The sequence below is a fragment of the Astatotilapia calliptera genome, chromosome 2 (genome assembly GCF_964374335.1).
Source record: "Astatotilapia calliptera chromosome 2, fAstCal68.1, whole genome shotgun sequence".
Lineage (NCBI taxonomy): Eukaryota > Metazoa > Chordata > Actinopteri > Cichliformes > Cichlidae > Astatotilapia > Astatotilapia calliptera.
This window is the reverse complement of record NC_137423.1, coordinates 13,187,043-13,311,600: the sequence shown is the minus strand read 5'-3', so window position 1 is coordinate 13,311,600 and position 124,558 is coordinate 13,187,043. Positions and strand designations below refer to the sequence as shown.

The following is a 124,558-nucleotide window of genomic DNA, read 5'->3' as shown; positions in this document are numbered from 1 at the left end:
TGTCAAGTGAACAGATGGTAGATTTCTGTTTCAGTTTACACACCACAACGGCCACCATATTTCTAAGTTTTTCAGGGCCGAGTACAATAACCTCAGTTTTATCTGAATTTAGAAGCAGAAAATTAGAGGTCATTCAGATCTTTATGGCTTTAAGACATTCCTGCAGTTTAACTCATTTGTGTGTGTTATCTGGCTTCATGAATAGATAAAGTTGAGTCTCGTCTGCATAGCAGTGAAAATGTATGACTGCCACTGCAGTGTAATACCTACAGCCTGCTCTAATTGCTGTAATAAAACAATCAGAATCACAATATTTTATTAATCCCTAAGGAAATTACACAGTTGCAGCTGCTGCAAGACAACAAGGACAGTAACAGTCTGAACTAAATTAAGTAATACAATTGATCGCAAAGTTACTAAATATAAGCAATAGCTCTAATATATATAAATAGCTCTATAATAAATATTACATAGTTTAAATATATGTGATTGACATTTTTGTTCTAAAGTGTAAAACTTTGTTATTTGTCAATTTCAATGTAGAAAATATGCAAAACGGTCTAACTATTGTACTGTGTACTGTGCATCAGATGGAGGAGTTGTACAGTGAGATATGAGACAGGCAGGAATGATTTCCTGTGTAGTTCAGTGGTGCATTATGGGTAATCTCAGTCCTTCACTGAATGTGCTCCTATGACAGGCCAGCATGTCATGGAGTGGGTGGGAGATATTATCCAGCATTGTCTTTATCTTGGATAACATCCACCTCTCTGGTGCCACCTTAAGGGAGCTCCGTCCCCTCAAAATTACTGGCCTTGCACATCAGTTTATGCCCCAGCATGCAACAGCATAGAGAGAGAGGGGCATTGGCCACAACAGATTCAGAGAAAATCCGGAGCGTTGTCCAACAGATGTTAAAAGACAGCCGCCTCAAAAAATGGAGACGACTCTTGCCCTTCCCTTTAACTTGCAGTGGTGTTTTTTTAACTCAGTCCAGTTTATTGTTAGTGTGTACTCTGAAATATTGTGGTCAACAGTACTAAATGGTGCACGGAAGTGTAGCAGGACAAGTACAAAAATGAGTCCACCATCAGAGGCCATAAGAAGAGCATTTGTAACCTTCAATAGTGGTGTTTGTGTTTTGTGATAAATTCTGAATCATGACTAACTGATTAATAAATGCAGCTGCATTATGTCTCTTTTTCTTGACAGATTTCTGTGAACTCATAGTTGACACAAACACTATAAACAAAAACCTCAAACTGTCTACAAACAACAGGAAGGTGAGAAACGATCTGATTTATCCTCATCATGATGACAGATTTCTTGACTGGTGTCAGCTGCTGTGTAAAGATGTTTTATGTGGTTACTGGGAGGTGGAGTGGACAGGTGAGGTTGATATATCAGTAAGATACAGAGGAATAGGAAGGAAAGGAGAACGAAGGAACTGCAGATTTGGAGAGAATCCTCAGTCCTGGAGTCTGGACTGCTCTAATGCCCGTGGCTATGCCGTGTATCACAATCAGAGAAAATCACCCATTCACCCTGTGGCGAGAATAAGGCACGGCGGGACCACGGCGTATCATTTAGAGCCATCTTTATTCACATCTCACCACAACACAACCCCAACCCCTGAGTCCCCGTGCTTTAACACGGCAGGTGTGATTGCGGATGCCGTGCAGGTGCGTCCGCACAGCACCGCAGACCACGCCCCACCACACACCCCTCCTCCTCCTCCTCGTCTCCTCCCTGTGGTTCTAAGCGAGTAGCAGTGTATGTGGACTGTCCTGCTGGCACTCTGTCCTTCTACAATGTCTCCAGTGACTCTTTGATCCACCTCCACACCTTCAACACATCACATTCACTGAACCTCCTGGCTGTGGAATCTGGCACCATTCATGTGGTTCCTCAATGCATCTGTGTTCTGTGCAGGTGGAAGAATCTCCTTCTGTTAGAGAAACTGTGTAACTGCAGATACACGGACTCATTGATGAAAGATGCATTTTTGTAACTTTCACTTACAGAACTGTTTTGTACTAATATTTGGATAAAAACTGAAAAGTAAGCTTTAAACACTAAGTGAAATTCACACTATAATTACACTAATGTAAGATAAGTATATTGTTTAATATGGTACTTTACAAAGGATATACTATGCATGTGGTAGATATAAGTATCTCAGTTGATTATGTATTAAAGAAAAGAAAACAACTCTTGATCAGGTATTGAAACACCATCTATTGTCAGCACAACTGTTCTTAAAAACAGATTTACATACGTCATTAAGCGTTCACTGCAGTCAAGTTCTGAAGGAGAATTAAAACAAATGATTCAGCTGAATACAGTTTAAAATCACATTTCTCTGTGTAGATTTTGAATAAAATGATGAGCATTACTTGTCTTTATTAGCACTGCGCTGTTCTTTTCATTATCTGATTATCAGAATTATATCTTTCTGACATAAACATTAACAAGATAGAGTAGTTACTCATTGTGTCCATTGGAGGGCAGTGATCCTCATAGATTATGTCCCTTTACCAGTTTTCCATTTACAAGTAAATACAACTTCAAGTTAAAATAAATGAGGATTAATTTAAAGACAAAAAGAATGTCATAGAAGGAGAAAAAAATACATTACACGAGAGAAAGAGGCAAAGATTTCAAGACAAACACTGTAAGTTTGTATTTTGGTCGCAGAGTAGAAATTAATAACTAAGTGTTGAGTTGACTGTGAAGAGCCCGTCAGACTGACCTCACTTGTGTGCTTCAGCTGTACTGACATTTACATACTTTAGCAACAATATTAATCAATAAAGAAACTATGATTTCAGTCATACTGAAGAGGGATGGATAGATGGTCTTATCAGATTGGCTGATTGGTATTTACTGCACTCAGCACGTCACACAATGCTCACAGCCTGGCAGTCAAAATGAATGTACACCGTAAAAATAATTACCACAAACATAAAGCAGATAAACTCTAAAGGCAAACAGATACAGGGCAAAATGATTTAGCGGACATGATAAAATATAGAAATGCCAAACAGAAAAACAATAAACCACTTTCATGTCCATGTGGGAAGCAACTTAATTTTTATATAGAAACTTGAACAATTTCTCTGTTAGATAAGATAAGATAAGATAAGATAAGATATAACTTTATTAATCCCTCGGGTGGGTTCCTCTGGGAAATTCGACTTCCAAAAAAAGCACAGCAACGACCAAAGTTACAGTTACAGAACTGTTATATATATACACACACACACACACACACACACACACACACACACACACACACACACACACACACACACACACACACACACACACACACACACATATATAAATACAGAGACAAATATAAATAAAATATACAAAGGGGATAAATAGAATAAATAGGAATAAAAAATAAAAATACAAGTGAATTGCACATTTCAAGTATTGAGTCTATTGCACTGTTGACTATTTACAAAAAGTATTGCACAAGGTATTGTACAGTGAGGTGCAGAGGCACTACAGCTTAGTTGTTCCCCCCTCTTTGTCCTCCTGTTTCCCCTCCCTCTCCCCTCCAGAGAGGAGTTAAACAGTCTGATGGCGTGTGGGACAAAGGAGTTTTTAAGTCTGTTAGTTCTTGTCTTGGGGAGAAGCAACCTGTCACTGAACAGACTCTTCTGGTTGTTTATGGCCGTGTGCAGAGGATGCCCAGCATTGTCCATAATGTCCATCAGTTTCTTTAATGTCCTTTTCTCTGCCACTGTCACCAGAGTGTCCAGCTTCATGCCGACCACAGAGCCAGCCCTCCTGATCAGTTTCTCCAGCTAAGGCTCCAGTTAAGGCTGCAGCTCAAAGAATACTAATATATCCTGTAACGTTACACATATCACTGCTTTTCATAGTGATATTTATATTAGAAATACTGAGTATAGACATGCATTGAATAATACTGTCAGACTTCAAGAAATAAGTTGCTGCATTTCTGAGAAAGTGAAAACAGTTTCTGTGAACCTGTAAATTTGTCTTTTATCTTTTAAAGAGCTACTGGCCTTTTCTGACGTTCCTCAAACGCCTCACTGTTATGTGTGTTTCAGTTTCATTGTGAGAATGACAGCCGAGCACACGATGTTCTCCGTGAGAAACCTCAATTTGAAGGTAATGGGTGCAGATTTGAATGCTTTGCTCGTTGACAACAGCAGTGGTTCGGTTACTTACACTAGTAACTTATGTTCAAGTTACTTATAATCAAATAACTTATGCTCAAGTAACGGAGTCAGAACTTCTGTTTATTCGACACATCAGCTACGGGCTGGAATTCGTCCAAAAATGACTTCACGTGTCCTCTCCCGATGGCTTTTTCTTTCATCAAAGAAATTTGTGTAGAATAATTGATGAGGACTTGGGAAAAGAGAACCGCTGTTAATAATACGATGACGTGTCTATCTGCCATGTTTAAACTTCCTGAAGAAGTTTAAACATGGCAAGAAGCTCGTCTTAGATTCTTCACCCATGCACGGCGGGCGGACTGACCCTCGAGTAACAGATCGAGGAAATAAGCTGAGGGCACCATCAGAAGCACGCATCAAAAACAGGCACACACTCAGCCTGTTTGTATCATTATTGGTCATGTTTACTTTCACTGTTTGACGTTTCCTGATGCTTTTGCTTGATGATGTTGTCGAGTATAGGCTATGGATTATAAGTATTGTAACGTTCACAAGAACCAGACGGTTGGATCTCAGTCTGTCCGTTTATTCGGCAACACAGGAAAACGGGCCGTTAACTCCGGGGAGAGTGCCCTCGTACAACACTTCACTTCAGCCCCGCAGTCACACAACAACAACAAGAACGCCCCTCCCCTCCCTGCACACATTAACTCCCTATTTCCTGCAGCACAACCAAACATTTATCTTAAAGAAATAACAACAGCGTGCAGAGATAACCAACATGTCACTGTAAAATAACATTTAACCATTGTTACAGTATGTTCGTACTTCTTTCTACTTCATTTCGGACATGATGTGTTTATTAATTTATTTAGAGCACATATGTATACGCAGCTATCGGTGTATATGTGTTTATTTTATATCTCCGTCCGGTTATCACCATCGTCATCATCACCATGAACTATATTCTTATGGACTCGCATTAAATGATCACGTCGTTTTGTGTGTCAGTGTCCCGCTCTGTGCTTTGTTGTAACCTTTGGCTGGTGTATAGTGAGTTTGTGAGAGTGACCGAGGCTTCAGCATGCTGTTAAACTCGGGTTTAAACTGCGCTTCAGAGGATGAAACTTTCTGTTGTTTGTACATTTTGCCCCCCCGCAGCAAGCATGGTTGAAATAGTGACTTTAGCTCTTTTAGCTCTGTGGTAAAAACTGGCATGGCAGAAAAAACTGTGCCATGGATAGACAGGTATTGTTTCCATGGAGATTAGTAGTCCAGTCATACTTTCCCTGACCAATAATAATAATATTAATAATAATAATAATAATGATAACAATCTGTTTCATTTAAATTTAACTGTAGTTACTGAATACTTTAAAACTGTACACTCAAAAAATTAAAAAGGTGGAGAAAATGTTAAGATAATTTTCATTTTCAATATCAAAATTCCAGTTACTAGTATTTTATGGCATCTTCATTAAACTGGGTTCACCTTCATCTGAACTGAACTGGTTTCAGCCGTGAGCTGTGTAACTGTGTTGTATTAACTAAAATAGATAAGATCCGATCAGGGAAATGCAGCGGGACTTTCTCCAGGCTGTAGTTTAAGGGACATTCATGTTGAAATGACCTGTGGTGTGATTTCTTGCAGACTGATTCTGATCCAGGGATGCTCCACCTTCCTGCATATTTTTTTTTTCATTAACCTTTTTGGGGATTTCACAGCAGTTAAGTTGGAGCCTGTAATTATTGTCTTGTCTTAGCAGAAATCATTAAAACAGCCATGCTGTCTAGCCCCATCACTTGCTTATAATGTGTTCAGGTGACAGTTACCTATGAATCCATTAAATTTCTGTCATCACCAACATTTCACACTGCTTCATCTTAATCCTCAGTCTTGTCTCAAAGCTTATATGAATATGATTCATTTCCAGTGTTATTGTAGTTGAACGTGTGATTGTTAGTCCTCCTGACACATCATGACAGTCGGGATGCCATTGCCTCACCTGCATATGTTTCCAAAGACCATCACTGATCCACCACCGAGGTGGTTGTGCTTGTTTGTACAGAGACATTCACACCTGAGGCCTGCGGCAGGTAATTTTGTAGTGCTGGCAGTGCTCCTTGCATAAAGGAGTAGATAAAGCTGATGGGTTAAGAACCTTCTACAGCTCTGCTATAGTAACTGCGCGTGTTCTGGAACACTGCACTGATAGCAACATTTATCCCCCGCAGTCCCACTACTGCACAAGTATTTCACAATTTTTTTCATGTATAAAGGGCAAATACAAGAGCAAATATTCAAAAGCCAAGTAGAGATATAATATTTACTAATAAGTGTTTCTGAGAAGCACAAGTCATTTCTCATTATAATATCTGATTCTTTGAACACAGCTCAGACAGTCTAACCTGTCAAACTGGTCACAGTGATGTAACGAAGGTGTGGAGAAACATGCAAGCATGTAGAGAGGAAGAAGTGTTGCTTCGCTTCATCCTATAAAGGTTTAACATACAGCGCAAGACAGCTGTTGTATACAGAAGTGCTCGGGACACCAGAGAGCTGCACACTGATAGATTTTGTGTCTGAAAGTCCAGTGAGTAGATCACTGATCGGTTGCAATGGTATTAGCCTACTGTTAAACATTAGCAGTTTGATTATGTTCTCAGGAAAACAACTGAGGGTGAATGTGTTATTGTTGCGGGTGTAACATAATATTTGAATCACTCAAGAAAGCGTTTAATAATAAAAGATCTGAATCACATTATCAGCTCCATTGACAGACGTTTCATTATGTTATGTAACAGATCTGTTCAAGACACATGAAGTTATTTGAGAGTTTATTTGAGTGAAAACTTTCACCTGCATGTTCTCAGTGCTGAGATCAATAAGCTGCTGCAGTGCTTGATAGCTTTAATCGAGTAAGAGGTATAATGTGACTCTCCCCCCAGCTTGATGTTTGTGTGAAGGTCTAGGCTTGGGTATGACTTGGATCTCTAACTATCCACGACCCTTCGATTGATTGATTGAATCTTTATTTTGAACATGTTGAAAAAGTAAAACAAAATAGAATTAAAAGAGACAAATGAACAAAGCAAAACAAAAGGAAAACGAGCAACCACAACTCCAAATAACGTTCATGTTCAAAAAGGAGCAGGAAGAAGCATAAGCTTATTTAATCCCACCCCTTTTCCACTATCTAGTATCAATAGACTACAGAAATACCTCCTTGCAAATACATTATATGTTATGTGTAATTTTTTTTTTATATATATATATATATACATATATGCTTCTATCTATCCATACATACTTATATACACATACGCACATATGCACATTTTCAATAACCCCATTAACACCTCAAGGATACACAACCTACAAATATATATATATATATATATATATATATATATATACCCATACCAACATACCCGTGCACCCGCACACACATGAAAATATTAGACAAGAACACCCTATCAAATCTCTACCTTTTCCCTGTACCCTGTAAAAACCATATCCTTAAACCACTTTTTAAACTGTGCCATGCTTGGACATTGCTTCATATCTTTACTTAGTCTGTTCCACAGCTTCACTCCACACACAGAGATGCAAAAACTTTTTAATGTTGTACGGATACGAGGATGTTTTAAATTTAATTCCCCCCTCAAATTGTATCCCCGTTCCCTTTTAGAAAACATTTTTAGAATATTGTCAGGAAGCAGGTTATTTATTGCTTTATATATAATTTGTGCAGTGAGAAAATGAACCAGATCTGTGAATTTTAGAATTTTTGATTTTAAGAATAGTGGATTTGTATGATCTCTGTAACCAGTTTTATGGATTATCCTTATGGCCCTTTTTTGTAATATAAAGATTGATGATAGCGAACATTTGTAAGTATTGCCCCAAACCTCTGCACAGTAGTGCAAATACAGTGCAGTCAGGGAACAATAGAGAATGTGGAGTGATTTGTGGTCCAGAATGTGTTTTACTTTACTCAAGATTGAGACACTTCTTGAAATTTTGTTATGTATATGATTTATATGAGACTTCCAGTTTAATTTATCATCTATAATCACACCAAGAAACTTATGTTCAAGTACTCTTTCAATTTCCACACCATCTAAATGAATCTGCACTTGTGCATTTCTAAGGGAATTCCCAAATAAGATAATTTTAGTTTTACTTCGATTTAGCGATAGTTTGTTCCTGTTAAACCATTTTTTAATTTTGCACATTTCTGAAGTAATTGTATCCAGCAGCTCCTTTAGATTCCCCCCAGAACAAAAAATATTTGTGTCATCTGCAAATAATACTAATTTTAATATATCAGATGCCTTACAAATATCATTTATATAAATAATAAATAATTTTGGACCCAGTACAGAGCCTTGTGGAACACCACAAGCAATGTCCAAGCATGATGAGGAATGGACACCCAGCTTCACAAATTGTTTCCTGTCACTTAAATAATTTTTCACCCATTGCAGTACAACCCCCCTGATCCCGTACCGTTCCAGTTTATTAATTAATATGTCATGATTGATAGTGTCGAATGCTTTCTTGAGATCCAGAAATACTCCAGCTGCATACTGTTTCTGATCTATAGCATTTGTAATCTCCTCAATTGATTCGATTAATGCCAGAGATGTTGATCTTTTTGATCTGAATCCATATTGACTGTCAGAGAGTAATTTATATTTATCTAAGAATTTGTCTAATCGTTTATTAAACAGGTTTTCTAGGATTTTGGAGAATTGAGGTAGTAAAGAAACAGGCCTGTAATTTGTGAAGTGGCGTCTATCCCCGGTTTTATACAGCGGCACAACTTTAGCTATTTTCATTTCGTTTGGCACTTTTCCCGTCTGAAATGATAAGTTGCAAATATATGTTAGAGGTCCTACAATTCCTTCAATGACCTTCTTGACGATTTTCATGTCAATATCATTACAATCAGTAGATGTTTTATATTTACACATACAGTGGGGCAAAAAAGTATTTAGTCAGCCACCGATTGTGCAAGTTCCCCCACCTAAAATGATGACAGAGGTCAGTAATTTGCACCAGAGGTACACTTCAACTGTGAGAGACAGAATGTGAAAAAAAAATCCATGAATTCACATGGTAGGATTTGTAAAGAATTTATTCGTAAATCAGGGTGGAAAATAAGTATTTGGTCAATAACAAAAATACAACTCAATACTTTGTAACATAACCTTTGTTGGCAATAACAGAGGTCAAACGTTTACTATAGGTCTTTACCAGGTTTGCACACACAGAAGCTGGTATTTTGGCCCATTCCTCCATGCAGATCTTCTCGAGAGCAGTGATGTTTTGGGGCTGTCGCCGAGCAACACGGACTTTCAACTCCCGCCACAGATTTTCTATGGGGTTGAGGTCTGGAGACTGGCTAGGCCACTCCAGGACTTTCAAATGCTTCTTACAGAGCCACTCCTTTGTTGCCCGGGCGGTGTGTTTTGGATCATTGTCATGTTGGAAGACCCAGCCTCGTTTCATCTTCAAAGTTCTCACTGATGGAAGGAGGTTTTGGCTCAAAATCTCACGATACATGGCCCCATTCATTCTGTCCTTAACACGGATCAGTCGTCCTGTCCCCTTGGCAGAAAAACAGCCCCATAGCATGATGTTTCCACCCCCTTGCTTCACAGTAGGTATGGTGTTCTTGGGATGCAACTCAGTATTCTTCTTCCTCCAAACACGGCGAGTTGAGTTTATACCAAAAAGTTCTACTTTGGTTTCATCTGACCACATGACATTCTCCCAATCCTCTGCTGTATCATCCATGTGCTCTCTGGCAAACTTCAGACGGGCCTGGACATGCACTGGCTTCAGCAGCGGAACACGTCTGGCACTGCGGGATTTGATTCCCTGCCGTTGTAGTTTGTTACTGATGGTGACCTTTGTTACTTTGGTCCCAGCTCTTTGCAGGTCAATCTCCCAGGTCCCCCCGTGTGGTTCTGGGATCTTTGCTCACCGTTCTCATGATCATTTTGACCCCACTGGATGAGATCTTGCGTGGAGCCCCAGATCGAGGGAGATTATCAGTGGTCTTGTATGTCTTCCATTTTCTGATGATTGCTCCCACAGTTGATTTTTTCACACCAAGCTGCTTGCCTATTGTAGATTCACTCTTCCCAGTCTGGTGCAGGTCTACAATACTTTTCCTGGTGTCCTTTGAAAGCTCTTTGGTCTTGGCCATGGCGGAGTTTGGAGTCTGACTGTTTGAGGCTGTGGACAGGTGTCTTTTAAACAGATGATGAGTTCAAACAGGTGCCATTCATACAGGTAACGAGTGGGGGACAGAAAAGCGTCTTACAGAAGACGTTACAGGTCTGTGAGAGCCAGAGATTTTCCTTGTTTGAGGTGACCAAATACTTATTTTCCACCCTGATTTACGAATAAATTCTTTACAAATCCTACCATGTGAATTCATGGATTTTTTTTTCACATTCTGTTTCTCACAGTTGAAGTGTACCTCTGGTGCAAATTACTGACCTCTGTCATCATTTTAAGTGGGGGAACTTGCACAATCGGTAGCTGACTAAATACTTTTTTGCCCCACTGTATGTACAATGTCAATTATTTCTTTTTCCTCCACTGATGTGAGGAACATTGAGTTAGGGTTCCTATCAATCAGGTTTTCACTACAGTCTACTGATGGACTCAGGAATTTGTTCTGCCAGTTTTGGTCCAATATTTACAAAATAATGATTAAAGCTGTTGACCTTATCAGCAGTGTTTTCCATAATATTGCCATTGTCGATAAAGTATTGAGGATAACTTTGTTGTCCAGAATTATTTTTAATGATACCGTTTAAAACATCCCATATTCCCTTCATATTATGTTTATTGTTGTTCAATATTTTACTATAATACTCCTTTCTACATACACGTATAATATTGGTCAACTTATTTTTGTATTTTTTATATTTATTTATATTTATTTATCTTCTCTGTATCAGAGCTCAGCACCTGATTATCATTCACAATCCCTGCTCTGTGTGTCCTTTGTATTGAAGCCTGAGCAGCAGCAGCAGCAGCAGCACATGCCACACTCTAATGGACCTGCTGGACCTGAAACTGGAAATAAACTAAATTCTGTGTCCATGAAAACTGACCAGCCAATGGAGTCTTATTTTAAAAAAATTGCTGATGGAAGGTAAATTTGGAGAGGAATTTTAGACACAATACTTTTTTTTATTTTAAAAAAATTAATATTTACAGAAAGTCATTTATTAACATTTATCATTGCTTTTTCATTTCAGGATTGATCACAGACTACAATCTTCTGGATCTTCACCCAGCTGTGTCTCCTTCAACAGCAACAAGTCAAAAAGCATGATTTATAAGTTTAAAAAGCAAGATCCTGATGAGCTGAAGTAAGCTGTCAGTAAAATGTCTCTGATGTGTCTTTGAATTGTTGTGTAATGGTTCTTACATCTGGTGACAGGGCAGGAGAGCTTTGCTAATGTACACAACTAACACACACATAGACACACACACACTGATATTAGGAATCCATATTTCCTGCTGTCAGAAAGCTTCAAGCACAGTGTACGTTTTAGTTAAAGATACAAACTTTTTTTAAATCTAATTTGTCTCTCATGAGCCTCCTTGATCTATACTTCTTCCCTCACAGTTTAAAACTCAAACTTTTTGGAGTCATAATGTCTCAGGGAGATGATGATATAAGGATATTGTCATAATCTTTCCACCAATTGAACTGGTTTGGTCATCATTTGCTATTTCTCCCTGCTTACAATACAAGGATAGACAAACTGTGTAGAACCAGGAGCAGTTATTGCACCCATAGAGGAGGATAACAAATTAACATGTGTTAAAATCATTAGGCATTTCTAGTGGTTCAAGGATTAGGTGGGACAGCATAATGTCAAGCTTGGCCCGGATTCATTGATTTGATGCTATGCAGATCTTTGCAGGTAGACATCTACATGTTGTAGGAGCAGCGTAAATTTAAAAAAAATATATATCAGTTGTAATGCTTGTCCTTTTGTTTCCCTGCTGCACAGAAAACATGATTAACTGTAGCAATTATGTTTTGTAGTGAAGTTCTTAAACAGTTCAGTGTGCTTCTTTGAAAGCTGCTATAGCACCTTGTTTTCACCCTGAAAGGGGCATGGACGTTCTGATTTTAGGGCGACTCTAATAAGTTATAGTGCTAATAAGTTATAGTGCTAAATAATGTTGGCAGGCACATCTTTGTAGAATCTGGACTCTATAGATGTGGGACCTGGAAAAGTAAACCCTTATCAGAACAAGGAAAAAGGTTTACTTTTTTTAAGCATTTATTCCTATTTATGCTATTTAATGAGAGATAATATAAGCTAATTATTTTATGGTTCATCCACAGGATTGAGGACTGGGAGAACTCAGAGGATCAAAGTCATCAGTATGACGTGGACTCCAAATTTATGGTTTGTCCATGTTAAAACTAATATTTTAAATATGGTCAGTTCACAGACATACCCATGCTATATTTTGCAAACCTGTGGTTTGCCAGTCTGGCCACCATAGATCTGATGTGTGGCTTCATTAGTCTAATTGTATTCTTCATTTACGTTCTATTACAGCAACTGGAGGACAATATTATCCCTTTTGGGAAAAATGAACTGAAAAACCTGCAGAAGAGTGTGAGTCCAGATAACTCAGAAGGCAATGAGTGTGAGGATGACAGATTTTTGGGGTGTGACGACAAACAGCAGAAAGACTCATTTCTAAGGAGCACGCTGCACTTCCTAAGAAAAATGAACCAGGGGAAGCTGGCTGACTGTCTACAGAGCAGTAAGACAATCTTCCAAAGATTTACCCCACTGAATGAAGACTAAATGGCTGATCGACTGATAGATTCAAATACTCATGCTTTAGGAGAATGCATAATTGGTGGTAGGTTTGATGTACCTTTGTACTTCTAAAAATCCTGCTTTGTGTGTGTTCTTTCAGAATGCCATGCTGCAGTTTGTCAGCATAAATTTAAATACAGTCTGAAGATGAAATTTCAGTGTGTGCTTGAGGGCATTGCTAAAGCAAGAAACCCTACCCATCTGAATCAGATCTACGCTGAACTCTACATTACAGATGGGGATACTACAGAGGTCAATAATGAACATGAAATCAGACAGCTTGAAACATCATCCAGGAAAGTAGACAGGCAAGAAACAACAATCAAACGAGAAGACATTTTTAAAGGTTTACCTGGAAAAAAGGAAGAGATCAGAACAGTGCTCACAAAGGGAGTGGCCGGCATTGGGAAAACAGTCTTAACTCAGAAGTTCACTCTGGACTGGACTGAAAACATAAGCAACCAGGACATCCAGTTCACATTTCCATTTACTTTCAGAGAGCTGAATGTACTGAAAGAGAAAAAGTTCAGCTTGGTGGAACTTGTTCATCACTTCTTTACTGACATAAAAAAAGCAGGAATCTGCAGCTTTGATGAGTTTCGGGTCATGTTCATCTTTGATGGTCTGGACGAGTGTCGATTTTCTCTGGACTTTCACAACACTGAGATCCTGACTGATGCTACACAATTTGCCTCAGTGGATGTGTTGCTAATAAACCTCATCAGGGGTAATCTGCTTCCCTATGCTCACCTCTGGATAACCACACGGCCTGCAGCAGCCAATCAGATTCCTCCTGAGTTTGTTGACATGGTGACAGAAGTCAGAGGGTTCACCGATGAACAAAAAGAGGAGTACTTCAGGAAGAGATTCAAAAATGAAGACCAGGCCACAAGCATTGTTTCCCACATCAAGTCATCACGGAGCCTCCACATCATGTGCCATATCCCAGTTTTCTGTTGGATCACTGCTACAGTTCTGGACGATGTACGGAAGACTAGAGAGGGAGCAGAGCTACCAAAGACTCTGACTGAGATGTACATCTATTTCCTGGTGGTTCAGTCTAAAGTAAGGAAGATCAAGTATCATGGTGATGCTGAAACAGATCCACACTGGAATTCAGAGAGCAAGAAGATGATTGAATCTCTGGGAAAACTGGCTTTTGACCAGTTACAAAAAGGAAACCTGATCTTTTATGAATCAGACCTGACGGAGTGTGGCATCGATATCAGAGCAGCCTCGGTGTACTCAGGAGTGTTCACACAGATCTTTAAAGAGGAGAGCGGACTGTACCAGGACAAGGTGTTTTGCTTCGTCCATCTGAGTGTTCAGGAGTTTCTGGCTGCTCTTCATGTCCATCTGACCTTCATCAACTCTGGTATTAATGTGCTGGAAGATCAGCTAAAAATGCCTTTATGGTCTAAACTGTTTAAAGAAAGAAATTATTTAAAATATCTCCACCAGAGTGCTATTGACAAGGCCTTGGAAAGTCCGAATGGACACCTGGACTTGTTTCTCCGATTCCTCCTGGGTCTTTCAACTCAGACCAATCAGGGTCTCCTTCAAGGCTTACTGACAGACACAAAAAGACATTTTGAGAGCAATCAGGAAACAATCCAGCACATTAAGAAGAAAATTGGTGAGAATCTGTCTGCTGAGAAAAGCATCAATCTCTTCCACTGTCTCAATGAACTGAACAATCGTTCTCTTGTGGAGGAGATCCAACAGTCTCTGAGATCAGGAAGTCTCTCTATAGATAAACTGTCTCCAGCTCAGTGGTCAGCTCTGGTCTTCATCTTACTGTCATCAGAAAATGATCTGGATGTGTTTAACCTGAAGAAATACTCTGCTTCAGAGGAGGCTCTTCTAAGGCTGTTGCCTGTGGTCAAAGCCTCAAGAAAAGCCGTGTAAGTACACAGGTACACATGTATTGAAAACAAAGTGTATAGATATTTGAAATTAGTGAATAGTCTTCTCTGTGAAACAGAAAATAAGGCTAAATAAATGTCTTTCCTATGTTGTTTTACCTAGATTGACTTTCTGCACCCTTGCAAAGAGAAGTTTTGAGGCCTTGTCTTCAGTTTTTACTTCTGAGTCTTCTAGACTGAGAGAACTGGACCTGAGTAACAACAACCCCCAGGATTCAGGATTGAAGATATTATCTGCTGGACTTGGGAGTCCACAGTGTATGCTAGACAATCTCAGGTCAGATGGATATAGTTCTGCCTTACCTAAAAGAAAGAAAATCCCATTTTGCAGTTGATTGTGGAATTTTTAGTAGTGAGGAAATTTTGCATCTGGATTGGACAAATGTTTGTCGTACCAGTCTACATGCTTAGATGCTTAATTTTATACACCTGTGGCTATGGAAATGATTGAAACACTTGAATTGAATGATTTAGATGTTTGACTGAAAAGTTCTACCGCCCAACACCCATTTCACCTGACCTCTTTGGCACTTCCTGTGGGTGGTGGGCTTACAGGACAGGAAGCCCATATTGCTTTTTTGGGCTGCACCCGGCCAGGCCCCATGGGCTAAGGCCCGACCACCAAACACTCTCCCTCCAGCTCCTTCTTTTTTAGTCTGTGGGACTTTGGAGGCTGCTGATAGGTACTGGTAGTCCAAGCAGAATGTGGAATAGGCGGTAGCTGAAGCAAAAACTTGGAGCTTGGTCTGATCTTTTGGCAGTAAGTCGAACTTATTCTCAGTGGGTGTCTGACTCAGCCCTTTGTCACTGAATACATTCATAATTTTTATGGACAGAATTTCTAGTTGTAGCCAAGTGACAGAAGGCTTCCACTTTGGTGGCCTCAGAATCTCATCTCTGCTTTTAGAAGAGGATGTTGCCTTGTTGTTGTTGGCCTCAGGTGGTGGTCTCGAGCTCTCACTGGTGTGATTTGCAGCAGAGTGTGATTTGCAATCCGGTCCTCAGCCAAAAAAGGGTGGAGTGCTCACTCCAGGTCAGAGATGAGTTTCTGCCCCAAAGCAGAGGAGTTTAAGTATTTCAGGGTCTTAAACTCCTCTGCTTGCGATCCTTGAGGAGAGAGGGGACTGAAGGGAGAGGGGAGTGAGAGATTGACCGAGGTATCAAGCAGTCAGAGAGTGATGGGGATGCTGTACCAGTTTGTCATGTAAAGAGAGAGCTGATCACAACAGCAGAGCTGTCAATTTAACGGTTTATCCCTATACTCACCTTTCACCACAAGCTCTGTTTATTGACAGAAAGAATGATATCACAGATACAAGCAGCAGAAATTAGCTTCATGTAAAGGTGGCTGGCGTCTTCCTTAGTGATAGGGTGAGGAGTTCAGTCAAGAGGGTTTCAGAGTAGAGCCACTACTCCTCCACGTTGAAAAGAGACAGTTGCGGTGCTTTGGCCATCTAATTAAGATTCTCCTGGGCACCTTCTGCATGAGGTGTTCCAGGCATGTCACACGAGAAGGAGGCCCCTGGGGAGACCAAGGACACGCTGGGGGAATACCTACCTTTTTTTTCATATATTATCTCACACGCAGTTATGGTCTCTCATTGATAATTTTATGCTTTCATGATTTTCGTGTTTTCTGTTCTTCAAACAATAGTAATGTGGAATATGTAAGAGTTAGTGCCACTTTTAGATAGATTAGACGGGTAGATAGGATTACATCTTATTCAAAAACGACTGACATGTCACTTTAACACAAATATTACTATTCATCATTTTCTTCAGGCTGAATGGCTGTTTCATAACAGAACGAAATGTTGGTTCCCTGGCCTCAGTTCTCAGCTCCCAAACTTGCAGCCTGAGAGTGCTGGACCTGAGTAACAACGACCTGCAGGATTCAGGAGTGGAACTACTGTCTTGTGGCTTGCAGGGTCCTTCCTGCACGCTAGAAACTCTCAGGTCAGATTGCAGTACAGTGCTGCTCTAGGGAAAACAGTTAGGGGAAAAGAAGTTGTTTCAATACTATCTCCAGTATCACCAATAAAGTCAATTTAGTTAACCGTTTGGAGCCGGTCGGAGCGGGCACGCTCTGTTTTGCGTAACTATTTTTAAATCCCGGTAGCTCTGCAACCACGTAAGCTAGCGCAATAATTTTTTTTGCATATGAAACCGGAGGAGTTGTACTTACATCTTATGCCATCAACTTGTCCTAGGTCACAGTTTCCTTCCACATACAGCTTTGCAAAAACTGCATAAAAAGCACTTGCAGCAACAAAAACATAATATTCCAGAAACACGCTTTGCCGATCCGATCAGCTGTTCATAACACTTCCTACGTTGGAATAGACGTCAGCGCGAACTTTTGCATGTCCGCCATTACCTGCCCAAAATCGGAAGTGACGTCATTTTCATTTTCTTTGACTTTATGACTTTCTGTGTCTTTTCTGGGATGCTTAGGACTCAAATTGCACTGCTGGAAATAGCTTATTTTGATGCATATGCTGCTTTTTTGCAAATTTGCAGTATAATATTTATTTTCGTTTTTCCTGCAGTATATAAAAATTGGTGTATTTCAAAAATAAAACTATGAAGACACTCAAAATAAATTTCCTGTGGTAGGAAACTATTTTGTGCAACTTTTTTGTATTTACAGTTTTGAGGGATAAGCCTCTTAAATTTCTCTAACTAGAAATATATGTTAAAAAAGCAAAAACGAATTTCAATTTTTTTGTAGTTTATTGCACTTTTTTGCAATTTATGTAATTACTATGCACCTAATGCAGACATATTATTAAAGTTTGGGCTATAATGGTTGTATTGATGTATAGCAACTTGAAATGCTCCCAAAAATGGGGCATGGGGCAATCCGCCCTAACTCGCTAACTGAGATTTGCCGCGTTAATGCGGTTATGGCGTTAAGTTCATTTTAATGAGATTAACGCTGACAGCACTAATATAGACAGTACAGTCTGACATTATACAGTCATCTGGTGTTTAGCATGACTGTGATAAAATAGTTCTATTAACCCTTTAAGACCTACCATGGAACCAAGTCCGCCAGAGCTTATATTATATTTTTACATAGTGTGGTGCCATTTTCAGCAATTATACAGCAATTATACAATTATACAGTTATACAACAATTATAGCCCAGATTTTAATAATATTTATTAAAATCTGGGCTATAATTGTTGTATTGATTGTATAGCAACTTGAAATGCTCCCAAAAATGGCACCACACTATGTAAAAATATAATATAAGCTCTGTGCAGCCCCATTAACAGGACAATGCGTGCTAACTCGCTAACGAAGATTTGCCGTGTTTTGCGGTTATGGCATTATGGCACTAGTCTATATATTTCTTTACTGTCTAGTATTGACTATACCGAAGGTATTTAATTGGGCTATTTATTTTTACAAGTAAACACCCCAAAAATGTGATAAGATCTTGATAACTTGTTTCACTTAAAATGTTATTTCTCTTATTGTCTCTTTAGACTGAGTGTCTGTAACCTCTCTGAAGCAAGCTGTGCAGCCCTGTCCTCAGTTCTTAGCTTGCAATCCTCTAGTCTCAGAGAGCTGGATCTGAATAATAACAACCTGCAAGATTCAGGAGTAAAATTGCTGTTGATAGGACTGAAGAATCCACACTGTAGACTGGAAACTCTCAGGTCAGGTTTCTCTAACCTAATCAAATGGTCATCTTTAAATTTAGTATAATCTTTTTGTGTGTCATACCAGTTGCACATCTATTCTGTTTCTTCCTATGGTACCATTTTTCAGGTACCTTTGTTGATTTCAACATCTCAACAGTCTAGTCCAGTCTAAAACACACCTTGGCACATTTCTATACAGTGGCTTTTATTATTGTTTAGATATGAATCTATTTCTCTGAGAGCAACAGCTCTTTATCATTAAAATAAATTAAAATATTGTATTTATGTCAAAACGGAAAATTTATAGTGTTGGTCAGCTTGTTTTAATACTAGCCCAAAACTCATTTATGACATATAATATAGGCAGCTTTAACCTTCCCGCAGTTGCTGCACTCTTCATGCCACTTGGCAGAACAGATCCATACTGCCAAATATGAATACTTGCAGATGAAAATAGCAATGGTAATTTAACAGTAATGATCACTGCATTACAGAAAAAAAGGGATAAAATATTTAATTTCTTTGTGTGTTCTCAGGATATCAGGCTGTTTGATTACAGAGGAAGGCTGTGCTTCTCTAGCCTCAGCCCTGACTTCTAACCCCTCTCATCTGAGGGAGCTGGACCTGAGCTACAATCACCCAGGAGACTCAGGAAAAAGGCTGCTATCTTCTGGACTTGAAGATCCCTGTTGGAGACTACAGAGTCTCAAGTATGGAAAATGTATTGCACTCAAAGATAATGACAAAGAGGAGAAAAAAGCTAAATAGGTATAGCCATAAGTAGATTAACTGGATAGTTACTGTATGAATGCTTCATTACTTTATTAGAAGAAACAAGGCAACAGATTTAGTGTGTACAAATTGTGGATCTGACCTTTATTTGTAGAGCGACATTTCATGTACTTCATGAAATAGTAAAGTGATGATAACAGTAAAAATAAATGAATGGTAACTCAAAGAAGAACAGATCAAATAGACTTTAATCCTGTGTATTCAGCTTGTTTACAAGTGTTCCATACTGATGTAAAATGCATTTGTGAAGAACACAGTTATTACTCCAACACTGGCAGTAAATAAGTGAAGTGTGTGGATGAAAGTGCATTGTGAAAAGACTGTGTTGGTCCTGACAGTCCTCCTCCTTTCAGGTTGGAGCCTGCTGGTGTCCAGTGGCTCAGACAAGGTCTGAGGAAGTGTAAGTATGTTTTAAAATGAGTCAAAATTAAAATGACCAAAACTTACTGTGGATGAAGATGATCTCCAACGTTAGTTTTCATGAAAAGGTAATAATGAGCAGATTATGTCCTTTTGTCTTCATTAGATTTCTGTGAGCTCACAGTCAACACAGATACAGTAAACAGAAACCTTAAACTGTCTGACAACAACAGGAATGTGACATATGTGAAAGAAAATCAGTCATATCCTGATCATCCAGACCGATTTGACCAGAATCATCAGCTGCTGTGCAGAGATGGTCTGACTGGCCGCTGTTACTGGGAGGTTGAGTGGAGTGGAGGTGTGCATATATCAGTGAGTTACAAGAGAATCAGCAGGAGAGGAGAAAGAAATGACAGTTGGTTTGGAGGGAATCCTCAGTCCTGGAGTCTGTTCACCGATGGTGGTTACTCTATCTGGCATGATACAAAAGGAACATCCATCTCTTCCTGTTCCTCTTCTTCCTCTGTCTCTGGCAGAGTAGCAGTGTATGTGGACTGTCCTGCTGGCATTCTGTCTTTTTACAGAGTCTCCTCTGACAAGCTGATCCACCTCCACACCTTCAACACCACGTTTGATGAACCTCTGTATCCTGGGTTTGGACTCTGGTCTTGGTCTTACTTATCACTGGCTTCCTCGGTACGTTTGTGTTCTTTGCAGAAATAATTCACTTTTGTTAAATAAACTCAGACTGTTGACTGTGTCACACTGGTCAGGATCACACACAGCTACAGACCCAGTACTACAGAGCAAATCCAGATGTACATCAAGTATATCTTTTCATTACACAGATTCACGTTTGAGCTGTCTTTCAACTCACATGTGACTGAATGTTGTTCTTGTGTCCTTAAAAGCAAAGGATAAAGACAGTAAGAGTTATAACTGCTGCCACCTGGTGATTAGTCACTCAACAACAAAATGCATTTGTTTATTGTTTTCCATTTTGACGAGACAGATAGGCTTACTGAGTTTGGTTGTGAGCGTGTCCTGGAAAGAAACAGATTCCTGCTAATTATTACTTAGTAATATCAGAGTCTAAAGATTTCTTGTGTAACACTTTTAATGAACGCACTGGTACTTGTAGTATTTTTCTACACTAACTGAGCATTCAAAGTGAGTTTCACTATTAGCCACATTCACTCACAAATATTCATGCAGCGCTTTAATCTATGTTTATAAGCACTTTTTATCTGTCATGCACAAACTGACTGCTGGCTGCACTGGATACCCCCTTATACATTTATTAAAGGAGGGAATTAGCAAAACAGTTGTTGTAACCAGGCTGTAAACGTGTTTGTTATGTTGTTACCATGTTGTAAAAATGTTAATATTTTCATATTTTTTTAACAGTATACTTGTAGAGGTGTTTTCAAAAAGTACTTGTATAAAATGTAAATGAACATAGAAAGCAATCCGCAAACTATTTAAACATAATATTTATTAAAGATAAGATGAAAACACATAAAATTCTGAGGAAGTGTAACTTTTTTTTTATTGTGTGGAAGCATCCACACTATTGAGTTCCTTCTTGATGTTTCCGTACACTTTTCGCCGTGGATCTACTTCCACAATTTTTGTGCTATTTTCACCGTTCAAATTTTAAACTATTCTGCTATTTCTGCTAATGACGGCTATGTCTTTTGGTATTTTTCACTATTATACTTTTTAAAATATTAAGCTTTTTTTCCTTTAATTTGAAATGAATGGGAAACTTCTGCAATTCTGCTAAAATTTGCTTGTTTTTGAAACTTAACTACTTCCTCATATTTTCACATAGAGCAACCATTCAAACTTTAAAATGTTCTCAAATTATTGGGCTATTCAGGTATAAATCAGCTTTTTCAAATCTTTTACCGTTTTACTTTTATGCCTCTTAAAGTTTTCAGTTGCAAAATTGTGATTTTTCACAAAATACATGCGTCGTTGTGGTTGCTATGCTCTTGGCTTCCAGTGTGCCACTGAAGGTTTTGCAGTCTTCTCTTCATGTCCGAACAACTTCTTGCTACTTGCTCAATTTTCACTCAACTTCCACAAATTATACATCAAAACGTAGGTATTTTTGCTGGCTTTCAGGAAATGTCCCCATCATTGTTGTGGGACTTATAGAATTTTTGCAAATCTCCTCAGACCAACACAAAGTCGGAAAACTCTCCATAGAAAGTCAATGGAGAGTTTGTTCAAAATCACCGCTTGATTTCTGTAATGAGAGGCATATTCGAATCGTCATATCTCCTTAACGAAACAAAGTTAAGACATGAAGCTTGTCCCAGTATATCTTCAGACACTCCTGACGCTCACAATTCAAGAATTTCTTTCTCACCTATTACCGTTCTGAAATGAGTTAGACTTGTTTGAGGGTAGGAAATTCGTCCTTCGCTCAGATTTCTTCAGATTTCAAACTCTGGAAATGAACCACTTTTTTCTCTCGTCATAACTTTTTGTTGGATTTCCACAGAGACCTGAAAATTTCCATGACTGTTCACCAAATCCTGCTTTCTCTTACGGTGAAAGAATGATATCGATGCTCCAAATAGATTTAGAGTTACAAAGCGTTGTTTGAGGGCAGGTCAAGGCAATTTTTGCTTCGCTCTACTCAGTTATGGTGCATTACAAGTCAAATATCTTTAATAATTCATATTTTAATGATAAATTGTTAACACTTTAAGATTCCCCCCTCTCTTCTGAACAAAACGGTGTAAGAATGACCGCTCTATCCCCTACGGTTAGGAAATTATGGTCATTTGTTTGAGGGGAGTCGTCACTATGAGAAATAGACTGCAAAAATCCTGTGTCTCTCTGTGCTGCGTGCACCTGTTTTGGTGGGAAAAAGTACACAGCCTCTCTGATTGGTGGATTCAAATTCAGCAGCTCCCAGCCTGCTTGACTGAGCTAGAAACTTGCTTCTCTCTCCGTGTGTGTGTGTGTGTGTGTGTGTGTGTCAGAGAGAGAGAGAGAGAGAGCCTTTTTATGGGATGATCTCATTGTAAGATTTAAATTCAATATATTTAGACTGGTTGACTGAATTGGATCTTGTGTGTGTGTCTCTCTGTGCATGTGTGTTTCCTTATGTGTACATATTTGTGATTGTGTGGCTGTTATATATTTTTTTGCTGATTTTTTTCATTTAACAAGTATATTTGAGGGACCCTCAACATGTTCAGCATTTTTTCAGCTGTCCATTTTGCTTTTCCAATTTTTCTGTTTAAGTTATTACTATTGCGCTAAATCATACTATTTCTGCTATTTTATAAGATTTGTGCTAAATATAGTATTTCTGATTAATTATAGTTTTTCTACCAAATCATAGTACAGTATTTCTGCTTTTTATAGGATTTGTGCTTAATATAGTATTTCTGCTAAATGTAGTATTTATGCCTAATCATAGTATTTCTATATATTTCTGCCAGGTCCCCAGGCAGCCAATCCTCTGTGAGGACTAAGGCATTCAAATTTACATATCAGGGCCTGCGCGGCTTCCCAGCCAGCCAATCATATCTTAGGGATGAGATGAGACATTCAAATTTACAAATCAGGGCCTGGACGGCTTCCCAGCCAGCCAATCATATATGTGGGCTGAGGCATTCAAATTTGCATATTGGGGCCTTCGTGGCTTCTAAGCCAACAAGTCATCGATGTCATATATCTCTAAAAATTCATATTTTAATGATAAATTTTCAACACTTGACGATTCCCCCATCTCTTCTAAACAAAACGTTGTAAGAATGACCGTTCTGGCCAATACAGTTAGGAAATTATGGTCATCTGTTTGAGGGGAATCCTCACTATGAGAAATAGACTACAAAAATCCTGTCTCTGTGCTGCGTGTGTGCACCTGTTTTGGCGGGAAAAAGTACACAGCCTCTGTGGATTCAAATTTAGCAGCTCCCAGGCTGCTTGACTGAAACCTGCTTCTCTCTCCCTGTGTGTGTGTGTGTGTGTGTGTGTGTGTGTGTGTGTGTGTGTGTGTGTGTGTGTGTGTGTGTGTGTGTGTGTGTGTGTGTGTGCATGAGAGAGAGAGAGAGACCCTCTTTAGGGCAGCATCTCATTGTTGGAAAAAAATATAATATATTCAGACGCGTTGACTGGCATAGACCCTGTGTGTGTCTCTCTCTCTGTGCATTTGTGTATACATATTTGATTTTGTGTGTATCTGTTAGCTGTTCCTTCTTGTTTTTTAAATTTATTTTTATTTCTTTATTTTTTTTTCCACAGGTGAACAACAATTAGTTTTGTGGGAACTTAACCATTTTCCGTTTTTTTTTCAGCTTGTCATCTTACTTTTCCAGTATTTTCACTTAAGTTATTACTATTCTGCTCAATCATAGTATGTGTTCTAAATCATTGTTATTATGCTATATTGTAATATTTCTGCTAAATCATACTATTTCTACTATATTATATTTTTCTTTCTAAAAATAGCATTTCTGCTATATAATTGTATTTCTGCTATCTTATAATATTTGTGCTAAACCAGAGTATTTGTGCTGAAACATAGTATTTCTGTCAAATTATAGTATTTGTGCTAAAACATAGTATTGATTTAAAATTACAATATTCATAGTTCATCACAGTGTCTCTGGTAAATATATTTCTGCTCTGTTGTACTATTTTTCTAAATCATAGTGTTTCTGTAATGTTTAAGTATTTTTGGCTAAATATATTCTTTCTGTTATCTTATACTATTTCTCCTAAATTCTTGTATTTTTGAGAAGTTATCATGTTTCTGGTAAAATACAATATTTCTGCTAAGTTCTGCTATGCTATTGTATTTCTGCCAAGTATTTTGTTTCCTCTAAGATATTGCAGTTCTGCTAAGTTATTCCATTTGCTTCTGCAAAGTTTTTACAATTTCTGCAACTTTTCAGCTTTTTCAGCTAGTTTCTGCATACAGCTTCAGCTTTAAAGCATCCACACTGCATTTTCGCAGGAAATGCAAATTTTTCTAGTTCCAGTTTGAATGGGGTGAATGTTGGCCTCTTTTGAAAGGACTCGTCACACAATTTTTCCAATTTTCTGCTGTTCATTTCTAATGAGTTCATAGCGTGAGTTGGCATGAATTGCACCATCGGTTGGTTTCCTGTTCTTAGCTAACAGGAATGGCACCCAGTGTGATCTAATGCTGCTGTAGCCCATCTGCTTCCAGGTTTGATGTGCTATTTGTTTAAAGATACTCTTCTGCATACCTTGTGTTATGATATCATGTGGTTTTATTTTGAATATGTTAAAATAATACAATAACAAAAAAGGAAAATGACAAGTTCATCATATATTATTGAGATTTCTACATCACACAGAGGATAAATACTGGGTGAGAACACCCAGTCAAAGCCATATTTGTTCCCTGTATATTGCAAAACTAGAGTCATTGCTCTAGTTTCTCACCAAGTTTGTTCCATAGCTTCACTCCCAATCCAGTATCATGGCAAAGCGTATAATAGACACGCTGGTCCACAGTGTCCATTTCCCAATGAGGCTAAGCGTGAGCTGCAAAAGTTGCAGTAAGCTGCAGTACCAGCAGAGGGAGATATTTTATTTCAATCCAACATGAAAATAATCACGGTTACACATTTAAAGAGACAACACATTTACATGTATATACACATTAGCCACATCTACAGTTTCATGCCATGATACTGGGATTTTACTGTTGTATGGACACAGATGTTTTAAACTGAACTCCCCTCAAATCAACAGTTTTAGAATATTGTCAGTGAGCACGTTGTTTTTGGCTTTAAACATAATTTGTGTGGTTTGAAAATGAGCCAGATCAGTAAATTTCAGTATGTTTGATTTCAAGAACAGGCTTTTGTGTGATCTCTGTGACCAGTATTTAGAATTATCCTCATGGCCCTTTCTTGCAAAATGGTAAATGATGACAGTGAACCATTCATCATTTGAAACCTCTGAACAGTAATTCAAATTTGGTGAAATTAGTGGTCAGTAGAGAATGTGGAGTAATATGAGGTCCCAAATGTAAATTGCTTGAAATAATGAAATGCTTTTTGAAACTTTGTTATACATGTCATGATCCTGGGTCATGTTGACCCAGCATTCTTAGTTTTCGTGTGTTTTGTATTTTGTTCTTTATTTTTGCCTTGGTTCCTAGGTTGTTCTGTTAAGATGTTCCTTATTGGATTTCCCCTTGTGACTTTAACCCCTGTGTGCCCCTCTGTGTATCTGTGAGCCCTTGTCTACACTCCTTGTGTTTTATTCCATGTTTTCCCCAGCCCGTTATGTCTGTGCTCTCTCTCTCTCCTCCTGTCTGCACCTCTGTGTACTTCCTGTTTTACTTTGACAGTCTCCCATCAGTGTTTTACTCATGCCGTGTCTCGTTATGATTATCAGTGTCACCTGTGTTCCCCGTGTGCTCCTACTTCCCTCGTTAACCCTCTGTGTATTTATGTCCATGTCTCCCTCAGTTCAGTGTCGCGTTCTCCTTCATTCATGGCCGTGTGTTTCTCTGTGTACCAGTGTGTAGTTTTGCTCTCTAACAATAAAGCTGTGAATTTTGAGTTCCATCCTGCCTCTGTGAGTTTGCGATTGGGTCCTCATCTTACCTGCACACAGCCGCATTATGACAATGCATGTATTTTATATGAGATTTCTAGCTTATACCATCAATCATCACACCAAGAAGGTTTTTTTCATGGAATCTTTCAGGGTCCACACCATCTACAGTATCTGTACATTTCCAGTCTTGTGAGTTTCTTTTACAATTCCAAAAGAATTAAGATAATTGTAGTTTTACTGATACCGATTATCTGTCATTATCATTAACTGTTTATGTATTTCATAACGAAAAACCTAGTGGTGTGCTGTTTATGCAATCCCATGTGTTCTCCTGGCAGCCAAATACATTCATTATTGAGAATTAAAAAAACAGAAATCTCTTGGTAAAGTAGCTAGTTTAGTAAATTTCAGCTTCAGCCTGACTCGTGTAGTTGCTGGACTTTGCCTTTGTTGGGCAGTTTAGCTTCATATTTGTCTATGAACTCACACACCGTAACTGTGCTTGCAGACTCTGGCTCCATTGTAACATCTAATTTAATGAAAGCTTGAAAATAATATTCATGCTCATGGTGAATGTGGAAGAACCGGCATCTGCATGATGCTTTTATCTTAAATCTGGTTAATATACCATATTTTTAAAAATGAACACATACGTGTATCTGGAAAATATATGCTTTATAGATATCTAAATTATAGACGTCTATATAGCGACTAGCAAAAAGAGTAGAATACCCACACTACGATACAAAGCATGTGCTCCTAGCTCAGAATAAATAGCCTGAAGGATCCTCACAAAGGCACATTTCAAACAAGTAGATGTGATTATGCAACCTCTGTTTTTGCCGTTTAGAGTGTCCCCATTAAATATGAACATTAGCTAAAATAAACAGATAATCTCCCACTCTCTTTCTGCATCTGTGCATGCCTTGAGTTGAGTTTTTCTTAGAAGGCAGAAAAACACTAAACCTCTTCTCTGCTGTCTGTAATTTCCAGAGACCGAAAGACTTTTCTCGTTAAAGGGCTTTGAATGACAAACAGCCCACACGCACTAATCTGTCAGGGAGTCTTTTATTCAGGATTAACAAAACTGTAAAAGAGCAAATCACTGCTGGTAATTCACCCATTACAAAACACTGTGGAAGCAGCAACAGCAATGCGGAGAAGCAGGGTGGAATTACTGGAATACAGCAGGCGACTGTTTGTCTTGAACAGTGTGAATCTGTTTAAATGTAGAAAGTGTGAAGATGAGGCTGCATATGCAAGCTAAACTACCAATGTCTCTTTCATAAACAAAATGACGAAACCAAGAACATTTAGTATTAATGCTTTAGTGCAAAAGTAAAAGTTGCCTTCTATTTAAGGGCAATAGTCTGATGGTCTACAGTGAAGGTCATCTGATTTACATTTATGGGCTTTTAGCTCATTGCTGCCCACCAAGTAAACATTTTTTTGTTACGTTTTTTCTGTCTAAAGCAAAAAAAAAAGGAGAAAAAATACTTATTGGAAGCTTTTTAATCAGCCACATTTTAAGGGGTCTACAATAGTTGTGATGCCCCCCAGAGATAGTGACTGCTGACTGCTTAGCAAAATTTTCAGTTTTTCACTACTTTCCAGCACAAATTCCAGCTTTTTCAGCTGTTTTCAGCACAAACTTCAGCTTCTTAACCTCTTTTCAGCACAATTTTCAGGTTCCTTATCTCTTTTTTTTGCTGTACATTCAGCAATTTTTACCTCTTTTCAGTACAATTTAGCTTCTTCTGCACAGTGCACATTTTTTCTCTCATCATATCTTTGTTTGAGACCAGAACTGCTTTGGCGCAGTGGGATGCGCAGCTGCCGTGAGATCCGGTGGCAAAGGTTCAAATCCTACATGTGACATTTACTACATATCTTCCCTCCTTGCACTCTCCCTGCTTTCTTGACACTCTTCAGTGTAGTCTTTCAAATAAAGCAGTTTTCAGCAAACAGTTCAGCTTGTACACAGTGTTTTCAGCAGATAGTTCTCCTTCTTCTGCTGTTTTCAGATTCCACTACACAGCATTCACACTGCATTTTCACTGGAAATGCAACTTTTTCTAGTTACAGTTGCTTTAATATCTAAGTCAAAGTGGACAGCTCTGTCTGGTTCCCCTCTTTGGGACATAAGATCACTGGTTCTAACACATGCCTTTAGCGAGCTGTATAGATAGACGTCTGTGAAGTTTGGCAGTCATCCAGGTCATCGTAGTTGAGGCAGCTTGGAAAAAAAAGGTCCTTTCCAAGCTCCTTAGACAGACGATAGATAGATAGATAGATAGGTACTTTATTGATCCCACAAGGGAAATTGTTGCAGCAGCATGATGAAGTGTCAAAATAGTGCAGTCTACAATAAACAACAAGTAAACAACACAGTTTAAATAAAAGTGCCACAAAGGCCTGGTAAGGGCTTTATACTATGAGATAAGCAGCTTCTAATGATTTAACTAATACTACAGTCTTTTATTCATAAATGGGTTCTTTTTTAAAACAGTAAGATATTATTTTAAATCTTGGTTTTTGAGTACTGTATTTCCCGGACTACAAAGCGCACCTGAATATTAGCCGCATAAGCTAAAATCAGGGGAAAATCCTGTTTTGTACATACATTAGCCGCACCTGACTAAAAGCCGCAGGTGTTTCAATGTTGACTTATCATATGTAAGAGAATATGCACAAAGCGAATTGTCAGGAAAGAGATGGCTGTTTGGAGACACACCCCTTTTTTAAATATTTTGAAAAACAAGTTATGGGTACATATTTGCATAACTTTTTAGGTATATGTACAAGTAGCGGTAATTACAAGTACGAAACATGTACTGTGCTTCATAAATGAGTAACAAATGTAGTACATAACAATAACCTACAGCACACCAGTGTCAGATACGAACAGGCTCAGGATGGCTTCATCATCCACTCTCAGCTTCTTTCCTTCGTTGTCACTTTCAAAACCAAAGAAATCCTCGTTGTTAGTGTCGAACACCCTCAGAAGGGCCGTGGCGGTGTCCTCCTCTCCATCATGCAGCAGTCCAGCCCTTCAAATCCGTTGGTGATCGTGGATGTTTTCACACTTTTCCACGCTGTCAGATTCCACCGGTGGAGTTGAGCATAACTTGCTTTTCGCAAGTTTATCGCCGCTCATCATCCACGACTCCCGCTGAACGTGTAGCGCTACTTTGAAGTTTGTTTTTCACGCTACTTGTACAGCACTATGTTGCCTGGCGGATGGACATGTGACCAACATACCACTCTTGAACCCCGATATATATATATATATATATATATATATATATATATATATATATATATATATATATATATATATATATATATATATATATATATATATATTAGGGGTGCAACGATACACAAAATTCACGGTTCGGTTCGGTTCGATACTTTGGTGTCACGGTTCGATATTTTTTCGATACAAAAAAAATGTTCATGCATTTTTAATTTGTCATTTATTAAAATTATAAATATATATTTTAACTCAAAAGTACAGTTTTTAAATTTAACCCTAACCCTTGTGCGTGTTTTTTATTTTGACAGCGAATGCGCACCTACGGACCACTTATGTGCAGCCCTGGTTATTTAGCTCGTCATATTGCAGCCACAGAAATTATTTTGTCCATGAAACCATAAAGCTGCACTTTCTGATTTGTCATAACTTCTCCGTTTTGTGGTAAGCTTTTCTTTGGCTGTCACTTCTTCACCCTGACCTGTCTTGTTTGGCTCAGCAGAACTGAAATGCTTTTACACACTCACTCACATAAGCTCAGCGATTCTCTGCACGATCAACCTCTCACATGTTTAAGCTTGCTGCGGGAGATTTCACTTTTCATGTTTGCATAGTAAGCTAACGATTAATAAGACGATGTCAGAGGAATTGGTGCACAAATTATCATCACTCACAGATCAGTGCTGTCGCTCTCTATACACAGTTCGCACGATTGCAAAGTGAAAGCAAAAAAACAAGCGCAAATTCAAACGCGATTTCAATATGTCACATATTGACAGTGGCTCACCGATGCCAATGACATAATTACCCAGCTACATTTCTGAAAGAATGCAAAAGCATTGACATATATTTTTCCTTCCTACAATAGCCCGAGGGCAGGGTAGCCCGACTGAAAAAATCGCTAGCCCCAGGATGTCAGGCTAGCGATATTGCAAGCCCTGTATCTGATTGAGGAATCACATCATCTTTGGAAAAGAGAGTTTATTACAGAGAAATGGCTCTTTCCAAAATAAAAGCTATACTATCCGCTTCTTCTGGGCTATATTCTCAGCAGCATAAGGAGAATCATGTGCTAACAGCTGTCTAAATGACTCGGCTAAAGTTAGTAGCATGCTTGTTGTTTTTGTCTTTGCACTAGGATGATGTCGGCGTAAATGTGCAGTCATATTCGTTGTGTTCCCACTAGTGCTTTCAGGTTAATCTCGTTGAAATGACCTTAACACCACAACACGGCAAATCTCCGTTAACGAGCTACCGCCGATCGCCCCGTGCATGGGGCTAGACGGCTAACACGTTAACGAGCTAACTGCGCTAACACACTAGTTCCCACCCATGTAATTGAGCATTGCATGGCACATCCAACATACTGTTTTACTTTAGTCCATGACTCGCTTACCTTCAGGGTCATACGTCACATGAAAACCAAAATAATTCCAAACGCCAGATCTGAATGAGGGTGGGGGAGGTGCCCTGCGCTCTTCCCTCTGACTATGCTGTCTGTGTGGAGCACTCAGTGGCTCTGCGCTCGACAGTGCAGCCTAGGCGGAGTAGTCGAACGCAGATTCACTGAGCGCTCCACACAGACAGCATCGTCAGAAGGAAAGTTGATAAAATAAATTACAAATGTTGTATTGTTCGATACATATGCGTACCGAACCGAAAGCACTGTATCGAACGGTTCAATATCGATACGAATATCGTTGCACCCCTAATATATATATATATATATATATATATATATATATATGTATATATATATATGTGTGTGTATGTGATATATATATATATATATATATATATATATATATATATATATATATATATATATATATGTGTGTGCATGTATATATATATATATATATATATATATATATGTGTGTGCATGTATATATATATATATATATATATATATATATATATATATATATGTGTGTGCATGTATATATATATATATATATATATATATATATATATATGTGTGTGCATGTATATATATATATATATATATATATATATATATGTGTGTGCATGTATGTATATATATATATATATATATATATATATATATGTGTGTGCATGTATATATATATATATATATATATATATATATAGTGTATATGTGTGTGTGTGTATATATATATATATATATGTGTGTGTGTGTGTGTGTGTGTGTGTGTGTGTGTGCCGAACCCAATGCACTGCATTTCTACTCAGTCTTATTTGTATGGTCACTGCACACAGTTCTTTATGGTCATCAATATTAGAAAATAAAATGAAAAAACAACAGATTTAATAGGTTACTGAAATGGTCACAAGCAAGACAGGACTAAAGACAAGTTTTTTTTAATAAACCTTTGTTTTTATTAGTCTTATGCATTAAATTTCCAAAAAGGATGTTTCCGTTCCATAGATGACAGTTTTACAGTGATCGGGCTCCACATAAGAGTATATGACATGCAATTAAAGAAAAAAAACAACAACATAAGAACTCATATTTTACATTCTTAACCTCTGCCCCCTGAAATGAGTCATTATTCAACCTGAATTAAAAATAAAGACCCTCTCGTTTAGACTTTTGGAGATTTTTTTAAAAACGGTTTTTTTCACTTCCTTACAAATTTTCTTATCAGCAGTTTCCGGTGATCATCACGCCATTCTCTCCCCAGATGGAGTCTGCTTCTCAGACAGTAAAGACAGCATGAGTGGTGACCAGAACAAGGTCACATAATCAATAACCTGGCGAATATCACTAGAGCCCTTCTAATGTAGCATTCAGAAGGCTGGCAGGAAGGTAAAGTAAACTGTCATGGAAAGTAGATGCCATAGCAGTTGCCAGTATAACATTTCAACTTATCCTAGTGCAAATGCCAAAAAAGTCAGGAATGTATTTCTGTTCACAGTTACAGCTAATGAGAGTTCACCAGTCACAAGTAAACTCGGTGACTAAGTATTAAGTACAACACATTCACTTTCATTTCTACAGTCACTGGCAGGATTCAGCAGGGCAGTTCATATGCATAAGCTTATGTGAAAATGTTACAAACAAGACAAATGTTATGACATCTTTCACAAAGTCCAGCCTCGGAGTTGATTGAACAATAAAGTTTAGGTTAATTCTAAGATATTCTCTCCATCTCTATCATTCATTACACTTAATAAAGTTGTATTTAGGATGTAAACATCTATGGCATGTCTTTTGGACTCTGTCGGTATGGATTCTTTGTGCTGTCATTTTCTAATAGTCACGAGAAATCACCAAACACGGGGGTGTAGGGGTGGTGGACTGTGGTTTTGAATGGCAGTTCCAAGCCTATTATGTATATCTAATGTTTCTGGGCTCCTGACAACAGAATTTGATCATCCAGGTCTTCAGACGCAGTCTCCGATAAAAACAGTTCCATCTGAGTTAAGATGTTTCAGAGAAATATCAGCCAGGACTTGATGGACTTTTTAAAGCATCTGAGACCTTTCATGTATAATTTTCATTGCTCTCATTCACCTACATTTATTTCTATTTTACCATAACTTTTTAAGTATTCCCTGTAAAAAAAAAAAAAAAAATCTGGATTATTCTGTGTATAATAAAGAAAAAAAAAACTCTTCGCTTTTACACTTTCATCTATGAAACCAAGGATTTTGTTAAACTGAACAGCTCCACAAACAAGTGTATATCATGCAACCAGAATGAGTTCAAACAGCTGCACATCACGCACGGACACGCACAGGTGCGACAGATGAGTTACCGCTTACCTGACGTAAAGATGACATGGCAATAGCCCTTTTCAAAGGCAATTCACATGCTGTGATGCCTCGAAACGAGTCCCGCTGAGAGACTATTTTACATACAGAGGATGTATGGCTGTAGTTTCCATGAAGGGCCAGTAACCAAAGCCATGTCCATAATTCTACCCGCTATGGTGGGGGGCTTACTCTGTTCTCGCAGAGGTGCACATGGCCTGGCTTTGGGTGATGTGGGAATCATTTTTTAATGTAAATAATCAAAACTATCAAGATGATGTTCCTCATGCCACCTAACTGAAGCCCACTGCACTACCAACCATCCTCTAGAATGATCCCCAGTCCAAGATTTTTTTTTGAGGTCATTGCAAGTCCACTTAAATTTATCTCAGGACTGATTTCTTTAAGCTGAAGTCAAAGATTTTTTTTTTCACTCTTGCTGGCACAAGTTTAAATGACTTAACCAGGCAAATGATTTGCCCTACTTTGTGTTTTCTGGAAAACACCGGCTGAATGCATGACCCACAGTAGTAGAAGATATGCCACACATGCACGTGCCAATTTGAATACAAATATTTTTATTTGTCCTGTAAGCTTGATTTGTAGTAATATGACAGTGGCATTTTTGGCATGCCTAAACACGTCCCCAGTTACGGGCTGACAAAGAGGAGAACACGCACACGTATCTGACAAATCCAGTGTATTTGCAGGAAAGCTGTCCAGCCGATGAACAGCTGGGAATAAACTCTGAACTTCATCCCACTTAAACATGTTATGGCATGGCTGTGTAATGGGCTGTGAAAGTTTAGTTTTAGAGCAGTTTTTAAATAGGAGACTCAAAGAATCCTATTTTATACATAAATGTTGTTTCAATGCCCCTGTGGTACATTTTCTTAAAATAAAATACAGTTTCTATTTTTTGTGTGTTTTTCTTTGACTACGTCTTTACTGACAGCTAATAATCTCCAACACTCTCCAGTTCAATCTCTCTGGATACAATGCACAGATTCTGTTGCCTGGAGACTCCTACAGAAACGGGGAGTTGTTTATTTTTTCATATTTGGGTTAATTTGGTGTATTCTCTACCAAACATTGCATGCTCAACATCTGAAAGGAATGTGTTAAGTATTCTTCTTTTTAGACATGGCACAAAAATAGCTCAAAGACACACTTACACGGTATAAACCAGGACTATATGGATCAACAACATGATCTCACATCACAGACACATAGAAAGACGCACACATCTAAACACACACACACTTACAGTACACGTGTTGCACACTGAGACAGAACAATGGCTTTTTTTCTACATACATTTTCTTTGTCTACATGTTTAAAGATACAAGAATGGTAAGGATTTACAAACAAATTTATTCCTTTTTTTCGCTTCTTTTCTTTTCTTTTTTTACGGGAAAACAAACATGAGACATTGAACTTGAAATATTCTCTTTATAGAATTTTTATTGCAATCTAAACAGTATGGCTTTGTCTAGTGAAAATTCCTATCTGAGCTAGAAAAATAATAATAATAAAAAAACTGAAAAAGGTGTTTTATGGTGTTTATGCCAACTTTATCAATGGTCCTAATAATCCCTAAAGTTGTTCTAAGTCACAGACTCCTGGAACAATGTACGGACAGTACATTGTTCCATCACTAACCACTGAAACGTCATTGGGTCTTTTAAGAATAACCAACATGCTTTGTTTTATTGATTAATGTCCACATAGTGAATAGATTTTGTTTTCATCTACAGTACACCTATTTGAACATGACAAATCACTATGATATTAGTTGGATTAACTGATGCAGGATGCAGAATATTAGTAGGCTCTTTAGGCAGTGAGACACAACAACTCACAGACCAGTTATCCCAGGCTCAGTCTACGGTAACATTACCTATTAATTATGGAATACCTTTGAGGAAGAAACAGAGCATCGGTTTTAGCTTAGCGGCGGTCCCTGGGATGCATGCACGCGCTGAACGAGCTTGCTGTGTGTCTTCTGCAGGCCTGGCACGTTTGATTGAAAATAAAAGTTACACATGCATGTCTTTGTTTATGACGAAAGAAATAAGGTCTTACCAGCATTTCTTTGGTCTGGATGTCGATGAGTGACAGTCAAGGTAGATTTGTACATTAAAAGATGAAGGAAAAGGTTAGCTCAGGTGGGATGTGAAGTCAATTTCAATTTCAGCACGTTAATGAAAGTGTAAAAAACACCAATAAGTTAATCAAGTGCTTAGTAACCAAATCAACCCGTTGCTAGTGGAGATGAAAGCATGTACCAGCAACCCCCAGTATCCCATTGGTCAATGCTCTGATTGTCTATGGCACCCACACCACCTAAATGATGACAACTTGGTCTGTTAGCTTATGATGAATGAAAATTCACACGTTGACATGAGTTTTTAAAATGTTTAAGCTGTAAAGTTTCTCTTCTGTCAAAACGTAGTCGCAGTCTAATCAGCTGACCAGATTAGAAAAGCTCTTGTAAAACTAGAGGTGGAAGCAGAAGGGATCTCTTTTTTTATCCTATTTTTCGCAGACCGGTTTTTTTTTTGGAAGCTTTTGATCTTAAAAGGAATTACAAATCATATTTTAATGTTTTGGATTTATTCTGGCATTTCCACAAGTTTGGATGCTTTGAACATTGGCACCATCATCAACCATATATGCCCACTAGAAATCCTAATATCAAATACGTTATTCCAAAATTGTCCAGTCTTGTATCTTTGAACGAGTGCCTACATGCTACCAACAGCGTTGACTCAAAATGAAACCCTCATTTACAATTCCTTTGCTAGAGGAGATGATATGAAGGCACGTGTCCTAAAAACTCAAATGTTGATTTCTTGTACTATAAAGGTCTACACGAGGTTTGTAAAAGTCGAAAACACCCATTGATTTAAACAGAACATGCTCCATCAACTGGAAAACGCGGTGGAAGTGCCATTTAAACACAAAAGTAAGCAGACACGAATCCACTGTCGTCCAATGCTGTTCTCCACGATGGCCATGCTCCGTCTGTTCTTAATGGGCGTGAACAAGTGCAAAACAACTCAGGTGTAAGAAATGTGAAAGTTTTACAACTACTGCGGTAAAGAAAAGAGGAAGAATGACACTGTCATCAAAGAGTAGAAAAAGCAAAGTAAAGGTTCTCTACAAAGGCAGTGTGTAGCCTCTAACAGTTTGACGAGGACACCCCCCCCCCCTTCCCCAAATTCATTGTGATCCCAAGAACCTCAACATGCCCCGAATCTACACTCAAACCCCAACAAATAATTTCCTCAGTCTCTTTTCAGTTAACCCAAAGAACCCTTCCTCCCTCTGCCCCGCAGCCTCACCCATGCCAGACCGGACCCTGATTTTAGGGTTCATTTGATTTGTTTTGTGTTTTTTAGTTTTACTTCTTGAACATGTCCTGTAGAGGTCCAGGCAGAAACTTGAGGACGGTGTCAAGGATGCTCTCTTCGTCTTCCTCATCATCATCTCCGCAGCCTCGCGGAATCGCTTTCTTCGGGCGTGTCAGCGATCCCTCGCAGGCTTGCTCCATGGCCGCTTTTTCCTCTGCCTCCTTCTCTTCCTTCTTTTTTAACCCATACTGGACGAAGGAGGAACACCGGTGATGTGCAGGGAAAAAATAAAGGGTCATTAAATGACGAGTGAGACCCACCTCTGTAATCAGACCTAAAATGACATGCAGCATCAGTGCCAGTCTGGGGTGTAACATGTTACAAAGTAATGCGCTACTGTAATAACATTACGTTTTTCAGGAATGCAGTAAAGTAACACGTAGCGATATAAAATTTCTTCTTTTCTTTCCAGTCTTCCCAGTATAGGTTTTTGTTTAGCGTTGAATTGGTTTTGCCTTTTGTTTCGTACTTCAGCCACAATAAACAGCTAACTTTTGGTTAAGAATCAAGTTTTCATTTTGCGTGTCTGCGTTTGGGTCCTCCTCCTCTGTCCAAGGAGTCGGAAGCTGACTGTGACAGAAAGAAAAGTATCAAACAAGTCTGTGTTTCTAAAGTGGAATCATCTCTTTGAACTTTTCTTTGTGTTGTTGTGTTCACATTTAAACTCTAACACAAAAATTGCATGTGCGTCCTCATTAGGCTCGGGTGTGTTGGCGTGCTGGACTGTAGCCTCAGGTTTATATTGTTAGCTGGTAACTAAGTAATTTCTGTGTGTTGCAGCTCAAGTAGCATACAGTAGTGTAGCAGTTTCTCCAGCTTGTGCATTACTTTTGAGAAAAGTAACAAGTAATGTGTAACGACCCCAACACTAACCTTGTCCCTGATGGTCTGCCGTACTTTTTCCCTCTCTGCCTCCATGCGGGCGTGTTTTGCCTTCCTCTCCTCCTCCTGCTGCCTCAGCGCCTCCTGTCGCTCCTCCTCCTTCTTGGCTGCATCCGGGTCCTTCTCCTCCTCCCCGCCTAACATCTTACCCATGTCTTTGGTGGCCCCTGGACAGAAAACATAGAAATACTGTAAGTTCCTTCATCGTTATTATTTTTTTAAATCCAGATGTTAAATGTTTCCAAAACCGAACAAATAAGAAAAAGAAAAATAAGTTGCAGCAATAATTTCACTTAAGAAGAAGTCTAATAATACATTTGTGGCTGCTATGACGCAGACCGATTCAAAAGATAACATGTACCTGACACCTGCTTCTGTCATGGTTATCATCATCATCATCATCATCATCATAGTTTATTTACATAGCACTTTAAAAACACACAAGGCTGACCAAAGTGCTGAACAATAGAAATATAAGAGATACAGTAATAATAATAAATACGATAAAATAATAAATATAGTAAAAACAAAACACTTTTTTTTTTAGTCAACTATTAAAATACTGTGTGTTTGCATTTCTGAGGATTAGGTGGTGAACAGGTTCACCCAGGAGCTTCAAGGTCCGTTGGAAACAAGACGGAAGAAGAACAGCCAGCTGGAAGAGCTTCAAAGAAACACTGAGACAGAGGAAGACACATTCTTCCATCTGCTGTGGCCATCTGTTATCTCTATCTGTACCTCCGCATTCTGCTACTAAACATAATTCAGACTGAACGTAAGTTTTCAAAGTTTCTGGGCACAGCGTGTGGTGAAAAAATGAGACTTTATTATTATGAAGGAGATAGACTTTGGGCCTTTTTATACTTACAAATGAAAATATTGATCAATTAGAAAAAAATCTGAATGAAATCAAATCAAATATTTAACATCATTTATCAAACAAAAATGCTAACAACCTCTGATTACAGAATAATTAGGTACACATCCCAGTACAGGGTCGGAACCTTGCATGCTTTTCATTAAAAGTCTAAGGTTAACACTTACAATAGTAGAGTGGTGTTATCGGTGACGGTTACAGTCAGATACAATCAATTCTCAGAAATCTAAAAAACTAAAGCAAGCTGAGAAGTTCCCAGAGCAGTAAACAATTTTTTTTTCTGAAAACATTGATTCATTCAGATTCATTCATTGGCATTTTCTGTGTTACAAATACATTTTTTGGTTTATATCATAAAGAGATTAAAACTTAAACCACTGAAGGAAGTCTTTAATCTGCCTCCTCCACATTCTTGGATACGTTTCCCACACACTCACTCTTACTTACATTTGTCACTGGAGTTGCCTTTCAGATGTGAAAGCCACTCCCTCCGGTCTATCGATATTGCTGTTGTTACCTCCGTCTGATCGATAGTAAATACAGGACCACCTGAGAGTGTACAAATTATGGATTGTCCAGCAGAGAGAAAACTTCATCTGAGTATCGATCTGCCTCTCAGGGACTGGTGAGAGGACAGTCTGGCTGGCAGCCTGGTTTTCCAGCCTAGTGCCTTTCTTAAGCCTCACAAGCTGAATATGTCTTACTGCTCAGGCTGCTCAGGTTAATCATTGGAACATAGTCTTCTTGCGGTCCTCGATATGTTCATAAATACAAATACAATCTACAAGGTCTGTAAGTGGCCTGTTTGGAAGCAGATGGGGTCATTAAATATTGATTTTATCCATCATCATCAATTACAAACTCTATAATCTATCACAGATATATTGCAGTTATTTATTGTTATAATGCAGTAAAAACCCGAGTTAGTACCTCTCTTGCACAAGAGTCTAAAGAGACCAATTCTGAGTAAATTACTCAGAAGAAACGTGGCTTTAAAGACTCTGTGGTTCTCTCCTGGGTTTGTGAGCCTAGGGGCAGCTGCTCCTGTCGCTCCTCAGCAGACTCATGCAGTGGCCCTAATTGCCCTGCAGCGCTGTGTGGTGGCAGCAAACCTGCAGATGACAAATTAGCGCTCAGCTGGTGGGAGGGGCAGGCTGTGAAATGTTCCCTGTAACTTGCTGAGGAGGTGGGTTAAGGTCAGAGTGTGTGCTGTGGAGCTTTCATTGTGATAAAACACTCAGTTACACCATGTGTGAGCATGTACAGCTCATGAATCAGACGACCTTGGTTTTTGCCTTCACCTTAGAAATAGCTCAGTAGTTTTCAGATCCTTTAAACAGAGTATTTATCGCATGAGGTTTGCTTCTTTGTTCATTTGCAAAAGGACAATCTGTTATGCAGCAGAGCTCCAGTTATTTAAAAAAACAGTATGCAGCTGTATTCTCGCTTCAGATTATTTTTGAGGTGATGTCCAAGCACCGGACATTTCATGTCTCATTGTGATTTTTTATAGTACTGATGGAACAGAGTGAAGTTCTTTTATTGTTTTTTGCTCCCAATGTGTTCAGTAGGCTCATTCGCTGACAGTTATCTGTATCCATGCAACATGGGTTACAACACTTACTTGAAGCTGTTTACCAGAAAATATGTTCACCAACTCAATGGTAAGTGTCAATAAACACAAAGTACAGCTGAGTCTAATAATGATGTTTTATGGTTATAGTTTCTTAATCACAGTCTTTCAAGTCAAACTAACTATGACTACCTTTCTGGATCAAATGCAGGAACAGCCAAGTGATGTTTCCACCTGCCACCATTAGCACGATTAAAAGTTTAAGGTGTTTTGATAAGACTGTGCATGGTGAATATAATCTGTGTCAAGGATGCTCTCTTTGTCTTCCTCATCATCATCTCCGCAGCCTCGCGGGATCGTTAAAATAATTTCCCAGAGAGGCAGAGCATTTCCCTTTGCCCTTTTAACCACTTCAAAGAATGCATTTAGCCCGACTCTTGTATTTTGCTCATTTCTCTCTCTGCGTTTCAGTCTGTCGTTCCATTACCGTCACTGCAGTCCTTTCCTTTCCTTTCCTTTGCTTCTCATCCATCTCCCTGCTCCACCTTCACCACCTCCAACAATCCATTAGAGGCAAGCTCACAGATTTCCTCTGCAGACAAAGATAGGTAGTTTGAGGCTAAGTGCTCTAACGCCCTCAGTCCTTGCAATGTGCATTTAATCACTCATTACTTCACTATTTCCCAGACTCAAGTCTTTGTGCCACAGGAGCTGTAACGTACAAAAGCTCTGGGTTGGAAGGGGCAGAGATATGGAGCGTGATGGTTGCAGCACGGCTTCATCAGCATAAACTAGCTACCCAAAAGGCAAACAGTGGACAGCAGAGAGTCTCTGCAGATAAGATTTGATTGATTTAATAGATTTGGCTGAAGCTGATTAAGGAATGAAGTGGATAAATGTCTCAGCTGTATGTGGACAGATAACAGCAGAGAGAGAGATGCTCGTCATTACAAGCAGAGAGCTTTTACAAGGAGTAATTAGCAGCTGGGAATGAAAACCTCAGAAGAGGCTGAAATGGAAACTGAAATGAAATGGAGAGTAGATGTCTTTGTTGTATTTTCTGCAGTATTTGTCATTTTTATCTTTAAGTGCCTCTGCAGCCCTCTGCCCAACTGGAACAATGATTTGTTCTGTGTGGTGGGAGAATTTTATAAGGCATAAAAATTAACCATAAATTAACTAAGAGCAAAAGAAAAACCAAAATTATTGCTCCTGGTGAAAATAACTGGGCATCACACACACTCAAGGATGTGAGAATGAACAACAATAACTTGTCCTGTACAGAAATGGTTGACAGATTTTCTTTTGTTTTGCTGTAAATAGATCAATATCTTTTTTTGGTCTTTATTAAATAAATAAATAAAAAGGGTTTTTGAGGCTATCTGGAGAATAACTAATGTTGACGGCAAGCTAAAATTAGAGTAAAAGACATTTTTCCATAAAGCAACTCCAGTAAAACTTCTTTTTTCTCCAGGAAACATACGGAAACCTGCTCTACTGAAAATATATGTTTCTCTAAATAGATCAGTAGACCTAAAAATCATCATCAAGCGGCTCTACTTAATAATCATTAGGAACCGTCATGTCAAACTAAGTGCTAAACTTTACAAAATACTCTGATTCCTCAAACTCTGTCCTGATAATCGAACCCTCTTTTAAGCACCTGGCCTTAATCCTGAAAAATAAAAAATATGAAATCCTAAAAAACGAAGAGCAAGGCATTTTCAATAACCATCATCCTGCAACATTTTCAGGTTGAATCCAGGAAAAAAAGAATTTCAAAGAGATCCATTTGCAAATCAGGTAAATCTGACTGAAAAAGCCTTTTAAAAAGATTTGTCAGACTCTGGAATACTTGGTGAGCAACTACGACTTTCACTGGAAGGAAACTGATCCTGGTCTGGGTTTGTGTTACACCTAGTAGCACAAAAATAAAACATTTCATTGTTAGAGGAAAGAATACATCCAATTATTTATAGAGTAATTATTTAAATACATAAAAAATGAATAGAAACTGAATGATACGACATCAGAGATCTAAATTTGGACAACCAGCAGCGTCCAGATATGGTGGTCACTTGCAACATACACTATCAAATTTATGATGGATAATACATCTTTTGCAGAAAAGATTATGGGTTAACCTAAAAGCACAGCAGAGCTTTAGTCATTTAATTTGTTATATAAAAATCATGTTAAAATAATTTCGTTTGTTTTGTGTTGCATTGTAGTTCTGTATGCATTTGGTAGAATTATAAGAAGCCAGTTCGCAGGACAGTCGACGTCTGTGTTTCAGACTTTCATTCGCTTTGTTTTCACTTGTTTAATTTCATTTCACTCATTTATTATGTTGACTCCATGTTGAAAAAATGCTTCTCCAGTGCATTTAAATGCAATGCCCAATGCAATGGGTACTAAGACAGTCTTGGTACCAGCAGCAATTAGAGACAAAGAGCCATCGCAGCCACAGCCTAAAAAAGTGTGGTTAGACATCAACGTGCTCTGAGAAGCAGAAGGGTTTGTATGTAGAATGATTAAAGACATTTTAAAGACTCAAATATCCCATTCAAATGTGTTTTGATGATACACTGACAAGCTGATTTTTCAGTTTTTCAGTGTTTTAAAACCATGAAATATAGAAACACAAAGTTCTCATGCTCAGTTATCATTGTTTACTCACTGAACTTCACTGTAACAGAAACTCTGACCAAACTTTTCATTTAAAAGAGAACAGATGATAAAATTAATTAATTAATAAATAAAAGACAAGCTATGCCCCACTGACTCCTCCGGCCAGTCAGATGGATTGCAGTGCTGTTGGTTAATTTGTGAGGGGTGGGGAGATTTGAAAAATGAAGCTCATTTTAATAATGGATTACCCTCGTTACCAAATTAGGCCTTCATAATTCACATGAGTGTCTGGATTTGCCACATCGATCAGATATTCGGGCAGCATGACAGGGTAGTTGTTTAAACCTTTGTCAGAATTCCACATTTCCAACTGGGAGCTTCTTTTTGCGGAGTCTAATCGACCGATCGCCATGCCCGCTGGCTTCCTGTCATTACTGTATCCTTATCTTCATCACGCCTGCACAGGAAATGAGAGGAGAAGCGCGACCTGCGTGGTCAGGACCGGTTCACGCTGATCTCTCAGAGAATATCTGAACATCTTTTATTTGAGCTTCTTTATGAGAAACGGCGAGACATTCGCATGTTTGATAACCTCCAGAACACAAAAAAGGCACGGAGTCCATATTAGGAATAAAATGAACGAACTGATGGCAGAGACAAAACATGGGCAACAGAGAGACTCAGAGATCACATCTTATCACTGGGGTTAATGACAAATTTCAAATATCCACATAGCTAATAATGTTCCACCTTAAAATGAAAAGTCACATATTGTTCTGTGAAAACTTGCTTGATATTTTTGCCAGTCCAAAGAACCCAGATTTCTGATAAAAAATAGTCCTGCTCAGATCCAAGCTCTTTGTTTTGAGGGGTACAGTAAGTGTTGGACATGCGTGCAATCATTTAATCTGAGGATTAAAATTTGATGCATGTACTATTTCATGATATTTGAGTTAAAAATACAGAGCATCTCTCTCTCGCTCATGTGTTTGTGCAGAGTTTTGTTCCCAGCCTGTGTGTGGATCGATCACGCTGCCCTGGACTGATTAATCCAACACATGGAAACTCTGATGAATGTGATTTGTAATTAAATAACCAGTAAATACAAACTGAGGCCTGCAGCTGAAATCTATACCTCAGTCTGCACCAATGAAACGTTCAGGAGGTCTCCCACAAGTAATGACATTAGTGAGGCTCAGCCTGAGAGTGTGTGAGGCTGGATTAGACAAAGTTTGCTTCCATGTGTTGTGTTTTACTGCACACACCTAAATTAAATGACATTTTTCTCTGTGTTTGTGCAGATAAAGCATAAACCGGAACCAGGCCTCAATCATGTCCACATGTGGAGAATTCACAAAGCTTTCCAAAGGCTCAGAAAATACATCACAGAATAAATGTGCACTGTCGTCTACGTGTTGATGGTTTTCTTTTCAAAGGAAAAATAAGTCTTTTTACAAAAAATGTTTCCACCAAGCTTGGAAACTACTATTTAAAATTGTTTAAGAATTAAGTTATAAGAGTGTCACATCTGTTTCATTGTGTTTCTTTTTAGTTTAGTTTTTTAATGTTGAAGTTTCAGGATTTTTTTCTTTGAATTTATGGGATAAATCTTCACTGAAGACTTGAGGAAAAAAAGGTTCTGGAAGCTGACGCATCAGAAACAGGAAAAACTAGGCAGTGTAAGAATCTGAGCAAATGGTAAATAGACAAACCTGCAGTGACTGCAGTGATGGAAACCTTGTCGTAGACAGGGTCAAGTAACTCACTTACCCACAGCAGGAAAGAAGTCCAATCCATGCAGCCTGAGCCCACAGAAGAGCTTCAGTAGAACAAACCTCTGAAAGCCTTCTGATAGAAAGATGCTGGTAGACATATTGTGTAGACCGTGGTCAGACTGTCCACAATGTCCACTGCTGAAGGCACCTGTTCTGTGGACATCAGTATCTGAACTGAAGCTGGCTCCATTAAGAGGGCCAGTCCCCACAGTGCCCCCCATTTCCAGCTTTACAGTAGAAATAAATATGGTTTTGGCCTCTATGGATGATTTTCACTCTAAAATCTGCAGCCATACACGTATGCGTTCATGTTCTCATATTTTAGTCCAGATTAATATCTGAGAGTAAAAAGTTTAATCGATGGAGGAACGTTCACTGGGAAACTTTTCAGGCAATATAACTTGGTCTTGGTGCTTTGGTGTAATAAAGTGGGGGTTCTTCACAATATCGACTAGCTAAAACGTGCCTGATCCACAGTAGGAAAGACAAATATGACTTTAGTAAAAAAAAATGTACATTTCTTTTCACTTTTTTATTCCCTTTCTCCTGTTTATTTCCATATTTCTGTGTTTGTATGTTAATGGCACGAGAGTTCCTCACCTCATTTAAAGCCAGCGTGTAGTTAATAGGTTACTGCTGCCAGCTAGTGTCATGGAGATTATGTTTTGCTTTTGTGTGCTTCACCCTAAAGACCAAAACTCCATACAAAACATATGAAATGAACACTGTGCTTACAATGTTTTCTCCACTGATGTTCCAAATGCCAAAAATGATGAAGTGTTAATATTTAAATGTAGCAGAGTCTTTTCTTATTAAAATAAAATAAAAACAAACATTTTTCAAATAGTTTTATTCAGCGTTAGTCTCCCACTATAAAAAAATATATTAGGGGCATTGCTCTATCAGCTCTTTGCCATGGCATTAATAATTTACCTACCATTGATGCCTCAGCTTCCATAGACGACCTGCTATCTCACTATAACAATGAACTTATCAACCTCTTAGATACCTTGGCTCCCCCAAAAAACTTGAAAACTTGAACTCTTGCTCTGCCCCATGGTATTCATCCGAACTTCGCCAACTTAAAGCTACTGGACGCCACCAGGAACGTCTCTCCAGGAAAACAGGACTTACTATTCATAAGGACATGTGTCTCAGTCATATACAACATTATAAAGAAGCTATTCATCATGCTAAATCTGCCTACTACCCCTCTGTTATTGAATCCGCTAAAGGGAACACACACTTTGTTTTCTACATTACATAATATTGTTAAACCCCCAGATACCTTTGAAATACATACACACTCTGCTGCAGTTTGCAACAACTTTACCAACAACATCTTTATCAACAACTGTCCTCGTCCTGTGATATGGTCAATTGTTCTATCTGCATTTTTTGCCCTTCTCAACTGTCATCCTCTCTATCCAATTTTGAACTTCCCACAATAATTCAGCTAACTTCCATAATTACTAAGTTAAAGTCATCATCGTGTAAACTTGATCCACTGCCGACTAATCTTGTCAAACTCTCATTCCCGTCTCTTGCCCCACTGATTACTAATATCATACACTCCTCTCTTATATCTGGTTCTGTTCCTTATTCTCTTAAAACTGCAATAATAACACCCATACTGAAAAAGAATGGTTCAGATCCCTCCAATCTAAATAATTTCAGGCCAATTTCAAATCTCCCTTTCTTAGCAAAAATTCTGGAAAAGATATCTAGCTGCACAGGTTCATCGTCATCTCACTGGAAATAACTTGTGCGAACAGTTTCAGTCCGGCTTCCATTCAAGTCACAGTACAGAAACAGCCCTAGTAAAAATCACCAATGATCTTCTGCTTGCAGCTGACTCTGGACTTATCTCCATCCTCATTCTCCTTGACCTCACAGCAGCTTTTGACACTATCTCCCACTGCATCCTTCTTCACAGATTAGCATCTATTGGTATCAATGGTACAGTACTCGCCTGGTTTACCTCTTATCTCTCTGGCCGCTCACAGTTTGTTTAATTACTCACTCACAGATCATGGTCTACTCCAGTTAATTCCGGTGTACCCCAAGGCTCTGTCCTGGGTCCTTAACTTTTTATCATCTATCTACTACCCCTAGGTAATATTTTCAGGAAGCATAGCATCCAGTTTCACTGCTACGCAGATGACACCCAGCTCTACCTGTCCCCCAAACACACAGCTACTCTCCCACCCAGATCCATTTCTGACTGTTTAAGTGAAATCAAGGTCTGGTTTACTCACAACTTTCTTAAACTTAATGGCAATAAAACAGAATTCATTTTATCAAAACTGACTATAGTCCCAACCACAAGTCTTTCATTATCCATTGATAACTCTGTTGTCACACCTTCCCCTCAGGTTAAGAGTCTTGGTGTCATCCCCGATAGCACTCTGTTCTTCACAGCACATATAAATAATATCACTCGGTCTTCCTACTTTCATCTCCGTAATATTAACCGCCTTCGTCCCTCACTCACTCCAAACAGTACTACCATACTTGTCAATGCTCTTGTCACATCTCGTTTAGATTACTGTAATTCTCTTCTCTATGGTCAACCTCATAAATCCCTCCATAAATTGCAATTAGTTCAAAATACAGCTGCTCGTATTATTTCCATAACTAGATCCACTGAACATATAACACCTGTTCTTAAACAGCTCCATAGGCTTCCAATTCACCTCAGTGTTAATTTCAAGATCCTACTTCTCACTTTCAAAGCGCTTCATAACCTTGCTCCTCCATATTTATCCGATCTTCTCCATACATACTCACCCCATCGTACACTCTTTTTTTTCTAAGCCTCAGATTCTGCAGGGTTTTTATTTTTAGACTAATGTCCTTACACGACCACCTCAACACTTCAACACTCCCACTTCATATCAGAATGGTCATGTTCCACCTCAGGACTGAAACCGTGTTTTGTTTTTTGTTTTGTGTGTGTGTGTGTGTGTGTGTGTGTGTGTGTGTGTGTGTGTGTGTGTGTGTGTGTGTGTGTGTGTGTGTGTGTGTGTGTGTGTGTGTTTGTTTGCTTGTATATATTCATGAACAGCCAGCTGTGTCCTGGTGAAATAAATGCCACCCTGTTCCAAGGGAAAAGGTCACTGCACTCAAGCACACCTCTACAGGAGCTAAATTACAACAAACACAAACATTGGGGATGGATGGATGGACAGGTGGTTGGATGGATGATAAAGGAATGGATGAATGGGTGGATGGATATTATAAGGAAATGGCTGATGCTGTTTTACTGATGATTCTGATGAATGTGACGACTTTAAAGCTTGAGAGAGGAAAGAGGACCACGGTTACTTTAATCCCATATTTGTGTGATAAAGAATGTGTTCAGATGCAAGGAGGCAACGGTTTGCTGTCAGTAATGAAATTATTTAATCTTATTTACTCTAATATGCCACACATTAGCAGCATTATTTACAAAAATATTATGTGCTGTGAATCAGGGTTGACATGACTTGGCGTTGTCACGATCCTGGGTCATTTGACCCAGCGTTTCAAGTTTTAGTTTTGTTTTTTTAAATGTTTATGGTTTATGTTTAAGTTCATTAGGTTATCTAAGTTCGTTTGTTTATCAGATTCCCTTGTGTTTTCAACGCCTGTGTTAAGTCTTCCTTGTCCTTTTATGTGTTTCATGTCTGAATGTCTTTTGTTATCAAGTTCATGTAGTCATGTCTGTGTTTCATTATGTTTCCCGTTTTATTTTGAAGAGGTCCTGTGTTCTTAGGTCAAATGTGATTAGTTGTATTCTCCCCTTGTGACTTTGTTATGTTCATTTGTTTCAGCTGTTTCCCTATGTGTTTCCACTTCCCTCATTATCCTCCTGTGTGTATTTAGTCCGTGTGTTTTCAGTCATTCCTTGTCAGGTCGTCTGCTAATCCACGTTGTGTCTCCAGGTATCAACGCCAGTCTTCATGTTTAAGTTTTTTTTTTCCATGTTTTACTTTTAGTTCACCCAGTTTAGGTTTTTGTTTAGTTTCACCCATGTATCCATTTTTGCCAGCCTTAATAAACGGCTTGTTTTTGTCCACGCCACGTTTCACATTCTGTTTTGGACTGCAATTGAGTCCTTTTTACAATACATACTCACGTAATGTCACCTCAGCCAGACTGTGACAGGCGTTAAGGCCTACCTGTGCATTTATGCATGTGACTGAACCAATGTGGATCATTAAAATATCACCAGATCACCTGATAAATGGGCATTGGCACTTAGGTCACATGCCCCATAAGCCAGATTCTATGAATCATCAAATGCAGGTGGCATCTTTGCCTGTTGGGGCATCACTGGAAGCTCTAATTTGCATTTGTTCACTCAACTACTTCTGACCCAACCCAGATCTCGGCTGAAGTCCCGGGGTGACCGTGCGTTTGCTCTGGCTGCCCCGGTACTGTGGAATACCCTTCCTCTCGACCTCCGCGCATCTGATTCCATTGCACTGTTCAAATCACGACTAAAAACCCACTTATTCAATCTTGCCTTTCCCTCTAGTTAATATTTCTTTTATGATTTTATTTCATGTACTTTTATGCTCATTTAAATTCTTGTTTGCTCTGTACCTGTTGCTTTCCTATGTATCAGTGACAGCTACCTGCTTGCATACTTAGTACTTGCTTTGGTCCTATTTCTATTATCCTGCTCCTGTTCTCTATGTTACTTGTTAAGCAACTTGGCATACCCTTGGTTTTTAAGTGTGCTTTATAAATAAAGTTTATTATTATTATTATTATTATTGTTATTATTATTATTATTATTATTATTATTATTATTATTATTATTATTATTATTATTATTTGTTGGGGAGGAGGCCCCAGGGCAGACCCAGGACAAGCTGGAGAGATTATATCTCTCGGCTGGCCTGGGAACGCCTTGGTGTTCCCCCGGATAAGCTGGAGGAGGTGGCTGGGGAGAGGGAGGTCTGGGCCTCTTTGCTTAGGCTGCTGCCCCCGCGACCCGGCCCCGGACAAAGCGGATGAAGATGGATGGATGGATTATTTGTTGATCTTATTGAGCCAGCTTGTCTGCAGCAACATGTGAAACTGTCGAAACATTACTGTACACCAGAAGCAACTGTTGAAGGCAGCAACACTAGCTCTCTTATGAGAAAGAGCGATAGAAGAGAACACACACAAGGAATAAGCATAGAAGAATCGATTGCAGGAAAACTGAGAAGAAGAAAGGAAGAAGGAGTCAAAGGAGAGGAGCAGATATAAATTAGTCCTGTGACAAAGTGGGAAGGCTGAGCTTTAAAGGAATAAATCTCATTTCATTTTGGCCGGTAGTCACCGAGCTGACTGAACTAGATGAGAGGGCTGATTTAAGGAGGCATAACCTCAGTACCCTTGGGGGACCTTCACTTACAAGAACATTCACTTAGATCTGTTTTAGTTTGCTCTTCGTGAATGAGCCCAATCTCAGCTAGCATAAAAGCCACATGGGGTGTAAATGACAGGCTGAGTCAAAAATATGGAATTGCAAAGGAAATACAAGAGGATTAAACTTATTATCACCATTATTGTGATAAATCTCCTTTCCTGTTACAGTTTGTCAGTGAAATAAACTAAATATGTTTTTTTAAAACCAAAAAATAAGAAACGAGAGAACTAAAGTGCTGCTGCTGAGGTTGGACGTGCCTTTGCATAAATATGCACACATACACAACAGGTTTTAAAATGAGGACAGTGCTCTGTAGGAAACATCTACAGGCTTCTCCACCACAGTACCCACACCAAACACCTAAACTTTCTTTATGCCTTCAACAAATTTCACTTAAAGTATAGATTTGAGTAGGGCTGCCACAAATGATTATTTTGATAGTCGACTAGTCACCGATTATTTTTGCGATTAGTCGACTAATCAGATCATGCATCCATTGGACGTAAAACGTACAGCTTATTGCACCAGCACGCATCTGCTCTTATATAACTATCATTAGCTTACAGCTTTAAGTGTTTAAGGTATGTACTAACTAAAAATAAAGACAAGATGATAGTTTATTAAATTTTGATGAAATTTGCAGATTGTTTCGGTGAAGTTTAATAAACTCCTTGCTATCTAAAATATAACGGGACACCGGAGTATATTCTCGAGCATCTCGCAGTTCTGATAATCAGTTGTCTGCTTGACGTTTATTCAGCTGTGTAAAAACTACAACTTTAATCTCAGCCAAACCGATTTACTCAGGAACAAATAAAATACTAAAAAAAGCCAAACAATAACATTTTTAAGTTATCTAAGTGACTTATATGTGTTTAACCTGAGTAGCGAAAGACGGCGGTGGGTTTGAAAACGATTTGCCGGGAGTCCGGTGTTCTCACGGGCTCTAGTGAGCCTTGCCCCCGGCTAGCTATCGAGCTAGTGGGTAACAGACTTCTCTGAAAATGTAGGAGCGCTTTTGAAAATGTGTGGTGTCTTGATAAACTGAGCAGATATTTGAGGTTTACACAGATGCATTCTCGCCTGAAAATATGTTAAACGTTTATTTTGTGACCCAGAAAGTATAATAAGAGTAATATTAAAACTAACTAGCTGCCGCCATTGTTGGAAACTGAGCAGGGCTGCGCTATGAATTCTGGGACAGAGCTACTTCTTCTTCAGGGTTTAACGGCAGCTGGCATCCTTGTACATGCAGTGCTGCCATCTTCTGTTTCAGTCCGTTATTACAATCTTAAATTATACTACTTATTCCTGCGTCTTTTGATATCTTACAAAGCTTCAAACGACACGTCGACTATTAAATCAGTCATCGACGATTTTGATAGTCGACGTAATCGTGACTAGTCGACCAATCGTGGCAGCCCTAGATTTGAGAGCTCAAAGCACTGGAACTTGACCCATTTGCTAGTCCACTGAATTAGCCTCAGGGAGGAGGACCAATTTTTGGGAGCTTCTGGTGCAGTCAGGTCAGGTTTCCAGTTCACACATTCATTTTTATGAAGCCAGATACATTTTTTTAAATGCTACTAGAAGCCTATATGGTTGTCAGGTGATAGCTATAGTAATCACAGCCATACATTTTTAGATGTAATTTGTAACGGCCGCCATTTTCTTTGTGAGTATTTATTGCATTGCGTGCTGCGGGGGAAAGCCTGTTCTAATGTTTGAGTCTATTTTTTAGCACCTGACCATCCCTTTTTGCTTCTCATCCGTAAACTCTCTCCATACTCGTTCATCTGATTCTTGCGTAGGTGGTTGAAGAGGTTTGTCGTGTTTGAGTCTGTGGTAGGGACCTGTTTACGGCATAATTTGCATAGTACAGTTTTCTGGTCCGTGTCAGACTTTTTCATAACCAAACCCTGTCCATGCTACAGCAGTAGCCCCTCCTTTAGGAATAAGGTCCTGGATTTGTTTTGACTGGTCCTTCTGTTTGGAGCTACCTGGTTCTGCCTCATCTTCACTGGCCATGCTGGTATTCTCTGTGCATGCATCCATGTGGTGACTGTAAGCACCATTTATAGCTACTTCATGTTTTTATTTGAGGTAATTTGTTTGATGCATATTCTGAAATTTGATGTTTGAGAATGATGTATATAATTTCAGTTTATTTTGAAAAGTCTCAACAGGATGTTGAGCTTTAATATGAAAGGTTTATGTGGGAAAATAAACAGAATAAGCAGATGGCGGAGTCACACGATTGTTTTTGCTAACGAAAGTACGCATAGAAACAGTCATCTGTCTGTCCATAGTGTGGTTATTTTAAATATAAGCGCAAGAGAGAACTTTAAGAAATTAATATAGCCACTACAGTGACCATCAAAACGATGAAAAAATATTGCCATAAACAGTTTATTTTGCGACACCACGAGACAAACAATAGCGTAATAAGAAAATGATAGATGTTTTCATATTGGCATCCAATATATATTGTCCTATTGAACAACCCTACTTCTGCTGCAGCGGCATCCCACAGTGGAGAATCAAGCGTGACTCCCCAAGAAGACTTAGCTTGAGCAAGTTGAAGACGATCTTAAATGACGACGTCTACCCCTTGAGTAAGCAAAGGTCAAGGCCACAGATCACAAGGCCTGGAAGTGCATCGTTGACCAAGATGGAAACCCTACAACACCCACGGCAATGTATTGGCTTCATGCACGACCTCTCCTGCTGACTGCCAGCTAGGGACAAAAGATCTCTCCTTTACTTTCTACATGGACTATCTACATGCAGCCATGTGATCGAACATAACTGGTCAAACTACAAGCCGATTCAAAGAGAAACCAGAAAGCCTTCATGTTTATATGCACATATGTGTTTGTACAGCATCTTAAACAGAAAATATCTCCAACTCTAATGTATTCTCAGGAAAAGCATTTAGGACTGCAGTACTTACCACCTAGAGCTTGCTTCATTACAAAATCCATGATTCCTGCTGATTAGTACAGATGTTCTTCTTCAAGCTGGAGACAACTGAGCATTCAGCCACCAAGCCCGGGATCTGTGAGTGTCTCAGTTCTTCCCCCTTCCTCTGTGATGCCGAGCGTCTTCAGCAACTCTCTGCTGGACACAAGAGATTGAAAAAAGAAGCAATTAAACAAACCATACAGCTGTAAAACAGTAAACTGTTTTCCTCACATAGAAAAACACACCAGTGATTTGATTTAAATTTAAGCTTTTGCAGCTGTAAACAATCATATTTCCTCCTTTGTAGAAAGTGCATGATTACATCTCCAAACACGGTGAAAGATCCGCAACACGCCTGGCATCAGGGAGCATGAGACAGCATTTCCTTCTGAGTTTAAAACAACACATAATGGGATCTTTTTAACACTCTTTACCCCGTGACAGATATCCCTTCCTGGGAAGATCGTAGATCAATACTGAGCCCTTTTGCTCTGAGTCACTTATCCGACTGTAACTGAATACCAGAGCAGTCAATAAGTGGTCATACATATTTAATGGAAAAGTGAAAGAAATGCAGTTGTTTTCTATTTAGATTGACCTGAAACATATGAAAAATACTAAACATGTATGAGAAAATCAGGCTGTGCTCACTCATACAGCATCAACATAAAAACACACACTAGATTCATGAGAATGAAAAATCCTGTCTACATCAAAAGTCTATATCTAATTAATATTGCATACACTATGCTAATCTCACTGTCTCACTTTCAGAAGCGACTTCGTGCATTTCAACCCAGCTGGTAATAAAATCACTTTTGCATAAATTTCATCTTTAGCTAAATCTGATTTACTCAGCTTCAGTAAAGCTGCAGGTTTGACTGTGATTCAGTGACTGCAGTGCACACTTTTGTGTCTGTAATCAGAATTATTATTTAAACTGATTCTCAGAATAAATCGATCAGGTGGAATTACCAGCTGAGACATCGACTGTGCAGTAAAAAACTGTCGTATCATCTGTACAGAGACTGCAGATGAAAAATGTGAGCATGTAATGATTATTGCTGCTTTTCTGGTGTACTGATGGAACAAACTGTCATAAGATCTGATACTTGAAGATAAAATGCTGAAAATATGGCTGCATGTACAGGTCCTATTAAAGAGGTAATGTATGGATTTAACCGGTGCAAGAAAATAAAAATCCAGAATGTAAATAATGCAAGAGTGAATATGCATCTCGAAGAAGAAGCTCAGAAAAATTTAGCTAGCTGTAATATCAAATCCAGGAATTTGGATGACATTGGTACCAACTAGGGCTGCCAAGATTAGTCGACTAGTCACGATTACGATTTAAAGTTATAGTTTTTACACAGCTGAATAAACGTCAAGCAGACAACTGATTATCAGAAATGTGCGATGCTCGAGAATATACTCCGGTGTCCTGTTATATTTTAGATAGCAAGGAGTTTATTAAACTTCACCAAAACAATCTGCTAATTTCATTAAAATTTAACAAACTATCATCTTGTCTTTATTTTTAGTTAGTACATACATTAAACACTTAAAGCTGTAAGCTAATGATAGTTATATAAGAGCAGATGCATGCTGGTGCAATAAGCTGTACGTTTTACGTCCAATGGATGCATGATCTGATTAGTCGACTAATCGCAAAAATAATCGGTGACTAGTCGACTATCAAAATAATCGTTTGTGGCAGCCCTAGTACCAACTACTATATTTTCCATCCATCCATCCATCTTCTTCCGCTTATCAGGGGCCGGGTTGTGGGGGCAGCAGCCTAAGCAGAGAAGCCCAGACCTCCCTCTCCCCGGCCACCTGCTCCAGCTTTTCCGTGGGAACCCCAATGCATTCCCAGACCACCTGAGAGATATAATATCTCCAGCGTGTCCGGGTACTTAAACTCTTCCACTTGGGGCAGGAACTCATCCCTGACCTGGAGTGGGCAGTCCACCCTTTTCCAGCTGAGGACCATGGCTTCAGATTTGGAGATGCTGATTCTCACACTCAGCTGTGAACAATTCCAGTGCAAGCTGGAGGCCATGACCCGATGAAGCCAACAGAACCACATCATCTGCGTAAAGCAGAGATGAGATTCAGAGACCACCCAAGTGAAAGCCAAATTGGCTACACCTAGAAATTCTGTCCATATAAATTACGAACAAAATCCGTGACAAAGGGCAGTCCTGGCAGAGTCCATCACCCACCGGGAACGAGTCTGACTTATTGTTGGCTTTGCAGACCAAGCTCTTGCAATGGTTGTATAAGGATCGAATGGCCGGTAGCGATATTCCCGAAGCACCTCCCACAGGACACTCCGAGGGACACAGTCGAATGCCAAATCTACTATATTTTTTTAAAGTAAAACATCTAATTTATTATGGTGACATTAAACTGGCCAACATGACACTCACCGTGCATGTTCTTCAAATAGTTGACACTAAGGAGATGAGTGATAAAACTATGGTAACAGTTTGTTAGCATTGACAACGCTAGCAGTGCAGATTTTCTTCCCATCTGAAGAAAACATGCACAATATGTGCTGTGCAAAGTTTGGATTTTAAGTTTTCTTTTTTCTTTGTTGGCTTCTTGGTCATTAGACAAATTGCAGCCTGAATGCTCATTGGCCCATTCTGAATACAGTGCCCCATCCTGTGCTGCTGTATAAACTCACTTGTATCTATTTGATTAACTGTGCAAGTGGCAGCCAAGATGAAATCCTTCACATTTATTGCACCTGGCGAACCAGAACAGCATTTCCATTTTGAAGCAGATCTCTCCTGCTCTCCTCGCTGAACACTCGTGGCATCATTTTGATACGCCAGTATTTGCCAGGGCTGAATGGTGCCGGGATGAAATAGGAAGGGACGGCAGATTGAGCTGCACAGCTTATTCTGGGAGGTGACACGGGAGACGAGGCCGAGTGGGATGGCAATCCATTTGTAACTGTGACCGAACGCCTCGAGGGGTGAAGTACCTCATTTCAATACACACACATTCAGAAATTCAAAATCGGCATGCTCACCCACACGCAAGATTTGATTAAAAAGACTGCAAATGTATGCTGATAGACAATAGAAGAAATGTCAGACTGTTAACCTGGTGAGGAGAGTAAGTGTTTCTGCATGAATGTGTGCGTGCTTACGGAGAGGTGCATGCAGAAATATGTGACTATCATTTGAGTTTAACTGGAATCACATGTATTTTGTCATGTTTCTCAGGTCTGTCTGAATTTCTACGAACATTATTGCTAAGGATTGTCACACTGGGTTAAATATGTAGACTTGGGTTTTAAGGGGTATTTATTATTTTCTTCTTTTTTTGGGTTGTATGGAAGCCCCAAACGCAATTTCATTGTTCTTGACAATGACAATAAATAAATAAATACTAAATACTAAATACTAAAGAACTCTGAACAGCTGTGTATGTGTGAGTAAAGTCTCTTTAGTCATAAGCTGTTGGCTTTTCCAGTTTCCAGCCTCAGTCCAGTGACATGTAACTGGCTGGACCTTTGCAGCCTGTTGTTTACATGTTGTAGCTGTGTAATGACACCAGGGGGCAGTGTCAGAAATACGCTGACCAGCTGGTCTGGTCTGGCTCATGTTTTTGCTGTTGTCAGACCTTTAGCTTAGCCGCTCCTACAGGTATGACCAAAGTCGTAAAAGAGGAAGAATGAGTGTTTTAGCGAACTGAACGTGAAGATTATAAACAAAGAAAACACGCCATTGCAGCCCACTTGGGCTTGTAATCACATTTTTTTGATCTTTAATTTATTTTTGTGCTTCTTTCTGCTCCTAAATGCTGCAGTTGCTCCTTCTCTATTGAAGCCCACTTTTCAACCACACCATGTGCGTGTTGCATTCTTAAAATCCATCACAAATGCACCACAAACTGCACTTTGTGATAATTAGTCATTCTAAGCTGGCTGTGTAGGTGTTGCCTCAGCGTCTGGTGCCGTCCAAGCTGACTTCTTACAGACCTGACTAGCTAAATCAAACAGGTCACTTTGGTTCAGTTGGAGGTGAAAGTGGGTTTTTTTCCTTCTGTCTTGAGTACTTTTTTGGTCACTGTCTCAACAAGACGGCAGCTGTCGTGGTAAATGTCCCGGCTGCTTTAAGAAGGTCAGAGGTTACAGTCCTTACAGTCACCTGCAGTTCAACTATTAGATATTAAACTCATTCTTTTAACCACTGAGGAAGAGAAACAAATATATACCTGTGGCCTTTTGGATGAATGGACTGCATTCATACAGCTGCACAGCTCTAGTCTTCCAAACCACTCAAAGTGCTTTATACTACAACCACATTTACTCACACACACACACTTTTATTATAGCAATAAATATACAATTTAACTATCACGCACAGTTTATGGGCTTCTGATAGCGAGCGAGCCTCTGTGTCCTTCAACAGAACAATGAACACTGGAAACAGACGCCACACACACAAGGAGAGGATTCTTTCTTATTATGCTGCTTTCCTGAAACTTCTATATGTGTGCATGTGCTTTTCTAATACCACTGTGGCCAACTTTCTGGTGCATGAATAACACAGCATGTAGTTCCTGCAGTACGTAATTTGGGTTATTTTGAACTGTGAATCATCCAAAGCTACTGTAGTGGAGTCCAAGAATAAAAATCTAGTGCTGGAAATGAGCAGAACAGGTCCACACTTAGCTAAATGTCACATAACTGGTGCCTTGGGCTTTATTATACACAACAATAAGTGAATATTAACGATCAGCAGTGATGTAAGGTGTAAAGTTACTACAAAACTAGCACACAGGAGCGCCGATGGCAAATAATAAACGAAGAAGTTTTTGTTGTCATATTGCAGTTTTTTTTATGTTAGATTTTGTGTATTTTATTGTATTTTGTATTTTTTTGTAATGTATTTTCATAACAAGGATGAAAAGAAGTTCCACAACACTTTATGTATCTGCTATCGGGGGGAAGACGGTGGGTGTGTGGCTGCTGTGTGTTTGTGCGTAGCGTAATCGGCTGCTGACATTCATTGCTGTAATGTATAAAGATACAGGAACCCATCTGAGCCCACGCATCCCTAACAGGACGGGCCATGTGTCCGTGTTTAATACGATCCCAGCTGGTCAGGTGTGGCATGTTTCTGTGATACAGTGAATGTGGGTTTTTTCATAATAATGTTTTTTTACTGTTTGTAACAAAGGCAAAGATAAGATAAGCTTCCAACCCTGAGCTGGAAAAAAATTGAAGACTGGATGTATGTTGTTTTTTTTCCTGGTATTTCACCTGAACAAAACGTGCAGCAGCGTAGCAGAAGCAGGGACACATCTCATGAACTGGACGAGGGGTCTGCGCGTGTGTCTGTGTGTGCACGCATTTGGAAGCAGAACATTTCTCTTATCATTACAGAAACAGACTCAAGGACTCACTAATGGAATAAAGGAAAGATGCGGCTGTCAGACAAGGACATCTGGAAGAGGACACACACACACGCGCACGCACACACACACACGCGCACACACACACACACACACACACGCACATGCGCGCGCACACGCACACACACACACAGGGGCATTCTCTTCCTACCTTTGACATATAAAAATGTCTGACTGTATGTTTGAATGTTTGATTAGTTTTTATATAATAAAAGAAGTTTGGTTTTTAAAAGGAATTGTTTGAAAACTATTAAAAATGATGACTCTTTATAGTGTCACGATTTAATTACTAATACTTAAATAAAACATGTCGATTCAAAAGAGAAAGTGGGCACAAGATAAAGGCCAATCAAACGGGTGATAATAAAGCAGCACCTGGCAACTGTGGAAAGGAAGAACTCCGTTTTAATAGGAGGAACCAGGTTCAGGAAGTCAATGATTCTCCTCAGGAAGGCCTTTCCAAAGCTGAGGAAAGCTCATAGTACACAGTACATTAACCAAAACCTAACCTGCCAATGCCATCTAGTGTTTCCTACAATCCGCTATTAGCAATCAGAGGCACGTCTAAGCTCACTGAAGACATTTAGTCCTCCGTTTAAAAAAAAGAAGAGATGGGTCTGACATTTTCAAATCACTGCAACCCAAACAGTCTCTGCTTCTTCATCTCGACACAACAGAAATGCAATCTTCAAAAATAATTCATGTGAGAAAAGACTGAAGCAATTCATCACAGCGTTATCGTGCGAAACGGAGGAGCGCTCCTCTACTTGCCTCCATTTACATACTCATCAGACACCAGAGACCTCAACCGCAGCTCGTTATGTAAGCGCTTATCAGTGGGCGGTTAGCACTGGACTGGAAGCTGAAGCAGCTCTCCGGCATATTGAACTTCTCTGTTCTGGTGATAGTGGAGGGGCTTTAAAACCTTACATAACCCTCCTTTTCACACAGGGCCAAATATACTATACAATCACTGATGACAGTCCCCAGGGGCAAGCCTCCCTCCCACCTCAGCTCCCATTCCCCAGCACCCAACCACTTTCCCTCCATCCTCAACCATCCTTTCTTCTTCTTCTTCTTCAGCTTCTTTTTTTAATTTCATAATCCGGGCGCTGGCAGCAGTGCGTGACGTGGGATAATGTTATCAGGGCCAGGCAGGACGGCTTGCTGATCCTATCCAGTTAATTGGAAGTTGTTTCCAAGTTTCGTGGAAGGAGATGTGGATGGGAGCGACTGGTGAAGACAAGCACGAGGCTGTCACTGGAACATGTTGATGACAGGCAAAGGGAGCGTGTTTCAGGGGAGGGGAGGCAAGAAAAAGGAGGAAAAGCTTTAAATGTGTGCATGTGCAGACAAAAAGTACACATGAATGAGCTTTAAAGGATAATGCTGGCTACAGGCTATTCTGTGTTTCTGTGTGTCATCAAATACATGCAAACACCAAAAACACTAAAAACACACTGTGTTTTTTCCAAATAGACAGATTTATACTGAAGAAATAAATCAGAAATTTATGCAAGAAGGGAAAAACCCTGTTTTAACTGTCATTAATAATCACTGTTTAGGCATCCATATTATTATTAACCACACGCGAACAATTATCAAATAAATAAGTTCTGCATTTTTGGTAACTATGTTGTAGGTGTTGTAGGTTTTAGTTTAGTTTTACTTAACTATAATAACCTTGGACAGAACCACCCTTTAACACCTCTATTTTTAACATGTTTGATCCTTCATTACAACCTTTGAACCTTTGGCTTAAATTTTGAAAGGTGGCTCTATAATCTATAATAAGTTTTTTTCACTATGTTGTAGTTCAAGTGGTTTGAGAGGGAACCCAGCTCCTGCACCTCCTCTGGTTCACAGGCTTTGGAAAATCCTGCCTGTACTCTAATAGAGGACTTTGGCCAACTGTGGTTCTGTTAGGACCAGTGAATAGTGTAACCATGGAAAAGGACACAGAGAAGTATATGGCAGCATGGTGGATTAAGAAGAGGATTTTCACTGGAGAGAGTAGGTTTTGAGGCCTAGAACTCAGCACACAGCAGGGCAGCTGCAGGAGGAGGGCTGTCTGGTTTCCTTGTCTGTATGCCTACTGCAGCACTTAATGTCACAGTAATGAATTACATGAGTAATGCAAGTCAGTTTGCATAAACTGTGTACAAGAAAAATCCTGCAGACCACATCAGCGTTAATATAAAGTCCCCAGACTTCAGACCCTAGAATTCCCTGAGCTGCTAGTATAGCTATAAAGTTCAAGTCATCTCCTTTCCAAACACAACCATTTCAAAGATGGAAAATAAAGCTTCAGCAAGCAGGAACTGAACCTCTGAGGGAAGTTCCCCTCTCGACTAAGCAAGTTTCAGCACATCAGTCACACCAGAATTGCTCCTGTCCTTTTTAACCAGTTCCAGGAACTTACAATTTGTAGTGCTTAGCACACATGCACTCGCACAAACAGACACACACATCCAGCAAGCCTTTCACCCTGTGCTTGATGAGCTGACCCTGGGGACACGTGGGCAAACCTGAAAGGGAAATCAATACTGGACGAGTGGACCGAGATGGATTACTGACAGGAGCCATTTTTCACAGCAGGTTAGCAAGACTCCACCACAACACTCCATCTTCATCTGTCCAGGAAGGATGTGGGAGCACAAAAATCTCAATGTACTGTAGCATCCTAGTGCAAAAGTATATTCATTTTACCCTTCATACGCCCAACCTGCCATTCCATCTGGTGCCAATGGGACCGGGCTGTGCCCCCGATTACAACACAGTCTGAGAAGCTTGTAAGGTGGCGCCATCAGTTCTCTGAAGCTTTCCTGGTATTAACCCTCTCTGGCTCAAATTAAGTTTTTGTTGCTAATGCACAAAAGAATACCTGCAGTGGTACTTCTGAGTAAAAAAAGCTCATAAAATATGTATGTGGTGTAATCAGTTTGTTAGCTTTTACTTGTTGCAAATCTGCAAAGCCTGCCTTGAGAGGGTTAACAAGTAAAATGGATGCATCATTTGTTGTGCTTCATTCATGTTGCATCAGATTGCCAAGGTACCTCTGAGAAATTTTAGAGCATGCTGAATAATAAATAATGTTAAGTAAAAGGCTGGTTTACTCTTCAGGGGTTTGGATAAGCAGAAGTTCATATTTTGCATGTTTGTTGCGGCCTGGTCACGGGGATAAGGAGGTTTGCTCTAGACCAAGCTTGCTAATTCTGTGTTTATTGCAGAGCTGTTACTGACTGATCTTTTTTAACAGAATTAAAACAAAATGAAATATTGAAATGTTGGTCAATCATTGCCCCAATCTGCACAATCTCATACACACAAAGAGACACACAGACACACACACCTTCATACACCAAGTTACTCTTTGCACAGTGCTCAGGCTTTTGCACATTTTTATTGCACTGTTGTGTCTGTATCGTTCTCTTCTGTCTGGTGTTGCACTGTCTTTGTTTTGGTTTTTTGGAATTTTTGCACCCTGCACTTTATGTAGTTCTGTGTTGCTTGTCTGTTATATGTAGCACCATGGTCTTGGAGGAATGTTGTCTCATTTCACTGTGTACTGTACCACTGCACAGTGACAATAAAGTCACTTGATTTGACTTGACTTGTTCATTTATGCTGATATTCAGGCACCCCAGAGAATCCCCAAACTTCACCTGGTCACTAAAATAAACAGAATTTATATGGCACAGCAAAACTGATGTTTGCTTCATTCAGTTTGAGTGTTATATATTCCATTTAAATAAGCTAGATTTTCTTTGTTAGGGTTAGGGTTAGGGGTTAGGGTGATGGGTGATGAGTGGGGTGGATCATCTGTGTATGGGGAAAACATTAAGTGTGTTCCCCATATTTATCAAACCACAAAAACATCATCAACCTCTGAATTATGTTGGGCTTTGTCATTTTGAAGATGTCTGGATAATGTGAAGACTACAGAGGTCAAAAAGCACCTGTAGGCAACTGTTGTTGTGATTCGGAGCTATATAAATACAACTGAACTGAAAATTCCAGCAATGATGTGTAAAAACAACTTCTACATAACCATGCTGTATGCCTCCAGCTGAAACCATTGTTTCTGCAAGCCCAATGTTTCAGGCCTGTGTTGCATTATAAAGTAGGATGACTTTCATCAAATCTGAATCTTATATCTTTAGTCCTGACACCAAATAAACACCAAAGTCCGATCACCCCTGAACCTAACACGATTATTTGTTCCTTCATAGATTCTGCACTCAGGCTCATATTTTGAGTCTCTCCATGCACAGACTGCAAATATGTTTCACTTTGTTTATCAGAGTAAAACGCTGCTGCCCGCTCTACAAATAATACATTGATGATTCAAAAGTCACCAAAGACAGAAAATAAATGTCACAGACGCCAGTAAATGAATTAATTATGAACTGCTAACACTGTTCCGCTCTCTCAGATTTGCCGGGCAGAAACTTTAGCACTCCAGACATTATTTATTCATGTGAGTCTGCAGTGAAAAATTATTTCCTCAACAGAAGCTAGAAGGCAAAGGAGGTCTACAGGACTGCATTTGATTATTCTTCTCATTATTCTTCTTGAGTCACTGACCCACTGTGGTAAAGGAGCTTCAGAAAGACCGCGTCACAGAGACAGGGCTAATTTTAACTTGCATATTTTACATTTTAATAATAGTTAATAGGGTTAATTTTAGCACTAGCTTCATCAAGGACTGATATGATGGATTAAATATGACACTATTCCTTCTTTTTTAATATTTAATGCAAGCCTGTCTTGAGAATGACAGATCCACATTTTAGTTACGGATGGTTGCTAAATTAAATTCTGGATCTTTCTGTTCATACTTGCCACTAATATCAAAGAAAGCTAAAACTCAACATTTAAGATTAAAATGTTTTACATTTTACATTAATTAACACTGTGAAACAAAACATTATCGGGTAATTTGGATGCAACAGTGAGGAATGTTACCTTCAGTCAGGAAGTTCCAGGATTAACAAGTCCATGTACAGGAAACAGAGCAGGCAGGTTCCAAGTTTTATTGACTGAGAGCCAACTGAGGACAAAAGGTTACAACAGAGGGCCACAGAGGAAAATGCACACAGTACTTTTCTGTTCAGAGAATGGATGGTTATCATGGCAGGGTTCTTTTTTTTAACAATTAGTGAGGTGGCTGTTAGGTTCCTGGACACTCAGTGTTTATTCTGCAATGATGGCTAAAGCAGTTGATACTGAAGGACAACGCTCCTTTGTCCACATGAGGAAACAATAATAGTATCACTGAGGAAACTGTGGCGCCTTTCTAAAACTGATTTACAAGTAGCACCTCTATTATTTCTACATATGTAAGATGAAAGGGAAAAACAAACGGCAGTGATAAAGATGGCTATCTAGTCCACCTATACAGTACAAGTATAGATTATTAATATATTAACTTATTTATTAGATTAGAATATTATACTAAAGATTATGAAGCTCATATAATATTGAATAGAAGTTCGTTCCACATCATTGGGCCTGAATGAGCAAAACCATAATGTCCACTGTTTTAAGCCTGTACTGTGGAACCTGTAAGTGATTCACCAATCGGATGGATCCGGGAGCGGGATAAGGTGCTACTGGACTGAAGTCATGAGTTCCCTAGAGTATTTAGAAGTAGAATGGGAGCCTTCAGTTTTCAGGCTTCTTTTATAGAAACAGCTTCCAGTTTGGATTCAGGAGACAGACACTATCTCTACTTTTAAGATTAGGCTTCAAACTTTCCTTTTTGATAAAGCATATAGTTAGGGCTGGATCAGATGACCCTGAATCCTCCCTTAGTTATGCTGCTATAGGTGTAGGCTGCTGGGGGATTCCCATGATGCACTGGGTGTTTCTTCTTCACTCATGATGTATTAAGAGACCTCTCTGCACTGAATCATACTTGTTTTTAACCTCTATCTCTCTTCCACAGCATATCTTTTATCCTGCCTTCCTTCTCTCACCCCAAACGGTCGCAGCAGATGGCCGCTCCTCCCTGAGCCTGGTACTTCCTGTTACAAGGGAGTTTTTCCTTCCCACTGTCGCCAAAGTGCTTCCTCATAGGGACTCATATGATTGTTGGGGTTTTCTCTGTATTTATTACTCTAGGGTCTACCTTACAATATAAAGTGCCTTGAGGCGACTCTTGTTGTGATTTGGTCCTGTACAAATAAAACTGAATTGAATTGAATATATGTCAATGAACTTGGTGAATGTTGTCAGCAGTGCAGACTGAAACGGACCCCTTCAGCCTCGGCAGTTTGTGCTCCACTTTATTAATAAATCACAATAAATCACAGCCTGGATACAATAAATAAGGGGATAGATAAGAAACAAATAAAATACATGTGTGGGTGCAAAGAATATATAATCATGGCTTTAAAAAAAAGGAGAGACAGAGCGCAAGTCAAATGCTGCGTCTTCAGTGAGCACTAAACCTGCAGCTTAGTTCTGTCATTTGATCTTCGAGGCGCTTTGCAGGCAGTCAAATATAAGACAGGTGCCTCATCCACACCAAAATAAAAACATTACAATTAAAAGCTGCTTTTTAACCATGCTCAGGTAATGTGTGTGTCATGTTAACCTGCTCATTTTAGTTAAAGGATCGGCCTAGAGTAAATACAACTTCTGACTTTGGTCTACTTTTTAATGCTCCTGGACTGGTTACCTTAAAAAAAGCTAAAGTTAAGATTTAGCAGTGTCACAATAATGAAACCATTTCCTGGCATCTGACTCCTTGTGGTCACGAAATCAGTGGGGGTAATTTGAAAGGTACTTGTCTGACATTTTTAAGGTTTTTATTAAATTAACAGCTCTAAATGAGGTTCCCTTGGTGGACATTTGACTAAACTCAGCAGGCAGCTTCTACAAACTACACATTCCATCTTTTCTGTTTGATTTTCTTCTCGTTAACAAGTGTCCATTTCATGCTGCAGTCCTGCTGGTTGGCTAGTTGGTGTAGATGATAGCAGCAGGCACACGACGAGACACTCATCTTAAACTCCTGACAGGGTCTGAAAATGACCACGACCACAGTTATTGTCAGCTGTATTAATCAAGCTCAAGCAAAGCAAATGTAAACACATCTTTGGAGCATCAACACATCCAACATCAAACTTCAATACAGATGCAGGATGCCTCACAGATGCCTGTGAAAGGATCGTTTATATATAGCCTTGGACATTTGGACCATGCACATCTGCATTTGCATCTCTGTAGGTTTGAAAATGACTGAGTGGAACTGAGCAGGAAAAAACTCCAGCCAATTGCCAAAAAAAATAACCTCTGAGGTGTTTTCCAGCAGATGAGTGAACAACTCCACAACAAAGTGCAATTAGCATGAAACTACAAAGCTTAACACAATAGACAAACAGACACTGAGTGAACAAAAAGACTGAGAGAAAAGGCAGCTGGTGATGAAGTGCAACCAAACAGCTGGTGACATTTTCAGAGTGAACTCATTCAGCCTGAAGACAAAAGACCCCAAAAAACAAAAGACCCTCAGACGCTGCTGACACGTTCACCTCTGACAGACAGAAACACTATTCACGTGCTGACATTTAATCATCTCCTGATATTTTACTGTTTGCATCGATTCGGAACATCATTCAGTCGTTTCTCCATCTGTCCATCCACTCAGTGGATGTCTGAAAGTTCTCCAAAACCTGATCACTCGTTTGAAATATCACTACTTTCCATAATCAACTCACTATTTTTAGGATTTCTTTTTGTTGTACATAGAAATATAAATTAATTGAACTGCAGATTTACATAATAAAAGGCTTATAAGGGAGAAGAAGTGGATATATTAATACTGAAATTAATGGCAGTTTAAATAATATTTTTTTATGACGGGATAGTAAAAGTAATAAAAAGATGATAATAAAACACAAGACAGACTTAATCTGAATTAAAGTGATGGTGCAGACCTCAGCCTGACTGAAATGGACCTTAAACACTTGCTAACGTTAATGAACTATAGCAACATTGCAAAGAAGAGTGGGCCAAAGTTGTACATGACTTCATCAGAGACTGATGAAGTCATGTACAAAGTGATGATTTCAGGTTATTGCTGCTAAAGGTGCACTGTTAGACTTTTCATCGCCACTTTACGGTAACATACTGGCGTCACTGTTGCCAGCGTCATACCATGACGCCGTGTTACGGTAGCTTACCGTTCTGCAGGATGATACCGTTTTTTGCTGGTGTGGTATAATACTCTTGGACAAATTATGGTAACGCACCGTAGCCTTTTTTACGGTATCTCACTGGCGTCACTGTCGCCAGTGAGATACCGTTATGTCGTTATGTCGTAAATTACGTCAACAAAGTAACATCATACTGTGATTAAGAAATTGGTATACTACCGTTTACTCACGGTATGTCACTGTAAGCCCGCTGCAAGGTAATAAACTGCAATATATTAACCAGTAACTTACCGTTATCACGCATCATCAGTACCAAAAATATTCATCTCTGCTAGAGGACACAGTGTCCCAACAGGCGGTCATTTACTGTTTAACAGGTCGTAATTGACCGTAATGTCAGTTAACACTAACATACTGTAAGAGACTGGAGGGTTCCAAAAAAATTGGATGGATAGATAGACACACACACACACAAAATATAATTCATGTGCTTTACACCACTTTATTTCAATTCTGATTTTTCCCTGCTGAAATACACATTTCCAAAATCAAAAACTGAAAAGAACTGAAAACATATTTTCATTGAGGAAGCACTTGTTTTTACTAAACCATGTAATCCATTATTTTCTCAGATGGTTGTACAAACAATAACAATAACAATATTATGTCATATCCATATCATGGCAGACAACATATGTTCAAGTGTTGGGTTTTCTTATTTATATTTTGTAGGGTCTTAAACCTACAATGTGAAGTGCCTTGGCATTCATTTTGTTGGCACCATACAAATTAACTGAATTGTAATGAATATAATATCAAACTGTTGCACTCAAAAAACCTATTGGACAGAGACAGCGTCTTGCAAGATAGCAAGAGAGCTTGTCTTCATTGTTGCTCGTCTTGTGTAAATGTCCAGAAGGCATGGGACATGGATAATCTGTGGAGACACAGGTAACAACACATTGGTCACTTAAATTATACAAGAAATTCACTAAAAATGGCAAAAACAGTTACCTAATTTGTGACATGAGGGTCAATGTGAACAACCTTTTGCTTCACAGTGGTCCCAGGGCAACATGTTGTCATTATGCAACATAAAATAATTTCAATACTTCACTTCTTCACACTGTCTAGATAGTCATAAAGCAAATAGCTATGTACAGTTAATTGTTAATGGCCTTATGTACATAAGTCCATTTTAACATATTATAATTGTACAAAATTGGCAATTATTCTACACATTAAACACACCTAACAAACAGTCAGCCCAGTTAAATTACCGGAGATGAATCAACTGTATGGTTATTTTGGAGTTTATAGTTTGTGCTGCTGTTAAACTTTACAGTATTGACTTCAGTATTTTTGCTGTTGGTGTAGCTAGACTACCATGTTGATCAGTAATATGTAATGTGAAATTTGATATTGTTACTTTGCTTGATTCACTGAGACACATGTCCAACAACCTTGGTTTATAAAGGAAATTACAGAAATTTGAGCTAACAAAACAGATACTGGATACCTGTGTCCACGAAAAGCTCCTGTGTCAAACAGAAATTTTAATATGGTCTAATCAGCTCTATTTCGTAAATGACTTCTTACCAAGCATAATCAGCCTTGGGGTGCTTGGCAGGCTTTTAACATGCAAACTGAACAATATAAATTTGCGTGCACTGAAGCCACAAAATTTAGAAATACACATAGTTGCAAAAAGTTCAGTGACCAATTACCTTTCCTAAATGGCATATGCAATGCAAAAAATAAGAGTATTGTCAATAGGGACCAATTCCCAGTTTTAACATGATCAAAATTATTCACAAAAGGCTTCAATAAACAGAAAATGTGTGCCGACAAGAGAACAGTGCACAAAAATGAAAAGATATTTGAGCTCGGCGCTTTAATGGGTTTAACATGACTTAGTCAGCACTCCGCACCGTACAGGTAGTACAAGCACACCTGAAAACACTGACCAGCTAACAGCTTTAAGCATTTGGGCGCAACCTCGGTTGTTCACCGATTCACCTGTTGCAAACGTCCAAGTTTCTCATAAATCCATCGGCAACTATTACCTAACTAGTCTTTTGAGTCTCCACATTCATAGATATTGACATTTTGTCTTAGCATTTGAATGAAAATATCCTGGTAGGGTAGCTTAAAAGTCAAAACAAACAGTAATAAGAACGCATTTCGGACTTCTCTCGAATAAGTGAAAAAAAACACTTACCTTCAGACTGATTAGCTGGTTCCGATCCAACTTTAATGTGTCCCATGTCAGTCCGTTTTAGGGAAAAAATGTTAAGTGGTTTCATTTAATTTTGAGATACTCCCGCATGGACGAGCAATTTGGAGTCTAGCAGAGTTATCACGAATAGCATATGATCTTCAGATATAATCCAATCAACCTTGCATTTAATCCGATTGAACATCCAGTTACCTCTGACAACTTCTAGTTGCACATATCGGTTAACGGTCTCATCATCACTCTGTGCTGCAGCGAACTGGATCTGTGGCACAGAATAGTTGATGGCCATGTTGTTCTCCTGCTTTGCAGCTTTGTTTGAGTCTGAATTGCGGCTTAAACGTGCAAAACTAAGAGAAGCAGATCAATATTTTCTTCTTGTTGTTATTTAATGGTGGTTGGCAACCAGCGAAAGGAGCATTAACCACCTCGAGCAATATTTTCTATCCCCATTGCTGTTTAGAAAGTGAATACCCGACGTGTGCGTCATACGTCACGTTGTACGTCAGGTGAAGGTGTGGTGTCGGCTATTGCACCTGTCGCATTAAAAAGCTTTAAAAACGTAACAATCGCTTTAAAAACACAACCCAACGCGCTGAACTGTTATAATGTGTTACATTATCACGTATATCAGGACATCTCTTCTGAACCAAGACGAAGTGGTGCTACAAAGGAATTATTTCTTTAGGAGAGTGCATTTAATAGCAGTCTGGCCTGCAACAAAATGCACCGCTAAAAATACAGTTTCTGCTTGTCCCAGAATTTATTAATTTTGAGAGTGAAGTTGTAGTACTGATGCTGGTTAGTGGTGTAGGTTTCATGGATGTGACACTTTAACTTGTGTAAAATGACGACCAGAGCATATTATTAGGTTAGTTCACTGTAGTTAGGCAGAGGTGTCTTAAAAAGTACCACCTTATAAAAAACAAATGAAGGTCCAGTATAAGAACGAATAAGAAGAGAAAAAAAGGAACACCCTGCTAAATGAAGTCATTTTTAAACATTACTCCAAATGTAGCCATTAGTTTTTGTTGCTGGCAATACAAAAAATGAGTATACTTCAATTATATTTCCCAAGTATACCTTACCTAGTACGTATACTAATAATGCTTTTATTTAGCTTTTAAATGTACTTTTCGTTCACCATAATTGCACTAGCATAATGTCATAATGTCTACAAGAGTATAATTAAAATATACTCTATCACAATGCTAACCTTACAAGTATACCATTAATTAATAGTATTAATAATGTTTCACATTGTTTGAATAAACAAATACATTTATTAATATATGAGGTTCCATTCAGTTCAAGGAATTAAATTTTAGTGTGGCTGCAACTTACTCCTTAAGTTAAAAATTATGCTGTATATTGTAGTTTATATGTTATACTACTTTCACAGTGAATCACATTTTATAGTAATACACTCTGAATGAGGATTTAAGTAATTACTCTTAGATCTACAGTAGAAAACAACAGAAATCCGGATGGTGTAATAGTATAATCTCAGTAACATCACCAATTGTTACATTTGCTGTATTTTACAGCTGTTTCCATGAGTACGGTGAGTTACCGTAAAAATAATGTAATCTCATGGAATTTTCCCACAATTACATGCAAATTACAGTACTAAACCGCAAACATCCTTTAGAGTTTTTTACAGAGGAAGAAGAAGCACAGTGAATCCAGGGAAGGGTCAAAGTATAAGACAGCAGAATTTGCTTTTGCTTGAAATCCTAGTAGTGATGCATACAATGGAGCCCATGATATAACACATACCTCAGGTGATTCTGGCTGCTTTTCTTGATATAGCTTGATATGCCTCCTCCCCTCCGGTACTGGAGGCTATAGGGGGAGGAAGCGGGCTATATATTACCATCGTGGCATTTGTCCATTTGTCTTCCCGTTGTGTGGGTGAAGCAAGAGACAAATGAATAGAATGAAAAGAAATGAGGAAAGAGGGAGGGACTGGAAAGAGGAGGAGGTAGCAAGGGAGGATGGGAAGAAGAACATGACTTGCCAGAAAATATACGTAGGGCAGAAGACTAGATGGGAAAGAAGAGAAGAAAGTAGACTAAATAAAATGACAAAGGTATATGAAGTATATGATACAACAGTACAGACTGTACAAAACCCTTAAGACAAGGTTTCATATGTTCATATGTTTTTTTTTGTGATGAAATACTTCATCACAAAAAACGGCATTAAAAAAGAAAAAAACAAGTTGATGTCGAATGTTGAATATGTAGGCAAAGGACAATTCTTGGTAACAAAAACGTAGTGACTGGCCTTTGTAGCTGAGGTAGTCCTGACCAATCAGACTTGAGAGTGTTCTGGTTGCATTCAGTAAACAGTCCGTGTGGAGAGCTATAACTTAGATTATTTACTTGCACTACCTTTGATGCAACAGAAATCCCAAAATATTGGCCACTGACAGGAGAGGACATCATGGCCACGGCCTAAAATCATCAGATCACAACCACAGGTACGTGTTAGTTCTGATATTATTAAAATAATATCATTTTAAAACAAACTTTGACAATAATGATCATGTAGAATCCTAAACAGTGGACGCATCTGAGCACTTTTCTCCCCATCCTGCTGTAGTGGATACAGGTGAAAATGCAGCACTGCTGCTCCATGATCTAAACATTTATACATGCAATTACAATGATTAAACTTAATGTTGCACCACATGATGCACAGTAAACATGTACACCCTCTTTCTTTCAGTCTGTTGACTCGATTCAGAGAGTGCTAACAGTTTGATGCCCCCACAGGTGCTAATTCAAGATGCAGACACAAGTCACCTGCTAACAGCTGCAAACGCCACTGTCCTGGTCAGCATGTGAAACCCCCCCAGGGCCAAACATCTGTTCCCATGCTCCTTAGCACTGACTCTGAGTGGTGCACAGATCACTGCCGCTTGATGCTTTAATATTACTACGATAATAAATTCTCATGTGTCACGACTGAACAAGTACTGAAGGTGCTCATTTATGTTAACGAGTAAAGACAGTATGTGCAGTCTGAACTGCACCAGTTTCATTCATGTTTTTATTTATAAGGTTGCTATAACAAAATGTTACAGCTGTGAACATGCTAACTATTATTTGATGTGTGCCGCTAATTCATACAGCAAAAACACAAAGTTTTGCCTCGAAATGATTTGTAAAAATACGGCTATTTTACCATCTCTCCATAACTGAAGGTTTTAAACGGTAATAGTGTAGAGGTTTCCCCTGAGAAGACTCTAAAGCTGTGAAACGTGTTCACCGCACACTGAAAGCAGTAGGAAAAAATTCACACAACAAAAACCTTGCAGCAAGGAAAAAAAACAAAAACCATTTGTACACAGAAAAAAAAAGGCTGAGGTTGAGCTGCACGAGAACAGAAAATAGCTGCAAACCTTTCTTTCGCCCAGTAACCGTACACTTCCTGAGATGAATGTGTCCAAAAACAAGGAGAAGAATCATGACGATGATGCACCAAAATCCAGTGCATGTTCGTCTGCCGCTGTTTGTACGGGACAGACGTCCTGAGAGGGGTGAATGCTTCATTATGCATGTACAGATAAGTGGTTTGACTGTCTGCTCCGCTGTGCAGGACAGATCTGGGCTAAAGGCGCTGCTTCTCCAAAGATGCACGGAAACACGTCCACAGATAAAGAACTGTGTTTTCTGCACAGCAAGGTGTCCAATGGAGTCAGTGTCCACACCTTCTGGTTGGTACATGAAAATCAAAAGTCAAGAAGGCCTCCAAAGTGAGCAGGATTCATCTTTTGACCAAGAATACTTCAAAATACATTTTTAAAAATCTAAAAGCAGACCTGCAGCTTTAGCTCTGATCAAAGCGTTCTGATTCGCGTCGATCTGATGCTTGGATGCCGATCGGGTTTACTGAACCATTTTTATTTTCTCATTCCTCAAAGGAAGAAGGAGATTTGCGTTGATGTACTCTGATACAGTACTTAACTTAGGTGTTCTTTTGGACAGCTCGTTTAAACAAGTGTCCTCTGTAGTACAGTCTAGCTTTTACAAACTACAACAAATCTCTAAGGCTAAGCATTACATACCGCGAATGGATCTTGAAAAACTTATCCATGGATTTGTTACTTCAAGATTAGACTAGGGCAACTCCCTTTACCTGGGCCTCCAATCTGCCCTTCTTCATAAACTACAACTTGTCCAAAATACAGCGGCACGCCTTTTAACTGGTACTAGAAGGTTTGATTCTATTACTCCAAACCTTGCTCACCTACATTGGCTGCCCATCAAATATCGGATTGATTTTAAGGTTTTATTGCTTACATTCGAAATCGTAAATAATATGCTATTTAACTGAACTTCTCCACCTGTATACTCCTAGGAGAGCACTTCAATCATCGAGTCAAACGCTCTTGGTGCAACCTAGGTCCCGGCTGAAAACCAGAGGTGATCGTGCCTTTGCCATTGCTGCATTTAACCTCTGGAACAGTCTTCCAGCTGATATTCGCGCTTCAGAATCTATTCAATCTTTAAAACACGACTGAAAACGTATTTATTTGATCTTGCATTTTCGATTAGTTAGTGAGTTATCAGATGTACACTTTGTACTTTTATTGCATTTGTATGTAATTTTAACCTATTGTGTTACTGGGTTTTTCCAGTTGATATTTCTGTGTTGATTTTACCTAACTTTTATACTAGGAGTGAAATATTTCTTTTAACATAGTGAATTAGTGCTTTGTTTTGTCTGGGAATGTATTTGTACTCTACTATTGCACTGATATGTAGGGATGGGTATTGATAAGATTTTAACGATTCCGATTCCATTTTCGATTCTGTTTAACGATTCGATTCCTTATCGATTCTCTTATCGATTCTTTTTTTTTTAAAAGGAGAACACTAAGGTCGATTAGCTTAGAACTATGTTTTATATCTTCTCTTTGAACAAGATAGAAATTTAGGAGTAACATGGCCTTACAAACCCAACAGTGAGATCTTAAGAGATCCAGCCTACGGCTCTTCAATGGGGTGTCACAGGGTCCCCAGGAAAAAAAATGTATATGTAAAATAATAAAATAAATATTCTCCTGTAGCAATAACAAAGTTTAACATAAATTATTCTGTAGCAATTACACAAGAATATCCAGTAATGTCCCTGCCTACAATTAAACACATTCACTTACCAAAGTGAAATCGGGGGCATCTGCTGTGGCAAATGGGTGCAAGCCTTTGACCACAAACTTAGACACTGCTCGGTGACATTTGTCTATCCTGGCCTGAAAGGAGACGCTACTGGTAGACTGCAGCGAGAACTGCCAGCATCTGAGCCAGCCAGACTCTGTCTCTCTCATCATGGTTATCTAAATGCAACGCACAGTAATAGCAGGTTTTGTAATAAGGCAGATCGCGCTAACATAATATGCAATGCTAATTGATTAGTTACCTGCAGTATTAACGGGAGAGGACGTGGAAACGCTACCGCTGCTGCTGGGTTGAGCTTCGCTAGTCCGGAGCGGATCAAAAACACGACATTCGTTGAAAGCAATCGCGTGTTATTTGAGCAAATGCTTTTGCATATTCGTAGTGTTTCCTCCCTTTGATGAAATCTCTACTTTGCAAGTATTGCACGTTGCCCTGTTGTCATCCTTTCTCATAAAGTGTAACCAAACTTTTGAGCGTTTGTGCCGCTCAGGCGCCATGTTTCCTACTGGGTAAAAGACGCCACTCAACGTGATGACGTCATTCGGGGCGACTGGAATCGATAAGGGAATCGTTTTTAAAAGTGGCAAACGATTCCAAGGAATTGAAACAGTGGGAACCGGTTCTCAACAAGAACCGGTTTTCGATACCCATCCCTACTGATATGTAATTAATTTTATTTCATATTTTACTATTGAAAAGCACTTTGGTGTACCTCTGGTGTGTGCTATATAAATAAAAGTATTGATTGACTGATTGATGTTGATGTGGCTGTTTGAGCCTTAACTTACACACAGTGCAAAGAAAACGTGTCCTACTCCAAATAGTTAGGTAACAGATAAATTTAGACATCTGAAGTTTGTCAAAGTCTATATTTGGCAAACCGCTCCACATCTTTCACATCTCTCAGAGTTGAAATGACTATTTTCCTTTTTTGGGTTTCATTTTCTTTCTTGTTCCATTTATTTCAACTTTTACACACCATCCTCCACTGATTACACATGCACACAAAATGTTCTGTCAAAGAACAAAACTCCTCTCCGTTGGTTATAAAACCCTGTTAGAAATGCAGGAAATAAAGCCAGCCATGGCTGTTTTCTCATGTTGGATTCCAAACGAGTATATGACCAGAATGTAAGAGATAATGAGATGCGTTCGTTGGTATGAACGTGTGACAGATTACTGCTGAATATAAATGCTGTTTGTTTCTTCCTTCAGCTATTTTTCCTGTCAGAGCGTTCACTCTATCCTCCTCCCTCCCATTTCACTCCATTGGGGTTAAGAGGGCTGTGGTAAGTGGCCAGCAGCATGCTGGGAGGGTGGGTGGCGATGCTGTGTGGGTGGGAGGTTTGTTACGCCTGCCAACTGCTGAGAGAGGGAGAGCTGTGCTGGAAAAAGGAAATTAAAAAAAATACTGGACGCTTACATTTACTTTACTGTCAGGAGGATTTCAACTATATTTTTATTGTTTTCCAGTTTTTCCTGTGGAATCACATTTTCTTTGCGGCATCATCTTCAAATATTTTGTTGCTGATATTTGTTATTTAGCAATTTGGGATAAAAAATTAACCTGAAATCAAGATCATCCATGATTTACTGACAGCGGCCTTATTGATTAATACATTTTGCTTTGTGTGGGAGGGGTGTAATGAAGTTACGCCCTGTTAGCTCTTCCAGTGGGTGATTAGCATTAAACACAGAGCTTAAAAACACAAAGGCTGCGATCTGACAGAGGCCCCGCATACAGTCGCATTGTTTTTAGAGTGTATATCAGATAATTGCAGAGCTTACTGCACACAGCAGGAAGTCTTGGGAAACTGTATTGAATCCAACACTGAAGCATTTTGTTTAAATGTGCATGCGTGCCAATACTGGTCAACTGCAACATAGTTATAAACTGAAGTCTAGAACGATACTTTATGCATTTCAATTAAAATCAGTGATTAAAGCGTTGAGACAGACATCGAGGCTGGCTTCATACAATTTATTTGCACCTATTAGAAACACCAATGCTCAACAAAAACGAGGTAACACAGCTGACCTACCAACAGCTTAACCTGGAATATATCTTCCTTTTACATGTCAGAACCTTCCACTATTACCTTTAGACCCCAAATATGTTATGATATTGCTGGTCTTTCTCTATCAGACTTCATTAGCCCTGGAGGATTCTGACCACAGATGGACAGACAGAGCTGTCCAGAGATGTTGGCAGTGACAACAACATCACAAAGAAACTCTCTTTGTGTGTAATCGTTGTTGATCTTTGAATGAGGTGAATGAGGTACAGTCTTATACAGAGGGCTACACAGGGCTCCATGGTGCGTGGTCAGTGCAGTGTGTATGTGGTATGTGCTGAGCCCAAATACCGTAACATTCTTTTCACGCCCAGATGTGCTGCATATATCTAAAAGCCATCAGAAGGAAGAACGCTAAAAGTCCACAGAGACCACAGTACAGTGAGATGCAGGAGATTTGACCCCAAATAAATTGTTCATGGAGAAAAAACTACAGCAGCAGAGTTTAGAAAGATGGTGAAATGGATAGCAGTGCGTACAAGTGGCTTCAGTTTGTCCAGATATTAACTGGCACACTTCTCATCATGACTGGAGGTCACAGCCTCAACTGTAGAGCATCACGTTGAGTTGGTTCATAATTGATGAAAGCAGATACTCCATCTGGGACAACTCATGGCATCTCAACACAAACACCTGCATGTTCATTTTTTGTTTTTCTCGCAGGTGCAGAGATTAATCAGATCATTTAAGAGCTGCTGTGGACAGGAGGCGCAATTAGAGCATCCTAAAACTGTTTTAAGACTTGAAAAAGTTTTTCAAATCTTCTCGATTATGTATCAATAAAAACAACAAGAGCGTCTCCAGTGTTCTCCATATGCATCCACTCCATTGTCCAGTCCATGTACAGAGATCTAATTCTAATTCATGACCTATTTCTGTTCTAGGCCTCGTACGGTGAAACGAGACACTACAGTCACGCTGCCAACATTGTGCTGAACAGTGTAGCGGGGCCAAGTTTTGCCCCATTTCCTGTTACAGACTTGCAGTGTGAAGAGCACCATGATAAGCACAGTGACAGCTGTGTGTTAAACACAACTTCAGAGGCCTCAGAGCAGCGGCAGCTCGCCAGAGCAGGCTAATGCCCGCATACATGAAGACTTCCTGTGCAAAACACAAAGAGAGGACAATGAAACGTGCAACTGAAAAACCCAGCATAGCATTTCAGCAGGACTTTGGTCTGAATATACTGAAGGCGGTCAGCTGGAATTGAGCAAAATGGCTTTGCTTCGACGTGGACACAGTGTGGACCGGGCACAAGTTATTTAACTGAGAGATGCGAGTGCAGTTAATTAGGTTGGGATTGCGGACAGTGATTCATTACATGGCTGATTGAACAATAAATCGGCGTGTTTTCTGAGGGGTGAGATGAGGGGCTCTGTGAAGCCGAGGTCTAAGTGCGGAGACCAAAGAGACGGAGAAACCCTAAAACTGATGTGGTTCTGAGAAAAAACAAAAATAATGAGTTGAAAAATTACTTTTCCCTGCCGTTTCTTTATTGAGCCAGTTTTGTAAGAGAAAAGAAAAAATAGGAATTTGTGAATTAGAAAGAAATTTTGTCATTTTTACATGAAAATGTCTTTTCAGTTCATTGGACCATTTTAATTCTAGTCATATCCCACTCATTTTAAACTACATTAAAAATCTGAATTCTGAACTTGTCTTCTACCATTCATACTACTTCAAGTGAGCCACACAAACCAGCTGATTCCATTTCATATAAAGCTCAACCTTTCTGACAAGTCCCGACCTCTCTGCAGGATTTAGTTTTCCTGTAAGTCTTTGGTTTTGAAGGTTTCTTCTGTGTGTGGAGCAGATTGCAATCATGCCATGCACATTCTCATGTTTTTCCATTTCTGTCATTTGATAATACAATACATGCAAAAACACAGGAGAAAACATGCACTGAGTCAAATAATGTAGTTTTAAAAAAAAAAAATACAGTTGAATTCAACACCTATACACACAGCCAACATTTTTTCCCTTTAAGACCCAGTCTTACAGATTAAAATGGATAATAATAAAAGAAAGTCATCCAGATGACTTTCAGCCTTTGACTCCACCACAGCAGCAAAGAAGACATCAAGGTGAAGACACCACGTCAGAGTGAAGCAGTAAAATGCACTGAGAGCGCTCCGTCTCTTCACCCTCCCTCCTGGTGCACAAGCTGCTTTTTCTCCCAAGTCAGCCAGAACTGTCGCCCATTGGCAAACACTGACACGGTGAACCACGGCAACAGGTGCCAAAGGGTCGTTGCCAGGGCAACAGAGGCAATTTGCATCAGCCAGTAGATAAGCGATAAAGGAAGGAAGACATGCAGGCTAAGTTTAAGAAGCAAACTGCATCTGCTGCCACTTGTGGGCCTCAGACAACACCAGGACGAATGTCATTAGCTGATGCATGCAGGGCTACATAACATTTATGTGACAGCTCCACCGTCCACCACAGCCCTGACATGTGAATGTCATTTCATTCGATCCCAATATGTATAGAGGAGAAGTGCACATTTCCAGTGTCATATTTTGATTCTTCTACACTGTAAGTGTGGCTTCACATGGGTCACAACAATCCTTATTTATCTTACACTGAGCTGTGGTGCCATACTGACTGGCTGCCCCTTATAAACAGAAGGCTTGAACAGCCGGCTGTTGGGGCTTTCGCAGCCTGTGATGATCATATAAGGATATTCAGTCTTTACATCATAATCAGCCCAAAGTAGAAACAAAAACTTCATAGATAGATAGATAGATAGATAGATAGATAGATAGATATTAGGGGTGCAACGATACTCGTATCGATATTGAACCGTTCGATACAGTGCTTTTGGTTCGGTGCGCATATGTATTGAACAATACAAAATTTTTAATTTATTTTACCAACTTTCCTTCTGACGATGCTGTCTGTGTTGAGCGCTCAGTGAATCTGCGCTCGACAGTGCAGCCTAGGCGGAGTGGTCCCTGTGGTAATCGGAGCACTAGGTGCGGTGACTCCCAAACTAGGCGAGTGGCTCCAGCAGATCCCGGGAATAACATCGGAGATCTCTGTCCAGAAGAGCGCAGTCCTGGGAACAGCTAAGATACTGCGCAGGACCCTCAAGCTCCCAGGCCTCTGGTAGAGGACCCGAGCTTGAAGGATAAAACCGCCCGCAGGGGCGTGCTGGGTGTTTTTTACACACACACACATATGTGTATATATATATACACATATACACATATATATACACATATATATATATATATATATATATACACATATATATACACATATATATTTTTTTTTTCTTTTTCTTTTATTTATTTATTTTTTAATATGGAAAAAGTATCTGAACCTAAATTATCAAGGTCAGCCAGAAGTTTGTGTGTTTAGCACAAGGATTACTTGCATTATTGAAAACCTTGACCGTGTTTAGCATAACTGTAACAGTATATTAAAGTAAATGAGGAAAGGCATAATAAAACTATGAGTTTGCATTTTTAAGCGGAAAGTAAGGGGGTCAAAGTGACATCACATCACACTGACCCCGAGCCCACTACAAGTCCATTAAATGTCTGAGTGGTCATTAAAAAGCAATAAATGTGAAAATGTTTTACAGTGAGTCACCTAATGGGAAACAAAGTGAAATCTATCACAGGTGTGAGACTTGTAATGAGCCAGGGAGGCATCGATGACTCATACAGGTTTTAGAATGAGTCATCAATTTAGAGCCGCTGCACAGCGCATCTGTCTGGGTACGAAGAGACAGGCAGGTAGACTGGGATAATCAGAAAAGCAGGCAGATGTGTCGAGGGACAGATGGACCAGACGATGTGTCGCTTAGCAAACTGATACGTTGAATGAATATCAGCCGAAGCAGCTGACAGGCAGTCACACTGATATACAGATAATTATGTATTGACAGGGAACAAGGGATCAAATACAGCCAGATGGGAAAATGATGACTGTTTAAGGAGCACGTTGCCAAAAAAAAAAAAAGAAACTCAAACAAAGCACCCAGAAATGCTGATGTGAAGCAAAATGTCTTATTATTCTGTCGTCTAGATTTCCTTGAGACTAATGTGTGCAAGAGCGGTTTAAAAAAATCTGATAAAAGTTTAGTTATTGGATTTAACTGAACACCAACATACAAAAGCACAATTTATTACTAATTGTTGAAATATATTACACGATGAGCACAAAGACAGTGTGAGGAAAGTGCCTTAAGAAAGTCAGTGAAGCCATAAAGGGATGTTGGTAAACTTCTGAGGACTAGTCAGATCCAAAATGAAGATACAGACTGTCATGGTCCTGGGTTGCTGATCCAGTGCTGTGTGTTTATGGACTAATCATTATGGTGTTTCTAGAGTGACTCATATTTCCTAGTTTAGTTTTTCTTGTTGTTTATCCCTAGTGGTTCTGGTTTTGTCTGCAGTGTTTCCTGTGCTTGCCAGTCTTGTTGTCATGTCCTGTCCATTATAGTCTTCGTCTCTGTGTTCTGTCTTTAGCACACTCCTTAACGTCTCTCTCTCTCCTTCTCTGTCTCTCCTACTGATAAGATTTATTTTGAAGCTACCTTGTCTCAGGTGTATGTTCAGTTTTGCTTCCCCTGTTCCATCAGTCAGATTTGTTTCTGCTGTGTTTCCACTTGTGTCCCATCCTCTTGTTATCCCGTGTATTTAAGTCTCTAGTAGAGATGGCACGATACCACTTTTTTATGTCCGATACCGATACCGATATCATAAATTTGGATATCTGCCGATACCGATATGAATCCGATATAGTGTTTTTTAATCAACAAAACTGTTTTTTAAAATATCTTGCTGCATTTTGCAAGTCTGCAAGTTCATACTCAAGTTTAAAACAACAACTACACTAAAGCTATTCTGTTATACCTGTATACAAAAAAAATATTTCATAGTTCAGCAATACTGATCAATCTAATAAACTTAAACCTACACCATCCTCACTATTCTGGTATTTTAAAGAGTACTTAGCGTAAATATTAAGCAACCTAACTAATAGGGTTCCAACTCCCAGCAACAACAAAAATAAAAAAATAAAAAAATAGGGAACCACCCCTCACGCTCCACCTCATGATGCTTAATCGACGTAATCAACCTTAATTTGATGAAGTGTGGAAAAAATGCAAAGAAATCAATTATTTTTCAAGAAATATTAAATAGATTCAACATCTTTCTTCAACAAAATTGCAGACTGCACAGATGGTACCTTCCCAAAGTAAAAAGTACTATAGCTTACTAGGGTATATATATATTAGACTTAATAGTCACTATATACAGTAATTGACTTCTATTCATTTTACATCAGATTAAAACTTTGGGTGTAAGATTCTGATAATTATTTATTAAAAGCTCGACATTTTAAATGAGAATAAGAAAGAAAAGTATGTCTTTGTGCCCCCTTTTCCCTGTTCATGCCCTATCGGCCCCCCTGGCTAAACTTTGCTAGATCCGCCCCTGCACAGTTACCAGCGTCAGCTACCTAGAAAAAGATCCTGGAGTAGAAAGTAATATTAAATAAATTCTAACAACAGCTTATCAAGCTTAAACGTGCTGCTGTTGTTCAGCCGCTGGTTTCCTCTTTCTGGTGCAAAGTGGGCCAAAAACAAACAAGACAGACGGACTCGCGACAGAAAAGCCGATCAGCTGATCATTAAGCAGTTTCACGATTGAAGTAGCAGCAGGAGAGCGAGAGGCAGTCGCTTGTTAAGCTTAACGCAGGAATGCTTTACAAACATTCAGAGATGGACTTACACACTTGCTTTACTTCTCTCGGGGATAACTTTGTCGGAGATGAAATGCCAGGTTGCTAGCGAGGTGCTTTCGTGATATTTAATGGATCGGATTACATTTTTTATTTTTCTCCGATATCCGATCCAGTAATTTAGGTCAGTATCGGACCGATACCGATACGTAATATCGGATCGGTCCATCTCTAGTCTCTAGTTTATCACTGTTCCTCGTCACCTCAGCAGTCTTCATGTCCTCCTGCTGTGTGCTTCATGTTTTGCAGCCTAGTTACCACGCCAGGAGTTTATTGTTTTGTGCTTTGAGTTTGTAGTTCTCAGCAATAAAGCTGATTAAGTTCATGTTTCATCTTTGGAGTCCTGCATTTGGGTCCAGCCTCTGCTTGCCACACAGCCAGACCCTGACACAAACTGCAGTGAGACACAATAGCAGAGTGGAGAAAGCAGTGCTCAGATGAAGCAGAAATTAACCTCTATCAATATGATGGAAAGAAATAACCAACTTTACCACATGCTGACGGTCTTCTACTAAATATGTTGAAAGTCTTCGATGGGCAAACCTTCTGTCATTACACTGGAGCTTCATCCACAACAACCAGAAGTGTAACAGTGTGTGTGTGTGTGTGTTCCTGTCTAGCTATCTTTGTGAGGACCGAAATCTGCATTCTACTATACTTGTGAGAACCAACAGTCACTTGTGAGGACACACTCACCGGTCCTCACAAGTTTGAAGGCCTGTTTGAGGCTCAAAATGTGGTTTTAGTGTCAGGGTTACAATTAGGTTATGGTTAGGTTTAGCGTAAGGGTTAGGTAGGACTGGGCGATATATTGAGTTTTTTTAAATTATCGATATATTTTTATACGAGATATAAAGATGTGACAATATCGTTTATATCGATATAGTATTGAAGTCCAATTTATAATGTTAATCGATATAATCGATATAATGTTACGTTATAATTATACTTGTGGAGCCGCAAGTTTGCCTCTCTTTCTCTGTCCACTTTTGTCTCTACGCAACTACTCGGCCTCGCCTCTCCTTCACTGAACACAACTCCCCCTCCCCCATCGCTTCACCTGCAGGCAACGACAAGATGGACATGGCAAATCTCCGCTAACGAGTTACCGCGGATCGCCCCGTGCGTGGGGCTGGACGGCGTCAACGTGTTAGCGAGCTAATTGCGCCAACGAGCTAACGATATGCAGCCCCTGTGGGCTGCATGGCCTAAAATCCTTTCATTTTCTCAAAATTTGACAGTGCGCCTTATATATGAATTCTGGTTGTGCTTACTGACCGCAAACTGATTTTATGTGGTACACGGTGCTCAGCAATCTGTCAAAAAATGTTTTATTACGACTTTGCAGCTGCACCGCTTGATGGCTCCAGACTACGGCTACCGTATAGTCGCGGAGTAATACGCGAAGTAATACGGAGTAATCGCCTCGCGGAGTAATACGTACAGTGCATCAACGTAATATTACTGTATTGTGTGTGTATAAGGACCATAAATGGCACCTGTAAGAGACGTGGTTACGAAGCAGATTTCAAACTCAAGGCTGTCAGTCACGCAGTAGAATTTGGGAATATAGCAGCTGTGAAATCTGTCTTTGTTATTATGCTCAGCGTCTGTTAGTTTACATTTTGACTGCACAGTTGTGAGCTTTTTGTTATGCACAAAAACAACATTGCTTTCTTTTATTTATGGAGAATTATTATTTAATTATTATTATTTGGGGCGACCGTGGCTCAGGGGGTTGGGAAGCGAATATGGGCTCAAAATGTGGTCATAAATATTTTGTACTTGTAAAAAAGATTTGTATGTGTAAGAAAGATTTGTGCGTGCATAAAAAAGATTTCTGTGTGGACTTAGCCAAAAAAAACCCTGCAAGTTACAAGTACGAATTTTGACCCTATTTTTCTTCCTTTAAGCTGATTGGTCAATGTCATGTCAATCACAAATTAAACAATCCAATCAGAGAACAGATGGGTTTGGCTGTCGGAGGGGCACTTTTTTGAACTGCAGGTCCTTGGGCCACTTCGGAGGTGGGGTGCCCCCAGCCTCTGGGCCTGGGGCTCGGTCACTCAGGCACAGCTGGCTGCCGGCAGAACTCACGGGCGTGTCACTGCAACCCCCCCTGGCTTCTGCTCCGCGGCTGCTGAGTGAACCCTCATCTGGGACTCTCCTCAGCTCTTTCTGGGACAGTGGCGCGGCTGCCCCTCTGTTAGTCTTCCTTGGTCTCTTGTGTTCTGGGTAAATACTAGATTAATATTTAGTATTTACTGTCATATTCCCATATATCATTGTGATGTTGTTTATTCTATTACTCTTGTTCTCATGTAAGGTCTCGGGTGTTTGCGTGCTCTACATTTGTAAGGATTCAGGGGTTTTATTGTAATTTCAGCACATGAATTCACTCAATGTGAAACTACATTTAGCACTCAGATACTGGCTAAGGCCATCAAGAGCAAGAAACACATTTACAGTGTGACTATAAATAAGAAACATCCACAATGGGCTGTACATTTGTTAAAAACATCAGAACTAGAAAAAGAAAAGGAAGATGTGTCACTGAAACTAAAAATGCCAAATCAAACGTGTGGAGCTGCCTGCTGTGGTGCCCCCTTGTGACAAAGAAGCAGCTGACAGTAGTAGTAGTAGTAGTATGTGCTCGTTCGAAACTTTATACTGTTCAAGCAAAACAATTTGAACTGCCAACTCTTTTGGGTAGTGACCTCCAAAAACATCAATAAAACTATGAAAAAAGGGGCAAAATGTCAAATAAAGTGTTTTAGGTTTGCACACCTATCCTTTCTTCATCTCATCAAATCAAAACAAATTTATATTGACTAAACAAAAATAGTCCCGCTGATAAAGGTACGTTAGTTGAATAGGGCTAGTTGTTCTAAAATTTTGATTTCAAGGACTTGTTTTTATTTTTTAAGTTTCTATAATGCTCCTTCATGTCCAGCCAGCATGATATATAGAAGAAAAGAACATTTTGAGGCTAAATGAAACCTTATGCCAAACAAGCTGACAAAATTGTAAATAATTTAAAAAACTGCAAAAATGTGAAGACAGACTGGATCGGGACAGAAAGCAGAAACAAGCTCCAAACTTATGTTCCATTAATGCCACGGTGCTGCCTCTGAAAAGGTCACCTGGTTTCAGACCACTGAGTCATGAATGAAGCCAAATGAAACGGCAAAAAGTTGACTACCCTGAAAATCATCACAGGAGAACAACAAGGTCAATTGTGAGCTGAACGTCTACCCTGGCACTCGTATCTATGCTTATTATTTCCATGTGACAGCATCCCTAACTGTCCCCCGGGTGGTGTCAAGCTAGTATCCAACCCTCTCGCAGTAGTTCAGGCTCAGTCGAGCCAGGCGCAGACTGAGCCTCATCAGAGCTCAGCATGAAGCATCAGTTATCTGCATAGCATTTCAGAAAGATTAAAAACACTCCATCCAGCCACTATCAGCCCCTGAAAACAGATGGATTAAGTGTCCATGTCAGAGTATGCTGTGTGTGTGAAATTCACTTTAAATTAAATAAAGTTACTTTCATACCACTGAGCTGAATTTTCAGCATATCTCAAGCTTTGGCACAGCCAGTGTTGGCACGAGGAAGGCCTCCGAGTGTCCTTTCTCACAAACTTGGACCGCTTTTGCATGCCTGATCTCAGCAGGGTTACTCCTGCTACAAAGCATTAGTTTTCATTAATTATTTTCCTAATTGCCACAGTAAATCATGTCCACAGATATGATCACAGCTTAGCTGCTTCAAAAGGCGTATTTTTCTAGCTTACAATCAAAATAACCCAAGAGCAATGTTCCCTCTAAGCTGCGCGCGTGCAATTGCGCACTGCTGGCACGGTCTCTGCGCACAGAAAATCTGCGTTGCGCACAAAAAAAATCTAACCTGAATTGAAATTAAAATTAAAACTTTAACAATTCTGTTTTGCAGTGTTAGTCAGTAAGTGACTGGCTGCTCCCGTATGGGATTAGAACGATGCCACCTTATCCCATAGTCCAGCCAATGATGCGATTCACATTCGTATATACGCAGCTAATCAACGTCGTTGACAGGCTATGACAGCGTCCTTATGTGTCGACAACAGTGTTTTAGCTAGCAAAGCAGCGTGGCTGATGTGGAGTGAAGCCACGTTAATGACACCATGTACAACTATTGGAGATGTGAGCAAGACAGAACAATTGACAGGACACAATAGCAGAAGTGTGGACTTTATACCTGTTTTTAAATTGTGTTGATAGGCCACGTAAAACCAGAGTCAATAGTCAATAGTTTTGTTGCGTGTGTCAGAACAATGAGGCGACTGCTGAATGTTACAGGTGTTACAGGAGTGATACATCTCCTGTTGTCAGGCCTGCAGGTATCAGGGTGTTGTTCTCCTTTATCTCATAGTGGACAGAAATTATTTTTTGTAGTGGCACAAATAATTTGTGTGGCATCAAATTTGATGCAGAATAGCTGATTGTTCTGTAAATAGTTTGAAATGTTTATTTAAAAAAAAACGCCTTGGCTGCATTTTTAGGTAAACAGCTGCAAAAAAAACATTGTTGTTTGCATAACTCAGTTACTTTTTTGAAGAAGTACTATATAATTGCCCAACATTGGTCTTTATATACTGTAGTTTGCAGACACAGAGTTACAGGACTCTCTCCCAGACCACAGACTCATACTCATAATACAAGTCAGAGCTTTATAAAAAAAAAAAAGACAGAAAAAAAAAAGTTGTTTTTTCAAAATTGGACTTCAAGTTATTTTTACTCCCAATAGTGTTAACATACTACACAGGTCATGAACAAGATTTTTTTTAAATTTTCATTGTAAGTGGGCTAAAGCAGTTAATTAAAAGTAGTCTAACACAAATGTAAATGCTGCAATTTGATTATTCTAATAAACATGTAACTTGGATGGATTCAGTGCTGGCATTACCACAGCGCACACGTCTAATGTCGCTCACAGTGGTCCAAGGGACCGCTCAGGGAGTTTGTGTGTTTGCTCAGACACATGAAAAATTAGTGGGAACATTGCCCAAGAGTCCTTTTGCTGACACACAGTGAAGGAAACTGGAATTTCATCAAAAATGTGAAGATCTGAGGCAATGGAAATGAAAAACAGCACTTTCCTAGTCTCAGTGAGACATGTTTGTGCACATGTTTATTAGTACTTTTAGTGCTTTATCATTCTCACACCTACAGCCAATTTCAAATCCCCCCATATGGAAAAGAAATAGTAAAAACATATATGATTTACTCATGAAAGTGGCCACTTTCTTATTACTTTCATATATTTTTTTAGTAAGTATACAAAACATACAAGTTTCATTATATAATTTTTCAAGGGATCTTATATGTGTTTTCACTCTTGTATGCTTTTCATACAAGTTTCATACAAGACAGATAAAAACTTTATAAGATTTATATATATCTTTTCCATATGGGCCCAGTCCTCACAGCTCCTCACCTCAGAGCTGAGAGAAGTTAAACTTTGATCCACTAAAGTTTCTGTTTCTGTTGTCACTACAAGCTGCTGAATGTCACATATATTCCATGTTCTCTGGTCACTACAAAGAAGCTAATCCTTTTCTGCTAGTCACTCCTCTGTCTTTTAGACTGTCAGAGAAAACCAGGACACTCGGAGAAATCCTGTGCAAACATATGCAGAAAGGCCCCAGAGAGACTGGTCCACAGAACATTCTTGTTATGAGGTCACATTGCCAACCACTGCACCTCTGCCCCACCCAAGGATAAATGTTTCAAAAGGTATAAAAGTACTTATTAAACCTGCTTAATCATGGGATGCAGGATAGACAAAAACAGTTCACTGTCCTGAATATCACTTTGATAATTCTGACATTCCTGTTTAAAAATCTCTGATTATAGCCTTCAGCTTTTGAGTTTACTGGTCCAAACAACTTACAAAAACAAAGTGGGAATACTGCATGCTGTGTGCATGGAAATCTACTGGCAGTGAAGACTTTACTTACACTATAAAGCAAACGCTATCAAACTCTGGCCTATAAACACCCATAACATGCTGCTGTCATCACCCTCTGATGATGATTGTGGACTTCACTGCAAACATGCTGTGTGAAAGCATTATAGAAAACACATTTAGCACCCTTTATGGTGAAACTGCACTTCTCAGCAGTGCAGTCAGATCAGACAGCTGTTTGTCGAGACATGAAGAAAAGAGAAACTCATCAGGAGAAATATACGGCGAAGCACAGCGGCGGCAGCATCATGCTATGAGCTATTCTGATGAAAATGTTAATTTAGATTCTTGGCAGTGCAATAATAATACTCTCAGATGTGGTGACCATTAATTGATCGACTGAATTTATTTACATATATGACTTACTCTCAGATTCTGACATATTCTCTTCCAGTGTTCCCTTCATCACAGCTGGTGTCCTGGTGTTATTTTTGTATGCTGCCATCCACACATAAGGCAAACAGGCAATGAATGAATACAGCGGTAAATTGAGCCACAAACACAGACACAATGTTTTCAGCACTTAAACTTTTTGAGTAGTCACTTATTTGTACTAGAGAGCGAAGGAAAAGTGAGAGATCTCACAGCGTGAAATCTGTGAGATTCTCTCTAAATAAAGAACTCTGAGTGAAGGTATTGCAGTGCACAGCTGGCTACAAATATTGCATCTTTTATGAAGACTCTCGGGCATGCAGTCACTCCTGCAGAGAAGCTCCTGTAGAGTGACAGCACAACAAAAAGCACACACACTCTCACACACAAACTGAATTGTTCTTTATACAAATACTCATAACGTCACATATGAAGGTTTCTACCAGTAGTGATTAACCACGACCATAATTATTTTGAATTTTGGTGAAATGTAGAGTGCATATGCCAAATATTTTTGTGAGTTGTTAGAACTTCTGTTAGTCATACTGGATTTTAGACAATAATAAGTCATTTTAAAGAATTTAGACAATCTTCAGCTGATGAACCTTGTGTAAATGTGATTTACCTCACTCTAGCAATCACAGCCTCAACACAGACCTCAATAACAGAGATTGTCTATCATGCAACATGTTGGGTAAACATGCTAATAAATATAAATGCAATATTTTTATTTGTGCACAGATTTCTGCCATGACATGAAACATCATATTTAATGGGGTGTGACTGACTCTGGCTGCCTCATGTGGTGGACTGGCAGCCTGTCCAGTGTGCACCGTGCCTCAGCTGACATATCCCCACCCACCCTGTGACCATAAAGAGTGTTTCAGGAAGAAAGGATCCCTGATAATGCTAATGTTAGCACAGCAGGGCGGTGTTTTGCCGGTGCAGGCAGCTGCCATCTTCCTATTTTCAGAGCTCAGTCGTTCTTTTTCGTGTTATATTTATTTCATCTTAACTGACTTGTTAAACCTTTAAAATCTAAATATCTGAACTACATGAGATCCTTAACAGGGCAGCATAGTAACATCACTGCCAAAGAGCACTGAAAGTGTGATTACAGAGGAATGCAGACATGTAAAACAAGTGACATAAAGTGTGATGTCCTTTACATTATTTTCAGTAACATTTTATTTGTCGAAAAACTGAACAAAATTCACACAAACAGCTTTTATAGTGATCATGCATCCAGAGTGACTAACGCGAGATAATGGCCTATCAGCGCAGTGATAGAGGTCTGTTTGTGGCAACAGTGGGGTGACAGACAGAGCGAGAATGCCAACACGCCGGGCGAATTTTTTCTGTGCAGCTGTCACTCAAACGTCTCACAGCTCAGGAGCACAAAGCCAGTGATGCTCGGTTTTATTCAACTGTTGAACACTGGCTGATTTTCTTTTGTGAGAACAGAAAAGCAATGCAGTGCTGATCATGGAAATGCATTCTTTTCTACGCACACTTATGGGATCAATGAAGAATAGACAGCAGATCATTCTCCTCACCTTGACTGTCTGTGATGTGTGTTTTTAAGATTGCGTTCTGACTCCGGGACTGCCGAGTGATCATCGTCAATAAAAGAGAGCGAGCTGTAGAGGCACCAGTGCAAGCCAAGGCCATAACTTGACCTCCAGCCTCCTTTGCATTGGTTCAGATAGATCAGGTAGTTCAGGTATCTCATCAATCCAGAAAATACAATGAAATACATTTGTACACTTTGTTGTGTTTTTAAGTAAAAAATAAACGATTAAAGTAGGAAAAATAAATGTTACTGCTAGCATACTGTTTACTGGAGGGGCTGTAACTTTTAAGTCCTTTAGCATGTAAGATTTTTGGTATTTACATATAATAAGAATAACTGATTCTTGAAAATTCAGTTAAAGTAAATTAAGATAAGTAGTAAGTTAAGTTAAATCATACAAACCTAAGTATCCACATTATATCCAATATATGAATAAAATTACAGGTTATCAGAAATCAGCTTTCCAACTGAGCAAATGACTCGCATGCACAGTTACAGGCTCTCGTGGGTTACATGAAATGCATAATGATACAGGACACGTGTAAAGATATTATTTCAAAAGTAAATCCTGTAAAAAGTAGTTTTCCGATGCCAGCACCTCTCTGTTTCACGGGATCTGTCTAGTGGCACAAGTTTTTTCCTGATAGCAAAAAACTATCAAGATACTGAAAACAAGGGCACTTCCACCCCCGATATATTGCATGAGTGCATACATATATTGCATGCACTCGTGCAATATATGTATTTTTCTGTAAAAATGTGACTCTAACTTCAATAAATACTTTTAAAAATAAATGAGATACAATGTCACGGCTGGCGGGGAGCCGTGTGGAGTGGAGGAAAAGGAGGACCCAAAATGCAGCAAACTGATGATACGAGTGACGTTTATTTACAGGGTGGTAGTGGCAAAAACAGGCAATGAAGCATGAGTAATCACAAACGGAAACCTAAACTGGGAGAAACTAAGTGACAAACCTGAGACCATACAAAAGGGGTGCGGGGCAGAGAGACGCAGAGACAGGAACACCATAGAACGCAGAGATACACGGATGAACGCAGACGAGCCGACAATGAACATAGACCGACACCCACTAAATATACACACGCAAGGTAATCACACACAGGAGGGAAGAACAGCTGAACCTAATACACATGAGGAGCAGAGGACAAGCTGAACACAATGACAGACACAGACTTTCAGAACAAAACAGGAAATCTAGAACCCGAACCGGACACAAGGGGGGAGGACACAGAATAACTAGAACAGAGGAAAATAATCACAAAACACAAAACGCTGGGTCAACGACCCAGGACCATGACAGTACCCCCCCTCCAAGGGCTGGCTCCAGACAGCCCACAACAAAAACAGACGACCAACCCAGGGCGGGCGGCGGGGGCCCAGGACGGAGGGACCAACACCGAACAAAACAAGCTCCAGCGAACCGAGGGAATCGTCCAAAACAAAAACACACAGGCTGGAGTACGAGAACAAAACACAGTTCAGGAGGCCGGCCCAGAGGAGTGACAACTCAGAAGTCCAGGACAGTTCATCTTCTGAGGCCGGCCACGTCGGCAACACAGATCCAAAAGCCGACCGAGCGGAAGGCAGCGGTGGTGGAGCGGAGGCAGTTCTGGGGGCCGACCGTGCACACGGCAACGACGGGCAAACAGTTCTGGGGGCCGACCGTGCACACGGCAACGACGGGCAAACAGTTCTGGGGGCCGACCGTGCACACGGCAACGACGGGCAAACAGTTCTGGGGGCCGACCGTGCACACGGCAACGACGGGCAAACAGTTCTGGAGGCCGACCACTTGGAAGGTAGTGGCGGCCACCGAGCAGGTCCGGAGGATGGCCGCGATGCCAGCGGCGGCGACGAACTCTTTCCGGAGGCCGTCCCCGAAGGCCATGACGACATCTTAGAGGCCCGGAAAACGGCCGGCAGAGGCGAGGCAGAACGGGTCGAGCTGGCTCCGACGGCGGTGTGGCAACCGCAGGATCAGACGAGGCGGGACCAGACGAAGGCGGAGCCGAGGCCGGACCAGGCGAAGATGACGCGGAGGCCGGACCAGGCGAAGATGACGCGGAGGCCGGACCAGGCGAAGATGACGCGGAGGCCGGACCAGGCGAAGATGACGCGGAGGCCGGACCAGGCGAAGATGACGCGGAGGCCGGACCAGGCGAAGATGACGAAGACGGCAGCGGGACGGCTGCGGAACCTGACGGCAGCGGGACGGCAGCGGAACCTGACGGCAGCGGAACCTGACGGCAGCGGGACGGCTGCAGAACCTGATGTGGAGATGTGCTGGCTGGGTCCTCCAGGACCACCAGCAGATGTGAGGATGTGCTGGGTGGGCTCCACGGGCCCTCCAGCAGACGAGGCTTGAGGCTGGCTGGGTTCTCCTAAACCCCCAACAGACAACACTTGAGGCTGGCTGGGTTCTCCTAAACCCCCAGCAGACGACACTTGAGGCTGGCTGGGTTCTCCTAAACCCCCAGCAGACGACACTTGAGGCTGGCTGGGTTCTCCTAAACCCCCAGCAGACGACACTTGAGGCTGGCTGGGTTCTCCTAAACCCCCAGCAGACGACGCTTGAGGCTGGCTGGGTTCTCCTAAACCCCCAGCAGACGACGCTTGAGGCTGGCTGGGTTCTCCTAAACCCCCAGCAGACGACACTTGAGGCTGGCCGGGCTCCTCAGGCCCTCCAGCCGACGAGGCAGGACGCTGGCTGGGTTCACCTGAACCCCCAGCTAACATGACTTGAGACTGGACGGGCTCCTCAGGCCCTCCAGGGAAAGCAGTCTCTGAAGCAGCAGGTACGGAGACCTCTGCCAGTGTGGACACTGGCTGGGACTGAGCAGCACCGTGGCTAGACTCAGGCAGCAACAGTGGGATACAGTCCTCAGAGGGCTGGAAGTGTTCCCCAATACACTCAGCAGAGGACTGAGGCGGACGGGTGAACTCACTTGAGCTCTCAGGGGGTGCTGAGAGCCGAGACTGTTCAGGTGAGTTCTCCGGTGAGGCTGCTGGTGCTGGTGTCTTGACCTCTAGGGGTCCAGAGTTGGCTGGTGACTGACACCCAGCCTCTGGGGAGGCCCTAGAGGGAGCAACTGTCTCTGAGATGGCCAGCTTAAATGAACCAGCAAAAGTTTGTGTGGAGTGTGTTCCCTGCTTGTAATGAGGCTGTGAGGATAAAGGCTGGGTAAATGAGTGGACAGGCTGCTGAACTGGTGGCAACTGAGCTACAGGTAGCAAAGTAGTAACAGGTGGTGGAGTGGCTGGCTGAACTGATAAGGCTGATGACTCTCTTGCCAACTGAGCTATTGACTGGGCTATGGACTGTAACATGGTGTCTACTGGGTCTGACTGTGACTGTGATGGAGGTGATGAGTGAGTGGCTGACTGAGTTAGCGACTGCTGGGAAGCTAACCGAGCTACCGGCTGAGCAGCTGACTCAACGAACACAGCCCCGGTATAAACAGTCATATGAACTGGTGAAACAGACAGAGCGTCTTTTCCACTCACCACAGCCGGCAGTTCTGAAGTCCTATTCTCCAGCTGTGGGGCGACGCGCCGACGGCGCGATCGTCGCTTCCTCCCGGGCAAAACCTCCGGCGGGCCGGGCAAAACCTCCGGCGGGCCGGGCAAAACCTCCGGCGGGCCGGGCAAAACCTCCGGCGGGCCGGGCAAAATCTTCACCGCCGGGCTGGGTTGGGAAGCGGTAGCGGCTAGAGGGTGGAGGTGAAGTTCGTTAAGGATGAAGTCCTGTGCGAGCGGGTGAAGAGAGTCGAGTAGCCAGCAGTGAGCAGACATCAGCTGCTGTAGCCTAGCTTCTACAGCGTGGTGAAGCTCTTCCTCCTCATGCTCCAGCCACAGGTTGACCAACCTGGAGACGCTGTCGATCACTTCCTCCCGAAACTCCTGGGACGGTGCGGATGCTGCTGGGTCCATGTTTGGTCGGCTCGTACTGTCACGGCTGGCGGGGAGCCGTGTGGAGTGGAGGAAAAGGAGGACCCAAAATGCAGCAAACTGATGATACGAGTGACGTTTATTTACAGGGTGGTAGTGGCAAAAACAGGCAATGAAGCATGAGTAATCACAAACGGAAACCTAAACTGGGAGAAACTAAGTGACAAACCTGAGACCATACAAAAGGGGTGCGGGGCAGAGAGACGCAGAGACAGGAACACCATAGAACACAGAGATACACGGATGAACGCAGACGAGCCGACAATGAACATAGACCGACACCCACTAAATATACACACGCAAGGTAATCAGGTAATCACACACAGGAGGGAAGAACAGCTGAACCTAATACACATGAGGAGCAGAGGACAAGCTGAACACAATGACAGACACAGACTTTCAGAACAAAACAGGAAATCTAGAACCCGAACCGGACACAAGGGGGGAGGACACAGAATAACTAGAACAGAGGAAAATAATCACAAAACACAAAACGCTGGGTCAACGACCCAGGACCATGACATACAAGGTGTTCTCTGGATGTATAAGCATAAGTATAAGGTCTGCTCTGTGCAGCTGGAGAAGACGCTGAATGATAATGATAACTACCACACTGACTAGAACACCGACACATGAGACAGGAAGCGCTGGGGCGCTCTGGTTAGCAGCAGCTAAACTTTTAAAACAAGAGTAATCCCCACTGCTATTCAATCATACAGTTTATGTGAATGGATGAAAAAATAGGAATAAAAACATCAAAATGAGGTGCCAGAAATACTGGAGGGTGTATGTCTACCTTGATGTATAAAAAAAGGCTGTTCGTGTTGGTGGATAACAAGCCTGACTCTTGTCTGATAAGTTAATTATTGCAGCTCCTGAAGGATTAAGGTGGAAACATTGTTTTTGAACAATACATCTGGATTTAACTCGGATTAAATGTTCTCTCCAAATGTGGTTGTGGGATTTTTTTTTGTCCAGTCCAGGAACTATATGGGTTTAGGGAAGCTCTTTGCAGATACAGCAGAAAGGCGAGATGATGTGATGCTTAACATGTAAATAAATTTGCTGTCAGTTACTCAAATGTGAAGGTGGCACTGTGGCAGCAGAGATTACTGCTCCATCTACGGTTGTGTTTGAATCTGGGCTGATATGAATATGTCTGATATGATATGAAACCACATGGGATTTCAAATGGCAAAGCTTTTATCATAATATGTGCTATTACTCAACAGCGTTACATACAGTAGCAGAGACCCAAGTGTCATCTCAGCATTGTAGTCAACACAACCACAATCAGAACAACCACACGTGTGTCTGGAGTCACAGCAGGCTGCGGGAGCGCTGGGTGAGACATGACTGCCACCTTGATCTCAGGTGGGCTGACCATAAGAATTCAGATATGCATGCAATCTCACACTTTAATGACACTTACAGTGAGAGTATAAAATTACAATTATACTAAATTCTACACTACAAAAGGTGGTCAAGTGTTTGGCTGCTTGAGAAAAGGTGGATACACAGGAAGTTATCTACGACTGGCTGCTCCAGTCTGCATGTCAAAGTTCATTTTCATTTCAGACTGATCTATGATGGTAGCTGATATGTATGTGTCATGTAGATTCGTTTTATGTTGAGCTGAAAGACAGTTACGTTTTTACACATTTACTTTCTTTCCATGTGACAGGGAATATAAAAACATAACAATACAAACATTTAGTTAATGCAGGAACGTCTAAGAGACATTTTACTGCTGAGCTGTTTGTCTGTGGCACACATCATAAACTAACCCATCCAGGATCAGGCACCAATGAAGGCTCTGACACTGTCAGTGAAATCTTTATCTGAAATAAACGTCGTGCTCAGAGCTGTGAGAGTTGCAGTAATTGTGTCTGTGAGAAGCATGCGGTGGAAACTTGAGTAAATGATCCGCTGCTCTTACGTTTCTACAGGTGATTGGCTGGGTGCCTCACTCATTTCCACACACACCGCCTATCAAACGCTAATCAAAAGCGCGTGCGCATGTGTGCGCATGCACGGAGGCACACACACTTGATTTTCACGATGCCAAACACAAACGGAGACTTCCTCTGTGACGGCACCCTCTGCTCATAAAGCCAATCAGCGCGCTGGCTGCTATAAATAATTCCGGCTCTCCGCCGGCCGGCCCCGCCGACACCAACACCAACACTGCGGAGAACCGGAGCCGGCCAGGCCCTCCTCCTCCCTCGGCTGACTCCCCTACAGCCTCGTCCTCCTCTCCCGTCTCTGTCACAAAACGCACACCTTTGAATGCGAGTGATGGCGGCGGAGGATTGAGGAGATCCGCCTTTACCTGGAAAAAAACGGAAGGCACAGAGCGAGAGGGGAGAGGAGGAGCAGGAGGGAGGGGGAGATATCCGCAGCATGCCTTTGTGTTCCGCGCCCCGGTGCCAGAAGTGGCTCTTTCAGCCCACAGCCGCGCGGATTGTGCACAGACATCGCGCCAGCAGGTGAAGCGCGTACCTGCAGCCCGCCCGCGTGCACAAACACACCGAGACCAAAACAGCCTCACGCCTAAAACCGTCTGCCTCACCGAGAGTGCCAGCTCCCCCTCCATCCACCCGAGCTGCAGCACTAATGCACAAACAAGCACGGAGCACCGGGGGTCCCCGCGGCGTCCCGGCAGCGCGGGCTCTCTCATCGTCTAACATACGCTGCGTTTGCTTTCACTAACCTGATGCGTCTGAAGGACCGAGGGGCCGAAGGGATCCCGACCAGTCTGCAGGAGAGCTTTCGTTTGATGCCTGTCCTATATCCAGTCTCTCTCACACACGCGCGCGCTCGCTTTCTCTCCACCACCCCCTCTTGCGCACTATTACCTCACAGCCTCCACTCTGTTCCTCCAAGACGAGAGAGAGAGAGAGCATATGGCGACAGATTCTCAACAGGAGCGCGAATCCGTGTAAAAGTAGAGACTCTGCTTTGTGCTTTGTTTAAATTCTCCAAAGTGCGCACGCCACCACCAACAAGTGAGCCTGTTAGGATACACATAAAGTCCATTCAAAGAGAACAGTGTTTAAGCTGACAAAGGTGCACAATTTAAAAGAGGCCAGAACACAAAATAGGATTTTACCCTCAGAGGTTTTAATGGGGTGTCGGTGAATTCATTTATTTTGATTGCGGGCGTGAATATTCCAGTTTACAGTATGCCATCTATTTTATTTTGCCAGATGTGATCAGAGGACACTTTGATAACCGAATGCTACATCTTTCACACAGAGGCCTGACACTGCCATTTAAAAAATAGCATTCATAGAAATATACATGTGGACAAGGTGGGCGCACGACAGGAAGCCAGCTGCAGCAGCTGTTTGTAAATTCAAAGTTAGCCTGCTGTACACGTAGAAGTGAAAGAAAGCACCAGACAGGGGGACTTGCATGTGTCACTTTAATTTTGAACAATGCAGGCTTCAAGGGAAAGTTTGGAAGTTTAAAATAGCCTAGAGTCGTCAAACAGCTGGTCCTGAGTCATCAAGCCCTCATGGGAGTTGAAACAGTGACATGAAATAACAGGATGTTCAGATTTTATTGTCATGCAGCTGTAGGTAGTTTATAACTTAATAAATGCCCACAATGTGACCGAGAACAGATGCAAAGACCACATACTGGCTTTTATTTCTTTATGAATCAAAACAATGGTGCCGCTGATGCATCCGGGGCCAGCGCAGCTCTCAGAGCAGCCTGCGTAGCCGGAGGCCGTCAATCCGAAGCCTCGTGATGCCTAACGCTAATGCACTCATTGTTAACGTGTCATTACCGAGCTCCTTTATCGCTGAGCAAACACACACGCATGTACACAGATCCTGTGCAAACAGATAGGACAGGTGCTGCCTCCTGCGTGTCACGCTAACATCACGGCTGAATCAGCCGAATGAAACAAACTCGCAGTCCTCACAATTAAGCACCACCAGGCGTTAGTTTAGGTTTAATTATTAATATGCATTTTGAGATCAAACCCCATCTTTGCATGTGGGCATCATGAGCGTAGATGGTGTACTGGCGTCTTTATTCTACACTTCAAACACTTCTTACAGAAAGTGACAACATTAGGTGTACTGTCAGGGACTAGTAAGCATAAGAAATGCAGAGATTAAATACTGCAGCAGTGAATGACCCAAAAAAGTTTTTGTTTTTTGTTTGTCTTGTTCCATGTTCAATAATCCAGGTAAGGAAATCAACTTTCTGAGATTCACTCAGAAACATTTTCACTTTATTAACCTTCTAAATTTAAAGTGAATCACTGTTATCAGTTTTCATATCATTTCCTTTAATTACACAACCAAAAACATACATTTTCTCATGTATATAAAATCGTATATGTTTGAATCTCTACAATAACATCATGAACACTGAAAGATGGTTTGTACTTAGTTATGCAGAGATGTTGTGTTGGGGTTAAATAATGAAATGTCTATATTTTTACTTTAAAAAAAATCCTTCTGCAACCTTAAATATTTCAAAAGAATGAAGGCTCTTTCCCAGAGGCAGTCATTTCCCCACGACTGCAGGCTTTTATGCCGTCTGAGGATACTAATCTTAGTTATGGCAATCACATCACCTCTCCAAAACATCCATCGTGTGGGTTCAGAGGGAGGTTACTCCTGTGTGCACCATGTGCGCATTTATTTAGACCTTTTTCTTTTTCCAAAGCAGATCCCATCTTTGGATGTTCTAGCTGGTTAATGTGTTAGAGGTGTGTTTTTGACTAATCCTCTAATTGAAAATCATTTAAAGGCTGCTTGTCGGGGTTAATGTCACCGGATGTTTGTCTTTGCATGGTCAAGATTCCTGGTTCCCACTTTTGCAAGGTCGCATTTCACTCATTTTTGTGTTAATGAACAAATAAGTGGCTTCGACACAAGCAAACAAAACCATCCCTAGGCTTCTGAAAACAGAGGATTCAGTCATCAGCTATTAAGATTTAGTTGAGTCTGCAAAGTCAGTGGTGCTGGTGTTATGATGTGGAACTCCAATCGTGGATGCTGCCATTAGTGACATTTGCCCATATTTACTGCCACTACATCCTGCTGGCGCCGCTAAGGCTGCTTACACAGCATTACACACCCACTTCCCCTGGAGAAATCAATGATTTAAAAAAAAATTGGCAGGTGATTATTGGTTGGATAAGAAGACTCTGTCATGTTGCACAACATCAGTGTACAAATGTGATCATGAAACTTTAGACTGCGTTGATAATTTACTCTTTTCTTCGTCTTTCTCTCTTTGCATCACATACGTATTTAAATTTTATTTCTATGAAATGTCATACAGATGTCTGTGAGCATGAGAAAAAAAAGTCAAACATCAATTTGATGATTAACTGACTTTCCATCAAGGCCCATATCATGTCAGGCTGTGTGTTTTAAATTGTGCATCAAAGGAGATGTCAGCTTGAGTTGTCTGCAGTACTACAAGGCTTCCAGGCAGACTAAAGCCCCACGAAGAGAAGGCAAATGAATCAGGTCAAGCAAGAACTGATCCCCTGCCTCATTCCTGACTTTAAAAGACATTGACAAGCTATTACAGGTAGCTTATTTTGCATTCTATATACTGCAGAGACACGTACAGCATTTTACACAGTTCCAGTTTCCAGCACCAAGAGTCCCACCCCACTGATATTCCATAAAAACTCTTAACTGTGAAACAGTATGCCATCACACATTTTGTTACAAGACCGGGCTGCGATTACATAACCACATTTCTGTTAAACAGCACATCTCCTGTCAGTGTAAACACTATTGGTCTACATGAGATTACTCACTACACAAAAGAATCAGAATCAGAAAGGGGTTTATTGCCAAATGTTGAGCAGGTTTACAACATTAGGAAATTGCTGCGGTGCTTCAGTGCAAACATAGTGTCATAAATAGCACTTAAATAGACATGAAAAAAAATAAAAGTAGGGATAAGAATTAAAAGTGCTACGTAGAAAGATATGTGCATGAGATATACATGGGATATATACATGAGAATAAGAATTAAGAGTGCTACGTTGAAAGATATATACATGAGTGCAGGTGGTGATCAGTGCCAAACATGGAATGATGCAGTGAACACAGCGTAGGGTCATGTGTTAGTGGCGGGAACAGTCATATGGTTATTGTTCATGTGTCCAACAGCAGAGGGGAAGAAACTGTTCTTATGGCGAGAGGTTCTGGTGCGAATGGACCGGAGCCTCCTGCCTGAGGGGAGCAGGTCAAACAGACTGTGTCCAGGGTGAGAAGGGTCAGCTGAGATCCGAGCTGCACGCCGCAATGTCCTGGAGGTGTACAGGTCCTGCAAAGATGGGAGTCTGCAGCCAATCACCTTCTCAGCAGAGCGCACAACACGCTGCAGTCTCTGTTTGTCCCTGATAGTGGCTCCAGCGTACCACACGGTGATGGAGGAGGTGAGGATGGACTCGATGATTGCAGTGTAGAACTGCATCATCGTCCGTGTTGGCAGGTTGAATTTCTTCAGCTGCCTCAGGAAGTACATCCTCTGCTGGGCTTTCTTGATGACGGAGGTGATGGTGGGCTCCCACTTCAGGTCCTGGGTGATGGTGGTACCCAGGAAGCGGAATGAGTCCACAGAGGTGATGGGGGTGTCAGTCAGGATGATGGGGGGGAGTGGGGCTGTGCTGTGTGCTGTGTACAAAATACAACGAATGGACAATTTGGATCTTTTTTGGAGACTAAACTTTCATTGCCACGGTGGATCACCTGCTTCTGTTTCCCAGCATCCTCCTCTGTCATGACTGAGGACACCGACTGCATGTCCTCCTTTAGTATATCCATGAACCTCCTGTATGGTTTTCCTCTTTTCCTCCTGACTGGCAGCTCCATCTTCAACATCCTTTGTCTAATATATCCATTCTCTCTCCTCCAAAGCTCTGCTCCTTGCATGTCCACCTGTCTCCTTCTCATTCCCACACATGCGTTCTGTCTTGCTTCTTCTGACTGTCATTCCTCTTCTTTCCAGCTCATGCCTCCACCTCTCCAGCCTCTCCTCCACCTCCTCTTTAGTCTCACTACAGACCACAGTGTCATCTGCAAACATCAGTGTCCACAGAGACCCCTCCCTGATCTCATCTGTCAGCCTGTCCATCAACACTGCAAACAAAAAGGGGCTCAGAGCAGAACCCTGATGTAATCCCACCCCCACCTTCAACCCATCTGTGACTCCTACCCTCACCACACTTCCTCTTTTGGCACCCTATCATCAGTGAATCTCCTCTGACCTTCTCTAAACTTCTCCATCAGCGCTGTCAAAGCAAACATCACATCTGTGGAGCTCTTTCTCAGCAGGAAGCCACACTGCCACTCACTGATCATCTCCTCTCATCTTAGCCTAGCTTTGATAACTCTTTCTCATATCTTCGTGGTATGGCTCATCAGTTTTATCCCCCTGTAGTGACGACTCTGCACATCACCCTTGAATACTCAACACTTCCCATTTACTTTAATGAAGTTTAGGCTGTAAAACAGGACTAAGTATAACTGAGTGTAAATGAAATGAGTTTCCAAGCTGCTGAGAATGAACTCAGCACATTTTCAGAAAATGGAATCTGTAATATAAATGCAGTGCTAGATTAGCTTCATATTAAATGACACTGTCAGGGGCGGGAAGGCGATCACACCACAGCTGCTACAGAGAAGGTAAAAATTTGGCTCGACAATGAAATGTTCTGGATGTTAAATTGAGTTTTTCAAATAAATTAGCTACGAGTACAACTTTTTCAAACACAACAGCATATATGAGACTTTGTTCTTCTTATCTTCTTAAGAATCATCACCGGATAGACTGGATATAACACTTTGACTTTTGGTTGTCATTTATTGGAAGAATATTTGAACAAGCACAGACTATCAGGTTGCAACAGACAGATTTGTGCCAATTAGTGCTAACATCCTAAACAAAATCAGTTTACAATTTCGCTTCCTCAAACTGGAGCTCTGTTAGTATAATCTCTCCGTAGCCATTTTATTGGTCACATAATGTTATTAAAATGCTCCAAAACAGTTTTGTGTCAGGCTGTGAACATGTGGGGATTGAGTCCCTGTTGGAGCCTCTGCTGGACGTTAGAGGAACTGCAGGTTTTGGCACTTCTTCAGTGACTTCATTTTCTGAGGTTCAAACACATTTATGTCTGTAGTATATAAAAGAATTGCATTGTTAGAAAAGAGTAGAGTAAATAATATATAAAATATGATTTTTATTGTCATCATAGTCTGAAGAATTTAAGGATTTATTCCTGCTCACAAACAACGGGCTGAGGCAACACTTCAGAGAAGAGTGACGTGAACCTTGTTCTGTGTATTTGTGGCCTGAGACAGCTCTGTGGAAAAAACAGACATGAGCATGTAATTGAATTAACCCACCATGCCTTTAAAACACCACTGTCCTAGCAGAAGAAAATACAGCTAATTAATGTGCTCTGCGTCCACACCGTCTGCAGGCTAGCCTCCAACCGAGGAAAAATACGTCACATGTGGGACTTAAAAACAGAGAAGCTGCAGCAATGAGTCTTTGGGAAAATAAATTTAATGTATTTAAATAATACATGTTGAAGTGAAATAAAACTATAGCCAAATGGACTTTGCTGCTATCTGGTTTCTCTATAAACAAATACAAACCAAACCAACTCCAGTTGGCTTTGCCATTTTTACTGTTCATAATACTGATACTAGAATACAGTCCAAGTAGTGATGAAAAACATTATTTAATTGCATCTTGTTTATGAGGCGGGACTGTTATAATTCATTATTATAAGTTTAATTGTCAGGGTGTGTGCTGTGGCAGGCAGGATGGAGGACCCAAACACAGGACTCCTACATGGAAACTTATTATTGGGAAGACTTTCCATTAAAAATAAATTTCACAAAAAAACAAATCAAAACCATGAAAACTAGAAACTAAACTGGACACCAGAAAATAAGAAACACAAACTAGGAAAACAAACCAAGGACTGAATTCAGGCCCACAAAGGGAAGAACAGCACAACAAGGGTACAACATGACAATGGACAGAGGAAAACACAGGGCTTAAATACACCAGGAATAACGAGGGGATGGAAAACAGGAGGGAAGCACAGCGGAGTTAATCTGACATAACGAGACACAGGAAACAAAGCGGAATACACTGACAGCACACAGGAGGCACAGTACAAAACCACTAAAGTATAACCAGAAATAAACAGAAATAAAGAATATAAATACTTAAAAACCATAAATACTGAGTCACAAGACTCGGGACCATGACATTAATGTGATAAAAGCTCCTTTAAAATCAATTGATCCCAAATCCTGCTCCTCACATACAAGGTCTTGAATAATCAAGTCACATCTTACCTTAATGACCTTGTTGTTTTTAAGAAAATATATATAATATTGTAGAGTATCTGTACCTGTGCTGTATACAACAGAAGCTTTAGGTGACAGGGTTCTTACCTCACGATGTAAGGTGAGGTAAGAACAGCTAAATGTTCTTACCTCATTTAGCTGTAAACAGCTAAATGAAGTAAGAATGAGTGGTTATATTTGTGGATGCACATATATTTTTGTTATTTAAAAGCATATAAAGCCTTCATGTTTAGCAGATATAATAATTTTTATTGCTTCAGTTAAAAACTACAGCAGTAAACAACAGGCCTGCTTGCCTGTAAAGGTTTGATAAACTTGTGCTGGGGCTTAAATCCGTCTCCACAGGACATCCCTATAGTTTTATTCGTTTTCCTTGTAAACTTATTTTAGGAACTGAGTAGATCCTCAAAATATTCATAACATTAGAAAAATTAAATAAAAATAATCTTGTTTAATTGCAGCCGGTGTTTGCCATAAATGAAAGTCCTCCTACAGAACAGCAGCAGCATTTTCATTAACCAGATGTCACTTTAAAACACACAAGGTTCAGCCATTAGTGAATAATTCATATGAAGAAAACACTGTATATGCTCTGGATTCATGCTCCATCTGTTTACAGCTCACAAGACACTTTATCATGTGTTCATGCTGCAGAGCCATCAGTGCTTAAATCCAACAGTGGTTCACAGAATCAACACTTTCAGCGTTGACCTGCTGTTCTAAAGTCCAGGAACATTCCTACAACGCAACAAGGTCTTTTAAAAATCTGTCCATCAAAACAGCGCTGGAGGAAGTCACTGGCATCAGATTAGTCATGCTGCTGCGATCACAGTACTAACACGAAGCGCCCCGCTCCCCCCGCTTCAAGGCATCAGCTGAGATGTTTCGAATGAAGAAATGACTGATCCGCACGCTGACATGAAATTTCACGAGTTTGTGTCTTTACAGCTTTTATAAAATGCAGTCACAGATAAACATGTGCTGCCTTCAACAAAGTGCCCTTGTATAAAAAAGGAGAAGAAATCAAATGACTACTAAAATCTTTGCATCTAGTAGTGAACAACAGAATCAGATTTGACTGAAAAAACACAATTGTGATGTAGAGGAAGCAGTACTGTGGTGTGTACGGTGTAGGCTGCTGAATGTCAAAGTCTCTTATATATCTGTAACCACGAGATAAAAGTGATTAAAGAACCAAATTAGTTATCTGGGTTTTTTTTTTTTTATTATTATTCTGGACCTGTTCCTCTCATGGTCTGTGTTCATTAATCATCTTAAATGATGGAAGGGAAGGAACGAGTGCTTGTACCAGTTATGCTTACATAGAAAAGCTCTGTACCTTTGCCTTGAGTATAGTAAAACATACTCAGAATGCAGAAAATGAGAGAACATGTTATGATGCCATCTGCCTGCCTGAGGATGTTCGGTTCTAGTAATTCTTGAGGGTTTAGAGGAGCTGTTGTGCCCACGATCTTCCCTGCAGTCGTAATCAAAGTTCAAATATAAGCTTTTGATTTGACAGTTAGATTACCAAACCATTAGCAACACCATACCTTAAAACTGACTCAATTGCTGTTCTATAAAAGAAAATCATCATTATATCCCTGCAAACACCAAACGACCTGAGTCTACGGAGAAAGTGTCAACACTGATGGATCTGAGGACAAACCAAGCTTAGATCGCCAACAATATGAATTCCCAGGTATTTGAAGGATGTTTCGGCCGTTTACAGCCACTGGAAGGTGATCTCCAACTGACCTGGGATCCACCAGCATCTCCACTGTCTTATTTGTATTAATATCTAGTTGGTGAGCATTCCTCCACTACACAGCTGTGGGTTTGTAGTATCACAGTGTCACCAGAAAATTTCACAACATATTGATTTGGCTGGGAGGTAGTACAGTCATTAGTGTAAAGTGAGAATAAAAAAGGTGAACTGAGCCTCTAATGTACATTTAGAGGCTTAGAGAAGTTTGATAAATCTGTTCAAAATTATCCTCAGAGTGGTTTTGTTCAATAAGAACACATTTCCCTTGATTCTTATTGTTAATGTGATTATCCACCATCTCCTGAACAGGTAATATGCGCCTCTGTATATATGCCATGAAATGAGACTGGACTGAATGAAGACGCGTGTGTGTGTGTGTGCGTGTGCGTGTGTGTGTGTGTGTGTGTGTGTGTGTGTGTGTGTGTGTGTGTGTAACAGAGTCGTATACCAGTGATGTGAAAAGGTCACTGTAGGAAAAGGAGCTGGATTTACTTTGATGCTTTCTTTTTCATTTCCTAATTTTCTACATTTACTTCACAAACAGGTGATATGATGACGTCACCCTGAAACTCAAGAAACAAATCCAACCACAAATCTTTAATCATTACAAAATAAATGTGCAATCCCAGAAAAGACTAGCTGCTTTTCTGCCTGCTGTATGATCAGCACAGTTCAGGAGCTGTTTGCCTCCTTTAATCTGATCAAAGGTCGACATATTTTGCTCCAGTTTGCTTTTGGCTCAAGACAGTTTGAATGTGGAGGTGCGGAAGCATCAAAAAGCAAAATACAAAGGAAAAGAAATGTTTAAAGTATGAAATAATGTCTGTAAAAAATAAGTGGTCAAATGACATCATTAGCACAAGGGACATTTATACCATACCTGGCTTCACTCACAGTGGGAGGAAGTGGTGTGTTTATAAATGGCCTATAAACTTTCACCTGAGTCTTGTCCCCTTCCATAGCGCTGTCTCTGCTTCCTTTCTTCAGACCACATTTAGGCTTCCTTTATTCATCCTCCTCTATTCTCTCTTCCCCACCCGCTCTCCCTCCTTTATCTCCTTTCCTCCTCATTAATCCGGTCTTTGTTCTTCCTCCTGCTGCAGTAAAATCTTTCATAAAGCATTTAAACTGAAGCGAAAACACAGCAGTGGACTGAACCTTATTCCATGAGCTTCACACCAGATTGTGATTCGCCAACCCTGTTCAGCTTTGTGTTTGTTTGCAAAAGAAATGAAGTAATTCACAAGAAAGTGAAGGCGGTGGAGTCACCGGAGCATGGTAAAACCTTGGTATCGGCTTAACTTTCTTCAGTGGAACAGCTTCTATATTTGTTTTCCCTGTTTTTGGATGGTTACCTCCTCCTCTTCCTTTGTTGTGCGGCGTTACCGCACTGATTAGTCCATTAGTCACAAGGGGAGCTCAGTTTATCATCAGCCAACAAGCCATCGCTCCTGCTTCGGGAAACGATCCATCACTTGCCTCGATTGTTGGAAATACTTCAAAGAAGAAAACATGAGATGAATTGCTACTGCATCTTTCATCACAACTGCTATAAAGGTTGCAGTAAACAGTTTGTAAATCAGGCTGTTTATGAAAGGAAACATGACAGTTATCAGCCAAGAGGAAGGATTGCTTATGACAGAACAAAACTGATCAACAACTGAGCGTGTCTGGAGCCAAAACTTACTCAGTAAAACATTGTGAAAACTGAATATCTCACCATCTGCAGTATTTAGAGATACAGAGAAATCTCTGTGTGCACAGGACAAGGCTGAAAATCAGTGTTTGATGCCTGTGATTTTCAGGCCCTTAGCAGCAACTGGAACTGGCAGCTGGCACATGTGGAAAGTTCCATACAGGTGTTAGAGCAACATATCTGCCCATCCAGATGTCTTTTTCTGCGAAGTCCTTCGTGGTTCAGTAGGATGATGCTGAACCGTATACTGCATCTATGCCAGCAGTGGAAGAGTTTCCTATGAATAAAATACTTTACACAGCATCCCAGCTTCTTTGGAGCTGGGCTTGTATTTGTGGTCTCATTTGCACTGGCCAAAGCTAGTGCACAGGTGCATGGTAAAGATGGTAAATGGACTGGTGAAGCTTTGCCAATTGGTAGGCCCACAAAAGCACATTAGAAAAAGTCTGGTTCAGCTTGTATGAGCTGGATCCTATGCAGTAGAGAGTGCAGTAAGGTTCTAGAGCCGATGTGGTTGGGGGGGGGGGGGGGACTCGCCCAACGCGACTGCTTTGACATCTACTGGTTGCCCTGATACAAAGAAACCCAAGTAACCTCGCAGGTTAAATCTTATCAGTCAGACTTGTCATGGCAGCTCCCCTCTTGATCGTGGCACTTGTTAATCTGGGTTGGTCTTAGAAGCCTGGGTCGCCCCAGGGGAAGGTATTACTTGGAAGACTAGAGCAACCTATTAGATCTATTTGAACTAATATAGATTAATACACAGATTTATGCCTTTATTGTTTCAGGGTTAACAAGTGAATGTCCACAATTTAGACCCAGGAAGAGACTTGGGGATACGCAGCAGAAGATGACTGATAGAGTTATTCGAAACATCTCGAATCAAGAACCAAGAGTTCATCGACAGTTCACCTCTGTGCAGCTACAGCTAAGGTCCAAATCCTCACATAAGCGTCAAGTTTTTTTTCTGCATTCACTTGTTTATGACCGAGCTCATAAATTTTTTATACTGAAGTTTATATTTATCAACTACAGAGTTTGCTCATTAACTACATGTGCTAGAATGTCACACTACAACAATTATGATAATCAGTTAATCAACATTAAGTCTAAAACGACATTCGTCTTAACAGTCTGCACTCCTGTCATTATTTAGTCATTATTTCAACAACAGAAGGTGAAAAAAAAATATGTAAATGAGCTCTTTATTGGAAATGATTTAAACAGAACATGCAACTGATATATATGAGGACCTTCAGACAGACTGAAATATTATTTATCTTCAGGTTTTTTCCCCTGATGCGTAGTTGAAATTCAGGTGTGCAAACATTTTGTAGAACAAATAAAGCTGCATTGAAAAAATAAAATGTAAAAAAAGATGACTTTCTTTAGGATGAATTCTGCTGAGGTGAGTGCTTGTGTGTCCCAGTGCTTCTCGTCTTTACGCAGAGCATTTGCTTCAGTCAGCCGAGGGTTGCCGCTGTCAGCAGTTCACTGCCTTCCCAGAAAGAAAAGTCCTGACTCCTGCACATGCAGTTAAAGCAGTAATCTGTGTCATTCTCGCCTTGTCCCCTGAGGTTAAAATCACAAATTAGACACCCAAATATCTCGTATTGTCGTCTGTGATAGACTCAGCCTTTATTTGTCCAAGCAGGGCTTGCTGAACACACCTGCTGCTTTTCATAAAAAATAAATACAGTGATTGCTTGGCATCCCCCTCCACGCGGTTCAGCACCTTTCGGTTCAGCTTTGTGTCTGTCAGGTGGAAACTTTCACATCCTTAAAACATATTTCTGAGAATAAGGAATACTGCTCATTCTGATGTGCATTCAAACACGAGGGGCACATTCGCCCTGCCCTCTACTTTGTGGAAGCACAAATAATTCATGTTAACGTGATCATCTGGGTTTGGGCTATCTGATCTTCAAACGTCACTGCTCGCTTTCATCCAAATATGTGATTAGAAATAAAAGAAAGACATTGAAAAAAGACAAAAAACCCTCCTGATAAATCAAACCTCAAATTAAAATTAAGCCTTTCTACATGTCTGTAATCTCCTACAGATCCCAACTCAAATAAATCGATAACTTTAATCTGGAAACAACAATTAAATGTTTGAGCACTAGCTGCTGAACAAAGCCTGTGTGGATGGACAATGAGGCTGCTCAGATCTAGTTTGAGCTTCATAGGCTTAAATTCTCAATTATCTGAGAAGCTGTTAGGGGAAAAAAGCCAATGAAGTACACCGAGCAATATATATATATATATATATATATATATATATATATATATATATATATATATATATATATATATATATATATTAACATTATGTTTCCAAAAACTGTCTGCTGTTTTCTGCTGCACAGAACTGGATTCTTTTTTTTCTTTTTGTTAGTTTTACTTTATAAACAGTCGATAGCAGCATGCAAAAAATGCAAAGAAAAAAAAAAGGAGCAGCTTTACTGCAAAATAAAATAATTCACTACATGCAGGACCATTATATTTTCTTATATTTCTAAAAGTAAAACAAAAAACCTATCACATAACCTGTAACAGATGAAAGAATTTAGACAGTTTTTCAACTCTCAGTAATGCTGCAGTGAACATTTGACTTAGGGACCTGCAGCGGAGTTTGGGCCCAGACATGGCTAATGACGTCAGACTTAAAGACCGGATTGCCTTCATCCATCCATCCATCCATCCATTCGCTTCCGCTTATCCTTTTCAGGGTCGCGGGGGGTGCTGGAGCCTATCCCAGCTGTCATAGGGCGAGAGGCGGGGTACACCCTGAACAGGTCGCCAGTCTGTCGCAGGGCCAACACACAGGGACAGACAACCATTCGCACTCACATTCACACCTAGTGGCAATTTGGATTATCCAATTAACCTATCCCCACAATCTGCATGTCTTTGGACGGTGGGAGGAAGCCGGATTGCCTTCATATTAAATAATTTTTTGAAAAATAATTTTTAAAAATATTTCTTCACATCATTATGCGCCTGCAAGTAGAGGTGACATGGGCCGCGAGATTGAGACACAGGCATTAGAGCCTCTTAATGCGTGTTTTGTCCGGTGTGGAATTACCAAAAAATAGAGAGGGCGTAGCCTAACATATGAATCAGGAAAAGCCGTGTAATCCATTTATTTCAACAAAGTAACTGTATTCTGAATACCACCTTTTTAAACGGTAACTGTAACTGTAATCCGGTTGTTCAGTCTGACGTCACTAGCCGTGTCTGGGTCTAAACTCCGCTGCAGGTCCATATATCAAATGATCACTATGGCATTACTGAGAGTTGAAAAACTGTCTAAAGTCTTTCATCTTTAATAAAATGATCAGCGTTCTGCTCTACCAGGTGTAACAATTGAGTTTAACATCCAGGCATCCATGAAAACGGAATTTATGACATTTAACAGAGTTAGAAGTTAGCAGGGAGTTAGCTCGCTAGCTTCAATCTAAATACAATATAGCATGTCCTGACTGCGGGGTTTTGGAAACAAATTAAAACGTACAGCTCTGCTATCACTTCCAACATAAATGAAGACAGAAAACTAAACAGTAGTGACGTTTGTAGGGTTACTGAAGTTGGGCTAGCTGGTGTATAATGATGTGCTACGTTACCGCTAGCGACACAGCTATGTTAGCATAATATAAACAAGCTAACTTTTTTTCCACTCGATAAAAGTTAACGTGAGTGTTCTCGGTGGTCAGGAACAAATGTAATCGCATGGCAGGATGCTGTAAAAGGACCAAACTTGAGCCAGGAGAACAACTCAGATAATCCATCCATAATACGAGGTTAGTCATTCATACTGCTGCATGGGCTGGGCTGTAGTTACATCCTAAGGTTTTAAAAACTGAGCTTAAATAAATGATTAGTGGTAATAAAAGCCGAGAGAGGTCAACAGTGATCACTGACTGTTTTAGGAGCTTTTTGAGATCAAATAGAAGAAAATGCATAACATTAAACATGTTAACAACACAAAAGCCATATTAAACGCAGACTACTTTAGACCCGGAAGTAGGATTCGCCGCGTCATCACTGAACAACCGGATAGAGTTGCTCATATTTTTTTATTTTAAATACGTAACGCCGGTACATGTATTCCATTTTTCCCCAACACTGTGTCCACCCTACTGTTATTCATTTTATATTAAGATTTAAAAATCTAGTTGGTATTGGTATGGCGAGTAGCCTTCAGTAATATTAATAAATCACGCAGCAGTAATACATTCATGTAGTTGTAAAAAGCACGATAATATATTACGTAATCTAAAGTATTCAGAATACGTTACTCTCATTGAGTAACGTAATGGAATACGTTACAAAATACATTTTGGGGCCTGTATTCTGTAGTGGAATACATTTTAAAAGTAACCTTCCCAACACTGATAACTTGCATAGTTCATATTTCTGTATAGCTTTAATATTTATATCCTGTTCATAGTCTGTACACTCACTACAGCCTGTACATACTTATGGTTATAGCATATTCATAACATACCTTCATACCGTGTACATTGTAACATGCCCATAATAGACCCATATTTTGTACCCTCATACCTATAACAGACCCATTTCTGTATCTATATATCTATATTATTGCTAATATATATTTTGTAATATATCTATATTATGGCTAAAGCAGTAGGCAGCAGGTGAAGTGTCTTGCCCAAGGACACAACGACCGAGACTGTCCGAGCCGGGGCTCGAACCGGCAACCTTCCGGTTACAAGACGAACTGCCAACTCTTTTAGCCACGATCGCCCTATGTATGTGGTTGGGGTGAGAGAAGGAAGACAGGATAAAAGACATGCTGTGGAAGAGAGACAGAGATTAATAACAAGTTTGATTCAGTGCAGAGAGGTCTATTAACACATAAGGAGTGAATCTAATAAAAGATATGGACACCTCTTCCATCACTGTTATATACCTGTCAGCAGTCTTCTGTCATGCACATACCCACTATACACACTTGTAAAGTCCAATTAGAAATCTGGTTTCTCACAAATACTGTAGAGAAATCCACCTGGGAAATCAGATTTCTTTAATCCTCTATTTCCATTACGGTAACAAGGTTTGTTGTTTACGTGGCAGGAATAAGCTGGAAAGCTGGAGTAGTCCGGTTCCTTAAGGGCATGTAAATACAGCGAATGTTAGTCTGATCAATAATGTTGATTGACGGATGTTTGTTGAACAATTTGACCATCTGAAACAAAGCACATTTGGTCACTGCTGGGACATTTAAGATTCTCATCAAACTCCAGAAATCAATCAGGAAGCCTGCAATCAATGCAGCACGCCGACGATCCAGAACAGTGGAATTGCCCTTTAATGGATCTGGACCCTAATTCATTGTGGCAGCGGCAAATGGACGGGCAGGTCTGATTGTCTCTCAGCACACAGCTGGCCTTCACCAGCACACACACACACACACACACACACACACACACACACACACACACACACACACACACAGCTACATACACCTTGTCTGAAAGCATTAGTTTCTGGATAGATTGATTAGCATGCTGGAGCACATCTGAGCTCTCTGATGAAATAGAGGAGGATCACATTGGGAAAGCTGCTGTTCAGTTAATGAGACAATTGATCAGCGAAACCTGTTTCAGGCTGCGGCTCAATCCTGACACGTTTCACCTCCCATATGTTTAAACTGTTAAGCACATTAAGAAGAAGGCATTATTGAAAGGCTGTTTAGGAGTCTGTGAGCATCCTGCTGTGTTTCAGAAGCTGGATTTTTGTTTTTTTTTTTAATGTGAAGTTAGGAGAGCACAGGCAATGCTTAAATACCTCTACATTTGTCTGTTTAGTCACAATAATGCTGGCTTTAGTCTGAGCAGGCACAGCTGCTCACTCTGTGTCTGGTGATGTCTACAAAATCCATCCAACCTCCATTATCATTCCCATCCCTAAAAAGACTGGCGTAGACAGCCTCAGTGAATACAGACCTACAGCCCTCCCGTCTGTAGTCATGTAAGTTTTGAGCAGGTAACCTCTCAGCACATCGGAGACTGCCTACCCCTACTTTACACTCTGTACACATATGACTGCACACAACCAACCCATCCAACCAACATTATTGTCAAGTATGCCGATAACACCATCGGCTGGCTAGGCTCAACTCTGATGGAGATGAGACAGCGTACAGGGTGGAGGTAGAGAACGTGCTGCTGGTGCTCATAAAACAACCTGAAGCTGAATATCCTTAAAACAAAACAACTCATAATGGACTTCAGCAGGCACAGACAGGTCCACTCCCCTCATTATAAATAGAGAATGGGTAGTATCTGTCTCCACCTTCCAATTGCTGGGCACCCACATATCTGCCAACCTCACCTGGACCCACACCACCATCGCCCTGGTAAAGAAGGCCCAGCAGCAGCTGCGCTTCCTCCGTATCCCGAGGAAGAATAACCTGGACCAGAAGCTGCTGCTGGCCTTCTACCACTCCTCAGTGGAGGGCGTGCTCTCCTCCTCCCTGGTGTTTGGTACTCAGGGGCCACGACTGAGAACAGGAAGGCTTTGCAGAGGGTCATTAACACCGGCTGCCCTCTGCCATCCCTGGCAGACAGGATCACCAGATCCTGCTTTCTCAGGAAAACCAGGGCCATCACAGGTGACCCCTACACCCTGCCCACCACCCGTTGGACTGGCTGCCCCCTGGATGGCACCTCCAGACTCATTAACAGCTTCTTTCCCCTGGCCATTCAGACTATTAAACATTATCCCCCCACACTCCACCCGTACCCACTCGCCTCATCAATCTGAGCCATGGTCTGAGTAACCCTCATCACTCAGGCCACTCACATACAGACTCTATACTCAGACACGTCTGTTCTTTGCACTACTTCCAAGCACTTTGCAACGACTTTCTCTTGTTTTGTATATACTTCTAATGTTTGTTTTTTATTGACTACTATTTATATTTTATTCTGGCACAGTTGGTGTGGAGCACTCAGTTTTTTTTGTACAGGTACTATGACAATAAAGGGCTATTCTATTCTATTCTATTCTTTTCTATTTAAGGTGGAGACTGTCCTGACACCAAAGAACCAATCAGCAGGCAAAGTGGTAAACATAGCCGGTAGTGATTAAGTCACACAGAGAGGTTATCAAGCAGTTTTAAGCTGTCAAACAGAATTAGAAGTTCTTATTTGGGCCAAAAAAAAATTTTTGCTATTAATATAATTTTTATGTTGCAGTGGCTGGTGACATTATGGCTCTCTCCCCATTTATTTGAACAAGGGCTTCAAAATAACCTCCCTGATTCTAATATGGCTGTCATGTTGCAGACCTGCTGCCCTTAGCTTTGTTGGAAAGCATCTTTGAGATGCTGGATTTGATGTTTTACAGCATGTAGCGGTCGGTAGTTAACGTGAAGGGGACCAGATAACAGAAAAAACAATCACAACAGACTTCAGTCGTTTCCCAGAGCTCTGAATATATTTCTCTTTATAAATACCAAGGTTCAACACACATGAACATCGCAGCCCCCCAAAAAAACTCCTTAAATAGGCACCTCAGACATGGCGAGTGTGTGCTTCACTTTAGCAAGGGAAATGCTACCCTGCACCCTCACACAGTGAAATAAGATTTTTTTCCATTTCCACATTACCTCACTTAAACCCCCATCCCTACCCCCAAATGCAATACTGTGCAAAGGTCATGAGCCACCATCCCTTTGTATTTGCTACCTTTCTTTGCTCTAAAAAAATGCATATAGTAAAAACTCTAATTTGCTGACTGAACCAGTAACACAAGAGACACCCTGGGCTGATGTTTACATTTTTAGTGTCTGAATTTATCTAATAACATCAAATATTGTAGATGGCAACATCAGAGCAGGCTCATGTAGGCTGACTCGTTGTCTCATTATACTGAGAGATGAAGAGCAGATATCTAGTATGAGATGTGATGTTACTGCAGATTTGTCCTGCTTGCTTCTCTGCTGTTTACCTCAAATTAATCTAGAGGAAATGACCCAGGCCAGACACAAAGTCTGGCAAAAATCCAATTTGGATTTGACTTTTAACAGTTTCTGTCATTATGTTTAATAAATGTCCAGTGTTGGCAGTGTTGGGGAGTAACGGAATACATGTACCGCCGTTACGTATTTAAAATACAAAATATGAGTAACTGTATTCCGTTACAGTTACCGTTTAAAAAGGTGGTATTCAGAATACAGTTACTTTGTTGAAATAAATGGATTACACTGCGGTACTTTCCTGTTTCATTTTGTCGCGGGTCAGGACTGTTTGGGTTTTGTTTGACAGCTATGTTCTGTTGTTCCAGGCGGCAGCATTACGGTTGCCATGGTTACAGGGTGACGCTCTCTCTCTCTGCGACTGTGTGCTTCCTGGGTGAGAGAGCGCCTTTTCGTTGTTGTTGTTGTGCTAAGCTAACAGGCAGAATGCTACAAGCATAGCTCTAAAGAATGTAGCATCGTGGGCAGTGTAGTCCGTGCTGCAGGGAGAATGGACTGCCATACACGTTATGGATCTGTGAGCGCGAGGAGGGAGAAAAAGGGGAATGGAATAAGGTACGAGTTGTCATCGAGGAAAAACGGGAGCTGGAAGCATGTAAATATAATAATAACCACTTCAGCCAAGAAGAGTGCCTGACGAGCCCAGTTGTAAGTAAGCTATTAAGACTCGACTGTACACCATGTTCGTGTTTTCCTCTGAAAACAATAAGTTCCGCTGGAGCAGCCTTTCAACGCCTCTCTCTGTCTCTCGCAAGAAAAGTTGATCAACACAACAAAGTAAAGCTATTTTTCGGCTACGAGCTGACAGGGACCCAGTATTAGTCAGAGGTCCCTTTACTACAGTTCGGAGTCGCGGACCTTCAGTAATAGTAATAAATCACAGCAATAGTACATTCACGTTGTTGTAAAAAGCATGATAATATAGTAAGTAATCCAAAGTATTCAGAATACGTTACTGTCATTGAGTAATGTAACGGAATACGTTACAGAATACATTTTGGGGCATGTATTCTGTATTCTGTAATGGAATACATTTTAAAAGTAACCTTCCCAACACTGAGTGTTGTGAAGTAACGTATTCTGAATACTTTGGATTACTTACTATATTATCATGCTTTTTACAACTACGTGAATGTACTATTGCTGTGATTTATTACTGTTACTGAAGGTCCGAACCGTAGTAAAGGGACCTCTGGCTAATACGTCGGGTTCCGTGTAGGGCTGTAGCCGAAAAATCGCTTTACTTTGTTGTGTGGAGAGGCGTTGAAAGGCTGCTCCAACGGAACATTGTTTCGGAGGAAAACACGAACACAGTGTACAGTCGAGTCTTAATAGCTTACTTACAACTGGGCTCGTCAGGCACTCTTCTTGGCTGCAGTGGTTATTATTATATTTACATGCGTCCAGCTCCCGTTTCTGCTCGATGACAACTCGTACCTTTCCACTCGCCTTTTTCTCCCTCCTCGCGCTCACAGACACATAACGTGTATGGCAGTCCATTCTCCCTGCAGCACGGACTACACTGCCCATGATGCTACATTCTTTAGAGCTTGTAGCATTCTGTCAGCATTCAGCTTAGCACAACAACAACAACAAAAAGGCACTCTCTCACCCAGGAAACACGCAGAGAGAGCGTCACCCTGTAACCATGGCAACCGTAACGCTACCGCCTGGAACAACAGAACATAGCTGTCAAACAAAACCCAAACAGTCCTGACCCGCCTCAATATGAAACAGGAAAGTACCGCCGTGTAATCCATTTATTTCAACAAAGTAACTGTATTCTAAATACCACCTTTTTAAGCGGTACCTGCAACGGAATACAGTTACTCATATTTTGTATTTTAAATACGTAACGGCGGTACATGTATTCCGTTACTCCCCAACACTGTAAATGTCTTACAGGCTTATAACTCCTGCTTTGCTTGCAGCAGCAGCAGAGTTAACAGGGTTTCAGAGCCGCAGCAAAAAGCTGAAATATCAGTGATTTACAGGCCAGCAGTTAATGAAACAGTGAGGCTGCTCCAGGTAGATCAGATATAGCCTGCAGGTGACTATACTTGATTTATTAACTCACGATGCTCACTGGTAATCACAAATATGGATATTGACCACCTTCTTCACAATACTCAGACACAATGAGTAACAGCTGGGATCAGCAGGGACACTGATTGAATGAAACACTCCAGGTTCATGAGGCCAAATTCAATCAAAGGTGCTTGACTTAACTAATACTTATGTCAGCATCGAAATGAAGATCCTTATAGGATCAGTTTAGCCTGTGCTGGTTTAAATCACTCATTTGTCTTCACAAAGCAAGGTCCTCACAAAGTTGAGAACATGAAATTGTCCAAAATGTCTTCGCTAAAGCACAAAGAGTTCCTTTCACCTGAACTAACTCCCGAAAAACACCCCCACACCATAATCCCCCCTCCACCAAACTCTACACTTGGCACAGTGCAGTCAGAGAAGTACTGTTCCCGTGGCAACCGTCAAACCCAGACTCGTCCATGAGATTGGCAGATGGAGAAGCATGATTGGTCACTCCAGAACATGCTGCTACTGCCCTAGGGTCCAGTGGTGGTGTGCTTTGCACCGCTGCATCAACACTTTGCATTGAACTTGGTGATGTAAGGCTTGGATGCAGCTGGTCGCCATGGAAACACACTATTCTTGAGTTAATCTGAAGGCCATGTGAAGTTTGGAGGTCTGTAGCCTGCATTCACTTTGTTATAATCCCTCTAATACTTAGTAGAATATTTAGAAGTGAGGAAATTTCACAACTGGACCTGTTGCACATGTGTCATCCACAGTATCACACTAGAACTCATTGAGGTCCCAAGAGCAGCCATTCTTTCAGGTATTTGCAGAAGCAGCCTGCATGCCTAGCTGCTTGATATTATACACCTGTAAACATGGAACTGACTGGAACACCTGAATTCAATGATTTGGACGAGTGAGTGAATAATTTTGACTGTTAGTGTATTTATGCTGTTATGATTCATGAGAAGGATACAAACTCTTTTTTTTTTAGATTATATTTTTATTGAAGAAAAAAAAGGGACTTGTTACAATAAAGTGCATTGACATTATTTAGTCAAAAAAAAAGAGAAAAGGAAAAAAAAAACAAAAAAACGTTGAGGGTCAACCTGACATTGTACGATACATGGGAGATACACCAAGATACACCAATTCAGGGCTGGTCTTACCTAAATTCAGGGCGGATGGGGGACACAAAGCTAATCCATTTATTCCATATTTTATAGAATTTGTCTTTCCGAATTTTTAAAAAGAATGTCAGTTTTTCCATTTTAAATATTTCGAAAACCACATTAAACCAATCCTCAAGTGTTGGCGGAGTTGGATTTAACCACTTTCTGGTTGTTGATTTTTTTGCTGGCCGCTAATAGCGCTTGTAAGAGTTTTGTGTCCCCTCCCCGGACCGAGTCAGCAACCAAGCCCAAGTACAAATTTACAAAATTGATGTCAAATTTTATCTTAAAAACCTCACACAAAGTTTTATGGATTCCCAGCCAGTAATTTTTTAAGTTAGGGCAGTCCCAAAAGATATGATAATGATGTGCCTCTTCTGATCCACATCTTCTCCAGCATTCTGCTGTCCCATTTTTATATTTAGTTTGATGAGGGGTTTTGAAAAATCTAATAATGTTCTTCCAACAGTGGTCTCTCCAAGATAAAGAACTTGTTGAGTACCAATGAAAATTACAAATCCTCTCCCAGTTCTCGTTTGTTATACCCATCCCCGATTCCAATTCCCATTTAATCTTAACATTTTGAGTAGTATCCTTCCTTGCTTGAAGGAGCACATCATATAGTTTGGAGATTGCCTTTCTCAGAGAACTATCATATGCTAATTTAACTATCTTAAAAATTTCTGACTCAAGATAACAGCTTCTGTTAACCACAAGCTGGAGAAATTTACATCATATTGGGAAAACTGGGTCAAATATATCACGTCTCATAGGCCAGATTTTACTATTACAAACCAATAATTATGATGTATGTATATATATTTATAGGCTCACCCCATACAACACATCCGTGTTTTTTTTTTTTCTTTTTTTAGGTTTGTTAGTTTTGTTTTTTGATTTTCGGATTATGTGATGGTTTCAATTACTTCTATCGTTGTAAGTATTCTTCCCTTATGACTTGGTTGTAAATTAAAATACTATTTCAGTATCTAAGGCAGATAACCTAAGTATGAAGAATGCTTACATGATGTACATATTGTGAATGCCTGCTTTTGAAACCTTAATAAAAATATGAATTTAAAAAAAAAAAAAAATTCTGACTCAACCATATTTGGGTTTGGGATATTGCAGTGTTTATTAAAGTAATCCCTCATTTGAAGAAACCTGAAGAAATCTACTTGTCTTAAGCCATTTCTTATTTGTAAAGACTGGAAACTCTGTAGTGTCCCTTTATGTGTGAAGGAATGGAATGTTGTTAGTCCACTCTCTATCCAGGACTGAAATCTATTATCACTTTCATTTGGTTTAAAATCTGTGTCATAAGCACACCATCTAAATACTTTTAGTATTCGTTCACTACCACATATTTTAGTCACTTTATTCCAATACTAATACATGTTTGTTACTCTTGTTTTGCTATATTTCTTTGTATGTGTGAAAACCTTTACAACAGTACCTGTTGCATATGGAGGCCTCTTAGTATCTCACAGATATAACAAATTGAACTTATAAAATATAAACATATATGAACTATATATATCGAAATGACCTGGTTAAGGTTACAGAACGCCTGCTCAGGTTAAAATATCTTGATTATCTTCATGTTAAACACTGTGGTGGGAGACAAAAGACACACAACATCAAATTCGCAAACCTTTAAGTTTCAGTGGTGACACTTCACCACATTGTCTTTGTAATGGCTATCTTTGTTTCTTCTTGGAGTTCTCTATTTCTCTTATATCTAAAATAAGAGTCTGGATGGACAAGAGGCTGTTTTACGCAACAACGACGGTAAAACCATCGTGTCGCTCCGCCATTCGCTTACTTTATTTCTCACAAAACTTTCACAACAAAAGCACCATATCCTTTTCAGGCTTTTCAAAATAAAACATGTAATAACTATAAATGGCGCTAACATTCCGGCCCCTAATTGTTACTGCTAAGGCATAACAATTACATATTAACACAATAAAGCGTCATTTAATATCAACACTCATAATCTAACTGGCTTAACCAAACATTATATGAAACATAAGTCATATGTGTTGAACATATATCTGTTACACATGAGGCTGATATTCAAACTGTTGCCTCCATTTCAAGCAACAAACATAACTTGTCGATAGGCCTCTCCAAAACGCTAGTTTTGGTTTTGACAAACACACGTCTGACAAGTCCATGTGAGTCTGGAACTGTTCTCTCAACCTTTCCCATTAACCAGGAACTTCTTGGTGCACTGTCATCGACTATGAGAACAACATCTCCTGGTCTCAGATTTCTCCTAGTCACTAACCACTTCTGTCTTTCTTGTAGAAGCGGCAAATACTCTTTAGTCCAACGCTTCCAAAAAATGTCTGACAGGTACTGCACCTGTCTCCACCTTTTTTTTGCATACAAGTCCTCTCTTTGAAACAATCCAGGTGGCAGTACTGGCTGCCCTTTAAGAAGAAGTAGATGATTAGGTGTAAGTGCGTCTAAATCATTGGGGTCATTAGACGCTCTTGTTATTGGCCTGCCGTTGACAATTGCTTCAACTTCACATAGCAATGTCCGCAAGCATTCATCATCCAGAGGTTGCTGCTTTAGGATCTGGTTAAGAATTCTTCTAACTGAGCGAATTTGTCTCTCCCAGATTCCTCCAAAATGTGACCCTGCTGGGGGGTTAAATATCCAGGTGATGCCCTTTTGCATGAGCATTTCTGAGATTTTTGAATGATTCCATCCCTTGATTGCTTCACGCATTTCCCTTTCTGCACCCACAAGGTTAGTGCCATTGTCTGATCTCATGACAGACACTTGACCTCGTCTTGCAATAAACCTCCTGAATGCATTTATGCAAGAATCAGTCTCAAGTGAGTGGGCAACTTCTATGTGTATTGCTCTAACAGCAAGACATGTAAACAATACACCATATCGCTTAACTCTGCTGCGCCCATGCTTGACCTCAAAAGGTCCAAAATAGTCTATGCCCACATTTGTGAATGGAGGTTTGTCAGGAATCAGGCGATCTTGTGGCAAGTTTGCCATTCTTTGTTCACCAGGTTTCGCAGATGTCCTTCTACATGTTACACACTTTGACAGGATCTTTCTTATTGCTGAATCTGCCTGTGGAATCCAGAATCTTTCTCTCAGCCTGGATAATATGTAATTCCTTCCTCCATGGCCTGTTTCTTGGTGAATGTGTCTCAGAATCAAAGTAGAAACATGATGACCTTTAGGGAGAATCACTTGATGCTTAACATCTACTGGTAGTGCAGACTCATGCAAACTACTGCCAACCCTTAAAACTCCATCCTGGACAAAAGGATCCAGCTTCACAATGTGACTGCTCCTTTTAAGCTTGTCACCTTTTTGAAGACTTGCAATTTCTTCTGCGAAGCTTTGATTTTGACAAAACTTAACAATCTCAGTTTCTCCCTTTGCAACATCTGCAGTGGTAAGTGAAGATCCCTTAATACATGTTTTGAACTGCTGCATTTGACCTGCAACCTTTTCAGATTTCCTTTTACTGCTGTCACAGCCACTTGCTTGTGACATGAGAAGCTTCCGATGCGCACTTAACCTGCCAAGCAGCTGCTTGAACGTAAGTATACAGGAAACTGCCTTTTTTAGACGGTACCAGTCTGAATAGTGAGAGATCAGTTTGTTCACTGGATTTTCATGTAATTTTGTAACATCCACACTCATCACCTCTTTGACTTCGAAATCATTTTTTGGTATTTCTTTAATGTCTGGTGGAATTGGCCAGTTTTTCTTATCTTTTGTCAAAAACTCTGGCCCAGCAATCCAGTTTGAACACTTCATGAATGTCTCTGTGTTCATTCCTCTTGAAGCGTGGTCAGCAGGGTTTAATTCAGAGTTTACATACATCCACTGACTTGGTTTTGTGTTGTCTCTAATAAGTGACACTATTTGCTACACATGTCTTAAATCTGATGTTCTCGCTGGAAATGTACTTTAAAACAGTGCTACTGTCAGACCAAAACACAGATTCTTCTTGTGGCATTTGCAGCTCCTTTCTCATGAGCTTGTCCATTTTTACAGCAACTGCAGCTGCTGTCAACTCCAGACGTGGAATTGTTATCTGCTTCAGAGGAGACACTCTGGACTTGCCCATAATGAATGAGCAGTGAGTTTCTCTTTTCTGGTTTGTGATACGGAGGTAAGTAACGACTCCGTAGCCTCTCTCACTGGCATCAGCGAAGTGGTGCAATTGTGTAGATATGACCACTCCAAATCCAGCAGGTTTCAAACACCTGTTGACGGTAAAGCCATGAAGTTTTGAAAGCTCTGAATGCCAAACTTGTGACCTTTGAGCCAGTTCAGCTGGGATTTCCTCATCCCATGAAATCTTCCTGCCACATAGCTCTCGCAGGATGATTTTTGCTGTCAGAATGACAGGAGACAAAAAGCCCAATGGGTCATATATTGCACTTACAAATGAGAGGATGCCTCGCCTAGTCTTTGGCACAGATTTTTCAGTTATCCTGATCTTGAATACATCTGTCTCTGTGCACCAGTTCACTCCTAGGACTCTTTCATCTGGTAGTGCATCATGTCTCAAATCCAAATCTTTCATCTCTTTTGCTCTTTCCTTTTCAGGAATGGAAGCAAGGACAACTCTGCTGTTGCTCATCCACTTTGTTAAGTGAAATCCTCCACTCTCACACAATGCAGTCAGGTCCCTGACCATAGTACATGCCTCTGTTTCATCTGAAACTGACAGAAGACAATCATCTACATAAAAATTGTTCAGAACAGCAGTAACTGCTGCTAGTGGCATTTTTTCTTTAGCATCTTCTGCTGCTTTTTTTAGTGCATAGTTTGCACAGCTTGGGGAGGATGTTGCCCCAAACAAGTGCACCATCATTTTGTATTCTTGCAGAGGTTCATTCAAGTTCCCATTTGGCCACCAGAGAAAACGCAAAAGATCACTGTCCTCTGGAGGTACTCGCACCTGGTGATACATAGCTTCTATGTCTGACATCAAGGCAATGTGATCCCACCTAAACCTTGTTAGTACTCCAATCAGTGTGTTCGTTAGGTCTGGCCCTTGCAAGTGTTCTTCGTTCAGTGATTTCCCTTGAAAGGATGCTGCACAGTCAAAAACTGTGTTTTTGAGGTGGAAACGGGTTTTCTTTTCTGGGGGTGGTACACACCATGGTGTGGTATGTACCAAACTCTCTCATTTTCAGGGGTAGTCTTTGTGTTTGGTACCTGAACTGCATAGCCTTTATTCAGCAAGTCAGACATGAAGCTCTGATACTCCTTGTGAAACTCTGTGTTTCTGATTAATTTTCTTTTCAGATTCTCTGCCCTCTGCATTACTGCACTCCGGTTGTTTGGCATTTTGACAGCTTTGTTTCTCAAAGGAATACCTATGCTATAATGACCATTAATCCCTTCAACTGTGCCATTGACAGAATCCATAAACATGATGTCTTCTCGTGACATTTCCTGTTTTTCCTCAGAAGCTTTCTCTGGAAAATCATAGTTGAGCTGTTGCATCAAAAGATTCTCAACATTAGTGACAGAGATGCGATTTACTGAAACACTCAGCTCTCTGTCAGAAGGAGTAGAGCAAGAATCTCTCTTGAGAGGGCCATTGATAACCCAACCCAGGACTGTTCGAACAGCATATGGACCGTTATCGTTACTATGAATAATCTCCCATGGTTCCATAGCCTTGTGCACATCACATCCTATCAAAAGTCCAATGTCTGCGTCTGAATGTGGGAACTTGATTTGCCGAAGATGTGGCCACCTTTTTAAGTCATCCTGTGTAGGGATGTTCTCTCTAGACACTGGAATGTCTGCATGAGTGTAAATGTCAGGAAGATCTATATAGGTGTTCTCATTTAAACCACACACTTCTAATCCTGACAGGTGGTAACTTGTCACCATCTTTTCTTGTCCCATTGTGCGAAGCATGAATTTTGTCTTCTTACCTTCTACACCCAGTTGTCTCATCAGTTTTTCTGAACAAAACGTGGCTTGGCTCCCATTGTCCATGAATGCATAAGTCTCAATCAACTTATTGCCTTTCTTCAACTTAACCCACACAGGAACGATCGATAACACATGAATGCCTTTTCCGGCCCCCGTGGCTCCACAAATTCTGCCTGAAGTGTGTGTTTCATCACTTGTTGTGGGAATGTCTGAGACATTTCTCTGGATGCAATCGTCTGCCTTACTGTCCTCCTCCTTTGTCCAATGAAGCATACTTGGATGTCTCTTAGAGCAGTACTCACACAATGATCTTTTCTTACAGTCCTTACTCAGATGACCTTGTGTCAGACATGCAAAGCACAGACCCTTTGCTTTAAGGAACTCTAGTCTTTCTTTGTAAGGCTGGTTTCTGACCTTTTGACATTCTGCCAGTGTATGGAGTTTTTCACAGTATATGCATGGTTTCTGGAAGGCATTGCTAGTGTGACAAGAAGCACTTTTGTTAATTTCAGGTGACCTTTCATTTGCAGCTTGTGTTACACTTGTAGCAAATGTGCTTCCCCTTTGCCTGGATGATCTAGTCATTCTCACATTTGCAGATGACTTTGCTTTGTCTTCAGCATCCTTAATGTCACCATACAAAGGATCTGCAGCTATTTTTGCTTGTCTGTTTATGAATCTAACCAGATCTGAGAACTTTGCTCTCCTTCCACTTGTTTCTTGAATGTTAAAAGCAGAGACTCTCCACATTTCTCTCATTTTGTATGGCAGTTTAGAGACAATAACTCTGAGGTTCGTGGGGATCTCCATCTCTTGCAGTTGACTGATGTCTTGCATTGCATTGTTACAACCAGTGAGAAACAGTGAATAGCTATGAAGAGCCTTTGCATCATCTGTTTTG

General features: G+C 40.3%; 2 protein-coding genes and 1 long non-coding RNA gene across 5 annotated transcripts; 1 reads left to right on the top strand and 2 right to left on the bottom strand.

Annotated features, from left to right (window-relative positions):
- Positions 1-4,078: 4,078 nt before the first annotated feature.
- Positions 4,079-26,351, top strand: LOC113032224 (NACHT, LRR and PYD domains-containing protein 3-like). 2 transcript variants are annotated; one of them, XM_080305623.1, is made up of 12 exons: positions 4,079-4,149; positions 11,202-11,341; positions 11,448-11,561; positions 12,554-12,617; positions 12,774-12,984; positions 13,144-14,947; positions 15,072-15,245; positions 16,751-16,924; positions 18,463-18,636; positions 19,158-19,331; positions 19,767-19,813; positions 19,940-26,351. In XM_080305623.1, the coding sequence occupies exons 1-12, from the start codon at positions 4,102-4,104 to the stop codon at positions 20,497-20,499; spliced, it is 3,684 nt and encodes a 1,227-aa protein (XP_080161749.1). In that variant the 5' UTR covers positions 4,079-4,101; the 3' UTR covers positions 20,500-26,351. The 2 variants fall into 2 exon arrangements, with proteins under 2 accessions (XP_080161749.1, XP_080161746.1); XM_080305620.1 differs by lacking the exon at positions 4,079-4,149 and having other exon boundaries at positions 10,650-11,341.
- Positions 26,352-31,936: 5,585 nt separating this feature from the next.
- cplx2b (complexin 2b) lies at positions 31,937-96,669 on the bottom strand. Of its 2 annotated transcripts, none has more exons than XM_026184961.2 (4): positions 96,355-96,669; positions 52,852-53,015; positions 37,627-37,802; positions 31,937-36,941 (listed from the first exon to the last, which is right to left on the bottom strand). In XM_026184961.2, the coding sequence occupies exons 2-4, from the start codon at positions 52,880-52,882 to the stop codon at positions 36,744-36,746; spliced, it is 405 nt and encodes a 134-aa protein (XP_026040746.1). In that variant the 5' UTR covers positions 52,883-53,015; positions 96,355-96,669; the 3' UTR covers positions 31,937-36,743. The 2 variants fall into 2 exon arrangements, with proteins under 2 accessions (XP_026040746.1, XP_026040736.1); XM_026184951.2 differs by having other exon boundaries at positions 52,852-53,018; positions 96,355-96,575.
- Positions 96,670-101,477: 4,808 nt separating this feature from the next.
- LOC145420479 (uncharacterized) lies at positions 101,478-103,003 on the bottom strand. Its single transcript, XR_013901798.1, has 3 exons — positions 102,622-103,003; positions 101,922-101,997; positions 101,478-101,808 (listed from the first exon to the last, which is right to left on the bottom strand). It is a non-coding gene; the product is annotated as an uncharacterized LOC145420479 (long non-coding RNA).
- Between the last annotated feature and the right edge of the window lie 21,555 nt (positions 103,004-124,558).

Excerpts from the sequence above, each read along its gene's own strand:
- cplx2b (XM_026184961.2), bottom strand. The coding sequence starts at position 52,882 with ATGGATTTTGTAATGAAGCAAGCTCTAGGTG. Across the intron at positions 37,803-52,851 it reads AATGAAGCAAGCTCTAGGTG|GGGCCACCAAAGACATGGGT; the intron begins GTAAGTACTGCA and ends TTTTCTGTCCAG. Across the intron at positions 36,942-37,626 it reads GGCAGACCATCAGGGACAAG|TATGGGTTAAAAAAGAAGGA; the intron begins GTTAGTGTTGGG and ends TCCTTCGTCCAG.
- LOC113032224 (XM_080305620.1), top strand. The coding sequence starts at position 11,025 with ATGTTTATTGTTGTTCAATATTTTACTATAATACTCCTTTCTACATAC. Across the intron at positions 15,246-16,750 it reads TGTATGCTAGACAATCTCAG|GCTGAATGGCTGTTTCATAA; the intron begins GTCAGATGGATA and ends CATTTTCTTCAG. Across the intron at positions 18,637-19,157 it reads TGTAGACTGGAAACTCTCAG|GATATCAGGCTGTTTGATTA; the intron begins GTCAGGTTTCTC and ends GTGTGTTCTCAG.